Below are 140,396 nucleotides of genomic sequence, written 5' to 3'. Positions count from 1 at the left end.
TGATTCTTCTTAGAAAATATTAAAAGAGGTCAATTATATCATACATAAATAGATCATTTTATAATTAATAAACCAGTAAATAATATAAGACATTTTCAAACTTATTAGTAAAGATTATTTTATTTTTATTTATTTTTATAAAGCGGATAAATCACTTATGTTTAAGTGGTCGACGAGGGCGGAGAATTGAAAGTTTTTTAATCTTTTATTTAAATAGCAATAATATCTGGCAGAAATTACCAGATTATATGAGTTAATTATTAAAAAAACAATAATTTTCATACCATAAATAAAACACTTTTGTAAAATTTAATAATAAGAGTGCATCCAATGTGGGCCCACTCCAAGAAAGCCCAATACTAGTAGGCTAACATCGACGTTTTAAGGCCAATTTGGATCTACAACATCGCTTGAAAAATTGGTTCTCCGAAACGGTTCAAACCCCACGACATCGTGTTTCTCATCTTGCTCTTTGCCGAGCTTGGGATCCACCGCCAACGACGATCAGGTACTCCTCCTCCTCTCTCTCCCTCTGGATCTGGCCTCAATCTTGGTTCGAATAGATCTGGAACCCTACTTTCCAGATCTTCGATCCTCAATTTTTTTTTCCTTTTTGGTCTCATTAATGCGATTGCGATTGCGATTGCGATTCCTTTTTTGGTTTTTGGTCTTCTAGATCTTTGATTCATGGTTTTGTTCTGCATCTCTGTATTGGATTAGTGCTACCTGTAATTGCCTCGATTTATATGATTGATTTTACCAATCAACTAGAGTTCTTGTTAATTTTTATTTTTCAGAATGGGATTTGTACGTCACCTTTTGTCTGGATTAGTTCTGTGAGAAATTTCAGTAATTTTGTGTAGATCTTTCGTGCATTTCAAAGTTTGTGTTTTCCTATGCTGAATCGCTTGGTGGCAATAGAACTTTTTGTCTGTGAAAACATCTAATGCATACCCGGGAGAAACTAGATGTTTGATTGTTTTTCTTTTGAATTTGTACAGTTTGTGGATAAATCTATTCTGATGGCTAGTTTGAGGTGTAAAAAATTTATTTTCTTGATCTTTGTTTGTATAATTAAAGATATATATATATATATATATATATATATCAAGATCCCAGTAATGTTATATGAAATATTTATATTGAGAGGGAGTAATATAACTAAGTATGAGAAGGGTTAACTGGACATACTTACAGGCCCTTGCCAGGGTCTTGATCTTTGTTTTGTTTGTGTACATGGGAGAAACAATTGATATTGTATCTGCATTAGAGTAACCGTAGAGACACTTCTTATCCAAATTTTTGTTTCATAGATACGAATGTTAAGGATTTATTGTTCTACAATGAATTGATCCATTCAGTAGGTGTTTGTTCCTTTGATTTAGCCTGATCTTGTCACTTTGTTTATCCTGCTGCTTGAATCTCAAGAGAATATTTTGAAATTTCATAGCCTATTTGTATCCCTTTTACACTTCTAAAAGTATATTTTAGCTCCATTTACCTTGATTTCATTCGATTGGAAGAGAGACATGTGGATCTTCACTTGGTTGCTAGCTTCTTGCTCTTTTAATTTAGTTTTGATCATTTTGTGGATTTCTTGTTTACACATTTTATGCTGTTATTATTGATCATTTCATAGGCCCCTTAGCTTTTCACAAATTAGGTTATATGTTTTAAAAAAAAATTATGTTTTTAGAAAAATATTTGTATAAATTCTATTGTTTGGTCCTCGTGGATTTTTACTATTGCCTCTTTGGCTTTTTACAAATTAGTATATATGTTTTAAAAATAATTATATTTTTAGAAAAATATCTGTAAAAACCTGTTATTTGGTCCCCTTGACTTTTTACTTGTTTCATTATAACTTCAACTAAGAAGATTGGATATTGAAACTAATTTGGCCCTCCAGAAAAAAGTTTCTGGCCCCATGCTTGCTTGTGATCATCATTTGATATAGACATTTACTGGCATAATTTTAATATATGTTATCTTCTTTTTAAATATCAAATAGAGAATTATTTTTTCCTAAAAGAAAGGATATCACAGTTATAGTTGTTGCTGAATTTGTTTCCTATTGCTAACCATAAATGTTGGCTCACTTTTCATTTTCTTCCCTTTGTAAATGATTCTAGTGGGAATTATTTGGAACTATTTATGATACTAGCATTTAACAATGCATGTTAGCCAACTTGCAGTTGTCAGTGCGCCCCCCCTTCCCCCAAAACAAAAAGAAGTTGCACTGTATTCTATATCTTAATTATTCTTTTTGTGTACCCCATCTATTCTCTTTTGCCATCGATCTATTTGACGAAAGAAAAATAGCTGCCTATATTATAGGATTCCTTGCCAATAGCCAAAGTAATGAGAAAATGACTTGTCACTGTGAAGCTAAAGGGTATCATACGGTAACTTGGGGTTTACGACATAATGAAAAAGTGAAAGTGACTGAGATGCAAGGGGAGTCCTCACAGAACTTTCTAGATAATTCTCAGCTTAGAATTTGCTTTGAAGAAAATGTTCTTTTACATTCCACTGAATTGTTAGAGTTTGGTTTTAAATGATCTGATGATTTCTTCTCAATTTATAACTAATTGAAAACTGCGTAGACCAAGATTGTGTTTAACTCACCATTTAAGCCTGTCAGTTATAGATTATGTATCGGTGTTGCTGTAATTTAAAATCTTAAACGGTAGTCTAATTAGGAACCTGTAAATGCGTAGTTGTTGTTCTTGCATTGAATCTAATAGTTATAGCTTTCCTTGTACTAGATATAGTGGAACATATAGCCTATCTCATTTGGGAGGACTGGGAGAAGCTCAACTTCTCCATTGTTTATAATTTCATATTTGTAAGAAGTAATAAAATGGATAGGCTATTGGTACTGATCAAGATTGTAAGTTGTCTTCTTAACAGTATTTTGCTTCTTATGGTAGTTGTGCTTTGAGTTACACTCATGGTCGGTGTCAATCTAATTCTTTTTGAAGCTTCAAGGATTCACTATTGAACCATCATCTTATTCCCTTTTTATATATTCTATAGTGGAGTGGTTGCCAAAGATGATCCTGTATTATTTTCTTTATTTTTTTTTGGTATTGCCAATTATGATACCTGTTTATTGCTAGGATCAAGACTATTATCTATGTATTTTCCATTTTGGTGTTTTTGCACTTTATGATATTATTCAATTTCCTGTTATTAGTTAACTTCCTTATGTTATTTACTGTTTAAGCTAGTGTTTTTATAAAACTGTTATGGATTTGTCAAACTTCATATCATCTTCTATCCTTTATTTAAACTTCACATGATATACTGGTCTCCTATGTTCTGGTAGTGTGTACACTAACACTGCAATGCATTCATAATTCCAGTACGTTTGTACATGTTATATGGAAGATATCTAGCTGTGTCTATGTTTGTTTATCTTAAAGTTTCATATTTAGTCTTATGACATTCAGGGCATCTGTTGATTTTTCATGTTTTACGTTTCATGTTTCCTCTTTCTCTATGCTTATGCTTGTTCCGTTGTGTGCAGATGTTGATTCTGACATCCTTCTTATTCTCCTGTAAAAATCTACACATGATGTAAACTCTCAAACTGTGTTATGATGTCTTTGCATGGTCTCTTTCAGGTACCATTTCAAATTAAAACTTTTTGATTTGGAGCAATGCCTTCTCAGAAGATAGAGACTGGTCACCAAGATGTGGTTCATGATGTCTCCATGGATTACTATGGCAAGCGCATAGCTACAGCTTCTTCTGATACCACCATCCAGATCATCGGAGTGAGTGGATCCTCTCATCAGCACCTTGCCACCCTAAGTGGTCACCAGGGTCCTGTCTGGCAGGTTGCATGGGCTCACCCTAAGTTTGGATCTATGCTTGCATCGTGCAGCTATGATGGTCGTGTCATCATATGGAAAGAAGGGAACAAACCCGAGGAATGGTCTCAGGTTCATGTTTTCACTGATCACAAATCCTCTGTTAACTCCATTGCTTGGGCTCCACATGATTTGGGTCTCTGCTTGGCATGCGGCTCTTCGGATGGTAACATCTCAGTCTTCACTGCTCGGGCAGATGGAGGCTGGGACACTACAAGGATTGATCAAGCTCACCCTGTTGGTGTGACTTCTGTCTCCTGGGCCCCATCAATGGCACCTGGCGCTCTAGTTGGTTCAGGTCTTCTTGATCCTGTCCAGAAACTTGCCTCCGGTGGCTGTGATAACACGGTTAAAGTGTGGAAGCTTTACAATGGGAGCTGGAAGATGGACTGCTTTCCTGCCCTGCAGATGCATTCTGATTGGGTTAGAGATGTCGCTTGGGCTCCAAATCTTGGCCTACCGAAATCAACCATTGCCAGTGCTTCCCAGGATGGAACAGTGGTTATATGGACGGTTGCCAAGGAAGGAGATCAATGGGAAGGCAAAGTTCTTAATGATTTCAAGACCCCAGTTTGGCGAGCGTCGTGGTCATTGACCGGCAATATATTGGCTGTGGCTGATGGGAGCAACAATGTCACACTTTGGAAGGAAGCCGTAGACGGTGAGTGGCAGCAGGTTACAACCGTGCAACCATAAATAAGATTCATAGTTCTTCTAAAGACATCCTTGCTACATTCTAGAATTTCTTTTTTCCATAGCTTCTTTGAAGGAAATCCTTTTTTCTGGACATGAATGTTTTCAAAGTCATGAACTGGGGATATTTACTGTTCAATTTTCTTATATTTTGTACTAGATTGATTGATCTTATGGTTTTTTCTTATGAGTCTCATGTGTATGAATTAGACTTTGTTTTTGGAACGTTTGCTTGCCTACTAAATGTTCCCAGGTTTTTCTGATTAGATGAATATGTTCAGCTGGCACCTTTTGTGGTTAGCAGGACGTGTTCTGTTTATTGACAGTTACCTTTTGTCTCATATTGTGTACTACATGTGATCTAGGTCCCAAATTTTGACACCTCTGTTTATATATATATATATATATTTTAATAAATGTTCATTAAATTAAATTCAAAGCATGGTTGTTCCGATGAAATTCAAGAACATATTTGGAAATAAAGCATTTTGATATAAAGGTGTTTAGGCGTTGTAATTTTGTTTTGTATAATTTTCTTAGAGCAAGCTCTAGTCGCCTGAATTATATATATATATACATATATAATCAGATGTTATAAGGGTCTGTTTGTAAATACCGTATTTGTACTTTTGCAGAATTGCATGTATATATACACACACATCTGATTCAATAATTCAAAATCTTTTTTGAACCTAGTAATCTCCCTGGATTATAAGTGAGAAGAGTCGTTGTAACTCCCTTTTCCTCTATTTTTATTAATTTTGTTTAATATTCAACATACATATTATTAAATTTCGTGAATATCAACCAAGATTGTAGTTAATAATCTCACTCCAAAAACTGAAGTTAATCTTTCTTCAATTTAGTTAGTCCAAAACAGATCAAATTAATACTCAACCACAAGATATACTTGAAGTATTAAAAAGATGAATAAAATCCTCCTTTTAACTGGAAACTATCTGGTAATTTTTATTAAAATCAGTTTTCAAGTCTATTGATAAGTTTAAATACTTCAATAGATAACTATTCCATAACGGGTCGGACTCTTACTCCAAAGCAAGTCCGACCCGTTTAATTCCATAGACCACCACCACTATTTGTTTTAAGCTAGAAAAGGCGTTGTGTGGGTCCCACTCTCTCCCCACTCGAGAATATAATAATAAATATATATAAACAGCCCTTTTTTTTCTCCTTTCTTTTGCTCTGTTCTCTTTGCGCCTCTCTCTCTCTCTCTCTCTCGCTCGCTCTCTCTTTGGCTGAGTGCTCTGGCTTCCTTTCAATCCGCGTAATTCTGGTATTTTCTTCTTTTCTCGCGCTTGTTTTTATAATATGAAACTGTTGATTGCTGAAAGTTGAGACCTTTGTGTTGAATTTCGATTGAGTTTTTGGAATTTTCGGTTTTTTGTTTTTTCTCTTTTGTTCTTTTGGTTCTATGTGTTTATTTAACTTGTCAATAGTCCACGGTTTGTAGTTTTGATTTATATAATGGTGGAAAATTTGATAGACCGTTTAGATTGCATGGTTGTCTTGTGTTTCTTGATGGTGATGATCGTGACCTTGATGCCTTACTGATCACTTGTTGATGAACTTTGCGGAAAGGTTCTTCTTCTTCTTCTGCTTCTTTTTTTTTGGAAGTAATTTTAGTGTGGATACAAAGTTAGGTAGAGAGGTGGTAAGGGATGAGCTTGTGTCTTCGCCTCTTTTGGGAATTTTTATCTTTTGTGTCATCTACTTTTTTTAAGCCTTTTTTTGATCTGTTTGAGAGTTATAATTTACTATTCCACTCGGATGTTCAAACAGGGATACAAGTTTGAGGCTGTTTTTATGATTTGTTCAGTTTGATATTTGTGAAAAGCTTGATCTTTTTCATCTTGCTTTCAATATAATATTTCAGCTGTTTGTCTCCTGAAGTGAGATGAATGCCTTTTAGAATATCTTGTTAGACAATAATAATTTATTGGTGAAAATCATGAAGGATAAGTATTCAAATTTTCTTCTTACTTATTTTCAGGTCTTTCTGATCTTGGTTCGGTTTTCTTGTTCTGTTTGATTTAATTCTTCCTGGCGCTTATCTTTCTTAAAATTGTGGCAGTTATAGCATAATATCTCAATTTTTATGCAGTCCATTGTATAAAGGGTTGTCATTCCACTGATGGATGTGCTTACCTTTCTTCCTGTTCAATTCCCTTCTTAAAAATTTCTTTTCATTTGCAGTTTTATTGTCTTCTTTCATGCTCAATTTCCTTTCTTCTAAAATGTTTCTTAATTGATGTTTCATATTCGTATATTGTTTTCTCTGTTTGTCATAATCTTCCAATAAATGGATAATTGGAGACTCATCCACATGCTTTATATTTTAAGGTCTGAAAGGAAAATCTACAATACTCTTCCTAGAGTTGTGTCTTTGTTCAACATGGATTCTGCATTCACAGATTGGGCTGAAGGCATCTGTAATAAGCTTGAAAAACTTTGTGAAGAAAATGCCATTATTCAGGTATGCGGTTTTCCTTGGCTTCTCTCATAATATCATTGGCTTTTACGTTGAAATATAAGGCTTGGCATGATTTAAATATGACAATGTTAATTGTCTCTACTATTTCTTTTGACATGTAAGGCATGGTGCTTAACTTATTATACGTCATGCTAGTTGTGATGGTTTGCCATATGAAGACATTTGGCTTCAACTTATCTGTATGACAAATTAAATTCTTTTTGGGCAGAATTCGTCCAAATACGTTAATGCAGTTGGTGAACATATGCAAACAGTATTAGAAGAAATTGCGCGTGATTGGCTTGGCTCAAATGGTTCTCATATAGAACCTTTTTCTGAATTATCTCTGGAGCCAAACATTAGTTCTGAGGACTGTAAAAGTTCAACTTGTATGAAAATGGCTTCTGGAGTTTCTCCTGTTATAAATCCTGCCACAACAACCGAAATCTATGAGGATTCAACTAGCAGGCATGATAGTTCTTCTGTTGGAAATTCAAACTCCATTAAAATGGTTTCAGCTGTTTCTCCTATGGAAGCTACAAGTCCAGCCTGTTCACCTGAGGCCTGTGAAAATTTAAGGTGTTGGCTTGACAGTCCTGTCGAAAAGTCTGCTTGCATTAAAACAAGTTCAGCTGTTTTTCCTGCAAAAATTATTAGTCCTGCCACTTCAACTGAGCCCTGTGAGAACTCAACCAGCAGGCCAGACAGTTCTTCTGTTGAAAATTCAACTTGTATTAAAATGGGTTCAGATGTTTCTCCTACAGAAACAATAATTCCTGCCACTTCAACTGATGATTCTAAAAATTTGAGTCAGAAAGATGCATGTGATGAAGATCATGAAAAATTGATACATCATAAATTATTCAGCCAATGCAAAGCCTCTGAATTAAATCGTTCATTTGATGGAGAAGAAAACGCCAATGATGTTTTAGGTCCAGTTTTTTCTGCAAATGATCTTTCAGGTAGTAAAGATGATCAAAAGGAAAGGGTGTTGACGCACTCTGCACAGATTTCACCAACGAAAGCATATGGTACTCATTTTTCCTCTTGTTTCTGCCTAACTTCTTTCAATTTTTAACATGAATCACTTAAATTGTTCCCATGGCATATGCATCTGCATTTCAAGGGACAAATATTTTTATTGGTGATCACGATCAGCAAAATGAAATGAAAAACTTAGTTGCTTCTGTACAGCCTCCAGAATTCGGTATGTCTCTATGCCAATTTCTTTCTTCAATTAAATATCTTGCTTCCAGCCATGACTTTGTCACAAGTGTTTTTTCCCTAGTGATTAAACAATTAATTTTGTTCTCTCTCTTGCTTCCATAATTGAACCCTAATAATTAGCTTGCCATCTCTTATTAGCAGATAATCATGCTTTGCTTTTCCCCATAGAAAATTGTTTGCTTGTATATGGGCAATTGTTCATGATGATTAATAAAGTTTTACTATGCCTCGTCATTGGCAAAATTTTCTGCTTTTTGCGGGACCCAAAAAAAAAAAGAAAAAAAGAAACATGAACAAGAAAATAGTTACACTGTTATTCAATTTCCTGGACATTATGTCGTCTCATTCCTATGCTATTAGTTGGATCTTTTTACCAATGCATCGCTGTCATGTTTGTTCACAACTCCTTATTTTTATTGCACCCTTCCCCTAGGAAGCATATGATACAAAACTCTATGACCATATTGAACACTTCTATATTGGGATTATTTAAACAACTCTTCTGGTTTGTATCTTATGTCTAATAAGACGAAAATCATATATCATTCTAGAGCTTCTATCTAGGCACTGAAGAAACTAAAAACCATTTGAGGTTTGCACCATATATACTAGAATAATTTGATTGTGTCCATTGTTTCTTAAACCTCACATCCGCCTTGCATTGACTCTCTCTCTCTCGGAAGTTTGGTGAATTCTTTTGGAGGCTTGTAGTTCTTCAATTGGCTTTAATAAAAATTTTCTACCATTATGGGCTTATAATACCTATTACTGCAAAAACATGCAAATTCATTAAATTTTTTTTTATGACACATCTCCTTTCCATGCCTAAGGTATACATTTGGTCAGTATAGCAGAAAGTAGTGGCTACTTTTATAGGGAAGAAACACTTGGTCCAATTTTCACCTATTCAAGATCAACCCCAGAAATTGCAGGTGAATTTGAGGACGTGAATCTCAACGATTCAAGTGGTGATAATGAAGACTATGTACTTGACTTTATTTCCCATCTTGAATGCAAAGACATCTCATTTAAGGTAAAATTTCAGCTAGCCTTATGTTACTATTGACCATAAGCCTTTCCATACTCATGTTTGATTGTAATATTTAGTCCTAGTATTTGCATATTCAAGTTTGTTGAGATGCAAAGAAAGCTATGTATGTGTGTTCTGCTTGTGTATTACATGTATTTGTATATATAGATGTGGTTTTAGCAAAAACTCCATGACTTCTATGAATCTGTTAAATTCTTCACCATCTTCGTAAATGCCTCTTTCGGTTAAGAAGAAAGGGAGAGCTCAGAGTTGGAGAACTCTCCTAAAATATTTTCAGAAAACAGTTATAATTTCCCTCAGAACCATCTGTTATCATTTAGATAAAATAATTTCCCTTTTCTTGATTGTATATTAATGTTAAAACATAGAATTGTGGAACATGCATTTCTCAGAGCAAATTTAATTTTTTTTTAAATTGCGATTACAATTAGTTCTTTATAAACTACTCAGTGCAGAGCGTTTGCATGATTTTATCCAGACCCATTCTTAGAACACAACTAATTTAGTCAATGTAAAATCCCTCAAACCAACATTATGAAGGTATTTGTAACAATGATGAGTTTTATTGAACTTCTTGAAGAATTTAGTGGTGTACATGCATGCATTAAAGTGCAGTATTGATTTGAATTGGAAGAACTTAATAAATTTTAAAATGTCTTTTATCTACAGGATTAGTCTGTGCACTGCTTTCTTTCTGTGTGATGTTAATTAGCTTAGGAGTATGATGATTGAAATGATGTGCTGAACATCGATATGCCTTGTAACTAAAATGTTCTTGTTTAGGCTGCCATGTACTAAGTAACACTGTCAAAAGACTCAAAACTAATGAGCCGTTTACGATTTTGCTTCATATATATTAGCTCTTCTTTCTTTATTTTGTATTTTGTATTTTTTTATTTTAAAGCTTAGTATGCTTATTCTTTATATATTTCATGTCATTAATAGTTTCAGTTACAATCAAACCAGAATGAAGCAATGATATATAGCCTCTGGCATATAAATGTTACATTTTGTGAACCATATTGACTTGGGCCATTTTACTCTTTCGGCTACTTTCATGGTCTGGTGATCCTGAGTACCAAGTTTGCAATGCGTGATTCTGTAAATTCTGTTAATTTCTGAAGTTTTGAATCTCCGATCTTTACATTTAGTAATTCTAAATGACCTAGCCGGTCGCCATCTTTTGCATTTACACACTAGCATTTCATGGACTTCTGCCAAATTTCATTTGAACCTTGTTTATATGATTGATGACATTATGAGAATGTAGTTTCAACTTAAATCATCTTCCTTTTCAGAAAAAATTCAGGGACGCTATCATTTCGAAAATGGGACTGAGACGGAGGAGGGTTTACAATGAAGCAGACAGTTGTTTTATGACAACCGATGAGAAATTACAGAATGAACCACAGGCTGCTTCTATCGCAAGGGCGAACACAACAAAATCTACTCTTGATTTATCTGACTCCGACTGGGAACTACTGTAAATAAATATCCGAGATCGAAGCTGTATATTCTTCCTCATTGCCACCAAGACGAAAAAGCCAATGTGCTGCTTGAAGCTTATTGTCAATAACCAGGCCTAGGATTGAGATTCCTGCCTCAAAGAGCAAACTGAAAGTTTTGTTCCGGTGTAATTCGATTTTGTTTATTAGCAACTTCATTTCCAATAATATTAAGCAAACTTCACGCAATGAATACTTTGTTGAATTGCTTGCTGAATGCTGAATCATTCAATGTCTACTTGGTCCGTATAACAAGTACATATACAGTATCTCATTCCATGTATCAGGAACACCGGGCAGGCACCAATGGACGCAATCGGCGTAGATTTCCGGTTGAGATCTCTGCTCGAATGTCAAGAGCTTGCCTTGCCGCTCAGTGTAGACCGACGTATGCCCGTCTTTCCGGTACTCAGAAAGCTGGGTGATGTTCAGAAGGGTGACATTAACCTTCAGATCTTGCAAAGTATCTCTTACTGCATCCATGATCTGATGGCTTGAACCTATTCCCCAGTATGGTGCTTGGATTGGAGTAGCCTCATTGAAACAGTTACCATTACTTCCTGAATTCCATTCCCAACTCCTGCATGTGAGAAAAAAAGTAGTATTAATAATTAATTATATATATATATATACATATAAATATGAGAACATGGATGTTTTAGAGTTCTTGGTACCATATATGAGTGGGAGACAAGCTCATGAAGAAGGCCTTTTGGGTGAGAGGATTCATGGTTGAGTCTAACCATTTACCCAATGTTTGTAGTGCCAACCTGTATGCAGTTGTGACATTGTATTCTTTCATTTCAAGAGATCCAATCCTGAAAATAATTATCAAATAAATAAATAAATAAATAAATTAATTGTTTTGTTGAGAACATGAACGCTTAATTAATCTTAGTAGTCAGAGTCTATAGACATGGCAACATTTCAAACTAGTTTATAGAGACATAAACCTTTTGGAATAAATGAATTTGATAAACTTATAAATAGCATTACTCTTCCAGAGAAATTGAAAACAAACTTAATTAGAAAAATAAAAAAAAAATGAAAAAGCATCTTACGTGGCATTAATGAGAGGCTTGTTCATCCACCATACATAGCTCTCAAAGACAAGGACATCAACTCCCTCCCAATTCTTACTATGTTTAGAGATTGAGTCCAATTTAACTTGCCTCTTTTGCACATGATGCTTAGTGGCATGATCAGCATTTGATTCCACAAGAAAAGGAGCCCAATAGAATTCAATTGAAGCATTGTATTCCTACACCAACATGCTTAAAACTATTTTAATTAATTAATTAATTAACCAATCATCATAATGATCATCTTTTAATTAGATACCTCTGCCATGAAGATTCTTCTGGGAGGAATCTTGGTCATTGATTTCTTAGAATCAGGAATGGCAGATTCAACAAGACAAACCATAGATTCCCATTGTGTTCTCTGGAGAGAGTCCCCTATGAACATCAACCTCTTGTTCCTCAAACTCTCCAACAATTTCAAAGCATCAAACCTTCAAAATTTTTACACATACACCCCAAAAACAAACATTAAAAGATGAATACTATTAATTATATATATTCTAGATAAAATCTGAATTCAAGAATGAATAATAATGAACAAAGAGAGAACTGAACAAAAGAAATAAACCTTGGAAGTTGGCATGCATGGGGTTTCCACCTCCATTTTTGGTAGAGAGAATCAGGTCTTCCATTGCTAAGGCAAGTGACCTGTGTAGTAAGGTAAGGGCAACTCTCTTCAGTATACAAAGGCCTTGGATTAGATTCATCCAACACCCATGCACCCTCAAAGACATTGCATGATCCATTCCTCAATGCATCATGATATATATGTTCATCATCACCTCCATCATCATTCCTTATCTTAGTCTTGTGCATGGCAGTGAAGGAGAACACTCTCTGCAAGACATGTTTGCAACTTGTTTTCGAGCACGAGGATTCGATCTTTAACCGTGATGCTCCAAGGAGAAGAATGGCGGCTAAAGCGAGGGGGACGAGAGTTTGAAAACGGTGGTGGCCGGAGGCCGGGGAGGTTGTCATTTTGGTGTACAAGAACCTCTTAGAATATATTACTAAAACTTTTATTTATTGTATCAGTGTTCCCTGAATTTCTTTTTTCTTTTTTAGGTTGTATATAGCTCTCTGTGTGTGTCTAAAATCATAGATGGCTTGCATTTTAAGTGTTTGAAGAACACTCAATCAACCACCCATAGCTTGACTTTAGTTAGGAGATTGAAAGAGATGGAAGAATGCATGAGTTTATGCACATTGATACACCAACCAGGCTTATATTGGCCCCTAGAATTTCAATTGATTGAAATGGTTGATGTCTTCATTTTGACTCAAAAATGTAGTTGCAAATAGGTAAAAAGTCACCATCTAATTAGTCAAGGTTACATTTGACTTTTAACTTTGTTTATTAAACAACTGCCCAGTGACCATGTTCACATATAAAGGTCACCCTGTTTTACCACACTAATAGCATCTTCAACAAAGTAAAAGGGAGCCACTTTGCATGCATTAGATGAATTTGTTCACCGTGCAGAACAAATGGCATATTATGCATTAACACACATCCACTAAAGAATCAAAACAAACAAATTTATACAATTTATTGTTTAAACAAAATAAAAGGCGAAAGGGCCTTTCAGCAGGAGCTTGAAGACGACGAAGACAATGCTATACATATTGTTAATAAAACATCTCAAAATTATTTATAGATGGTTTCAGATTCAAGCGTGCGATAAAATAGTAAAGCATCATACTCAAATTTCAATTGAAACCTGGGCATTAAAGTACCAGACTTGACACTCCCTGTTAATTTTGCAAGTTTTGCTGTCAATGCATAATAGCTTGCTTTGATGAATCTTATGAGTTGTTCAGGTATATACACAAACCACAACTCATTATTCACCAAATAAATTATAACACTCAAATCTCAACAATTCATCACTAAATACAATCCTTTTCCTCCTTTTCTTTTAAAACTAAAGCCAGATCCACAACATGTTTCCATTCGAAATCACTGAAAGAATGTAGAACTGAAACCTATTACATTTACAATGGAAAGGATCATTAGAAATATAGATAATCCCACAAATTCTAGTCGCTCCAACATGACTTCAACTTTCAGTAACACTTTACAAAATATATACGAACAAACCTCAAAAAGATTAAAATCTTTACCAAAGATCACAGAGCACAAGATGTGAAATTCATCATCCAACCCAACTTAATACCCATAAAACATTTGGGTTTAAGCTTCTTCGTGAGTAGCACACACGATGCGGTTATGCAGATAAATGGTTCACACTGAGACAAGTAGCATGAGAACATAGTTATATACACAATGGAAAGAGATTTACCTTGATATTCATCACATAAATTACAATCGCAAGGCATTTCAGAAGGTTTTACCAGAAGCTTCTTCATGAGCCACAACCATGCAATTTACCAGATAAATGGTTTAATCCAAGATCAGTAGGAGGTTTACCCATGACAAGAATGAGGAACAAACCCTTCCCTAAAAAATCTATAAATCACAACTTACCATGTCTGAGTAGATGATACTCATGTAATAATGAAGCACCCAGGTCACTATTTACCTTTTTGATTTGCTTTCAAGTTGTAAACTTTCCCGGATGATTCTCAACATTGCCGGAGCACACGAACACAGACTGATTTCATGCGGAAAAGCTTAAGCTTCAATGGGATGGGAATTCTCTAGACAAGAGTAAAATCGTGGCAAAGAATTATCAGTGGTACAGATAAGATACATCTTGCAAATGCCCTGGTACAAAGAAAAAACATATCATCATTGTTGTCATCAGAATAATAGAAAGCCATTGAAAACAGTACAACAAAAGCCTGCAGGAATAAGACACAAGAATACTGCAGTAGTTTGTAAAGAAAAATTTGACAGGGAACAAGAACACACTGATTCTTAAAAAGCATTCATCCAATAACATATCTGGTGGCATATCAAGAATGAATCCCCCACCTTAGGCATTTCTTAAGTTTAACCGAAACACAATAATAATTTGTATTTCATAAAAAATAGCGTACTCCCAATTTGAGGTGGCAAGTTGGATCAGATAGTGGAACAATATTCTATCAAATAGTTAAGGTGATTAGTAAGACTATCATTACCATCTCTATAATTTCCAGATTCCCTACATTTCAGATACACTGGCATGGTCAACCATCTGATTTTAAATGAAATTGAAACTACATTTAAAGACCATACTCTTGCAATTCTGCATAGAAAGGCAATGGAAGGCAATTTTTTCTGCCATAGAGGTGAATGTTGAGCATATCAACAAAATGTCAGCAACTTGCATAAATTTTTACCTTGGTTTATTTTAAAAAAGAGTTCTTATTTCACTCATTTCTTTTCTATACCACTCTCCATCTTCATTTTTCTTAGTTTTCAATCCCAATGTTCAATTTTTTTAACCAGCTTATCTTTTTTCTCTTTCTTTTTAAACTGCATAAATTATTATATTCTGTATAAATTGTTTTTTGTCTTTCAATTTTTTTTAAGTGATTTTCATGATTTTAAACACTTCAGTTTAAATTTTAATACGATCTAAATCCCTTGTCCTAAATTTTATATCTCCAAAAAACAATTACAATCACAATTCACATTATTTATGTATCTATATACACAAGAAATAAGAGTAGTGTTATTCATCCCGAAATAGTGTCCCAAATGTAACTCCAGAGGTGGGGTTGCAAATCCCACCTCCGGGGTTATATTTTTTTTGCAACCCCACCAGGGTTGCATTCAAGACACTATTTCGGAATGAATAGCATTATTCCACCTAAAAACTTATTATACTAAAATTTTCTCCACCCACCTAAAAACAATGCAATTCACATGCCTATTTATATATATGCTATGTTCACAGGTTTCCATTAAATTCAAGTGCAAGGCACTACTTGGATACTCGTATCTATATCTTAGTAAAACTTTCTAGAAGAAAGCAATAACTTTATTTTTCTTTTTATAATGGTAGCTGACATTTAGAAGGCCTCCGTGTTTTCTTCCTTTCAAGAGGGAAACCCCAGAAAGATAATAAATAAATAAATAAATAAATTCAATTAATTAAAAAATCTGAACTTACTAAATATTAATTTTGATAGAGAGAAATACACAATATTTTATGAAATTACAAAATATTTCAATGATTTATAGATGCATATTAGTAGATTTTATCATCTTCTTAGTTTACAAGATTGGTATTTTAACTTTATAATCAGAAAGTGATTATATGCACATATAATAATTAACTCTTTCTCAAAACTAAAGAAGCAGGAGCTGCCAAACTGTCATAAAATTATCAAATAGATAAAACCGCAAATGTATAAATCCTTTTCTAACTGTTAGATTATCGCCATATATAACTTTATGATCTAAATATTTTGTCATCTAAAAATATGTTTTACATTTGTCTCAAAATGGATGTTCATGCTTAATTAAGAATTTTCAAATGGTTAATAAATATTGAAACAAATTTTAACAATCCAGATTCCCTCTTGAAAAAAAATTCTTAGATAGAGTTTGTCCCCTTAAAAAAAGAAATTGAAAATTAAAAAATTGTGTTTCAAATAGGGATCAATTTATCTGTCCCCCCAGTGAGCTACCAAAACTTGAAAGGCAGTGATTCCCAATCTAGTAAAAATGAAATCGGGCAGAAAAGTTGAAAAACTTGCTAGGATCCTCTTCCAGGTATTTTGTTTACACACATATACGTGTATTTATTTATAGTGTATAACTAAAATTATAATTATAATTATTAATAATATGTTTTATATTTCTTTTTAAAGTAATAGTGAAGAGGATCTTTGTCAGTTTTGGGATGGTCACAGACGGGATTGGGAATGCCCTGAACCTGGTCCTGTTGCTATTCCTAATTTCAAATATCCTGCTCCAGAAAAGTGAAACTAAAACTACATTTAGGGCCATTTGAATTGTGCTTCAATTATATTTTTTTAGTGCTTCTAATTAGTGTTTTGTTTAGTGTTTATATGAAAAAAACAATCATGCTTTTAGCTTATGGAAAAACACAACTTATTCTATAAAATAAGCACATATGGAAAATGTAATTCCATGAGTGTTTATTTTGCAAGTACATGTTTGCAGAGGAAAAAAAAATGAATCAAATGGGCAATTAGAAAGCTAGTCTTGGCACAAAATAACCAATGCTAGGCACTTTGTGGGCGCTAAAGATCATCCTAACAGCTAACTTGATTGAAGTCAAAACAAATTGTGCATCACAAGAACAAAATTCAGAGACCTCATGCCAGTCCTGTTAGCTTCAAGCACAATACCACATGTAAGCTTTCAAGATTATACAAACCAAATGATCCCTAGGAGTTGAGTATCATGAACCCTACTTGAGAAAATAGAAATCTTGAAGTTATAAACCAATACAAGCACAGGCAAGAATAAAGTTCCTCCATATGGTCCGTCAAAGGAGTTTCTGTTACAAGGGCATAAGTTATAATATCTTCTAATAATGATACTCTTTGAAGAAATGAAAGACTATCCATTTCCAACCCAAACAAAAAGTCCATGATCGCCATTTTGGAGATAGTTGATTTATACAAAAAACTTGAGACATTTAAATACAGCCATAATCTAAGTAAAGCTTGGACATCAAGTGAAGGAATCTGTGATTCAAAAATGCCTTTCCATTTGCATCGAAGGTGGAATATAAAACAGATACAGCAATATAAGCATTTATTTTACAGCTAGCTCCTGGATGCGTAACCTTTTGATAATCCAATAAAGTAAACGCCACTCACACAAGCTCCATAACATAGATTGATTCCCAATTTTAAGGCTTTTTCTTCTTTTTTGTGCAATATGTTGAACATTCAACTTGTTCAAACTTCAAGGCATGCTTTCTAGATTCCCAATTTTAAGGCTAGTTTTTTTTGCAACTTGTTGAACATTCAACACCTTGTTCAAACTTCAAGCCATGTTCTCTATCACTATAGAGAATTTGATTACTACCAATAATTAGAAATTGAATAAAACCAAAGCCATTCTATTTCAGACAAACACCTAGAACAATCAATCAAAAATATCTCTCAAAAAAATGTAAAAGTACCTATATTGTCAGTCTAAAAGTGATTGTCCCTTTGCATCTTATGTGTTAATGTAGGTTTCCAACTTAAAATTATGAGTAATAGTTTCATTTACAACACCTTAGTCATAAAAGAACAGCAATCTAGTGCAAAAGCTCAATTAAATGCATGTACCCAAACAAAATCAATGCATAAAAAGAGATTAGAAAACAATCCCATAATTTTCAACAAATTGATTCCAAGTGATTGAAACGGAACAAAGTGTTCTTTGAAAAGCCTGAAAAAATATATATTGATCTTTCTAGATAATGTATTCACACATAAATTTTTGAGTTAGGCACACATATAGGACGAAAGTCGAATTAGCATTCATAAGCTAACAAGCTAAACAAACCGGTGATTATAAAGAACAATAAACCACTACAGGTAACATATAAAAATAAACTTCTGCAGTAGACCATTTTATGAGCCAAGTATCCAAGTGCTACCTGCATTATATGAGCGTCATGTTTGTGGTGAATGTGCTGCATCAGAACCATATCCTGAGGAACTATCACTATCAGAATCTGCACAAAAGCAAATTGAGGAAAGGCTAGTGTTCAATCCACCATACCAAAAGTCAGGACAAATAGCTTAATGCTTTACAGAGACTCAAAGATTAGAATAATCTGTATTACCACTAGAGGAGGAACTTGAACCGCTGCTAGAGCTACTTGAACTGTTTGATTGACTTGCAACATTATCCTTCTTTTCCCTACCATTGGGTGATGATGAAGACACATCTTTTTCATCTACAACTGATTAAAGTTAAGAAGGTCAAATAAACGAAAGTAGCGAGTTCGTAACAAATGAAGAAACTAGAAAAATTACTTTCGGTATAATTACCTGTTTTATTTTCTTTTGGTGCTTCCACGGCAACAGGCTCTGCCAACTGCAATAGAATACACAAAGTGAATGGCTGTATGCTTCAATTAACAAAAGTTGAACTTTTCAGAAGAATAGAATGCGAAAAAGACTTCCAAATCTTACAGTTTCTGGTATCCTTTCCCTGCCAGCATGGCCTGCCTCGGCTCTAGCCAAACTAGCAAGCTCTGCCTTCCTCTTGTTCTTGCTCAGGCTCTTCTTATAATTAGTCACAAATCTATCAAGCTCCCAAAGAGTCTCCACATCTACGCTATCAATATCTACTTCAATCTCATCATCATGCTGGCTCATGGCTGAGTTTCTCTTCTTGATAATCTGCACAATGTTGTCTAGCTTTTCCGGAGGCAAATTCTGCAAATTATTGCTCAACCTCTGCTTCTCCTCAAATGTCATATCCCTCTTATGCAAATCCTTCGCCTTGGGCTTCTTCAAAGCTGGAGACCGCCCAAACTGAGGGGTATGATTCACAGGTTTCGTCTTTGATTCTGCCATAGGATGCACAGTGGAATCCGATCTCTCCAGAGTCCTCACATCAAGAGGAGGAGGTCGGGGCACTTTCTTGGCTGGCGGGGGATGCAGAAGATAGGAATACTCCGACTCAATGGCAAGCCATCGCTCCTCAAATAACTGTGAGAGCTGCTCTGCCATAATGTGAACATCCTGCCCCTTGGGATTGTAAGTCATGGCATTCTGGAACGTCAGCCTCACATCCTCCGCAAACTCCCGCGGTGTCTTGTACCAGTTCTTGGCGAGCCGGCTCTTAATAGTACCAAGATCCATTGGTTGTTTGATGATGGTGTGGTAATCATGAAGCCCAAGCCGTTTAACATCCACAGGGGTGTTAAAAACCCAGCCATGCTGGTGCTTCATCAGCTTGGACAGCAACGAACTGCAACTCTTGAACACCTGCGTAAAGACCTTTCTTGTCCACATTCGGGAGGCCATAATCCCCATCCCCCTTCCTGTTAGAATTAGCTTTGGCCTTCTTGTGGCTATGGGAATCAGGTAGCGGGATTTTCTCCTTGCCAAGGATGAAATCAGAGTTGCGGTAATACTGATTAGCCTTAGGAGTGCGCTTCTCCTTCTCAAAGGTATCGGTGGCACTGTTCTCCCCCGGTGGGACGGCCACGGAGAGATGGCGGCGGAGTGAGGCGGCCTCGGAGTTCGAAGAAGGCGGGGGACGTTTAGAAGGGGCAGGAGTGCAGGGTTCACTGGCAGAGAACTGCGAAAGTGTGTGCGTGGGGGCAGACACGGTGGCGAGACGGAGCTCGTGAGCCTCCACCTTCCGAGAGAGTGCGCGAACCTGCTCGAGCTCGGCACTGAGTCTTCGGCGAAGCTCGCGGACCTCATGGCGGGAGCCAGAGGCGACGCTAATGGTGACGGTGCGGGGGTGGAACCGGTGGTTACCATGGTTGAGGCTGGAGGCATCGTCGTCGGAAGGGGCAGACGAAGCGACCGGAAGGGGAGGAGGAATAGGTTGCTGGAGAGACGAGTTGAGGTCGTCAGCAGTGGCTAGGGTTTGCTGTGAGGAAATCGGGTTACTGCCATTGTTGGCGTTGCTGGTGTTGATAATCGTGGTCTTAGGGTTCTTGTTGTGAGTTTTACGGGTATAAACCTTGCTCTCCGACCACCGGTGCTTCTCTCGCGATCCATCACCACCACCACCGCCGCCACCAACTAGAGACCCAGAAGCCATACCTGTAAATCCAGAGTGAAATCCAGGAGGAGATCTCGATCTATGCTTCGATAAACGCAAGCTTGGACACGATTGGGGGAAGAGATTGAAGAATTAGGGTTTTGGAAATCCGAGAAACCCTAATTTGAGAAGAGAGAAAGAAGGGGAGAATCACAGCTGATGATGCCACGCAGTGATGGAATGGGTTATGACTTATGATCATTGAGTGGGTCTCAACACACCTGAGTCCATTTTGTTGAATCAATGAGTTCACTGTACTTTTATTATTTTTATATTATTAATTTGAATTGATTTATCAAATAAGGAGTTTTTGGTAAAAATAATAATAATAATAATAATAATAAATTTGATTGTATTTTTTTTTCAACAGAAATTTGATTATAATTATTTAAACTCTTATCCTCATTATTTTTTGTTGGCTTATGCTATTTTTCAAAATCTAAACTATTAAAATAGGCCTATAAATATTTTAAATTTATAAAATAAATGTTTTTAAGGTGAAAATAAATCAATGTAGATGGACATTTAAAATCAATTTAGTAAACTTATTTGATATAGATGACATTATATATATTAAAAAATATGGATAAATCCCATGTCACGCAAGGTGAGGGCACGTGAGGGGCGCTTGTCGTCTATTTGTCAAAAAAAAAATAGATAAATCACAGGGTAGAATTCAAATATTTGATTTTTGACTTTGGTGATGTTGAAAATACCAACTATCCTATTAGCATTTAAACAAACACATATAATAATAATAATAATAATAATAATAAAACAGCGTAAATTAGATTTTAATTAAATGATCCCACTTTTTATATAACATTATTACTCTACTTAGACTATTAAGACATTTTAATTAAGTAGATAAGTAAAGAGATCAATTAGGGTATTATAAAAAAAAAATCAATGTATTTTTAATATTTCATTAATTTATTTTTATGATATTAATATTTGTTAATATTTATGTCGCTCATTAAAGAATCTAATAAGCCCACTGTATTCAAGAAACAAGGCTCAAAACCAAGGGTATTTTAGTAAATCAGACGTGATCCGTTGGTTTTTGCTATTCTATATAACACGGTGTCTCCCAGCTCAGGCAAGCAAATCTCGTTCCATTGAAGCAGACGTTGAAGCTCTCCATTGCTCGATCAAGAGCGAGATCGAGAGAATGCGTCCCAAATTGGTGTTGTTCGGAGACTCCATCACGGAGGGGTCCTTCATGGAAGGCGGCTGGGGCGCCACCCTCGCTCACCACTTCTCCCGCACGGTGAGCTCGCTCATCACGCGTGTAGCATGCTCTTCTTCTTCCTCTTCCCTTCTCTTCTTAGTTTCTGATTGTAACCCTAGTGATTGATTCAGGCGGATGTGGTGCTGCGAGGGTATAGTGGGTACAACACACGATGGGCACGGCTGGTGGTGGAGAGGGCCATGGATGGAGTCGGCGTCGGAGATGCGTCACCCAAGGCCGTGACGGTGTTCTTTGGCGCCAACGACGCTTGCCTCCCGGACCGCGCTGGTGCCTCTCAGCACGTCCCCCTTCTTGAGTATCAAGACAATCTTCGATCCATTTGCTCCTTTTTCAAGGTACCAGCTATTTCCTGAAGATTTAATTTTAAGTCTCTTTTAACTTTTCGGAAAATTTAGGGCTTCAATAAAAAGAAATAGTTCATTTGGAGAAATCTCATCTGAAAAAGTATGATTGGAAATACTTACAATTACAAATTTTGATGTGCATATATGCATTCCAGATATTTTGTCCAGCGCTATTTATGCAAACAGTACTCAAGTAGGAAGTAATTTGCGCATGTGCACTTGTAAATATAGGAATTTTTTTGTATATCCTGTGAAAAATTGAAAAAGCTCATATATGAAATCTTGTATGTAGGTCTGCGGCAAAAGATTTTTTTTTTTTTAAAAGAAAAAATTAAGTTGGATTTTGATCATGATTCATGGATTATATGAGATTAAGTATTCTGGACAAATACATGCAATTTCTATTTTCACCCATATATATGTTAAATAACTTTCTATATTTTAAAAATGAAGGAGTAACTAGTAAAGTCTGGCGTGGATATGAATGGATTCTTTTGAAGCTTTCTGACACCCCACGTTAGCTCAACATTTTATATAGTTTTCTCACTTTTATGTGCATGCGGCTTACGTTTATCCACTTGGGATTTTTTAATTATCTCTTTGGCCTAGCTTTTTTTATTTTCACAGATGCAAGCACCTCATATGTTATTGTACCATTTGATAACGCTTCTTGTTGTTAATTGGCCGCTTTGAGGATTGGGATAGATGGATGTCTTTGTCCAATTTCTGATTGGGCTTGTTCTGTTTATCTCATTTGAGAATATGATATGATATTTGCTATTTTAAATTTGGAGACTGAAGGTGGAGTCTTCCATCTCATATCATGTTAGCCTATTGAGCATTAAGTGTGCGGATAAAATTGTATATTTATCCAATTAATCCAATTTCTATCCTGAGAATAGCTTAAAGTTGATGTTCAATAAAAAAATGCATACCAAAACAAAATATATTACATTAATTTGAGGCTTTTGAGCTATCAAGTGGACTACTTCCCCCACCACTTAAACTATTTCTTTACAAAAATGAACATGCTACCTAATATTAAATGGTGGATAAGACAAATTCATCATAAAAATATTGATGATTTTCATAGTTTATTATTTCTAGAAGTCTTTGACCCACTAATCTTTGACTCAAAAACTTTAGGTTCTCACGCACTCCAATATGTCCACTTGAGTTTGAGCACTTCGCACCACTCATACATCTTTGCTTGTGTCTTCTTCATCAGTTACTGATGTCTCTTGCCTATGTTTCAACTTGTGCTGTCACAGGCTCAATGGCCTACTACCATTATTGTACTCATAACACCACCTCCGATTGATGAAGATGGGCGCTTGAAGTAAGTCATTGTTCTTCAAACTTCATATAAGTTCGTGGAATAGTAGGAATCTCCGGCGTCTTTAGCAGAAAATACTGATTTTTACCAAGGAATTATTGGTTCTTTAATTCCACTAGTGAATTCTCCACAGTTTTATCTTTTTTTTGCTTTGCTTGACTTCAAAATTCCTTGTCTTTTCTACATATTGTTTGTGCCTTAACAAGTTCTATGCAAACATTTGGAAATATGCTGTGATCCACTTAGTGTGACTTGTTCTACCACCATCCTAACATTACTTAATTAGTTAATTTCAATTGTTTTATGAAATTTGTCTTCAATCAATGTCTTGATTTACCTGACTTTATATGCTGTATTTCATCTGACTGAGTTGTCACTTTGGTTCTTTGGTGGTATATTTTGCTCATTACCAGTTGTCACTAAAATTGAATTGTGTGCACTCTCGTTTCATTCTACTGAACATCTTATATTTTCTAAAGCTTGTTTTAGACATTTCCACAAATATATTTATATGGTTGTCAACCCTGGTCTGCATTATCCAAGGAAATTCACTGCTTGTTGGCTTATATGTAAACATATAACTCCATTTCGGGGAACATGTATGTTGATTGGTATTTCATTATGATTGTGTTTAAGTAGCTTCAAGAAAGATTATGGGGTAGACATGTAAAACTGAGAACCTGCCTTGTTTAAGGTTAATTTAATTTGCCAATGTAAGAATCATATCTTGGCCACCTCTTTTGGTTGAGAAACTATTTGCATGATTCAAAGTAAACTCTTGGCCTAGGCAATTGGACAAGGGAGTCAAGCCAGTCAAAAGAACTTAATTTTTGTGTTTTTGCATATTGTTGCATATTGTTTTGTCAATGGCTTATGTGTCCATTTTTCCTTGATTAGGTCCATATTTATTAAAAACTACAGTTTGTAAACTTTCAGGTTATGATATGATCTTCAGATTTCAAGTATGCATGAAATAGAGAATTAGCAGAAGCTTATACCCAGGGAAGCTTCTTTTTGTCATGCATCTGATCGTGACTATTGACTTGTAACTTCCATGCAGGAACCCATATGAAAATAACAGTTCAGGTCTGCCTGATAGGACTAATGAGTTTGCTGGTGCTTATGCAAAGGCTTGCGTTGCCATTGCAAAAGAATCTGACCTCCCAGTGATAGACATCTGGTCGAAAATGCAGTCATTTCCTGGTTGGGAGAAATCTTTTCTAAGGTAATAACAACATCTAACTTTTGATTATCGTCCTGTTGATTTGTTTGGGTTAGTCATTCATATTCTATACTCTTCACATATAGCTTGTGTCTCTCTTGGTTTACATGATGAAAGTAAAGGTTATTGGCGATGATTCAAGCATAATTAACAAACCAAGAGTCTATTGTTTCTAAGCCAGAATATACACATGAATTATTCTCTTTTAAACAACTCTTATAGTGGCGCAGTTGAGAAAGGTCTTTCAACAACCTGCTTATAATACAGCTGCTTTCTGAGTACAAAGTGAACTTTTACTAAAGAATAAACCACTTATAATCAACTATTTGATATTATATACAAGCTGCCAATGAAATAGAAGACACTACTCTTCAAACTCAAAGCGGATCATGGCAATGCTATTATTTATCGGCATTATTGCCCATGCCTTTGTACTTAATAAGATCTCTGGATTGGTATACCTAAAACACTTTTTTAGTGGTGAATTCAGCTGTTACACTTCCTATTGCTAGTTCTAATTCTCGCTTTGTTTGCTGCAGCATAGTATCATATATCTGGATTCACAATTCCATGATTCAAATATTGATATGCAATACTCCCATAGAATAAAAAGTTCAATGGATCTTTCTCTATGCCATATTGCAGTGATGGTTTGCACCTTACTGCTCTGGGGAACAGGATTGTCTTTGAGGAAGTGGTGTTGAAGCTAAAAGAGAAAGGCATTAGCCTTGAAGCCGTTCCTATCGATCTACCTCTCTTTACCGATATCGATACTGATAATCCTCACAAGTCTTTGTGCCAATGAGAGGACCTGACAGCATCTCACTTTGCATTCAATAGTCAATCTGAATTATGGACCATCCATAGCAATCTATCAATAAGTTTCAGTCTGAGCACAGCTATTGTTCTCCATTCTTGAAAATTCATTTCAAGTGGTTAGATTTGAGTTTATTTTGTTGGCTTGGACCTTAATTTCTTGTTATCTTCCAACCAATGAGAAACATGAAATTCTGTTGAAATCTGTGAAAGGTACATTGTGGATAATGGATGATTGTATTTTGTAAAATATAAATGATTGTATTCCTTAACATGTTAGAGTGATTGCTGCTGCAAAAAGGCCCATGTGATCTCAGTGTTTGTTTCCATTCTCATGATTTTTAAAATATTCAATTTAGTCATACATTGCTCATTTTCATTTTTATCCATGTGTTTTTCAATAAATTTAATATGGTTATCATCAAATAATTATTTTGTCAATATGGTACTTCAACCTTTTGTAACTTATGAAAATAAATAAAAATATAAAAAAATATCTTGAACATTTTAAAATTACATTGACAAAAATGCTTCTTTTTCCAAATGTTTTTTTTTTTTCCCAAGAATGCTAGTGGCCACTTTGTGAAAGAGCTTCTAAAGAAGAAACATTATAAGCACCAAATAAAGAAATAAAAGAACAAAAAAAAGAGCCTAAAAGCTCAGGACATGATGCATTTTATTGATAACAGTTTGTTTTATTGATAAAAGCATTTGTGCTCAAAATGTTTCCTAAAGCATAAATTAAGCACTCATTGTAAAAGCTTACCTACACCAGTTTTTAATTTTAAAACTAAAACAGCCTCCAAAACATAAACATATATATATATATATATATATAGATATCTTCCAGACTGGAAAGCAACAGCAACATAACCAGTGTATTGAAGTCCCAATCCCTCCAATTCCATTCTTCTTCTTCCATTCTCTTGATTCAAACATCAATACAGGTTCAAACAAATCATCAACATAACCAGTGCCACTCTCACCATTTTCATGCTACTACTACTGCTAGTATTAATTCTTTATGGTGTTATCTTATTATGCATGAGAGAAAGTATTGAAGTGCTTACAGCTTATATATGTATATATACTTGGAGGTGGAGATGAATTAAGTGGGCCATTTGTTAGGAAAGTGTCCACTCTACATGAAGGCAAATCCTACTCAGCAGTGGATGCTTTTATCTGCCATGCATTATCTCTTCAACATGCTTGACAAAAATTGCTTCTAAGAAAAAGGCTTTCCATTTCTTTGAGCTTTTCTTTAGACTTTGGCATTTTTCTTATTACCTTGTCCATCTAGTCACCATGATTTGTTTCTGAAATGAAAGAACAATACTGTTATAATATAAATACAATATATTATACAATATATGCACAATATTAGAATAATACTATTGACTCAGGATTTGACCTTTCGGTATGCTCATTTAACATCCTTATAATATTTCACTACACCAAATATTACAATAAATCAAATATATAATTGTTTCAGCTCAAAATAATATCATTTTATTGAATTTGTGCAAGAGCATTTTCATGTGGGTTATTTTATTCCAAAACGAGGAATGACCCGGAAGAAAAATATTAATATCCTTTTAGATCATTCATATCAATAATTATTTTATGGTGCCTGTTCTTTATGGAACCTAACTTAAGCACAATCACAATACAACTTTATCTTGGTTTTTATTTCTAAATACAACTAATTAATCAAATAGAACTTATATAAAATAAGATTATGAAAACGTATATGATGCATGATTTTCATGCTGTCCACTTTGAGAAAAACAATTAGAAACCAGCAAACACTCAAAGTAGTTTATCAGGTAAAACTGTTAACTATAAATAACATTAATATTTTCCAAAGAATACTATTACAAATTTAACACTCTACATATAACTTTGCTGAGGTCTTAACAATGAAAGCATGATCAGTATAAGCATTTCTTGCTCAGGTTAAACAATATACTGCCTTAATTGCAAACACTTTTTCTTCTCATTATTATTAATTATCGGCAAAGAAATCTGAAGAAGAATCATAGCTCTAAATCGAACAAGTCCCACTTGAAGGGCTCGGGAGCATGAATCGTGGATTCTGCTCGAGGAAAGAAGGTGGCCGCTGATAAACAACTGATGCGGCGCGAATCAAGATACTTGCAGTGAGACCCCATATAACAAATTTATTGTCCTTTGATTCATAGTCAAAGAAATGAATGAGATACTTGACTCCCAGCCATTCTCGTTCTTCCGACCTATGGTTCTCATCCTGTGCCCAATAGAGATGATTTTACAATTGTAAAATCAAGAAATGGAAAAAAAAACATTTTTACTGAAAATAAACATAGTCAGAAGTTCTATACCTTGAGGAACATCTCCAATGGGGCATCAAATATTACGTCTACCTCATCGGTATTTAGAACGGGTTTAAATGCTTGCTTGTCTGTAAGTATGCTAATCACAGGAGCTACTCTCAGAAGGTGCTGCAAAGTGGGATATGAATTATAACAACAATCTCAAAGCAAAAGAAAAGCATGGCTATGGCAAGGAAAGTTTCAAAGGAAAACAGGGATTTCTAGCATATCAACCAAGAAAATAAACACTCTCACAAAGAGTTGGTCAAAATTTGATGAACTAGGTGAAAGTACATATAAGCATATGACAATTATGCAGGGATTTTTCTGCTTATAAAGTAATGAAGCTATCCATGCTTAAGATGTTAGTGTTTAGGGATGTTTGATTTTCTTTCATAAAAACTATCATCAGGAGCCCACTCAGCTTTTCATGGTTTTGCAATTTAAACAGTTTGTTTCATGAGGAAAACCTTCATGGAATCAGCGCATACTAATATTGTCCGACAAAACCTTTTTATTTTATTAACAAGAGGTTGCCTTTTGAAAACATATCACATAAGTTCCACTATACCAATGTGGCCATACAGGTTTATCAATCAATTGGGAGAACCTTATAGAAAAATTTCAAATGAGCATCATAGACAGGTATTAAACTTGGCTAATGGAATGGTTCCCCTTTTTTCTTAAACCTAAATTAATATTCCATGCTTCCAATCTTGCAAAACTTTCCCAGGCAAGAAAGTTTAAAACTCTTATGTTAATAGGCTATACATTAATAAAATTTAGAAACTTGTTGAAACCTTTTGAAGAAGATATAAGGTATAGCTGGATCTATGGATTAAGGACAAGCTTAAAGTTGGAAGAACATGAACTACATGGGATGCTGCTGCTCCATATGGTAAGCCAGAACAAGTAGACAACAAATGAGACAGATGCTCAATATCATCAATGCAGGACTATTCTTTGCATATGTTGGGCATAAAAAAAAATCAGAAAGTTTAATTAAAAGAAATCTTCTCAACCTGATGAATAACATATAAGACAAACTTCCAACCTGTATAGAGATAGAGATCAATCAAATCAACTAGGGCAATTAGTGGCATTACTATTACAAGGTTGGCAATGACAAAACTAATAGCAAGGCGAACAAGATATAATAACTTCGCAAATATTAAAAAAAAAAAGACCCGGGAAGAAGGCTGGTCTTCAAAATTGATGCGAACAAAATCACCACACAAAGAAAAGTTCTAGTTAGATAATGTACAAGGGTGGCACATCACAATAAATTTCTCAAGGATTCAACAGTAAAGACAAATAAAGCTATTTCTTTAAGAAACCTCACCACCCATTCAGTCACCATTATAAGATCACTAACAAGTAAGTGGGTGCTGTGCACGACCCAAAGGCCAATCATGTGGTTTATAGTATAAGGACTTCTGGGTTTTGTAATTAAGGTCATGCCAAGACCCATAATTCAAGGTTAAAGAAGAGAGGCACCATGTTTCTCAAAATGGTAGACTCACAATCAAGGAAAATGTTAATGGAGAAAAATAAAAAAGGTCTAGGAATTCACTAGTTCAAGCCAGCATTAAACATCATGGAGATCTATTAACAATGCAAATGGCAACCAGTTAAAGGACAGATGTTTTTGTCCTCTTCTATCTAAAACATGATACAGCTCTGCCTAGGTGATTACGATACACATCTCTTTTTTCTGAGATATTTATTACACATATATGTAATTATATGATTTTGCCACACGAGAGACCCCAAACCCAGATAATATTGAGTGGGTTTTTACCCAACATAAAATTTCTTCATGTTCATGAATATGGATCTTAATGAGAAACAAGCAAGAGATTCCTAAGTACTCATGCACTAAATCAGACCCTAAACGTAATGAACAACAAATAGAGTTAATTAAAACTATTCCACAAGCAAGACACAACATCAAAATCTGGGCAGTGAAAATTATGCAAATGCAACAGATGTTAGATGGTTTCATGAAAGAATTAGTCCAAGACGACGTGATTCATATAAATAGTCATTTAAAAGTAGGTAAAATTTCTAAATACAACAGCTAGAAAAAAACAAGGGAACTGTGGTTTGAAAAAAAAAAATAACCAAAAACCACCTATATCAGACAGTTTTAAAAAAATAATAAAAAAAAAGAACTCTGGTACAAAAAGAAAGGACAAAAAAAGGAATAGATTTGTAGTTATTTAAGAATTTGTAGAGGTTTAAGACAAAAAATGGATAGAATTTACTTAACATTCATTAGAAGTGATCAATTCTACAACTGCAGTTGCATCACTCGAAGAACTAATGGATATATGGAGCTATAATTATGGGAGGAACTAGTTAAGTGTTGGAAAGGCTGCCAGATGGAGTAAATGATTACATTTCTCACGAAATTAATGGATAAGTAGGAAAAGGTTGCATTAGACTTGAGAGAGGGAATGGACAAAAGGACAAACTAATACATGAGAATTGAGTTAAAAACTTATTTAGGCAATAATAATACAATAATCACAACTATTAACTTTACAAGTGACTACAATTATTGTCAAAAAACTTTCTCCCAGATTCCCAATAAAGAAAAGATAAAAATCACAATGAAGATCGTGGATTAATACACCATTGAAGGTATATGGTAAAATTAAACAACAGGTGTATTATATAAGGAATAAAAATCATTGGACAAGTAGAACAAGGTTTAGATGGTTGGATATCAAACATAAAACAATTGAATTTATGCCAGCTAGAGAATACAAGGCAACCCAAAACTCAAGTTCTTTTTGCATTAGAATGATGGCCGAGGAATAAAAAGAACCGAAGGCTGTGCTTTACAACATTATAAAACATATTGATAGAATGATGAGTTCCAACTTATAGTCTGGACAAAGCAGGTGGGTTATACAAATATATCAAAACATGGAGATGAAACGTGGTAATATGAGAAGCACAAACTGACCCAATGAATACTACAATTGTTGTTAACATGAACTAAATTTTACATGGCAAAATACTAGAAGTAAAGGATGATAAGAAGTATATAACTCAAAAATCATCATATACAACTGGGGGAAATTTTCATAAGCATATATTAACATATAAGGAGATAATTTCAAAGAACTAATTTAATTTTATGCATGAAGATCTTTCATAGAAGTTATCTTTTACTAATGGAATTGATGCGCAAAAATATGTTATAAATGTAAATTGATTTAGAAAAAGTATAAACAAGATTCCTAGAGTCCCACAATGAGGCTTAGAAAAGCAAAAATCCCATAACAAGTATATTAGGATACTACACATATGCATAAAAGCAAAATTACTAGTCTAAAATTTTTTTGGAGACATGAACTAACCATGGAACCGCACTAAAGCAATTCCCATATTCTTATTGGTAATTGATGAGATTATTCCTCAAAGAATTTTTTTTTTTTCTGAAATAATATTATATTACTGATTAAACCAGAGCAAGAGCAACTGCTAAGCTGGACTTCTACATACATACTAAAAAAGCAAGACCTCAGGATAAGTAGAAGTAAAATCAGATAAACAAAATTCAAGTACCGTAAATGTAAAGAATGGAAAGAGACTGAAAAAGACAGATATCATAGAACTAAGATCACATATATGAAACAGAAAAGTACAACAATGTCGAATTTCATTATAAAGTTCCTTTCAAAATGTAAGGTAAATTTCACGATGAACTATAGATCCCTTTTAATCAGATGTGTGAAAATAAAAAGAGAGATTATTGGAAGTGAAGATATTTATGCTAAATTCGTAGTACCAGAGATTCAATTCAAGAGAAAGTGTAAGTGACCCATTAATATGGATTATACATAGATCACCATGTTGTTGACATGGTGTATAGATCCACTAAAGCACCAATTAGAGGGCTAAAGCAAGTCTTGATAATATAACCAAAATTCCAAAAGCGAAAATATACAATCAAAGTTGGCGGGTAAAACAAATTAAGTACAATAGAAGCATAATAATGATATACAAGAGAGATAGTATTGGATAGTGACAAGCTGAGCAGTTGATATAACAGCAATTGAGCCTAAAACATTTCGGAGATGAAATATTACGAGACCCTACAATCAATCAATAGCCACTAATGTATAAAACCATGGGTATATAATGCTCTTATCATTGAAAATCAAGCATCCAACAGTACATCACTAATAGATCACCAAAAAAGCTAGCTTTTCCATCAATTCACACAAAAACAAAAAGGGGATCATCATCAGATACCTTAGATAAATAGGGCTCAAGCACCGTGACAACAGTAATTAGAGAAGGATCCAAGCCAATCTCCTCCTTGGCCTCTCTTGTCGCCGTATCCGCATCATCAACATCCGCCTCCTCCGTTTTCCCCCCAGGCAACGACACCTCCCCTACACACACAAAACCCAATCAACATCCATTAATCCAAATCGCAACCAAATAAACACAGAAAGATAGCAAGAAGGAACCAACCCGAGTGACTGGAGAGATTGGAGGAGCGCTTGGTGAGGATGACACGGAGATCGCCAACGTCGCCCTCGAAGAGACAGATGAGAACTGCGGCGCTCCGAGGTGGGAGCTTCTCCGGGCGGCAAGGGGCACTGGATTCCGCCAATCCGAGCTGGGAGAAGATCTTGCCGCGCGCGTCCATCTCCTCTACGGCGTCCTCATCGTCGTTAGGGGGCGATGAGGGCTTGTAAAGCCGGAGCTGCTGGACGATGCTAGCAAGCCTAGGGCTCAAACCAATTGGATTGGGCGTTCCCGTCGCCATTGTTGACACCTTCCGGAGAGCTGCTCTCATGATCTCATCATCTCATGCTTTCTGGTTTTCTTCTCTCGGTCTCTCTCTCTCTCTCTCTCTCTCTCTTCATTTTATATATATATATATATATAATAAAACTTTTTCCCACCTAAAATAAAAATAAAAATAAAAATAAAAATAAAAATAAAAATGTACATTTTTAATAAATTATTTATTTAACATAAAGTATTTATTTACTGGAAACTAGAGGCATCAAGAGTTCAAGACAATATATAGTTCCATAAAAAAATCATCTTTTTTTTTTTTGGATTTTGTTTAATTTTTTATTATGGTATTTATAAACCAGAAATTTATTAGATTTTTTTTATTGATAAAAAGGATAAGTCATATTTGACAGTTAATACCTCAACATGGCATTATGAAAAATTATTATACTACAAATAGTTAGAATTGGAAATAAAATGTTTAATTTTAAAAAAATAATTTCTCTCACTTCCTTATTTTATATAAAAGATATTTGAGTATAATAATAGCTAAAATTAGAGAAAATAAAATTTTTATGGATTTTTTTTTTTCATTGTCATTTACACAGAAATTATGATTTTAATTCCACTTTTAAAAGGAATCCAGTGTATTTTCTATATTAAACATTTTTCTTTAAATAATACACAAAAAAATTATATATTTTCTTTTAAACATATAATATTTTTTTATGCAGATTATATGTTTGTTTTAAAAGAAATAAAGTATATATAAGATCAAAATTTCCATAAATAGCTGTCCCATGTTTTTAATTTACTTTTGAGAAATTATTAGTAGTTAAATGGTAGCCACCACAAATTGTGAGTGAAAAATCAAATTCTTACCCTATTAGTACTATACAACAATATTGGATCAATTACTATTTATTAATTTATTGGTCCAGGTGTGGATCTTATGTGGAAAGAAATAGTATTTTCTCTTCTTCAGAGTTGCATGATAAAAAAAAATTTATTTATATTATTAAGCCATTATAACTGGTGCATCTCTAATGTTGTTTATCTTTTTTTATAACATTTGTCGTCATTGTTTAAAAAAAAAAATTTAAACAAAAATCAATGTGTTACATCCAACCTAAACATAAATGGAGTTGATTATTTATTTTTCTAAAAAAATGAAAGTGACTCATTTGTTTTGGTTTTATTTTTGTTACATTTAAAATTTATATTAAATTAATTGAGAGGATAATGTCAATGTCAATGACAAGTTGATAAAATTACATTAATGTTTTACAATAAAATGCTCTTGATTCCTTTCTTATCTTGAAGAAAATGAGACCCATAAAAGGGCTCAACATGATTGATATGATTCTTAACAAGACCATGAAACATTAATGGGCATTCACTTTAGTAGGACAGAGAGAAACATAGGTCACACAAAAGGCACTTGACATTGGAGATGTCTATGTATATATATGTGTGTATATATACTTCTAGACAAAATAAACTTTTTTGCCATTCCTATGTTTGATTATGAGAACATGAAATTAAAATGGAAGGATGTGTATAGGAATCCTTTCTAGAATTGAAATATTTGGGATTTTTTATTTGTTTGGTGCTTTTTCCGGAATTGTTGTGAGCTTGAGATTCTTCACTTTGTATTTAAAACTGAGTTAATTTGTTCTATTGTATTTGTATACATAATTAAGCAATTTATAGTCATATTAATTTGATTGATTATTAAGTTTTGTAAAAACTTGATTAACCCAATAAACAAGGGAGTTTAAACAAAGGTTTTAATTAAGTGATATATGCACATAAAACTCAATGCGTATATGTTCTTGTAAATGGACAAAGACATACGTACATATGTGAATTGAAATTTTGGATGTATATATATATATATACATGCAAGTAAAAAACAAACTCTTTGGAATTAGTCATCCATGTGATCAGCATGCGCTTGTTAAAATCCCCACAAAGTTCAAAGATCAATGAGCTTCACAAGTTCAAGTTGGCGACAAGTTGCACAAGAAGCTATAGAAATTGATTGGAAGATATATAGAGAGAAAATTCAAGCTATACTTTTCCTGCAACATTTGTGGGTACTTGTCCAAAGAAAAGTTATCCATAGGACCATATAACCAAGAAAAATAGCAATTGTACATTATTAATCCTCTCCTCAAAGTCAAAGTGAAAATTTTAAAAAATAAAAAATAAAAAGAAAGAAAGAAAGAAAAGAGAAGTAGCTAGATATATATATGTTGAGTTTGAAGGAGAAGGAGGAGGAGGAGGAGGAGGAGGAGGAGGAATAACACAAGCACATGGAGATAAAAGGAGGGAGCAGGCCAATCCCTGTTAAACAGCTAGAAGACTTATCATTATCATGTTGTGTCAAGTGCATCGATGCATATATGGGCAGCAAACCACGTGGATGTGGGGTGCCACCTAATCACCTAATCACGTCCAATTAAGCTGATCAGACTTTTTCTCAAGCTATACATCACATGTAGCTGGATCTTGGCTTCTCCTGCAGCTTCTCACTGGCTTTTTCCTGCAACCATCTTCATTGCATTTCACTGCATTGCATTCCTTGTTGTTGTTATTTGTTACTGTTACAGTGATGCATGTAATATTTATACTTGCCATGCAGCTAGTGGTTTTTAATTACCATGCATCCATCTTCAATGTTTATGTTCTTACTGTCTCACTGATGATCAGCTGGTGACCTTTGGTTGGAAGTATACATATATATATATACAAAGAGTCATGAGTGCATGAGGATCCTGTGATACTAGGCTTCTGATGTTTGTCAGTAATTTATTTAACTTTCTTCTGGTAAAGAAACCAAACTGTAATCTTTGTCACACTAGCTGGCAGCCAAGGGTCATACAACCAAATAGAAATAAAAAAAAAAAAAAACAAAAAAAAAACAAAACAATTCTTTATTACAAGAAATAAAATTCTGATTTTGCTTGAGAGAATTAATGTAGATTACACGTGACGTCCTCATATATATATATATATATACATGTACACATGCACACTATGCAGCATGACTTTTGTTGAGCTTTGGTTGAATTAATACTACACACACACACACACACACACACATATATATATATATATTACTCTTACCATTATTTAATAATTAATACACAGTGAGAGAGAGAGAGAGAGGAATCTGAAATCTTTGGGTACTGCTCTTTCTCAGTGGTGTTTATTTTTCCTGCATGCATGTTCAATGTCTGAGTGAAAGCTGGTGGAATTTTGAATTAGTACCATGTAGCTCTAGCTCTAAGCATTATTATTGTTACTGCTAAGAGAGAGAGAGAGAGAGAGAGAAAAGAGATAAATATGGTGCTAGTGCTTCAGCTGCATGCATGCATGCATGCATGACCATAAAGATTAGTGCGGAAAAAAGAAGGATTGAAAGAGGACATTGGTGAGGACGGCGGAGGTGATGCATTGTGGATAGGGACTTCACCATGACCACTATTCTGATCCTCCCTTTGCTTCTTTTTAAGAATTACTGCACAAAATTAACAGTTACGTACTGCTTATCATTATATATATATATATATTTGTGAATATTTATCTAGTGGTAATTAAATGGTTGATTAATTAATTCGGTTTGTTTTGTTGACTCACTGTTACCCCGTACTAACCTTCCATTAACTTTACATGATGCAAAGATACTCACAGCGAAGCTTGAAAATGACTTGAGAGAGATAAAAAGGACTTCAGTTTGTGTTTGGATTGAGAGTGGGAATGGAGTGCAGATGGGTGAGAACTAATTGGTTAAGGATTTTGTTTTCTAGTGCTTGGTTTAATTGGCATGAGAAAATTCATAAATATATAACTTTCATTTATTTAATTATCTTGCAAGTAAAAACATTAATTAATTTTTAATAATGCATGTATATATATGTATGGAATGTTTGAGCCATATAAAGTTTAATTAGGAACTATCAAATCAGATGATGCTTTGAGATGACAAATGAAAAGTGGTTAATGCTGTAATATATACATAGACTAAAGATGTTTGTAGATTCTTGGGTGATTAGATAAGAAGATGGTGACTTATGAGAAGGTATTTAAGGAAAAGTGCTTCATTGTTGAAGTTGAGTCACCATCCTAAGCTTTAGCTTTAATAGTAAGTCATATTGCCTACAAAGTAAACCAAATGAAGGAAAATGATTAATTACTGCATGTCTTGGTTCAATGCTTGATGTTAGGTACAAGAAAAGAAGCAAGCCAGCAACTTTTATTATTAATTTCACACATGCATTTGAGTGTTTAGCCCTTAAAAAATTATGTATTTTTATGTTTCTCAATTTTAAATCAAAATTAAATTACTATTGTAATTTTGTAATTTGGTTATATTTCAACATGTAAACAAATTTAATTGTAAAATATTTTAATAATATACTTACAATAGTACTAGGAAAAAGTTTTACAATCTTTTCAACCAAATAATCTAACATAACACTATATGTTAATATTTGTTGGTGCTATCCAATAATTCATATTTTTCAAAGACAATAATTAAAATGGAATTTAAAATTTAGTTATTTTATTTATATATTTCTATAGGTTTAAAATCATAAATCCAAATATTGGTTTATGAATCAAGTATAAAACTATCCACTTTTTTTTTTTTAAAAAAAAAGTTATTATGAGACAAATTTTGAAATTCATGTGCCTCAAAATCCAAAAGACATGCATGACAACATCCTCTAACCAAAACATGCTTTTAAATAAATTTTAAATACAAGAAAAATAAATATTTATTAATTTTGTGTCCTTTTTATTTGCTTTTATTGATTTGGACCAAAGTCACCAAACCATACCTAATTCGACTAGAAACTAGCAACCGAGTCCACTTAGGACTTGCAATCCAAGTGACCCATCATAGTGGGTCAAATTGATTATAATTTAATATCAGTATTAGTTCCCTAATTATGACATGCTAATCATAATTAAGGAAAAAACATGAATGAGCTACACACTAGCAACACTCTTTCTATAACAATATGACTTTAAAATAGTGCCTTAATTCATATGTCGGCAAAAAGAAACAATCCACTTGCTTAATTCCATGATGTTGGGGGTAACCATATCCCAAGAAGATTTGGATGGTGAGGATTGTTCCATTTCCATGCCAAAGTTTCATATATATATATATATATATATATATATATATATTTCATGTATTTTATTGTCATGTTTATGAGAATAATGAATACCAAAACAGAGAAACTGATGAAAGGAGGCAAAGAAAAAGGCAAGGCATCAAGAGAAGACCATGATTGACCCACACTTTTATTTATTTTTATTCAGAATTGTCTAAAAACACACAAAAAGAATGAATTTAAAAATTATCATAAAATCACAGTATAAAAATGACTAATTCTTGTGTCACGTTAGTATTTCATATAAATATAATTATATAAATCATTATATATTACATATTGTATAATAGTTTTAAGAATTGTGAGTATTGTTTAAACTGAGTTGAGCAGAAATAGTGATAATATTTGCATGAATTACATTTATCATATAAAAACCTTTTCTTATCAAAATTTGAATTCTTATTTGAGTCTATATATATCCATGAGGCACAATTTTTTTAAAAAAAAATTTAAACTATTTTTAAAAATGTGAAGTAATATATACTGAGTAGTTTTTAATAATTTCAAAAAAAAATTCAAATTTTTATTTTAATATATATATATATATATATATATTATAAAGTTAATAATGTCTTTCATATTAAGAAATGTATGAATAATACTAATATAATACTAAAATTTAGTGAAGATAATCAGATAATTAAAATGTTTAGAAGTTAAGTAGATAACGAATATGTTCAAAAACATCATATAAAAAATATTTTTAAATAATTAAATATATAATAATATTACTAAAAGAGTTGTCATGGCAAAATTGAGTGATCGAAATAAAGTAATTTTGAGTTTAAATATTTAAATATAAAAAAATCTGTACTAAAAAAATAGTCTATTTTTTTATAAAACTTTCAGTACTTCCGCCTGCTACAACATTACTAAAAGATAAAAGAACAACATATATAGGTAATATGTTGTAGGGGTTGTATTATTTATGAGCAATATATTCTATAAAAATTTTATTCAATAAATCTTTGCAAATGAATGTCTTCCGTAGAATGTACCGCGGATAACAAACATTAAAGAAAATGGGGGTTAATGTATAATGTAAATAAATAAATAACTAAATAAAAAAATAAAAAAAAAAAAACAGAGTGAGAGATAATTCATAATTGGGAAAGGTGATGTTCCTTTTGGCAAAGGCAGTGTAGGAGCTGGCAATCCCAAAAGCTGTGCTTAAAAGTCACTATCCCTCTCCCCATCCTTGCCTTCTCCTTCTCCTCCTCCTCCTCCTCCTCTTTCTCTTCATACGCTGCTCTCAAAGCCAAACAAAGCTATCTTGCTTGCTTTCCTCTTCGTCTCTAAACCATCAAAATTCAATCTTTCTTTCTTTGGTTTCATGAAAAATTCATTCTTTTAGGTGGTGGTGGTGGTGGTGGTGTTTTCAGTGGTGATGGAAATCTGGGAGTTGGATGGGCAAGAGTTTTGGAAGAAGAGGATAAGCACAACCACTAGAAATACTACCATCTTTTTCAACTTCGAGTGAGCCTGGAGAACAAGGCCACGGCTTCGTCTTCGCGTCAGCAGCGCGCGCCGGCGCGGTACCGAGGCGCGGCGGCGCTGAGGGGCGCTGGCGAGATAGTCGAAGTCCAAGGCGGCCACATTGTGCGGGCTACTGGCCGCAAGGACCGTCACAGCAAGGTGTGCACCGCTAAAGGCCCGCGCGACCGCCGCGTGCGCCTCGCCGCCCACACTGCCATCCAGTTCTATGACGTCCAGGATCGACTTGGCTATGACCGCCCCAGCAAAGCTGTTGATTGGCTCATCAAGCACGCCAAGCCTGCCATTGATAAGCTTGCCGAGCTCCCGCCTTGGCGCCCCTCTGATTCCCCTATCCCTCCAGAAGAATCACCCAGGAAAGCTTCATCCCCTGCTGACGTCGATCACTCTTCTGGCTTTGCTTTCAGTGGCGCTAGCCCTAGCTTTAGCTTCCTCCCTCCCTCTCTAGATTCCGACGCCATTGCGGACACTATCAAGTCCTTCATCCCCATGGCTGCTGCTCCACCATCCACGCCTTTGCCTGCTTGTAATACTAGAGATCTTCGTCTTTCTCTTCACTCATTCCATGACCAAACATTCCAAGAATCCCATCAAGCTCACGCCTTTCCTATTGCCTTCGATGAGAGGATGGTTCCTTGGAGTTTGGCTGAGGGTGTTGGGAGTGGAGCTTATGTGTTCAATGCCGTGCCGTTGCACGGCCAGAGCCAACTTTTGGCACAGAGGGGACCCCTTCAGTCCAGTAATTCGCCGCTTCTCCGAGCTTGGATGGATCCGATTGATCACCAGCAAGCACCATTTGGCTTTGCTTCTACTGCTGGATTCTCAAGTTTTCGAGTCCCGGCGAGGATTCAAGGCGATGAGGAAGCAGATGGTATCTCCGGGAAGCTGCCGTCTGCTTCCTCTGCTTCTCATCATTGATGGAGAATGAGCTGACAAGCTGCAACCTTTTCATCATCAATCAGTTTCCTCTGGTAAATGGATTTACTCTCACAAACTCACCATTTTTTGCTGCTCAATTACTGGTTCTGACATTTGATTCCATGCCATTACTTCACAGGATTACTCATACTTTGTGGAAGAAGAAAAAGATGGAGATTTCTAGATGTTTCTTTCATTTCAATCCAGGTGTTTTATTCTGTTTCCTTTGCTTGATGTGTTGTTCTCTACCAGTCTTTTTATCTGTGCTGTTTTGTTGTTGTTGTTGTTGTTGTTGTCTTGTTGGTCTTGTTGGTGTTGTTGAAGAAACTGGTTTTGATTTGGGTGTGTGAGAATAAAAGGTATGGCCTTTCAATCAAAAGCAATGCACTTGAAGCCAGATAAAGAAGGGCCATCCTGCATTGTGAATGCTTGCTTGGTACTTGTCTCACTTGATTCACATGATGCTTGTGCTGTATGTAATTGAAGCAATAGCACAGCACTTGTATATGATTGCATCTCTCTACAACCTGTATGAAGATGCTGGTGATAAGTCTCTTTCTCTCAACAGTAGCAGCTTTCATTGCCTGCTCTGCCATCTCTATTTTTAATGCTCACAAACCACTTCCTGTTTTTCTAATTGAGCATCTTGATTGCTAAAAAAGAAATAAAAGTAAAAATAAATAAATAAATAATAACAATCAAGGCTTATGATAAGGACCCTTCAATTCTTGATCTTTAATTGGTTTGATACTGCAACAGTTATTCCAGGTGGTGGGTGTCTTGATGACATTTTTACTTTGATTGGTTTCTTTGTCTGTACTATGCCTTCCCTTTGGAATGCTGCTTTAGTTGGAGGGAACCTCAACATTTGAGTTTTCTGAAATTCTTTTAGGGAATCAAGCATCAAATCTTGGACTCTTTTTTTTTTTTTTTCCTTTCTCGCCTCCCTTTCTTCTTTTGTTTTATGATAGATTCCACAGACAAACTCAATCCAAGTGCATATATGTGTAAATTAAAAGTCTATGTTGGTTCCTTTTTCATTCAATAATAGAGTGGTTGTTTGACTGTCTGTGGAAGTGGGGAGAACAACATCCAACAAACAACAGTTTTGTTTAATTAAAGACTTCCTCTGCTGCTGATTCTACTCTGCTGTTCTCTCCTAGGATAGCAATAAAGCATTAAAACTTTTATATATATATATATATATATAAACAGGCTTAATCCTCACAACATTTATATTCAATTTGAAGGTTTGGTAGCTGTTTAGGATTACTGTCATTGATTGAGAAAGTGGATTTCATTTGCAGTTAATGAAATTGGCTCAGAAAACAAGGGTTGGAATATGGTTAGCGGTGTATGTATTTATTGATCACAGTGCTTCAGTGAAACTTCCCTTGTCTTCATGGCAGCAAATTCCAGAATGAGATGTCTCCAGCTTTGCTTTATGCTGCCATGCTTATAGATACAGTTCACAGTTAATATCAGCAAGGAAAGATTCCATTCTTCATGGGGTTGAGGGTGACACATGATGCTCTGAAATCTGATTTTCGGTTTATACTTATTATTATTTTAGTATTTTTACAATTTCTGAATGTGAAATTTCTGAATTTGGCTTTGTTTTGTTTTCATTTCAGAAAAAAACAAAAAGAAAAAAAAATCTGATGGGATTGATTGGTATATATAATGTGCATGTTTTCAAATAGATTGAATGGTACTGCACACCCTCTTCAATCATTGAAATTGGAGATAAAAAAAATAAAAGGATTCTATAATCAATTTAAGAGATTTCAATTCCAGTTTTGGCTTCTTTAGAGACAAGGAAACAGATAAAACATTGCTATACATTGAAAAAAGATCACACATTGATGGTGTTGTTGTTTCTTACACAGTAACACACAGATAATTCAGAAAAAAACTTACAGCAAGAATGAAACATAACAATCCATAAATATCACAAAATCATAGAGTGACATACCAAACAAAAGTGGTCTCTTCTTATTCTTCATTCAAGTGAAATAGAAAGAACTTGGTATACCACTTCACACCACCTACTGTAAGCAAAAACTTAAAACAATTTCATTGATGACAATTTAGCCAGCATTATCAGATGCCTGTGGTTGGAGCTGCTGATCCTGCATCATTGTTCCATTCTTAGCCTTTGGGCGCAGAATAACTGGCTTAGGATTTGGCTCTTGGTTAGCTGGTTTTTCATCTGATGATTCTGATATTTTCTTATTAGCAGCACCTTTTCCGTTAGAAGCTGAAGGTTTTACTGAATTTGATACTCGAGTTGCCGAATTCGTATTCTTCGCAACTTTGTTTCCTCCAGCTTTTTTTTGCGATTTATTGGGGCTGACAGATTGATAAGGGAGCCTGGACTCCCACGGCCGAGCAGCAATCCATCGTTCCATCCAGCTCCATCCCCAACTGCCTTTTCCGACTTCATAGACAAGAGGTCCCTGGCCTTGATTTGCTCTCCACTAGAAGCAGTAAAATCTTTGTATTTAATCTTGTGAAACTATAATGACTGCTTGATTGAATTACCGAAACTTTCGATTTCTTTATTTACTTACTTGATGAGAAAATGCATATGCCATTGCACGCTCTCGCTTGACTGCTGCCTCTTCTCGTTGTTGTATCCTGGCGAGAATTTCTTCCATTGTGTCAGACCCTCCACACCATTCTACCTGCATGCAATGAATATACACATACATACATATGTATATATATATATATGTATGTCATTGAAGATTCAAAATGGTAGTGATCCAACTTGTAGACTTGTAGTGATGGCCATAAATGTCAAGAAAAATTCATGCAAAAGAAAAACTCTCCTCTTATAGTTGTGTCTGAACGGTAGAGCTGTCTTTTGAAGTATTTCATTGATACTACTCAATTAGAACTCAATGAGAAGGCAATATAAATTAGATACAGGAGTAAGAAAGGTAAAATACCTGTAGGTCATGAAGTTTAGCTTCTAGTTTTAATTGATTGTCGAGTTTTTTCTGCTTGATGCGGCCTTCTGCTACCATACAAGCACGGCGAGCCCTGATCTCTGACTGGATTTTACTCCAAGATTGGATGTAATTCAAAGCGGTCGAACCCTGCTTTTTCACAGGATGGGTTTGGGAAAGAATTTGCAACCTTTTCGCACCTTTCAAACTCTGCAAAGTTTTCCTAGCCTGCCAATATGCATTGTAGAAATTCAGAGGTGGCCAAAAAAATTGGATAAGGAGATAGTAAAGAAATCAAATAGGTGGTGAACTACAGTAAGAGATGCTAATTTTCTAATAAAACAATACAAAAAAATTTGGCATTTAATTCTATTGATCTGAAAAATTTTGAAAATACATACTAATCAACCCTAAAAGCAGTAAGATATACAAATACTAGAAATTGTCAAAGGAAAAAACATTTGGTGCGGCTAACACCAAATCCACCTTAGGAACCATATATGAATCCGAGAGCGAAGGTGTTTGCAAATATACGGGGAAGTGAAAGCTGGGGAATTTCTATATGAAAAATCGCAGATCATGGTGAAAATCAAATACTCAACTAATAATGAACACAGAATATTGGAAAAGAAGGTATACAGAGAAATCATCATCAATAAACAAGACGAGGAGTTTAATAATATATAGCATATAAAAAGCAATTTAGAGTAGATAAAAATGTATGATACCTTGAAGCGTCGGAATGCATTTTGAATGCGAGTTGCAGCAATATCCTCTATTGTAATCCCATCTTCAGGGTTCACACTTGAAACAGCTCTATACAAGCTGTTGAACCCTTTATGTGAATGTTTCTTCAATTTTAATCCATTCGTCTTGTCACTAGCAGAACCCTGACAGGACGAAGTAAAAACATGTATGAACAAATCATCAACATAGCAGCTTAAGAGCTACAGTAATCAACAAGATGGCTTTCTTTTCAATCTTTTCAATCTTTTCAAGCGGCAATATTTCTTCTTCTTATATGCTCAAGTTTGATATTTTTACCTCCCGTACAAATCGAAGATTTACCAGTTTATTAAAGGAATAGAAGTAAGCAAACTTTAGAAGATGCAGATAAAGATGAATTGCCAGACTCACCTTGACTTGTTTTGGCTTGCCATGCTTGCTTCTCTTCCTGTTGATGATTGTTTTAAACCAATCTCCGGATCCCATTCTATTTAGCTGTATAATGATTAAATTTTTGGATTGATTAATGATTTATTCTTCTGTTCCTTTCCTCATAAAGAAATAGTTACATCGATCCAAAATCATAATATCTTTCTCTAATCAATACAGTTAATCGGATTTACATCTAGCTATAACTTGATTGAAGGGGGAAGTGTAAGCATATATTCTTCATAAATAAATAGAGAAGAAGACATGTATTCTTATACAAACACGAGCAGACCATCTGTGAGAAAACAAAGAGGAGGCAAGGGACCTTAAGGCAACTAAGAATAAAGAATTCATTTATTTATTTATTTTATCATGATACATACATCTGCATACAGAAAAATCAAAGTCCACTTTGGATTACTTGCCATTTGAGCAAATATCATTTAATATACAAATGCACACCTCTTGGGAACTAATTAATCAAAAGAAAAAACTAGGAGGAGCTATAATTGGATAAATTTAGATGAAAAGGTTCTGTCTGCAGAGGATTTTTACAACATGGGAGAAAAAAACCAAATGTTAGAGAAGATCGGAAAACAATTAAGAAGATAAAATATCTACTAGCAAAACTTTAGTACTTGTAAACAAAAATATCTTGGAATGTGGCTGATCAGATAGAACTAAATTGCAAAGTGGGCCTACTTCAGCTTCATTATTCCTGTCAAATCTGTTCCTCCCTATGATTTTTGATAGACAAATATATCAAAATCAAACACTCTACTTGAAGCCTTTTCTTGAAAACAAACACAAGCCCCTTATGAATGAAGAGAGGAACACCATCAACACTGCTTAAATTTCTTCTGAACCACAATGAATTTCCAATAAACAAAATGACCAAAATCATGCAATAAAACAGATTCAGATCCACCAAAAAAAATCAATAAAAAGACAGGCCAGCAAACCACACAAATCAAAATATGAACTTTCCATACAAAATCAAACCATAAAAAACTAGCAATCAAAATGCACTCCAAAACATAACACGCACATCCAAAACACTATCAAATGACAAAAAAATCTCCATTCACAGAACCAAAAAAAGGATTTTTAATGAGGCAATCCAGAAACCTTCACACATTCACAAATTCATTAGAAAACAGAATCAGATCAACAGGAGATTGCATCACACAACAATTCAGAAACAAGATAATTTCTTTTTGTTTTTTTAAAAGAAAAGAAAAGGAAAAAAAAAAAAAGAAAAAAAGAAAAAGAAGAAAGTTGATACCTTGTAAAGAAGAAGACAGGGTGTGTGCAATGCATACAAGGTGAGGGAAGAAGGATGATGATGATGATGGTGGTGTTTAGGGAAGGAGGGAGGTTGGTAGTGAGGTGGTTTTCATAAAAGGGAAGGTGAGAAGGTGGTATAGATAGAAGGCAACAAGAAGAAGCAATATAGATAGCAGTCTTCTTCAAAAGGCGAAGTTTTGGAAGAATATAGTGCACTGGCCCAGCATCATCAACCAATGCGCCCCCTTCCACCTCTCTCTCTCTCTTGGTGGAATCATGGGATTGCTTGAGAAGGTGATGTTAGTCTTTGTTGTAATATTACAGTATTATTAAATAAAATTATATTTTTATATTAAATTTATATATATTTATATATTTATATATTTATTTTTTGGTGCAAGGATTGATCATTTCTTCCGGATGTCGAAAATATTGACATTTATCAAAGTCACTTGGTTCAAGTGGTTAAAGACATTAATATGAGTCTATTGATGCAGAGTAATGAGGGTTTAAATTCTTATTAGAAAAATTACCTTACTGATGATGTTACATTCCTCCGGACACACGTTCATGAGGTGAAAACGCGTTCAAAACATTAACTCACGCGCAATAAAAACACTAATGGGTGTTTATCGTCTATGTAAACAAAAATATTCATATTATTAAGTATCTGTATATATTATTAAAAAAAAACTTTATTGTGTGCATAGTTTTTATAAAAAAGTTTAGGCTGAGTATTAAACTTTGTGTGTACACTGTATAGTGTTACCCTTTGTTTCAAAGGTCAACCAGAGTGAGCGAATAAATAAATAATAAATAAAGGCATTTTAGCCTCATTTTTCAGCTGATTTAGAAAGGAGGATAGTGACTGTAGTAATATTTACTAATAAAGGGATATTTTGACTTAAAGTATAGGCTTTATTAGGAGAATGTATATAAGTAAGAAAGGGTTTAATGTTGTATATAATTCTTATAAAGTTATAATTATATATATATATATATTCTAACACAACGTCAATATTTCTAATTTCTTAAAAATCTACCATTCTATTTCCTAAAAAATATTTTTTTTACATGCATAGTTCCACCTTGATCTAATTGACAAAATTTATCATAATTAAAATAGTTATACTAGTCTATAGTCTTTTGTACATTTGAGCATTTTTCAAGATCCATTTTTTTAGGATGAGCCTTTGTTTAGTGTTGTTGTGTGTGATAATCCCTTATTGTTCCACATTTAGTGAATCTTTATTTTATTCCTTCTTATTTTTCTTATGATCTCTTTTGATATATTCTCTTTCTGGTTTTTAATAAATATAATTTATCCATTTTGTAAATATATATAAATATATATAACCACATTAGAAAACATGAATTACCTGTAAACAAGAATTTTCTATTGCTAATTCTATAAGTATAGAGTTGTCTAGTGATATATACAAGTAAATCTTCATGATTTCTTTTTGAAGATATTTATAAAGATATTTATATCATAATATAGTTCATCTTATAAGAGTTTCTCATAATAGTTTTTTAATTTGGAGAATATATATATATATATATTTTTTGACAAAAGTCGACAAATCGACAAAAAGCAAAAGACAAACGATGACGAAGACGCACCTGCCACTGGGCATTGAATGACCTCCCCGAGAATAATCCCCCGCCCTACGCAACCCCTGGAGGAGAGCGAGGTAATCCCTCACGTAACTCCCGATGAAAAAAACAAACTCTCAAATAAATAAGTATCAATATATATTCGAGTAAAATCTCTTCTTTAAAAAAAAAAAGTGAATACTTCTTCATTTTCCCTTATTTTTTAGTAAAAAAAAACTTTTTTAAAATCAAAGAAAGTTGACAGCGAGAAGAATATCCAAAGTTTAAGTACCATTAAACTTTTAAATAAAAGTATATACATGTAAATAAATAAATAAATAATTAAAAAAAAAATGGAAAGAAAGGAGTAAAGAAGTGAGGCCAAGAAGGCAGGGCAGAGGCAATGATGAAGGTAGCAAATGAGTTGAAAGGCTCAACAAGATTAGAGTGACAACACAGCCCACCTTCTTTTCATTTATTAATTACTTGATAGAGACCATCCTCCTCATTTTTCCTTTGTTTCTTGTTTCTTGTTCATGCCGGAAACACAGATTTTATCATAGTATCCCCTTTTGCCTCACTACTACTTTTCTAGCAGTCAAAACTTGTCTGCGAAAAACTCAATTTTTTTTTTAAATTTTTTTTTAACTCAAAAAAAAAAAAATTATGGTAATTGTTTTTATTCAATATGTATAAATCAAAGTTAGTATATATATAATATTAAAAATATTTTCCTCATCTAAGAATGTACATGCAGTTGATTTTTCCCATCAAAGACAAAGAAATACAAAATTATCAAATACACTACAATAAATTTTAAAAGGTGATTTTTTTTTTTTAAATTCTTGATTAAGAATTTCAAATGATTAAGTATATTTATTATTTTAATACTAAAATTTATAATAACTTCATTATATTTATATTAGATCTACAAATCTGAGAGCGACAGATAAAAAGAAAAGAAAATTATTATATAAACGTTTATCATACCAAACATATACACACTGTCTTGAGGCGAGAGAAAATTAAATTTATTAGTAAAGAACACATTTTTTTGACAAAGAAGTGAGGAACATATCATGAACCTTTTTTTTTTTTTAGTATATTTTCCGGTGGATGAACCCTCATGATTAACGGGACCATTTATTATGAACATTAATAAATATATTAGTAATGCCTCACACGATAACCAAAATGGAAAGCAGTTTTAAATTTCAAGTTGATTGTTTTATTTTGCTGGTTGATGGTTCTAAGTTTTCATATTCTCAATTGATCCTTAAATTTTCAATTATTTTCCTTTTGTCCTTTGACATCCCTGATCATGATACAATAGTTAAATTAGAAATGAGAAATGCTACACATAAATAAAAAAATAAATAAAGATATTTAAGAATAGAAAAGAAAACCTAAAAGAATCACTAACCAGGGATTTTTAATTATTTTTCCCTTCAACTAAAAAGATAGAGAGACCCTTGGCATGTTTGCACATGAATTCACAACTTAATACTGCAAATTCAATTCTATAAACTGTAACGCCAAATCTTTAGAATGATGTCTGTGCAAAATTCAGAAATATCACAAGGTCATAAACATGAAAAAAGAATTGGCCAAATGCTTTAATTTGGCAGGGAAAAATTTTAACTCATGAGATGAAGATATCAATTTGATGTTCTCCAGACAAACCAGCTTGAACAACATCATACATGGTGAATTCCTAAACTAATGCCCTTAATCCCCGGAAAAAAGCATCTCCTTGCTGAAAAATAACACCGAAAGTAGAAAATTATATGCCAACCGAAAACCTTTTTGGCAGAAATGGTCCTCCCTCCAACTTAAACAACGACAGCGAAGGCTTTGCCAATTAAATCGCCATTTGTTCTTTGCTTAATAAGGGTGAGCTTAACATGAAACTAAAATATATATCTAGGGTGTCTTACAAATATATAAACATAATTGAAAGTTACCTCACAGCAGCATGGACCAGCAATAATAAAGACATCATGACTACCTCTTTCCATGATTTACAGAACAAGAGAGGAGTAGCGCTATTCAAATCAGCTCCATATGGACCCAGGCTGGTGTTTGTTGATCCAACAAAGTTGCCATTCCCAGCCAATGAGCTGCAAAAATGTCGCTCAACATAAGTTTGATGCTGAAATAAGTGAAATACAAATATGCTAATGTATTTTATGTTTTGTGAGTTATATATATATGACATTTCTATTTCTCCTTTTTGTAACACTAGCGAGGTTTCCCATCTTGAGAAATATATTGGTTGGCTATGACATTTATATCAAAGGGCATTGGTCAATGCACCATGGCATCCACTGCCCCATTGTACACATTTTCAATTCAGGAAATTGTGATTTTTTTTTTTTTTTTGGTGACAACTTGATATCTTGAAGATTCTACTCTGCAACAAAAGTCAAAACTGGTAACTGATGCCCAAATGACCCACAAAAACTTGTTAAATTCTTGAACTGTTGATACACATGAACAGTGCATCAAAATAATCAAGCTGCTTGCTAACAACTTTCTCAATTCAGTTTAAGCTCAATTTCACCTCAATCATTTAGCAAATATGCAACTTTAGGCTGCCTACCTGATTTCAGTATTACGTTTGATTGGAAATAATACATATCTTCAAAATTTTCATTACATTAAATTAAATAATAGTACATGTAGAAAATTAAGCCTACTAATTAAGCACAAGCTTAAGAGCATTGAAAACCTTACTACAGAATTGAGTTTGATAACATTGATTTAGGATAATTGCCAATCTGAAATTTCATACTCTGGGTACTTCTTAGCTATTGTACAATTATAATCTAACATGGATTACTTCTCCTTGTCTTGACCAATCAGAGTATCTCAATTTTTGCATGTGCAGTAAGTTGAACACTTAACTTACATGTTCTCAAGATTTTTCGTTCATAGTTTCTCAAATTTTTACATGAAACCACTGATAACATATAAAATTATAAAGAAGATATAAACCTGAACACCTGACAGAACTAAAATCCTGTAGAAAGTATCTACAAGTTAGGAGGAAATGGCAGGTTTTAATATTACCTGAAACATCTGGAATCACTACTAAATTAGCAAGGATGGCTGATCGACGATGGCTGATGAGATATATCAGGACACACATGCACTGGATAAAATCAACTATTCTACAATTCTTTCATTTACGCAATTAAATAAAAAAGTTTGGGCAAGCTAAAGGACTATAGCCCCATTTGTCTTCCTAACTGCTTGATAAAAATCTTCACTGGAGAGTTCACAACAATGTTGCAGACCTATAAATGAGTGATGCATAGTCAGATAAAACGTCAGAGGCAGATGAGCACCTGAGGTGGTTTTTATAGCTAATGAACAACGATCTGAATGGACAAATAGAAGAGGCAAGGAGTGCCACCTAAATTTGCTTTTGAGAAGTTACATGTCAACATTGATTGAGACTTTGTATTTGCGCTATTGGAAGATTAGCCACCTATCCCATATAAACACCAAGGAGATTTCCTGAAGTAAATCGACAAATTGTCCCAATCAAATCAACTATACTGGTGAATGATGATCCCATATAAACACATATGACCAATAAGATTACAACAGGGAAATTCTTTGAGGTCCCAATATTCAGTCTTGGTTGCAGACAAATTTCATCATAAGATGCTAAAGTACGTTCAATCAAGTAACTTCATTAATTGTCTGGAATATTCAGATATGGCTTGAAAAACCTCTGCTTGATTGCAAATAGTGTATTTTTCTGCAAGTTTAGCTTAAAACCAGTATCTCCCCTTGAGTTTTAATTTTCAGGCAATAAACACCTTGAATGGAACCCTTTAGTCAACTTCTTAGGTTGCTATCAAATGAGCAGTAGACATCATAGAATGACATATTGCCCATATTTTTGTTATGTCTGTTACGCTGTTATGAATATACCCTGTGCGCCATTAAGTATGTTTCAGGGATCTAACTACTGTTTTTACTACTTACATTTGCACAAATGTGAAAAAGTGGGATGATGGTAAATTTCAGGATCACTCAATCCAGGCATCACTATAAATGAGCACAGAGCATTAAACCCAAAAATACAAATATCAGATGGAATGGTTATCACCTCTTACTATGTAAGTTTAAATTTAAGTTAATTTTTGGTTCTAAAAACTTGCAAGAGGCTTACTTATGTGTAGGTGTATGTACATTCCCCAGGGATATGTACACTAAATCATTGATTTTTTGTTGGGGATATCCCAAATTGTATTCTAATATTTTCTCTTATCTATCTTGGACGACCTTATCTTCCTCTTGCTAATTGTTATTCCTCCGCTTAGTTTAGGATCCTAGACTAGTGTGATGTCGTGTTGCACTAAAGGTTTCTAAACAATGTATTCATTTGTTTAACTAATCAAATTTAAGTCCAGTTGTCAACTCATTTGTCAAAATAGACAATTAGCAGACCAACTCTCTTCTTTGCTTATGGATTTACTAAAATGAACTAGTTAGCAGGACAATCAAATGAACTAGTTATCACACTCCTTATCTCTTTCTCTCCAAGAAAGTGTCTCACCAACCAAATAAGAAAAACAAAGTTTCCAACTTGATTTAAATTGAAGGTAGAATACCCATGTTAATCCACTGTACTTATTTCATATTGCCCTTTTAGTCCTCCTACTTCAATTTAAACTCTTTCAATCTCTCTGCTCTTTGAATGAGTGCAACCAAGTCCCCTAAGACTGTTCTAATCATACAAATAATTAATATACTACACAATTCATCCATAATAATCATTATAATATACACAATTCAGGGAAATAATACAATTTTTTTATTTTATTATATGATTTATAAAATATATGAGCAATAAAAATTAGTAATTGGTATATTCAAAGTGTATATGGGGGACTTGATTGCACTCATTCAAAGAGAGAGGGATTAAAAAGACTTAAATTGAAATAGGAGAACTAAAAGAGCAAAATGAAAAGAGTATAGAGACTAATATGGGTACTCTACCTAAATTGAAAAATTGACACTTCATCCACTTCTCAGAAGTTAAACTCTTCTCATTCCACACTACAATCACCTACCTCTAAACAAACATCAAACATCAGTATTAAAATCAATAGTAAATGACCATCTCTTCTATATGTCTCAATCCAAAGAAATGGACCACTCTGTATCCAGATTAAACTCAAACAAAAAAGGTGGACCATTGCATCTAGATCCGCACTTCATCGTTTGCACCGACATTGAACAGATTGCACGCACATGGGGCACTTGAATCATGTTAGTGGGGTCCAACTTCACCGTGTTCCACATCTCAAGACACATTAAATCTCTAATTAAGTGGCATTAATCGGTAATAATCTTCATCACTGAGGTTCAATCCAAGCAAAAACGAAAACTAGAAAAACCAAGAAAATTGGAAGAGAAATTCGAAGACACTGACCTGGAGGGGAATCGACAGCTGCCACTGGCTGCAATTTCCAAAGAAAATAAAAACAAAAATGCATATAATTATACTTGAAATTCCAAATATGCCCTAAAACCAGCTGAAAATTTGGGAAAGATAGTGTGTGTGTGTGAGAGAGAGAGAGAGAGAGAGAGAGAGAGGTGGGAGAAGGGCGTACTGGGATCGAGGGAGGTGAGGGCGGCGGAGCCGGCGAAGTCGCAGTCGGATGGGGAGGAACCGCGGCGGAGGAAGTAGTCGTTGAAGGCGAAGGAAGCGAGGGATTGGACGTCCTTGGACTGGAAGCATGGCCCGCCCGGCTGGATCTGACTGCAATCAGCTCCGCCCTGACCGCAGGCCCAATCGAGCGCCGATTGCAGCGCGCTGTCCTCGGCGTTGTTCTTGGCGACGCACCAAAGCGGCATTCCGGAAGCTCCGGCGCTGGCATCGTCCTTTTCCTGGGGATGGGGATGGGCTCGGGCGCAGAGAGATGAGATGAAGAAGAGGAATAGGAGCGAAAGAGTTGGCATTGTGAGGAGATGGAAAGCGGAGGGTGAGAGTGAGAGCAGAGCTTCGAGGTGGCTGAAGAAGTTGGTGTGGGCTGGGCTTTAGACAATCGAATCGTGATGTAGGACCCGACTTGATCCTTTTGGGCTCGAGTTATTCGGACCAACTTATCTTTATGGTGTATACTAGATTCGGGAAAGAGTTGGGGCCCACCTAGTCCTAGTCAGCTCCACGCTGGCTTTATTTATTTATTTATTTAGGGTTTAGGATGGTATATATATAAAAAAGGCGGGATCATCTGTGCATGCGCGTAGTGGACTATTGAATAGAAATCCAACACTCATGATGATCTTTTGTTTTTTTTGTTATTATGGTTATGAACAATAACATCTGTATAGTATTTTAATCTAAATCAAATCTATACAGTATTATCAGTAATGACAACAAACAAAAACACCACACCCACCCATGCTTCAGTAGTACAAGGTATTTATTTCTGTTCATGCAATTGTTATACATCTATTTCTTCCTATCTGTCTCATCTGATTTCTCACACTTACTTTTTTTAAATACTAGGGAAGTTCTATGAACGTTGCCAGAATACATTTTCATCTACGAACATGAGTAGATTCTTTATACATAAATGTTCATATATCGCTGTCCAATTCAAATTTGTTTCATCTACGAACGTTAGTAGATTCTTTATCCACAAATATTCTTAGATCGCCGTCCAATTCAAATTTTGTATGTACTGTATCTTTGTTGTTCTTATAAATAGTTGTACAATAAAAATCTGAATCATTAGATTGTGATCATAACGGTAACTCAATTAATCATAAACACCCACCCATCATCCATTTTCGTCTCTATCTTTCTCTATCACTACCACGGCTCCCAACTACGAACGTTGACATATCCTATATATATACACACAAAGTGGACAAGAAACGTATACTTTTATCTTGAATGAGTTAAGGATCAAACTCACCTCTTCAGTGAGACCCATAGGTTATTAATATTATATGAAATTTTTATTATTGAAATAGTAACAAAAATGAACAAATGGAGGAAGACGTCGAGGAGGACTGGACCTTCCCGTTACTTGATGACGAGGAGGAAGATGACGTTGGTCATTCCTTGCCATTGAGGGAGAGGTTGGGCACTCGGCTGGTGTTCACCATCGAGGGAGAGGCTGTCTATTAACCGCTTTTGCTTCCTTCTCGCAGGGAGCTTTGGGGATGCAAAGCCGTTAGGTCGGCACGCACTGGTTGCGGGCCTGGGAGAAGATTTGTACATGAGATCCCCTCGGATGAGAAGGGGAAGCAACTGTGGCCAGAGCAGACAAGCGTGCAGGGCAAGAGGGTGGTTGAGCCTTGCTCTCGCCCCAATGACGGAAGTAGATGTGTTCCGCCGGTGGTGAAGAGTGTTGTCGGTGCCGAGGTAGAATGGCAACTCTCTTACCTTTGCAAGGAGAAGGTAGCATGCAGAGGAAGGGTTGGACCCGTAGTAGAGACTCTGACGGTAGTTGAGCATAGCTCCCACGCAGGCACCCAAGATGCATTCTCGGAGGTTATTCTGGCAATGGTTGAGCACAGCTCCCACAAAGGCGGTCAAGATGGTTTTTCGGAGGTATTTCCGGCAGTGGTGGAGCTTGGCTCCCATGCTGGTGGTGGGGTTGTGCGAGAGGGGATAGATGCGTTGACGACTGCATGTCCGTCCATGGTTGTTCAGAGGTTGAAGGTAACGCAGGGGGTGGTGAAGCCTTGCTCCAAACGGGTGGTCGAACCTCGCTTCCCAGCCCGTTCCGACGAGGCTCCCTCACCGTCTCGGTGCATATACGTTGGGCTCGATGGTCGATCCAACGATCCCTGAACGAGGGCCTTCGCTGTTGGCTCGGTCTCCCGAGCGTCGTTCGATCTTTGAAGCGGGGAGAGGGGTGCCGCAGGGTACGAAGGAGCATCATGTCGAAATCGGGCGGCTCGTACATGCGTGCATGGGCGAGCGGAGCGTGGAGAGGCACGTTAAGGAAGCTGCAGTTCGGTTTAAGGAAGGAGAGGAGCTGGTTAAGGCTCCCAATGTTTGTGAGGTGCTGCCGGTTCAAGATAGTAGGCCAGGTGTCTTGACCAATTGCTCTTTTAAATTGGTGCTGGGAAAGGATAAGGAAGTTAATTTTAGTGACAAGTCTTTGGATGCTCCATTGGACTGCTTTTGGTCGGGAGCCCACTGAGGATATGGACTGTGATCACGTGGACTCGAGTTCTTTTTGTGTGAGGTGGATCATCAAATGGACCGAGTCGTGAGAATTTAAGGAGTGGTGGGCGAGCCCGGGTTGTTGGGGCCTCGATGGGAGTAAGGAGAAAGCTATGGGGGCCTTTACAGAGGTAGCGGCCGCTAAGGTGGGGAGTGACATTTCACAGGGACAGCCGCTGTCAGGGGTTAATTTCAGAGATAAATTGTTTGTTCCTTTTGTGGCTCCATCGATGGGATTTGTGTGGATGGAACCCTGTGATGCCATCCGACGTTGTCTGGATTTTGCTGGCCCCTGTAGAGGGAGATTAGAGGGGTCTTTCCCTCTAACGAGTCAGGAGGAGCTGTTCCTTCTGAGGAGACACTGCTTCTGGCCACGGAGTAGTCTTTCTGAGTTTTCCAGGCGCCATGTGGCGGCCTGTTTTGTTGTTGTTTTATGTATGTCTGTTCCCCTATTGCTCTTCTATTGTTACCACATCTTGTGGTGTGTGTTGTAGTCCTAGGTCTGTTTGGGTGTGGTTTTTTGTGGGTGTTCATGTACGTTTCTCTTTTTAATTGAAGTGGTTTTATCCACCTTTTTAAAAGAACAAATTGGTATCATTAATGAAGATTCATAATTTTATATAATTGATTGGATAAAAACCAACCCAATCGTCCAAAATTGATATTTAGATACAGTTTGTTTTTTTATTTTTTTATTTCCTATTAATATACTATTAATATATCATTATAATATCCATATTTTACATTTATTTTAATAAATTATTGTTCATTGTATTTTAATAAAAATTTAACTGTTGTCTGTTGTCTGCTGTCCGGTTAATATGGTAATTCTTTTCTTTTTCAAACAAGCTTAGTTAAAACTGACTTCTTGTTGTTGTTATTAGTTATTACTACTCTCGTTATTTAGTAAATTATTATTATTTTATTTAAATACCCACCACAATTAAAATGCTAAAAATATTCATAAATCTATCTTAAAAAAATAATTAAAATAAATATGATATTCTATAAAAATTTTTAAATTTATCTAATATTTCATTTATATAGTGTTATACAAGTGATTTTCTCAGGTGTTTAAGTGTTGTTCTGGGTTTGTCAATAGAGTGAAGATGTTACCTAACAAGTTTTTTTCTATGGGAAAGGGTTTTTACAAATTTTTATTTAATGAAATGGAATGTTGGATTTAGGGTTTAATAGTTCTCAATTTACTTGATGCTAATTTAATCTAGAATTTGGCACGATCAACAAAATGAGTTATTGAAGCCCATACTACCTACATTGGTATGGATTTAGCCCATATTTATATCATTTGACTATGGGCTGGCCCAAATAAATATCAATAACACTGAACTTAAAGTTAAGGAGAAGATCTTATAAAAATAATACTTAATAATCAGCAATATTAACGTTCTATCATACCGAAACTGTTTTATTGATTGTAATTTATCATCGTAGATATCTAGTAAGCACTAACAATATTAATATGATCATTATTTATTATTTAGTGCAGATGAATGCATATATCATGTTAATATACCATAATTAATAATGCACTATGGGTAATAAATAAGTTACTTTAAGTATGCTTTAATTAATTATAATTTTAAATATCATCCATTATTAGAAGGTTAACTTCACCTAATTATTATTTTTAAAAAAATTTAACTTATAGCCTCATGTAGTTACTTAAATTTATATTCATGCAAATACAACACAAATAATTTGAGTTATGACAAGTAGATTACATATATCTTAAGATACACATGATTTTTATTTATGAAAAAATGAAATATTAAACTAAATATTTCATAATTATCAAAACTCTACAATCCAAAATAAGTAATAACTTTTAAACATGGAAGAAGTCTCATACAACTTATAAGAAGTTCTGATTCCCTTCACACATGATATAAGAAGCCTAAATTAATTACATCCACAACTTAAATAAGGTCATGAATTTAAGTTTTTCAAAGGCCATATTTGGAGTTGGTCCCCTCTCCACAACTTGGTGATAGGTCCTCAATTATAATGGCCCTTATTGTTTCGTGTGTGTATATATATTGACATTTAAGCATTCTTGACTAAAGAGGTTGTTCTCCATTTTAAGATTAATTATGTTTAGTTGTTACCAATTCACTCATATTTTTGGTCAATCACAGACTGTTCAACAAACTGGTCGAGTTGGTCCAAATAATACAGACTCAAGTTGTTTAAGTAAATAGCTTTGAGTTTAAATTTATGTGTACAAGAAAAGCATCTGCCTGAAGACATCTACTTCTTTATACAGTCCCAATACTTTTACCTTAGGAAACCGATAAAAAAAAAATTTAAAAATAAAAATAAAAATAAAAAGCTTCGTTATGGTTGAGAAAATGATCAGATCCATGCACATGAAGTGCATGTGAATGACCAAACCCTAACCCTAACCCTAATGAGTTGCACCTTCCTCACATGGCTCTTCCCTTATTCTGGTTCTGGCCAACCAGAGAAACCTTTTATCTTTGGAATTACTAGGAATACACATGAGCTTCCAAAGTTGGGAAGTGATGCCATGGGGACCATACACAACTTGGAAAGCTGGTGCTGGATTCAAGTGATTCCAAGCTTAATAATAAAGGTTTCTTTAGGCTTTCTATTCTTACAAAGTGTTTGTTTTGGGGAACACTCACTCATCCATTTCCACCAAATAACCATCTTTTTCCATGCTTTTCATGGCATGAGTTAATTTTTAAGTATTCAGGGACTTCATCAACTTAACCATTACTAGATATCTTAGCACATGATTTCATCTAAATTTAGTTTTCCCATTCAACTATTGTTTGTTTCTATTATAGAAATGAATCACAAACAAATATTAATTAATAGGGACTTTTATGTTTTTCATATTTTGTTTTTTCATATTAGAGATAATATATAGTCCTAACAGTTCCATAACAAAATATTTTTTTTTGAGATGATAACAAAGGAAAAAGAGAGGTAATCCATCGGACTAGATTTGGTAACATGATATTGAAAGGGAAAAAGGCCGGCATTTTTTTAATAGCTTGATGATGAATTAAATTAATTAACAAAGTTGATGTTTTCAAAGAGCATGAAATTAACAACAAACTGTGTTATGGACATGCAGAGATTAAGGTTCAAAGGTTGTCACTCTCTTGATTAAGACCAACAAAGATGCTCAAAGGCAGGCTATGGAATGTCCCCATATTAATATATTATCATGTGTGTGTTTGTACATATATAAATATATATATATATATATATATATTCACCAACTATATCATGCATGACCAAATCCTTCATGTCTTCTTTGCCTTTTGGCTCTTCACATGCAAATAGGCCCCTCCTTAGTTTCCCTTCCTTTAATTAGGCTCGGGCTTTTGAAATCGGGCTCGGACCCGATCGATTTGATATATTTTAAATATGACTATAATTTATGTATTTTGCCTTCTTTTTCTTTTTTTTTTAAGGCTTGTTTTATCTTGTTTTTGTTTTGTACTCATTTTCTTTGCGTCTTTTTTGCCATCCTTGTTCCCGTTTTCCAATATATTAGTGGTTTATTTATTTTTTTAAAAAAATAACAATAAATAAATTATATATTTCTTTCTCTTGTGTTAACTGTGAGACTATCGAGAAAATGAAATGATAATTTTAATAACATGCATGTTCTATATCAAATATTTTCTTGTTTTTCATCATGACAAAATAATTAATAATAATTAATTTATTTATATTAAAATCAAAATAATAAAAATTGAGGTCAAGCCCGGAGCCCATTAGAATTGAACCCATTTAATGGGGAGCAAAGTTGGGTTTGGTTTGTAAAGGGTGTATCTTGGGAGAACTTGTGAGTAAGATACGGTGACATCAAAATCTCTTATTTATTTTTATTGTATATGTTGTACATAATAATTGAAAGATAAGTTGAATGGTCACACATCCTTCATGTTCTCGTTCTCATGATTTCGACATCTTTCTTAACACCCATGCTTTTATTTTTCATCTTTCTATTTTTAAAACTCTACTTAAAATGCATTTCTATCTGCTCCCAATATTCAAAGCTCATTATATTTTTCATATAATGAATGTTTTGGTATTTACAGTATAAATTTTTTTTTATAACTAAATACCTTTTCATTAAAAAATGCTTTTCTTTTTCTATTCAATAGCGGTCATATGTTAACATAATACTACTCAATACTCAACGTGGACGCACAAAAATTTTTAAATAATTTTTTTTTCTTCCTAGTATTTGTTCTAAAGCAGATGATTCATCTCCGTCTTGGTAATTAGGTTTTATGTGTACCAGAATTTCTTATGTAGTTATTATCACTTTGTGATTAAAATCGATTTTACCTCGATAGATTAATAACATACTTCCACCTGATTAATTTACATTGACAATTTAATATTGAAATAACCCAAAGGTAGGATACGGAAGTCATCACTTGCGATGTGAATATTTGTTTTTCTCATAAAAAAACTCATTTATTCAAATTTTCTATAATACATATTTTTTTTTTAATTTATGTGAAACTATTGTTAGTAAGGGTTCATATTTTCAGTGTTCAGACACATAATTTGGACTGGCATAAAACAAAGTAAGCAAAGAAAGGTGGCAAGAAAACAAATGGCAAGCAACCTCATATATATATATATATATATATATATCCCATTAAACAAAATAATCTAAAAAATAAGCAAACTATACTTTAATGTGTCATTATGATTTGAGTCTTATAAGACTTTTATCACTTGGATTTTCTGAAAATCCAAATAACTAGTCTCCAAAGTCTGAGAATATAAATAAGCTGCTTCTCATCATCTTCCAAGGAAGAAGAAGAGAGCCAAGAAGCAATCTTTCTCTCTATATACTGCCACATGCTCTCCACCTTGGATCCTCATCATATATTCTATATATATATCTATATATTCTATATTGTATATATATATATATATATATATATAGAGGTTGAGACAAACCAATGGCAATGAGTCACTTTCCTTTGAATCTTGGTTTCTTCTCCATGGATGGTGGTGTGCTTTGTTGATGGTGTTTTTAGATGGCATTGTTGCATTTGAAGGGAAATCAAGCATGGTGTTGCAGGAGAGGGTGGTTTCCAAAGGGAAGAACAAGCCTAAAAGACCACCACAGCGTGGTCTTGGTGTTGCTCAGCTGGAGAAGCTCAGGCTCCAAGAACAGCAGAAAAATCTAAGCCTGACTTCCTCTGCTGTTTTGGATCCTAACCCCATGTTCAGGTCTTCTGTGAATCAGAATCAACCAAATTCATGGGAAAGATCATCTCTTTCTGTTTCTTCCCACAAGATACTGCAGCAGCAACAGCATGACTTGTCTAATGCTCTTCTGGTTTGCAAAAGAAAAAAAAATTTTTAAACTTTTTTTTTTTTTAATTGTTTGATTTGGATTAACTTGTTAGTTTGTGCAGGTGAGCAAGAGCTTGACACCATCCTCCTCATCTGGAGTTCATCTTCAGATGGAGCCCCCTTCAAACCAAAGCTATTGCAGCAACTACAGCACTGTAATTTCCTCTTGGCCAGAGGAAGACACAGTATGTACTTCTGAATCACTTCCTTGATTTTTGTTTTTCATTATTATTTTTTTTTTAAATTTTTGCTAACTGAGCACTTGGTTAGAATCTAGTTGAGATGGTTGGCATGAAGAGATCTTGTCCGTTTCAATTGGAGAACCTCCACTCTTCTTATCCTTGCAAAGTCCCTTCATTTCTCACTACTTTGAGGTACTTGTTATAAGTTTTAGCTTCCTTTTGTTATCATTGCATTAATTAAATGGATATTAATCAATGAATTTTGATGGTTTAGAAGAGAGGGAAGCAGCATTTCAATATGCAAGAAAGAGAATTCTGTTTCAGATGGAGGTTTCCTTTCCTTGGGTCCTTCTCTTGCACCATCTGTTCCAAAATCCAAGCAATTCATGGCCTTCTCAACAACCAAACATTCTCAAACTTCTGATCTGAATTTTCCACTTTATCATGTAAGATTCAATGTCAAAATGGCAATTTTCTTTTGATTCTGCACTCAGTTTTAATTTGAAAAAAAAAAAAAATTCTTTGTTGTCTTTGTTAGCAAAACAATAAACAATTGGTTGATTTAGATGGTCAAGAAAAACTTTAGAATTTCTGATTGATGGAATTACAAGTCTACTTAATCACAGTTTTATTAACTTCTGTTCTGCAGAAAAATGCTGCAGTTGCTGCTGCTGATGATGATAATGATACTTTCAAGTTGAGTTTCGGGAATTCGGGACAAGCACCGCCCTATTATGCATTCTTCCCTGTTAGAACAAACACTCAAGAAGCAATGCTGAATGAACAGAGAGGTGAAGTATTTGATGGTATTGATCTCAATCTGAAATTATAGACCTTATGGCAATGGAAAAAACTTCAATTAGAATAAGATCTTGTCTTACATTTTTATTTCAGAATTCTGTTGTTGTTTATCACTCTGTTGTTTGAATGTAAAAACTGGATGTCTTTCTTGTTGTTTAACTTGGTTTGTTGTTTCATGAACTGCAGTTTGAATTTGATATATTTCAGGTATGTTCTACATTGATTTAATGTCTGTATTTGAAGAAGTAATCTCACTATACATTCAAATCAGAAAATGAAGTTAATCTGAGCTATATGTGGTATTAAATGGAGGATTCCATGTAAAAGGCAATAGTGGACTCTATTTCTATCCTGAGATTAAAATAGAGGGAATACAAGGGGGAAAATGCAAAGTGATGGAAGGAAAGAAGAAATTTTTTATCAATATAATTTGTTGCATTTATTATCCATCTTATTTGTGTTTGTTTTTTTTTTTCATGTGTTCTTCTTTTATTTAATTTTCTTCTATTTTCTCCTCCAGAGACATACCATAACAGGATTTATGGAGCTCATTTTGAGTTAATTATATTTAGGTAAAAGAATCATGCATGTTTTGCAGTGGAAATATGAAATACAACCTCATGCCTGTTTTGATCATGCTAAAATGAAGAATTACAGAGACATCAGCACACAGTAATTGTATGCAAGATTAATTTAATTCACCTGTATTCTGATTTTTTTTATTTTGGTTAATGAATAACTAATTATACAATAAACTCCAGCTTGAAAAAACATACCATTTCTTTTGCACATTTAAATGTCATCACCTGAAGGACTTACCAGCCCAACACACATTGACTAATAACTTTTTCGTTAAAAATAGAAATTATATATTACTCGTTAAACAAAATGATACATTTTGTCAAAATCAATGTTTAACATATAAGTGAGAAAATCAAACACAGATAAACATCATTCATTCATCTCTTGTTATTCTTCAAGCCCTTGATGTTCTTCCAACTGTCATACATTTCACAAAATGGTTTCCCTGTTATGAGTCTTAGTATCGTCAAACATCCACGTCGCATCTCTGCTTAACATGATCTTCGATCTGTAGTCATTTTTCCCTGATGTAAATTACGGCTTGCTGAGAGGTAAATATGCAGTCCCCGTGTTCAGGTATGCATCTCAAAAAAATTCAACGATGAATTCATTTGCTCGCTTGGATGCATGTTGTGTTTTTAGAAAGGGGCAGAAAGATTCGGCCTTTTGTGTTGATAGAAATGTGGCGCAGCTTCGATAAGCCAGTCCGGATCAATGGCCATCACATTGCGCATATAATGCTTGTCAGTTGAGACAAGTGAGTGATAGATTACCCACTTTGGATTAACCCTGCCATTTGTTGATAGATAACATCAGTGCAAATCCAAAATTTACAATGTTACGCATGATAAAATCAGACATGAAGCAAGGCAAGGATAGTAAGGGAGTCTATTAAGGGGGAAAAAAACTAGGAATTTTACTGTCAAAGAATTGTTTGGGATTCTAAGATGAAAGTATAGATGATCACTGGTAAAATGCCATTTATGCTAAAACTTGACGGGCAAAAATTTACTTCAGAATCTATTAAGGAAGCTAAAAGGAGAGCATATCAAGGTGATACAAAAGAGTACCTTTTTTTACAAGCACAGTGGAATTCAAACATTAGTTTTCAAGTTAGACGAACTAATAATTAATAGAGTAGTTTGTTTGGAAATAAGCTACAGATGGCAGCAATAAAATTGAAATTAAATTAATGATAATGCAGCAACAATTTTATATCATATGGTGGCTGATATAAAAGTCGGCAAAATAATATAAGCATAGAGTATGGCCAAATGGCCAAGAAGAAAATAACTTGAAATTTGCCGAATTACAGAATAATATAATAAATGCATTATCAAAATCAATCATATAAATATGAAAAGACAGTTCAGAAAAGGATGCTTCAATGCAGGATGTGTATCTAATGTTAAAAAAACAACCTGAAGAGCACAGATGAAGGATGAATGAACACTTCCTGAGAATGTCTAATCGTCTTGTACATTCCATTTTGACTGTATGCCTTCAAACAAAATATGAAAATAAATAAGTATATATATATATATATATGTTTTCTAAGGAAAAAAGAGATTAAGACTTTCATCAAGATCAAAGTGAAACGGAAAAGTGACATGCAATATGAGCAATGCCAAACACGCTCAATGTCTGAAATATAACACAGTAACTAATCATGCCTAAGAAACTGAAAAAACAAATAAATTATAATAATAATGAGGTTGCTCAAATAACCTATTTAGCATTTTAGTGCCAATGGCGCCAGCACAATGAATACCAAAAATAATAAAAAAGAGGCAACTTTTCATTATAGAAGACAACAAATAAGCTTATCACATCATATTATTGTTATATACTTTTTCTCCGGATATGTGTCACATAAATGAAGACATCAAATAGATAGAACTTCAAATATAGATCAATAATTTAAACTAAGGTTCACCTCAAATAGCTGATTTGAATAAAACACCTAACATAAGCACAAATAGGCAGCAGTATATTATGTACTTTCACTAATTAAAGACTGCAGTAAGAACTATATGGCAGTGTGGCTCTAGCATTTGTATTTCTTTGTTACAATCAATTGCCGAATCAGCCTTTTTCTTCGATTTCCTTATATTATACAATGACAATCAAATCCGAGTGAAAAAAAAAACCCTTAAAAAATGACAGGGCTATTCACATGCATGAACTCACAAGTAATCATAATCTTGCCAAGAAAATGAGAAGGTGCCTACCTCCAAATGACAAGAATTGGCAAAGAAACCAGCAACAATAGCCTTTCTTAGCTTCTGTGCAATACATAAGAAATGAGAATCAGTCTCCGCAAACTCTCTCTATATATATATATGAAGGATTTTGAAAGAACACCAAAGTGCATAACTTGATGCTTTAAAAGAGAATCTACCAAAATAAAATGTTGTCTAAGTCTGAATCTTACTACACAGACAAAATGATCTGTTGCATACAAATGCATTCACATGGCAACCCTTAAGTGCAACAAAGGTACAACCAGCTTACTTGTGCCAAATCGGCACATAATGCACCAAGTCATCCAAGATGATCCAGAGCTTCAACACATATCCGTCCTACAAACAAACCACAATCTACTTATTGCAGATGTCACCTTACATCCATGGAACACATTTACCATTGCTTACTGATATAAAAGTTGAAGAACTAATGACATCTTGACCTCAGCAGTTTCCAGAATAAGTGATTTGAAGACAAGCTGCCTTAAATACATCTACGGAAAGATGAGTGTTTTGAATAAGAGGTAAGTTGGAGAACTGAGTGGTGGCAGAATATGCATATAACAAAGTTGAAAGAGACAGTACAAACTGAAGACTATAAATAGGGTTTGATTATCTTTTAAATATTGTAGAGAATATTTCAGATTTTGATAATATATTGCAGTCATTCATAGAGGTAATTGAAGAAAGACAACATAACAATAATCACTCACAAATCTGAGGTGCAAAAAATTGCCAAGACATTGTCAAATCTTTGTCCATAGAAAAATCTTATATTAAATAATTGTTAAAGACAAACAATTATTGAACTGCAAATTTCTGAAGTGATAGTAGTGCATTAAACTTGTTTGTCAAATCACCTTGCCACTCTCTTCTCTTTCAACAGCCAGTCCGCTGCTCTGCTCTGCTTCCAGCCCTGACTCTGTCTCTCTCTTAGTCGCTCCCCCTTGCCATGGCAAGCGGGGACCGACAATCGGTCCCTCCTCCTTCCCCGGCGCAACCCAAGTCTTGGGCTCAAGTCGCCTCTTCCCTTCAGTCAACCTTCAGACAATTCTCCCTTGCATAATCCCCATATTCTCTCCAAACTCAAAGAAAACACTTCAGCTTTCATCAAACTTGATGGTGATTCTTTGAGCAGACCTGTCTGAAGTTCCAGAGATGCTCTTTTATGGGAAGCTCTTGGCGAAGTCCCCCTTTCGCCGAAGTCAAAGCTGATCTTCTTGCTAAATGGAGTTCCTTCGGTGAAATTTCTATATCTGATCTTCCCAATGGCTTCCTTCTTATTCGTTGTTCTTCGCAGCAAGCAATGCAAAGCCTTCTTCTTGATGGACCTTGGTCGGTCAACGGAATTATCTTGCAACTCTCGCCGTGGAAGCTCGTTCTTCGAGCCCACATTTGCTAAGCTTTCCTCTGCAGCCTATTTGGATACAACTTCACAACCTTCCCTGTTGAGTTCGGGAAGGAGAGACCTTGGAAGCCATTGCTAATCGGGTTTGGGACCCTTCTTAAAGTTGATGAATTTACATCGCTCTTACCCGGTCCAAATTTGCTCGCGATCCGTGTTGATGTTGATCCGTCCAAACCTCTCGATAGAGGGTTTTTGGATAGGCGACGATCACCATGAGTCTTTGTCATCGCTTTTGTATGAGCGCTTACCTACACTTTTGCTATTCACGTAGTGCGATCGGTCATGGGACCAACTCTTGTAATTCTTCTGCGACTCCGGTCTTTGCTAGACCTAATCCGTCTCGCCCTGATGTGGCAGGGGTCGGAGCTGGATCTAGTTTGGTATCGAGTCGAGGATCAACAAATGGTCGACTCGACCCTCTCGGACGCCTCCCCGCTCGACTCTTCCGGGACGGCAAGAATTCTGATACTGATTATGGCCCTTGGCTCTTGGTTTCTCGCCGGCGTGGTAACACTTCATGGTCGTGGCGGTGGCGCTCGCTCCATTCGCACGACCAACGGTGTTGCAGCCGATCCGAGTCCCGAGATTGTCGTCCCCGAGGATCCGCTCCTCGCAGCCTACGTGGCGGTAGATCCTTCACTCATAGTGGGCGGCCCCCCACTACTCACATCAATCCTACAGTGGAGACAACTGTTTCCCCAGACCCTACACCCATTGATCCCTCGGTTCGAGAGCCCTGCTTTTCTCCCCCTGATTTTTCGCCTCCCACTCCCCTCTCCGAGTCCCAAGATGAGACCTTGCTTACTTCCAATGTCTCTCCGCCCAGCATGACCAAGTCCCAAGACGGGGCCTTACTTGCTTCCAAAGCCTCACCGCCCAGCTTGACCAATCAAATCACCTCCTTTCACCCTCCCCCAGAAAAAGCAGAGCGCTCCATTCCAAGGCGCCAAACCTCCCCACCTCCCACTCTTCGGTCCTCTCTCCAGCCCCCTTTCGCCTCCTCTTCCCATCCAAACCCTTGTTCTCATTCAGATCTAGTCGAGAAAATTTCCGCTGCTCTCGAGGTGGAGGGCATGGAAGAAGATGACTGTCAGGATGAGGATTTCTCTGATGAAGATGATGACGATGAGATGTCGGAGGAAGAGATCCTTCCCGATGAGTCCGGATGACTGATATGACTTTAGCTCGATACCAAAACCGAGGCCGACGTGATTCTCTTGTTCGGAAAGGGTCTAACATTCCCGGTTAGTCTCCCAGAAGGGAGAGTGGAACTCGGAGAAATCGAGCCACTTCTCCCTAGGGAGTCTTTCTCTTCCCTTCTTATTTATCTTGTTTCTCCATGAATACAACTAAAATCATTTCTGTCTGGAATTGCAGGGTATTTCACGCGTGATACCTCTACTCGTGTCTTCCGTCTTATGCGTTCTCACAAACCAACTGTTGTTTGTCTTGTTGAAACCAGAGCCAACACTGATCGTCTTTTTCGATTCTGCAGGAAACTTCCCAAAAACTGGGATTGGGCCGCCATTCTTTCCGATGGTTTCTCCGCGGCATTATTGTCCTTTGGCTTAAATCTTGGGGTTGTCACCCCTATCTCGTCGTCTAAGCGCTCTCCATCTCATTATTACTATTAACTCCTCCAAAACCTTTCTTATTTCGGCTATCTATAACTCTTTGCGTTTTCGTAAACAATGTTGTTTGTGGAGTGAGCTTTCGAAACTTTCCGCTTTACATATCCCTCGCTCGTCCCCGGGAGACTTTTAACACTATTCTCCACGAGTTCGAGCATAAAAGGTAGTACATTTGCTTACTATGATCGTAAAGCTAGATTTTTTAGAAATTTTATTGAGCTTAATAACCTGATTGACAGCAACTTCTCTGGTCCTCATTTTACTTGGTGTAACAATCAGATGGGTCTTGCTCGTCGTTGGGCCAGACTTGATAGATGTCTGTTTAACCTTGATTGGGCCAATTCCTTTGCTTCTAACTCTCTTACTCATCTTCCCGGTCTTTCTCGATCACTGCCTCTTTTCTCTCCTCTTCCCGTTCCCTACCCGTACTTCTAGAATTTTCGCTTTGATATTAATTGGTTGAATTTTTGTAGGTTGCCATGATCTTGCTTTGTGATGCTTGGGCCCATCGTCCCCATGGAATCCCTTACAAGCTTTCTCGCGATCTCCTCTCTCGCTCGCTATCAACTCTCCAAGCTGGCATAGATCGGGTGTCGATTGGCTGGAGACGGACCTTACGTCCGAGTGAAATCACCATTAGTAATCTTGAGACTTCGATTTCAATTCTATTTCCCAATCTCTTAATGCAAGAATATGCTAATTTCGCTTCTTTCAGAGTCAATGTAGTATTAAATGGGCTCAACGTGTCCCGCATGCTTTGGATCAAAGATGGCGACCCGGAACACCGCTTTTTCCATGCCTCTACTCGCATTCGCGCTCACACTAATTTCATTTCTCAGGTTATCGATGCTAATGGCTCCCGCTGTCAAAATCACTCTAGTATTGAAGGTGCTTTTTGGACTTCTACAAAAACCTTTTGAGTCGCCTCATCAGCGATAACGACATCTTAATCGATCTTCTTCCCGGTCGATTTCCCTCGACTCGATTCAATTGCTTTCGCTCTCTAGTCCCGGGAGGTTACCAAGGAGGAAGTATATCTCACTCTTCTTGATCTTTCCCAGGTAAGTCTCCACGGTCCCGATGGTTTCGTAGCGAGTTTTATACGTAGTTTTTGGCCCATTATCGGGGATCATTTTGTTCATGGTCGTCATTGTTTTTTGAAAGATCCATTCTCCCTCCGTCTTGGGGTAAAACTTTCATCACTCTCATTCCTAAAAAGATCGCCCCCTTTGTGTTTCTGATTTTAGACCCATATCTCTTTGCAATGTTAATTTCAAAATTATTTCCAAACTTTTAGCGAATCGAATGATGCTTGTTCTCCCTAGCTTAATCGGTCGAGAGCAGGCTGGCTTTGTTTCCAATCGTTGCTCTTTCGATAACATTATTCATTTGCATGAGAGATAGCCCATACTTTAGAATCGATATCAAAAACCCCCGAGGATGCTTATCAAACTTGACATGAGAAAGCCTACGATCACGTTAATTGGAATGCAATTCTTCTTGTTTTTGCCCGCATGAATTTTCCACGCACTCTGGATTTCTTGGATTTCGACTTGCCTTCACTCTTGCTCCTCCTCTCTTCTTATTAATGGCAATCCTTCCCCTGGTTCCCTCGTCCGGGGTGTCCGTCGAGGGGACCCTATTTCTTCTTACCTTTTTTATCACTGGTTTCCCGGATCCTTACCACCAATCTCGACCACGGTCTCACTTCGGCTTGATCCTGGTTTTTTTCCCGAATCATAATCATAATTTCAACCACCTTATGTTTGCTGATGATTTAATTCTTATAACCAATGCCTCTAGGAAAACTGCCAGGAATATCAACCAGTGTTTAGAGTTGTATAATCACATTTCCGGTCAACGTCCCAATCGCACCAAATCTCAAATTTTCTTTCCAACTTGGTGTAACAAACATGTTTCTTCCCGTATCTGCTCTATTCTCAATCTCACTCAAGCTTCCTTTCCTTTCAAATACCTTGGTATTTTAATTTCCCCCTAAAGCGTCTTCTTTGCTTCCTCCTTTAATCCCTTGGTTGATAAGATTAGATCGCCTTTGCTCTAGATGGAGCAACTACGACCCTCTCTCGGCAGCTAAAACCACTTTCGATTAATACTACTATTCTTTCTATCCCGTCTCATACCCTTTCGAGTATATCCCATTCCGACTTCATTTGTCTCCGAGATATCGAGTTGTGCGAAATTTTTTTTGGTGTAGAAGCAGCAATGGAAAGGGCATCCATAACTTGAATTGGAACACGATCAGCGATAGTAAAGGGTCGAGGGGGTATTGGTATTAGAAATCTTTCTCTTGCTAAATATTCTCGATGGCTAAACACTTTTTTTAATTTTTCTTAACAATGGTGATGCTATTTGGGTGGACATTTTGCGGTTTAAATATGGTGATTTTTAATTTTTGGAGAAAGCAATCCCCTTCCAAGTGCTCCTGGTTTTTCGCTACCTCACGAGGATTGCTACTCGAATTAAGCCCTAATTGTCGTATTAACTCCATTAATCCGGACGGAACATCTTTTTATGGGACCCTTGGTGCTTTGAGATCCCCATTGCCCTCAAGCCTACCTTTCTTAATGTTGATACCGATATTGATTCTATTGCTATTTCTGATTTCATCAGTGGTGATCGCTGGAATGAGCCTCTGTTATTTCATGTTTTTTGGCGAACTTTAATTTTTCATGATCTACTCCTCCAGTATTATTGATTCCAATTCACGTAATCATTGGGTTTGGAACCCTCCACTAAAACGACACAAGATTGCGCCCGTACTGTCTATAAGCATTTGAATCGTTCGATATTACATGCGAGATCTTGAGTGCGGTTGGCATGTCCTTTGGAAAGCTGATTTGTGCCCCTCGGACTAAACATTTCCTTTGGCTCTTATTTCATGGGCGCCTCTCTACTTCTAATTTCTTATTTCAATTGCGATTGGGCCCTGATAACCCTTGTATTTTGTGTGGCTTATTTCACGAAACAATCGAGCACCCTTTTTTTGTCAATGCGGTCTTACTAAGCAGGTTTGGAACTTCCTACGCTTGAAGCTTAATGCTAGTATTTATTTCCCCTAATGGGTTTGCTGAGGGCTCCTGGCTCACTAATGGGAATTTCTCTATGCATTGCATCTACTGTCATTACTTGTTGTTGCTTGGTTCATTTGGAAATCATCTGTGATGCCATATTTCGAGATACTCCTATTAACATTCATCATTGTCATCGTCGAGCTCTTTCCCATGTTGAGAATACACCACTTGTCACCGTGGTCTTACTTGGGACAAAATCTCATCCTGCACAACTTCACCATTGCTGACGAGCTGTTCTTGTTCTCTCATTCCATTCTCAATCCGGCTTCTTCGGTAAGTTCTGCAGGTTTTTTCCTTTCAAACTCTAATTATGTTGTGTCTCTTGCAGTTCTTTGCACTTTGGTTCGATCTAATCTTCTGCGTAGATGAGTTCTCTGCCCTTGCTGTTGCACTTCAGTCCGTCGTGGATAATTTCCTGAACATCAAGCACATCTTCATCAATTCGCATGAAGCTATCTCTATGCTCAGACATCCTGATCCTATCACCCAGTGGAGATTCAGTTCTCAGTTTACCCATATTCGATCTCTTCTCGCTGATTTAAATTTTCCTAAAGTTCATTGTATTCCCTCTACTTGGATGATTCCCGCAGTCACTCTTGCCGCCCATGGAGCTAACTCCTCTAACCTTAACTTGTTTCTTTTTGGTCGCGACCTCCCTTGTTGGGTTATGAAATCGTTCATCGATTCTGGTTTTATTTTTTAATGTTTGTCTTGTTTTTTTTCAGTTCTTCTCCTTGTATTTTTGTTTTCTTTACTTCTTTTCAATAAAACAGCCCCTGTGGTTCTTTTAAAAATCACCTTGCCACTCTAGCAAAAACCAGCATGCCCTATCAGTGGCACTCCCATTGCATGTGTGGTCAAAGGACAAGGCCCTGAAAGTCGGAGTTTCAATCATTTGGTGACCTAGATACAGGACAAAAGGAGACCACCTCCGATTATTCTTGTTCACTGCTTTAAACAATAAGGCAGCCTCTTTGTCAACTTCTAAATATACTAAAAACAAAGGTTGAACCACATTGAACCACAAAAATGTTTACGGTTAAGAATAGAAATCAGCCCCTTTTTTTTTCTAAACAATGTTTTCATATTATATTTCTCCTTTGGAAAGAACATTTTGCCAGACCACTTTCCAAAATCTACTTCTTTAACCCTTTTTCTCTCTCTAGCTTCTCTTTTTCTCATTATACAATCATTCTTTCTGAAATTTCTAAATTATTTACCTACTCTGCCAATCTAACTCTAATTTTACTCTTTGTCGACCCACTCTTTCTGAAATATCTACATATCTATCCACTTTTCTCTCGATTTCTCTCTAAATCCCCATACCCAGTTCTTTGGCTCTTCTTTCTCTCCTCATCACGTACCGCATTCTTAAATGATGGTGACATAGAGAGGGAAAGCAGGTAAGGCGCCATAGAAAGAAAGGGGAATAAGTTGTAGAGTGAGAAAGTCACAGCCTTGGTACAAATACACTTGACTGAGAATTGCTTTCCCAAAAGAAAACTTGGGAAATGGAATCCAAAAAAATTGTTTAACGAAACAAACACAACCCAGGTGCTGCACATGAGAGATTACAGCTCAGGAGTAGACAGAATAATTTGCGTGGATCCATTCCTATATTTATATATCACAAAGATTGAATCATGTTAGAAGAAGTTTCATGAAGGACTGATAAAAAAAAATTTTTTGCTCTATCAAGGATCAAAGTGCATTATATTCTATGTTTAATGAAATCATGATCCTCAAGGCTAAAGTCATCCAAGTAGTTCACTATCCAAAAATAAAAGTTTACGCTTGCCAGCAAAGGGTATTAACTATGTTAAATAAAATAAAAAAAAAATCAACTTGCAGTAATAGTAATCATATGCATAAATAATAAAACAAAATTAAAAAAGCATAAGAAAAGAGTACTTGTGTGTCTCTCTCACAAGACTTTAGACTCATGCCAAAGCGCTTCAATAGTTTGCTGAGTTGTTCCCTGATGTCAACAACTTTCTTCTGCAAATACATACCTAGATAGCTTTAATAACAAAGGAGAACCACCAGAAGAACAATAATATTGAAGATTAAGCATCATCAAAGTTCAAATAGAATGCCACAGCCATTGCCAATCCATGACCATCACCCACCATAGCATGATAATTTATGTAGTTCTTGTAGCACCATTGTGAAGATTTGCCAGATTGAATAAATCCTTTATATACATTCAGGTAAGTTACATGATCTCCCTGTAGTACACCAAATATATATTATTTTAATAAAAAATAAAGATAACATATCATAATAACGGAAGAAAATATATTGAAACCAGAGGTACAGCAAAGATGAAGTATTTATGTGGTATGACCTGAGACATTTCCTGAAAGCAACTCAAGAAAGCAAATTCAATATTAACTCCACGGTAAACAAGTCCAAGTCCTCAATGAGTTAACCTAATCAAGGATTACTTTCTTGAAGCAAGAGAATCACTTTCGAATTGGATACCATATCCTTTTTAGAATGTGTCAAGCAAGTAATCCTCGGACCAGGTTAAAAAAAGACTTTGCCTGAGAATATGTTCTCCCATGAATAAAGAGGGGCCATAAGACATAATTTATCCCTACAGGAAGCAGCAAGGATTCCATAGCCATAGCCTACCCAAACAAGGGCTACATGTTCTTTTATATGGATCAATTCAACCAAAAATGCAAAAGGAAAAACTATTATGTAGTATGGGAATGCTAAATTGCAGCCATATCAATACATATAATTTCAAAGTCTACTAAATAATATAAATCAGAATGTTAATAGTACCTCAGCTGCAGCAAAACGTAACTTTGCTTCATCAAATTCCTTCTGTACTCCCCTAGCGGACACCCAAATAGACTACGAAAAACACATCACATCAAAACCTGGTCCTAGTAAGATGGGACATAATTCCTATAAAAATTAAGGGCTATACAATAGTATCATAAGAATAAAAAGAATCACCTGCATTGACAACACTGCAGCTATAATAATTATCTCCTCAGTACACTCATATGTATTTGCCGATAAGATCATTTTGGAGATCATAGGGTCCTAAAGAGATAACCATGTTGACAATGTTATCAGTGAGAAAAAGAAAGGGCAAGATGATAAAAAAGAAGCCTCATATCTGACTTAAGGTCAGATGTATTGGGGTCATCAAAGTTCAATGAGTCAACATGATATGAGACCCTAACATGAAGTGCCAGAACAAGAGCCAAAAAAACAATATACTTGATTAACCTACTTGGCATGGCGCTTATGAAAAATCTACTTGAAAAGTGATGGAGTGATAAATAATTATTTAATACCTTTCAGCATGAAAATATATATATATATATATATATATATATATATATATATATCATTTATAACACTAACAAAAAAGTAAGAATCAGCAAAATAAATAAGAGATACATAAGCCAAAGAATCTAATTCCTACTTAACTAGTTTAGTAATTGGACAACAATTGAAAAACCACTAGATGAGAATAAATATAAAAAAACATAAGTCTCTAGTCTGATGACCAATATTTACTAAATATGAAGCTGCTTTACAGCTAAGCCTAGCCAGAGTATAAACTCAATTTAGCATTTAGAGACAGGAAACATATGAATTTATTATTCAGATTTCTCAAAAATAATAACAAAACTATAATCTTATTAAAAGTTTTATCAATTTGAGTTGGCAAATACACAAAAATCAGAATGAGTTTATATTGTGTACATTTCACTTATTCCCCAGTCCAATCTAATCCAAGATTCATTGGCCTTGAATATATAAAGCCCAAGCCTACAAATAGTAATTGTCCAATCTACAAGCCTAACCCAATTTTTTAGGGTACACCTATGAGCACACAATTGGCACGCATTAAATCGAGTTAACAACTTACATCATTTAAGATTCATGAGGGACCAACTACTACACAATATAGTTTTCTCATTGTCACAATAATGACCTCAAACTTCATTGTCTGACCACATAATAATGATTACATAAGTAGTGCAAAGAAAAAATTTGGGTCTCCGCAAATAACAATCTAATGGATCGAAAAAGTTGAAGCCAAAAAGGGTTGTGATACAATACAACCAAGAGAAAGAAAAATCATGCAGTTAGTCCACTCTAATGCTTGGATAAAAAGACTGCCCTTTGGGCAGAAAATCCTATCATAATATGCAAGCATATTTCTAAATATATGGCTGTATTCAAGTGCGTATGCATAAGAAATTTGTAGGAAGAAGTACCAATGGAATTTCAGCAACTTGAAAGCCAGTTGGTGATGTGAGTTTAGCATCTTCATCAAGAACTCCAAGAGAGTACAACACCTCAAGGGCTCTCACCATTGACTCTGGTGGAGGAGACGCTGGCCAGTCAAAGCCTAGAATGTTATCAATGCCTAAAGACTTTAACTGTGCATTCAATAATCTTACAATCAGTCATATGAAGCTGAATAAAATACAAAATCACAAAAGCTAATAAGGAAGTTCATCTATTCCAAATTCTTAAATAATTAAATAAAGCATAATCACTATCGAAAAAAAAAACACTACTAGGCAATAATGTGGAAATATGATTATTTACATGGGAAACTTTAGAATAAAAGGCTAGTATTAAAGTCTAAAATAAAAATCCGTACAGCATATAACGAATGCTTAGATCAAGAAAACCATCACCTAAAAGATGTGACAAAACTAGTAGACAGTTATATAGTATGGAAGGCCAAATTGTTGGGACGCAGTGGTTAACCTGGTCCATAGTCCCACATCGCCTGTGAGAGCCAATCTCCCTAGTCTTATATATCCTAAGCCAATCCTTCCCTCTAACTGCAGTTATGGAGAAGTTAGGGTGGTGGGTCCCTGTATTAACATGGTATTTGAGCTACTGTTCCGATCGGCCGTGACTAGGATCTTGGGTCCCACATCCGCTGTGGGCCCAGGGGGGGTGTTGGGACGCAGTGGTTAACCTGGTCCATAGTCCCACATCGCCTGTGAGAGCCAATCTCCCTAGCCTTATATATTCTAAGCCAATCCTTCCCTCTAACTGCAGTTATGGAGAAGTTAGGGTGGTGGGTCCCTGTATTAACACAAATAACCACAAGTCTTTATCCCTCAAAAATGCTTGTTCTCCAATTTTAAAGGCACTTTTACATAGAACCTTTGGGAGAAACATCAATAGTTTCATAAGATCAATTATCATGAGTTATCTTACTAGCCACCTTAAATAAAAAATAAGCATGTTTCAAGCAAGCTGTAAACAGATGGATGATTAAGTGCACAATTTCATATAATTATTGATTTCTTGTTCATAAAATCAACAATTCTGAACTTATGCAATGTGCCAACAATCACATGCACAATCTTACCAATGACACAAAATGATCTACTATGCATGAATGCTGCACAATGAATATTACATTTGAACTGTGCATTACATATATTTGTATAACACTATTCGGCATAGTTCTAAACCATAGAAAAAGCTTACATTTTGATAAGACATTGGATTACCAAGAAACATGATCTGAAGTCAAACTCAAGCTATTTGATTACCATGTCAAATCATTATAACTATTTTCACAGTTTTTATTAACTTCCATGTATTGTTCACCAAATTCACAAATTTATCCAACAATTATGTGCAAAAATTACTCAGTAGGCACCTAGGGACCTAGGAGGCACGAGCACCTGTTGGACATGGTAACTATCAATAAAGGAAGGTTTGCACCTGAAGATCTATCTAGCTACCAAGGGTAAGAATATATGAGTGATGTAATTATTATATATATGCTTGTAATTAAAATGTTTCATAAGAAGAATTAATAAAGAACATGAGGAAAAGAGAACTAATTAATCAAAGAACAAACACCACTGAATCATTTCCAATTACCAGAACATAAGGAAGAAAACTAATCAAAAACCAACCAAATATAATTAGTACAGAAATCAAGTGAACATACTTGGTATATCAGAAAAGTTAAATTAATATACTCCATGAATGAAACATCAATGAAGAGTAAAACTTGTAAAGGAATCAAAAACCAAATTAAAACTCGCCTGGATAACAGAACCAACAAGGTTTGATCTTTGCATCTCAGGAATAGCTTCTGCAGACATTTCCTTCATAAAATATTCTTCAGTATATAGCCTGGTAGAAATACAAGCCAGTAGATGAGAACAAGGAACAAGCAAATTGAAATATAAGTGAAAGAAAGTAGGAGAATAAAGACCCACTGATCATCGTTTAGATCCTTGGATATAAGTTTAAAGACTTGATATATGTGTGTGTATGTGTGTATGCGATAGATGTTAAAGGAAATATAATGTCCAATAAAGCCAATAAAGATACGAGGAGAATTTGGATTATTATTTATTAAACTCTAAATCAATCTACAACAAAATCAATATCCTGATTCAACATATGCTACGGTTAAGGTTTTTTTTTTTCTTCCTTTTTTAATTATAGATTTATACCATCATGTAAAATCAAAATTTTGCAATTCAAGAAACAACAATGAGGAGACAAAAATTTGTGATTTCCCAAATTCAAACTTCTTAATAAGGAAGAAAGACATTAGACATTCTATCTTTATAAGTTACCTTGCAATGTATATGGATGATGTGGAAATTTTAAAGAAGTTAGCCAGTAGAACAAGGGCTATATCTAGACATGTACCTAAAACATTTTCCTGGGCGTACTCTTCCAGCCCTCCCTGCTCTTTGTCTAGCAGAAGCTTTGGATATTGGTGCTACCACCAAGTTTTCAATATCTGTGATCTAAAAAATATACCAACAAAGCTTCAGGCATTGTGTCATACAGAAATGCAAGTAACTCAGGAAAAAGAAAGATGTGGGGATGTAGGCTACAAAATAGATTACGAGTAGCCACTACCCACACCCTTAATTAATAGCAAGCTTCTTATAGGGGCCATACGCACGGAATGAAAACAAATAGAGTTGCTACTCATATGGAAAGGGAAAATTTAAAATGTTGCAGGTAATGTTGGCAGGTTTAAAGAATAAACAGAATCATCTCGAACAAGGCAACACCCATGCTCAAGCTCAGCTCAGTTCCAAGCTAGAAAATTCAGCTCAGGTTCAACTTGTTTATTAAAAATTCAAATGAATTCAGACTTAAATCAAGCCAAAGTCAATCAGCTCCTGACTGGAGCTATCCTCCTCCCTACCAATCCATGCCAAGCTTTCTTAAGTTAACAGGTTTAAATGAACCACAAGTGTCAAATGAAAAAAGATACAGCTGCAGCATGCATAGAAAGGAATAGTGCTAAATTTTTTCAGTAATGATGTCTTGGGTTGAGGAATAAACAGAACGCCTATTAAAAAAAAGGGTGGCAAAAAGAAGAAGAAGAGAGAGAGAGAGTAGAGAAAAGGTATAGATTAAGAATGGAGGGCAAACCATCCTGTGCTGTGCTAGTGAACGATTTAATGTACAAGAACATAATGGAATTTACTACAGATAAGTTCAATATAAAGGGAAGTACCCAGGACCAAAAAAAAACATAGCACATATATGACTGCCAATGTGTATTGGAAAAGGACCAAGCTTCCAGGCGTTTGTGAAATTAGCGTCTTCAAAATCCAAACAGTCAAATCATTCTAGACAAATCAATTTTCAGCCAATGAATGATAGGGAGGGGGAGGAATCGACAGCTAATATGTGGCCATAGTAAAAGATGGTGGTTTTAAATAAGAATAGTAGACAAGCCACTCATCATGGACTAGAAAAACTATAAATTAAGGAACACAAGAAACAAGAGGACTGCAATTAGTTAAAATTTGATATAGTAAATTGCATCCCCTTCAAATTTAAGAAAACAAGCATATCAATAAGAATAAAAGGAACAAATAGCACGATAATTCCATTTTACACAGACAAGAAACCTAAAAGAAACATCATAAGATATGAAGGCTTTCAAACTTTTTGCTTAAATGATAAACAGTCATTCAGAATTGACAGCAAAGGTGTTTTAAAAAAATGAAAAATCACCCATAACGACATTTCATATGTTCATGAAGTTGGCAAATGCCATTGGCCATTGATATAAAAAACCTGCAGAAAGGAGGTTTCTTAACAAGTCTAGGCTTGATGACCTTGTTTTATTTAATCAAAACAACCTTTTCTTATTGCATGCTGATACTTTATACCGACTACAATTTGTATACATCAGCAAGCAACATAATTGATTTAGAAGTATTAAAAAAAAGGAGGAAATAGAAGTACCGGATTGTAGAATCGTTGTTTTGAGAAACCACTGTCCACAACATAGACCACACCCTGCATATGATTGCACAGTATTAGCTTTAACTAACAAGCCCTGCTTCAAAATAATACAGGTAAAGCATCAACATTACATCCAAAGTCAAAGATGTTTCAGCAATATTCGTTGATATCACAACTTTCCTCTTTCCTTTGGGAGTTGGAGCAAAAATGAGGTCCTGTAGAAAGAAAGCAATAAATAGAGATAATAAAAACATACATAACAGATCTGTCTTAGCTCTCCATAACTGTTAGGTATTACAAACCTGGTCTGAACGTGAGAGCCCAGAGTACAGTGGCAAGACTAGCAAACCTGCATATAAACCATTAGCGTGAAACCGATCAATATCAAACTCAAAGCGATCAAAAGATACATGTGGAGATACATTCACAAAGGTCAACATATACATATTCATGTGAAACTACCGCAGACATACAACCATTACCTTGAGACAAGTCCTAATGCAGATGCAAATTTACATACCTGAAGAGTGGCTCCTATGATCCTGAGCATTTTCATTTATTAACTGTACAGCAGCATCAATATCATCTTGACCAGTGAGAAAGACCAGAATATCACCTACTGGCTCCTGCACCACCATAAAAGTACTGCATTTTGTTAATTCTAACAGGCAACTTGATGCAAATGACATACAAGAAAAATTTGGAAGATATTACAAGAAAAGACATGATAAAATGAGTGATTACTAGTAATTTCAGGATCATTACTTGAAATTACTAAAAAATTATTTTGAATTCTATATTTAATTAAGTTTACCAATATGCTTTAGGAGGTTTGATAAGTTTTAGTTTAATTAAGACTTTTTTTGTCCTTGTTAGAAGTTGAACCTTTCTCCTATAGGAGCAAACTTACTTAAATAAGTTCTCAAATCTCCATAAAAAGAGAGATGAGTCTTCTTGGTAATTGTCAATGAATTATTCTCAGTTTTTTTAAGCTTAATCATTTATTTCAAGGTGTGATTGCCTAAGCATATCTGCGTCATAACAATCAGTGAATTACATGGTACATTCACTACCTAAGTACAAAAAACTGAATTACAAGGGCAATCTATGTGCTTATATAGTCCCTTAGTTGCCAAGTACACTATTGGAGGCATTTAGTCAATATAAATGGAAATAAAATAATTCTAAGGTTATATTTGTTTAAGGCAAGAAGTTATGCACCTTATCATGAATTGACAGTACAGTGTCAACAGCAGCTTGCAAATAACTAGAACAAGGCTCCTCAAGATAATAAATTTCCACAGTAAATCCTTTACCCTGAAGAAATCCAGAAGTCATTAACTCTCACTTTTACACCACTGGCAAAACAAATCTAGAATTTGACTCACTTCAACAGAAAGAATAGCAGGCACTGTATTAGGTGCACTATCATTAGCAGCATCCCCTTGATTCCTTTTCCTGATTGCAACAAAAACAGAAATAAATAAACCAATAGATTGAAAAAAATGTCTTTCTATGGGGATAGTGCTGCTTATCATGCAAATTTTCACTGCAGAAATAAGTTCCAAATTCAGGATATTATCAAGCAAACATAGCAACACAAGGAAAACATCCATCAATTGGCATTACAGGGACATTCATGGGACAGACATGTGATAGCAGTTCATGTAGGAAAATTCCTGAGATGCAAAAGAAAGACATGTACCACAGAAGTCATATTAGATCTCCTTCACAACACTTCTAGCCATATAAATTATAAGGATATCAAAAACAAGACTAAAAGGAAATAGTTAGCAATCATGCTAGACCCAGGATATATACACATGAAAGGCTAAGTGCACTACATGCAAGAGCAACTGAAGTATAAGAAAGAAATATCATTGAAATTGCATGCTCGTGATTGAGAAGCAAAGATACAAAACAATAAAAAGAATGAGAATATCAAGATGTTTCAGGTGGTACAGCCACCAAAGTTCCTAGCAAGCACTATTTTCTAGCATGACTTGTGGGAGTAAACCAGTCCACATATAAGGATATGTAAAATATTTAGAAATTCTATGAAATAGTAGAGACAATGTCTCAACTAGGAAATACAGATGTCAATCAACAACTCAAATCCAAGGGAAAATAAAAACCCTTTTTGGAAAACTAAGGATCATTAAAATACAAGCAAGGAAATCTATAATGAGATGAAGAGGATAAAAAAACCTGAAACATGCACGACAATGAAATAAACAGACTCCAAAATAACCACTGAGCAAAGTAGGAAAATTCTAGATGACCTAGGTAAGAAAACCAACTTATGAAGGAAGCAACAATTGTGAACCAACCTCATAAAGGAAGGTCTTAATAACAATGTTGTCTAAGTTGTATAATCTGGGACTGAAGATGCACAGATTCTCACAGGAGAAAAGGCTTTATGGATCACATATCAGGAATTCACCCAAAGCAACCATCAGTTCAACCACCAAATTGGCATCTATTGTTTACCCAAATGAGAGTTCATCAATCCTTTAGTGGTACTGATAGGTCTGGTCATCAAAGCTCATAAATTTATATGACAGTACAGTAGAAAGTCCAACGGTATTAATTAAACCATAACTGAATCCACTCTAATTGACTTCCTTTATATAGAAAATCTGCCCCAAAAATGGTCAGACTAGTTTCAATTGATGGACTGAAAAACATAAATTTATCTGATATTGCAAGAATATACTCAATTTGTTCAGAAGCAAAATATTTTCAATCATGGTCACATACAAAAATATGATAAATAAGCATTGATCAGGTTGTTTTCCTCAAACAAAACATAAACATAAAATAAAAATTGGTGATGAATAACGATATCATTCACAATAAAGATTGTCCAGGTAACCATACAAACAGGACCAAAAGGTAACAAGATTAGTAATAGTTTAGTCAATTTTTACTGAAAAAGGAGGAAATTATGATACACTGCAAGAAAACCTTGAATTCACATAAAAAAAACTTTAACCAAACTGATTCTCAGTCAGCAAATTGCATGTATGAAGGTAACAGAAGTGTACTTCATAATCTAGCTTTCCTCATGTTCTTTTAAATAATCTTGTTGATAATAATTCAAGATAAACAATCACAACAAAACTGTCAAATTCATGAAATTAAAAAATAAAAATAAAAAATAAAAATAAAAAGTCCAAGACCTATCATGAAAAAAATTTGACATAGATCTCGCCTCAATTGTTGCAGATGAAATGATCAGGCGCAGCTCTGGTCTACGACGTTGGATCTGGTAAAAATTCATCAGATAAAAATGCAGATGAATATAAGAAGCAAGAAGGTAGCACCGGTAATTACAGCTGAGCATTTAACCCATACCTTTTTCAAAAGACCTAACAAAATATCCGTTGAAATGGATCTTTCATGAGCCTCATCGACCATAATAACACTACCAGAAAGCAAACCAAAATTAGACAAGAAAATTTTATACTTTATGGTATCACCAAAACAAGAGACTAAACAAAAAATTGGAAACAGCATCATCCAATGGTGAATTATGAAAATTACCTATACTTTGTCAAGAGAGGGTCATCCATCATTTCTCTAAGCAACACCCCATCTGTCAGAAATTTGATCATAGTTACACCCTGAAATGAAACAGATGAATTCATGGAAAGACTATTTTAAGTGACAAACTGCCAGAGAATGTTTTTATAGTTTGCTGTTGCAACCACAAGTCACATATTTTCCAAATAAATGAACATAAGCAAAACAAATACAGAAGTTCCCACCGGGTTAGTAACATCTTCAAAACGAATTGTATAGCCAACTTCTTCGCCAAGTTTGACACCCATCTCTTCCGCCACCCTTGCAGAAACAGACTGTAGAAACAAAAAAACAGAATCTTCATAATGCATTATAATCGCATGAGGTAAGAAATGTGCTACAAGCTAAAGCCTCAGCACAAAAAAACAGGTCCTGAACATGGCATGGTGAAGAGAATCACCTGAACAGCTAGCCTCCTTGGTTGTGTGCATGCAATAATCCGACCACCCTCAGCCCAACCTGCCTCCTTAAGAAACTGAAAATATACGAGAACTTAAATACCAACACCATAATACCACATATTAACAACAAAGGGAAAAGGAAACTTAGCATTACATAAATCTTAAAGTCAGTCTTAAAAAGAGGGAAATTGGTTGCCACAGTGCAAATTTATATTTAACCAAAAAAAAAAAGACATAGCCATATGAAATTATGTACTAAAAGAACCATGAAATTAGAAACCTTTTTCAACTTAGATGACGGAGCGGATAGAAACAAGGAAAATCAATTCTTACAGTGACTAAACTTGAATTCAAATTTCGATTTCAACACTGATGTAGTGTAGAAATAAAGCAAAAAAAGAAAAACCTGGGGAATTTGGGTGGTTTTTCCACTGCCAGTCTCTCCAACAATGATAGTAGTGGCATGATTCTCTACAAGATAAAGAATGGCGGTGCGGTACTTGAACACGGGAAGCCTCTGGCGCTGCCTCTCCAAGGTCGAGTAGCCAAACCTATTGCATCCAAGAGCCAATGATGCTCAAAAGTCAAAAGCGAAGAAAAAAGGAAGAGTTTTGCAGAGAAAGAGGAGTACCCTGAAGAGGAGGCAGAAGCGGAGACGAAGAGGACACCACCCTCCTCGTCGTCGATGAGAGAGGATCGAGGGCGCTCGGTGCCCGGCTTCCAGAACTTGGACATGGCCTTCTCCGACGGGGCTGCCGCGCGGGATTGTTCCTCCTCGCTGAAGTGTTTCTCGTGCAAACGGGACACAAATTGAGTTTAATTTATTTATTTGTTTAGGTATTTTTATTTTTTTGTTTTAATGATGGCAATTAATGTTATAATTAATTTCTAATCATTTTTGTTTTCTCTAAACTAATGAAAAAAATATTATTTTTTATAATAATTTTAACATAATTTTTTTTTCATTATTAAGATGAATGAATCTATTTTTTTTGATAGGTTGAATGTTACATTGTTATCTATAGAGTTAATTATCTCTTGATCTCGGCTTATCAACGGGGCCTGGCACGGCTCAGCACGGTCTGGCATGATTTGGGTCATGCCCAATCCAAATATGGTGCTACAGTAGCGTGCTTCGAGCTTGGCACGGCTCAGAACCTCGGTCGTGCCAGGGCGGAATTCCGTGACCCGCAGGCTGTGCCGGCCCGCAACGCCCAAAACTCTATAATTCAAAATTTTTATTTTTATTCCTTTTATGGGGATTAAAAATTTAAAATTTTGATTTTTTTTTTTGCTTTGTCGGAAAGACACTTTTACCCATCCCAACAATTAACGCTAGTTTTATAAGTATTTTAGTCACTTTTGATATAAATGATATTTTTGCCCTTTACAATAATAAACTGCTAGTTTTTGAGGGCATTTTTAGAATTAAAAATATTTTACAAAAATTATAAATACCCCTAAATTCAAACTAAAATTTTCACACCAAACTCTATCATCCCTCAATCTAATTCTCTTTTGACTTTTTAGTTCCCTCAACATGATACATCTTCTATTAGTATGATGGAGAATGAGAAAATAAAATTATAAATTAGTTGATAAATTAATTGATAATTTGTTGAGAATGTACATTTATATTTTATCAATTTTTTTAACTTTTTTTTTCAATTTTTCTGAGTTTTTAAATTTTTATTTTTATTTTTAAAATTTTATATTAAAAATAATAAAATATTAATATGTGGGTCGGTACGGCATGAGCCCACCCAAAGTGGGCCGTGTCTCGTGCTGGGCCGACCATCCCATGTTGACAGGTTGTACTAACCTGGACACACACAGCGTCGTGCAGGCCCAATTGACACCACTGGACTTGATCTATTAGCATCAAATCCCTCACATAGGGTGTTTATGTATTGCAGAAAAAAATCGCTCATATAAGATCAGGATATAGATGTGTTGAGGGGTTAACTCCATGCACGTCTCTGACACATCGTTTATCTCATTTTATTAAAAATAAAATTATAAAAAAACTTTTTTTATACCTATGTAATTACCCAATTTAAAAGGATCGTCTCAATACTGATGACTCCGCTTATGAAAATAAATATTTAGTTTTTTAAAATATTTAAAATAAGTTATTTTAGAGAATATATATATATATATAATTCCATACCGATTGACTCTAATTCTAATAAAGCCGAGCAAAAATAAAATATTTCACAAATTGATTTTTAATTATTTTATGTTTTAAGTGATCGTAGATTGATGACTTAAAAGATTCTCATTTTAATTATCGTAGATTTGTGATGAATAAAATAATAATTTATGTATGAAAAAATCCGAAGGTGTAAATGGCCTATATGACAGATAACATGGGCCGCCCATTCATGGACCACTCCACAGACATTCTCAGTTGCTTCACCAGCGCCCCCAACACATTTAATAAGTTAAAATCTTTAAAATTGGCATTTTAATGCTACTGGTAAAAGTTAAAATGCTAAATAATCTCTAAATTTTGGCTCTTTGTTATACGTTATTTTCATCAGCTTTTCTTTTTTTTTAAAAAAAAAATAAAAAAAACCTTTTGCAACAAATGCTAAACATTTCTAGCTTTGCTTTAATAACAACCACAACAACAATAATAATAATAATTACTTTTTTTCTTTTTTGCAGTGATATGTTTTCATGGAAACCCATCTTTGCCAAATCCTCCTAAATCTAGTTTTGTTTTAATAAAATTTAAAACCGCTTTAAATTTTTAGTAAATAAAATTTAAATTTTAAAACTTTTAAAAATACTTTTTAGTGTTTAGCATGGCTTAAACATAAAAGTTCAGCTTTAAATTTAAATATATATATATATATCACATATTTCATATTTATTGTATTATATTACATTAAAATCAACTATTTCTATCCAAACTTCAACAAGTCGTTTAAGCATCAACTCCAAATATTTTGAGATACTAATACTAGCTCGCGAGTACAACTTATTTATTAACCACTCGAGTTCTATTATTTGAAAATTCTCACAAGTTTTTCTAAATAAAAAAAAAATCTCACAAGCAAAATAATGGTACAAATATATAACTATTTAAAAAAAAAAACCAAAACAAAACGTGATGGCATACTCTTTACAACGTGAATGATGAGTGGTTGAGTATATCTTCATTCCTTCAAAAGCATGCAACATGAAAGACAGCTCTGAACCCACCACACCAAGCAATCAAATATACATATAATATAATAACAAGAAATTTTTTTAAAAAAAGAAAAGAGAAATCAAAGAATGTTAGCGAATAATAATAATAAATAAATAAATAAAAGAAAAGAAAAGAAAAGCTAAAAAAGAAGAGAAGAAGAAGGAAACAGTAGTGATGCATATGCATGAGGGGGGGTGGGGTGTGCAATGTGCATGTGAGGGGGGGAGGCAATGGAGTTATGGGGACAGTCGGACAGACACAGCAATGGGATCCGTGCACATGGAAAACGCATCATTCATATCCAAAGTCCAAACATTTTTCTCATTCTCTCTCCATCCTATCTTTGATCTTTCTTTTGGTTTCCCACCACCCTCCATAAACTTAAATATTATTATTATTCTCATTAGAAATGCATATATATATATATATATATAATTTTAAGTTCTTTATTATATTTAGTTACAAAACACCGACATGACTTCAGTTTATGGAAACTGAATCTTTTATTTGTAAATAAAAATTAAATATTAACTCTTCTGAAAAAAAAAACAGGATAAAGATATATAATATAATTCATGTACAATTATCTATTTTATTAAAAGAATTATATATATAAATTATCATTACCACCATCGCAACGGGTGAACGATTAATGCATTTCTCAATGTCCCTCAACTACTCGCTAAATTTTATAAATGTGTGTATATATATATATACACACACACAAAAAATTTCTCAACGATGAACATTTGCACCAAACTCCATTAAAAATAAATAAATAAAATAAATAAATAAAAACAAGTGGTTCCCTTCACAAAGATTCTAAAGACAGTCACAGTGGCACATGCTTCCCCTTATGTCAACCAATCGTTTCATTCCCAACGTCCCTCCATTCCCATTCCCAGCTGTCGCTTGCTGTCTCTTGATCCACCTCCTTCTCAACATATGATCCATACATACACACTACTTACTAACTATGCCATCAAAACAACAACAACAACAGCAACAACAACAACAACAAGAGAAATTAGAAGATCTATAGCTAGTAGTAGTGTAGCACAGAGAAATTAAGAAGGAAACAAGAGACACTCACACTATATATATATATATATAGAGACAGTTAATTAGCACTTATGGAACAGTACTTATTACCACCCAAGATCCCATCCATGGCTACTACAAACTACTCTTTTGATGACTTCCTTGACTTCTCATCCGCCAAACGTTCCTCACACCGCCGTTCCTCCAGTGACTCCATCGCCTTCCTTGATCCTGATGATGACTTTGATGCTGACCAACTCTTGTCCTTGTTGGACAATGATGCTCCTCCACCTTCAGTTTCATCACCTTCTGATGATGAGAAACTACTTCTTCCTGCCATGGAGGACAGTAGTATTACTCTTGTTCCTGCAGGTTGCAAGGTTGAAGACAAAATATCTTCTCCTTTGGATCCAAAGAGAGTTAAAAGGTCAGACTTTTGCATATATATATATGAGTAATTACTTACTTACATAATTAATTAGTAATTTCTTTGTGATTTATTTACTTAAAAAAGAAAAATCTCTGTGTTCTTTTGAGTTTTACAGGATATTGGCAAACAGACAGTCTGCTCAGAGGTCTAGAGTCAGGAAGTTGCAGTATATCTCCGAGTTGGAACGGAGTGTCACAACGTTGCAGGTTTTTCATTTTTTTTTTTTTAATTTTAATTTTTGCATGCATGAAATCATAATATTATGGTATTTGATGGCTTTGTTATATATATATATATACATGGTGATGATGATGATGATGAAGACGGAGGTGTCGGCATTGTCTCCGCGGGTAGCGTTTCTCGACCACCAGCGCTCGGCGCTGACGGCCGGGAACAGCCATCTCAGGCAACGGATTGCTGCATTGACACAGGACAAGATCTTTAAAGATGGTAATTAATTAGAAGTATTTACTTTTTAATTAGTGTTATTAAATGGGTTGGTTTAATTTGATGTTTTCATTTGATTTGGGGAATGAATGGCATAATGTAGCTCACCAGGAGGCACTGAAGAAGGAACTTGAGAGACTAAGGAATATTTACAACCAGCAGAGTACGGAAAATATGGTTGAATAGGGAAGGAATTGCTTGTTTTCTTGAGTTAATTGTGTGTGAGATTTTATTAGAATTTATTTAATTTATCATTGTGATTTGATTACTCTTATGTTTTCTTAAGAATTGTAACATTAACATTTTTTTTTTATTTAATGGCTGCAAGAGCTGTTGTCTTGTTGATTAAAAAAGAAATTAGAGTAAATTTTGATATTGTTTTGTTTTACAGGTTTCCTTAATTGTAAGTATTTGTTCTTTCTATACGTCTCAAGTACAACATGAGAAGTGAATTCTAGTAAAAATTATTCCTAAATTTGCCAGAGCTTTGCAAAAGTAAAACAAGTAAATAATATGTAAAGAATTCCCAATGCGCACAAGAGAACGTTGAAAATTGCTTTTATATTAATACTAGTGAAATAATGAATCTAAAACACATATACTGTAAGTTTTAATGAACTCATCAGTTGGCCATGATCATATCATTCAACAGAAAAGAATGGCACCTGAAACTTCAGCAAAAAATCACCAGCAGGCTGCAAACTTTAAAATAACCCAAAAAGAAGACGACTTCGGGCCTTGAGACTTAACCATCTCCAGCATTTTTTCTTGTGACCTCAGTGCAATCAAAAGCAGAAATTATGCCACGACATCGCGGTGATTATAATTTTCATAGAGGAATAAGGTTAAAGACTTGTGATCAAGCTGAGATCAGGCCAACATATCCAGCATACATGGCCATGCTGCAGTATATAACATAAGCAATTGCAACAATCACTGGTTCTTTCAACCCACATAGTTCAAGGATACGGTGCATGGGTGCTATCCGACGAATGTATTTACTTGTTCCATGTATACATCTGGTTGCCCTTAGAGTAAGTACCTATCATACAAACAGGAAAGTCACAAGCAAAGTGAATCCTCAATACCAGATACAACAATAACAATATGTTGATCTTAAAAAATATAAGAAAAATATAATTAAGATCTTGAGTTGTCCTATAGTGTCTGCAATACTTGGAGGATGACAGATTTTGCAACCATCCCTGTCATAGCATTAAGAACTATTGTAATATCTGTCCAGAGTGTCCTCTACTGGACATCCTGCAAGTTAATAGCTGTTGCATACCATGGTCTGGGATGCATGAGTGAGCATAGTATATAGTTGTTCAATGGTGAAGTTAAGAAAATCAGAAGATATGAACAAGGGAATGAATAGTTTGAGGTGAATAGTTTAGCATAATCAAACTAAAATGGCAGGTTACAATACCTGTACTATGACCGACACGGCGTCCAAGATAAACACACCAGAAGATATGAACAAGGGAAGGAACATTCCTGTGCATGAAGCCATTGCAGCGAGAGCTCCACCTAGTGCCAGGGATCCAGTATCACCCATAAATATGGAAGCTCTGTAACGATTGTGAACAAGAAAGCCAACACATGCTCCAGCCATTGATGCTCCAAAAATAGACAGTTCTGCAAGAAAATTCAAAACAAGACATCATTAAACCATAAAATTAAATGGCACAACAAGAATTTCATGATGCTAGGCCAAAAAATTATTTTTCTCCACCAATGGCTTCCGACTTTTCAAACATACAAAGGGCTCAGCAAAACACACACACACAAAAAGGGTATAATAACTCTAGATACTGGTTCAAGTGACTGACAGCTATAATTGAACAAAACATCAACCACACGGACCAGGGCATATTGGAAGAATAGCAACGGCCATCCCTAAGAAAGCCAAAGCAGCAGTTCCGCCAGCCAAGCCATCAAGCTTGTCAGCGAGGTTAACTCCAGTCCCAATGGAAGCAAAACAGAACGTTGTCAAAGCCAGGTAGAATTTTCCAAAATATACCAGGCCGAGTGGTGCAGGGAAAGGAACCAAAAATTTCCTACAACATAAAAATATTAAATAGTAATTAGTAGAAGACAACAAGTAGGACAAATGAAAATTAATTTACATAGTAGGTTGTTGATTTGCATAGTTAAAGCTTTCTTTGGAAAACAATGTAAGCTACCGATTAAAGATCACTTCTCGGCAGATGAAAGGATTTTTTCTGACTAATGCATCACATAAATAAAATAGAATATCTCCTGGAAATATAAAAAGGGCATCACAAGAATTATGGTAGAGGCACATGCAACTCTCTGATATCTCTGGCAGAGGAGCAAGAACTCAAATGTGATCAAGAGTGTAAACAAGCAAGATGGCCAAACCCTAATAGAGGATTGGACCAACTCCAACCAAAAATGTCCACGTATTTATAAAACTAGTCTTCATTCTATAAACCCTCTAATATCTCTACAACCACTCATACAAAATGAGAACTATCAGATCATTAGATTTGATGCATTTGCACTACTAATTTGTCCGTTGCAATGTGGTCCTTTTCCATCTATTCACCACCAAATCTGGATCTTCACTCATGCTATGACCCTTTCTTTCCAGGACAGTTAGAAATATCCAAATTTAACAATTGATTTCATCTATAATACATACATCCAAATTCATCCAGCTCTTATCACCAACAAGAGAGTGGAAACACTGAGATATTGCAGTTTCATTTCCTACATTTCTCTTTCTACCCACTACCATCCATCCCACAGCTATCAAAGAGTATTGCATATTATAAAGACAAAATAAATGCAGGAAGATCGGCTTATTATAAATAATGAATTAGCAATCCAACAGAAAATGTTGTGCAGAAAAAACAACAGCAGTCTCTTTTTGGAATTCTGTAAGAGATCCTCCGACCAGTAAATTACAATGGACAAGCTCCAATCCAGATGAATATAAAAAATCCAGGAGCAATAGATTGCCAAATTCAAGAGGCACCAAAAAATATAGTTTGTCATGGGTAGAAATTATTTACTAAACTTCTAGAAAAAAAATTGCGACATGGATGAAAAAATATAGGGTAGATTACCTAATGGCCCCTGCACTTAAAGCTTAATCACCACAAGCCCCTAAATTTTAAAATTTGCCCAACTAAAACCTTGCACTTACTAATCTGTTGCAATGCATACCTTCCATCAGAATTACCACCAACCAGTTATATCTTGCTGCATTCATACTTCATATTGCATCATATGGCACCATGTAAGGACAAAATCATCATTATTTTTTTTCCTTGCCAACAAATCTTAACTTCTTTGCAGGATAATATGAAAATATAAATGATGCTTTTGTCCTTGCATGAGTATAATGTGGCTTCATAGGCCAACTCAGCAAGAAATGGCTAGCTGATGAAAATTCTGAAGCAATGCATCTATAGCAACTAATTAGAAAGTCCAGATTCAATCAGTAAAATTTAAATTTTAGTGATATGATTCACCACAATCATTGATCAGTTTATCCAAAAGGGTTGAACAAGGCCAAGCTGAGCTCTATGAGTTTATCCCAAATTAATGAATCCCTAATATTTTGGGCTTAATGGGGACTGTAATTCACTCTATTTCTCAAAGTTCAGGGACCAAATGACACACCTGACTAAAAAGAAATGAAGAAGAAATAATGTTATACATGTGATCCTTCTGCATCCCAATTCTGGCCTAAATTCCGCCGCAGGGAGTATAGACAACCACCAAATTCCATTGATATTTTAGCAAAAGGATGCAAAACCAACTTCAGTTCTCTGAGTATCTGTAGAAATGAAGATGCGGATAAGTTCTAGTACAATGCTTGTATGAAGATGCATGAAGGCATGCTATGATACTCCTTTTTTCCAAACTAAATTGAAATAGGTTTTAAGAATCAAAGCAATACTAGGGGAAACTTATCAGCATGACATTTATATGGTTCAGAAACTGTTCAACCTGCTTGACCACTGAAAGGCATGGAATTGTATATTTAAGGGGAAACAACATTATGGTGAAACCATAGCACCCACTTGCACTCTCCATAACAGTCGTCCTAAGACAGATGACAAGTAATTACCATATTTCTTTAAATATTAAATAATATGTCCACTTTCATGTCACTATCATTTTGTATCACCTTTGATCCATTTCCAATTATCTCTCCCAATCACATTGCTAGAGAAGTCGCATAATACAGAAAATGGGGAAAACTCACAACATTAAGAGGACTGCTATAGTTATAGTTAGATGACTGATTAAACTTACACACAGATGCAACTAGCGAAAAAATTGGTTGTCAGTCACATGGGAACCTTCTTTCTTTATTAAGTTTATCACCGGATATAAGTCCCATAATCAACAATTGAACTTGGGAGGGACTATTGGATAAGATCCAGCTACTTCAACTTCAAACAAGGTCAAACAAAGTAAAAAAAAAAGAGATGGTAAAGGAAAACAGCAACGACATGCTGATTCACATGTTCCTCATGCTTTTACGGACATAACTGCAACTATCAATCTAGGGGCAGCTAAACACAGTGCAACCTACAGAGGAATATATAAAAAAAAACTAGAAATTGGGAAGGAGGAGAATGTTAAGAGCAACTAATAGTCTCACACAAGTTAAGTGGGTAAATATGGACTGAACATACAAGCCTGAGTCTCATCCTATCAGCTTATGCTTTTGGGTTTAATCGTGCCCAAATAATAAGTGCTTGGTTGCATCTAATAGTGATCAAATTTTATTAGAAGCTAGTATATGTCTATAATGTAGCCTCATTCCATTATCTTAAAAAAAATAAAATAAAATAAAATAATAATAATAATAAAATTGACCACTCTACCATCAACTATTTGGTGGACTAAAAAATCCCCTAGCCTTGCTATCCATCTCTCCTTGCCTTCCATTTGTAAAATATCATTGAACATACACGGAAAACTTATTAATAACACAACAATAGAAGAATTTATCAATATATGTTACCATCATAACTGTTCATCATATTGGTTACAGGTAAGTATACATGTTGTAAGGTGTTGGTAAATTTGCAGAGTTCATCCAAACGGAAAATGATGCCCCCACAACTACCTGCTGACCATAAGTAAACAGTTAGTGATTTCAACATATTTAAGAAAACACAAATAATACAAGCAATAATAAATTGTAGGCATAAAGAATTGTCTTAGTTGCTTACCAGCAAAAAGAATTTTGTCCATCCTGATAATCCATAACTGCGGTTTTTAACCAAACTTAAACCATCATCAAGCAATCCAACTGCAGCACATGCTAGAGTTGCTAACACTGACCCATACACCGGGTAGGAATGGCTACCAGCTTTGCATCTTGCAACAATAACTCCAACAGGAATGAAAAATAATCCACCCATTGTTGGAATACCCCTTTTAGAGGAGGGTGCGCTAGGACCTCCTTTACTCTGAATTTGATGTAACTTCATGCTATCAACTAGAGGTATATAAATCCATCCAGCACAAGCTGATAAAGATGTTGATACCCAAAAAGGGTGTGTCAAGTAAAAAGATTCAAGTGGAATTCTAACAATTCTCCATGAACACCAGTCAACAAATAAGAGGAACAATATGACAAAAGCAATCAACCCCATATTATTCCAGACTCCTCTACGAATTCTGATAATAAAAACACAAATAGACTCAAGTTAGTTTATTTATTTCACCAGAAAGCACGAATTCATAAATGGGTGTAGTTAGCAAAAATGCAATATATGCAAAAGTCATTACCTATTAAAACATGCTCAGCATTTTCAAAAGATCATTTCTCTAAGTTGCCACTAAATTAAAGTAACTATTCTCATATTATTTCAAAGCAAGTTGGAAAATTTCAATGGTCACCATTACCAGCAACAATTATCACTACAAGTAGACCTTTAAATTAGTTATGTAAAAACCTGCAATTTTGCAATTACTAAAATAAGCACATGACATCACATACCATAGCCTAAAGTAGACCTAATTCACTGATACATAATAAAAAGGATCATGAGATGCAAAGGTTGCTAATATATAAGAACCTAAGTACAAATATGTCTTGATTTTCTACAAGAGCAACTACTCTCCTATAGAAATGCTAGTGACAGCCAACTTTTAAAACATTGTCACAACCGTTCAGTTTGTTTTAACCATGAAAAAGATATTCCGCCATGTGGCATCTCCAGATTGGTCAGTTTTAATTAAAGTTGATGTCCTGGAATCTTTCTCTGAAATTTCAAATAAAAATTAAATCCGGCGCCTCGAATTCTTCTCCGAGAATTCAAACTAGTGGGTCCCACTACTGAATTAAATAATATTTCTTGCCAGAGAAATAAATTAATTAATATATCTCGTCAGAGAAAGAAATTAAATAATATTTCTCGTAAGAGAAATGAATAATTGGCCGACAAGCTTTATTAAAATAATTATGGATCTACCAATTAGGTATATGACCTGGACTCTACATGTCGGCCGTTGTTCATATGATGACCTTTGTGATGTGTAGATAAGAAGAATGCAACCTAACCCAGTAATGCTAACCACTATATATATGACCAGAGACAGATGGCTTGTTATAGAAGATGAACAAAGAAGATATAATGTCAGTATATTTATTGTTTCTCCGCTACAGCCAGACAAAGATCATTAAATGCATCCATGGTATATGATAGCACAGGCAGTAAAAAAGAATCTCGAACTACTCCTGGTGTTCGTCAACGCATTGCACAAACACGAAGAAGCGGTGTACCGTATGTTACGCGTAGCCGCAAGTACAAATAAAGATGAGGAAAACCTGGCCGCAGCATATACTGTTATTGAACCCGGTGGGATTAAGAATAAAATGAAACTATAAGATCCCGGTGATGTGTGGACTTCGAAGATAGCGGTAGCGACTGAATGGTGAAGTTTGAAACTGTTGTAATCTATGTATATTTCCCGTATTCTATGATATATATGTAATTCCCGATATATTATATGATGTTCCTTTCAAGATAAATCTGCATTTAATATGTTAAAACATATTTAAATAAATCACATATAACAAACATGATTTGATTATATTAGTATAAATAAAACTGGACTTGGACCGAGTTATCTACAGAAAATATATGTTTCTCGAACCGGGCCACGAAATGTTTAACAGCTTTAATTACATAATTAATAGAAATAACTCCAAAACTATTAAGGAAATTTAAAACAATACATCTGAATACATGAAGAAAATTCCCTGTACGCGGACGTAGTGTAGTCCATCTACTGAAGAATAACCAACATTTATTGATACGTAGAGCTCTACGTAGATTACAGTTGAATCTTATCTCCATTGTTATCCGGTTCCAGTTGTTGTAGAACAGTCTGTCTATGTGCTCCTTCACCTGGAAGTTCAAAGGATTACGTAGTTCCCAGTAAAATACACACGTATTTGCCTGCTCTTCTGTGAGTATTTCTCTGGTTCTACTGTCCATTGTTAGGTAGATTAACCGGATGAAAGACTTGTGTTACTATCTTGAGCTTGGGCCGTATTGAACAGAGGCTCATAAAGGAACTCAAACTGGGCATTTTTCAAGGTCCAATTCCGCAGGCCCACATTTTCAGACTTGTCAAGGAATTCCTTGTAACTAGAATCACAGCCCGGGTTGCATAAAATAATAAACGATATTTGCAATTGGTTTGTCAATCTCTCTGTGCGTCGATGAGCTCCCTCCAGTGTTTTATACGTAGATAACTTGGTGCCACGTCATCAATAACATTGTATAAAACATCTTGGTGAAATGTTGTTGGATTGAAATCCAGATGGCCACAGATGTAATTATGTTTACCCAGAGAACGGACCCATGCAGTTTTACCAATACGACTTGGGCCTTCAATAATCAGACTAGTGGGCCGAATACACTCCTTTTTATGTATTATTATATTCCCATCTGGCCGCGTAGCGTCATTAACCAGGAAATTATGTTCAAGCCAATCATTCATAATCCTTGTAATCTTAAATGTAGAATAAGCCCAGAAAGACGTGTAAGGACCTAGAAGTTTGAAAAAAATTCTTTCATAATTAGGTCTTAGATTATGGTATTGTAATGTAAAATTCCTAGGATCATTCTTTCTGATAATCTTTAATGCCTCATCTGTTTAACCTGAATTTAGAGGATCATCATAAATATCAGCTAATGACTGTCTTCCATGTCTTGCTGACCTGGAGTCTCCTTGGAATATACCCCAATCCACGTAATCACCTTCCTTTTCTATATACGCTCTGACATCTTCACTGGACTTTGCTGACTGGATGATAAATAACAGAAGACTCTAGTAATTAAGTAGTACCCCACACAGGGGTAGAGTTGTCGAACCTTAGAGACTGGACTTCTAGTACTAGTTGATTTTCTAATGTCTAATCAAACTGAAAGGGTGATAAAGAAGTTAACTACTAAATAAAACTAAAGAATGAAGGGGATGCAAGAACCAAGTAGACTAGGGTTGAGTTTTGATAACAAGTTAGCAATGCCCCAGGATGATTCCCAAGTGCCTAAGATACTGACTTGAGTGTAATGCCTACTAAAGTACATTCTAAGATCCTTGTGGGTGCTCAAAAGATTTACTGCATCTATGGCTATCAACTATACCAAGTTATTCAAGTATAACTATAGGCTTCATACATACCAAAATTTGCAACTACAATAGGTGGTCACAACTACAGTATTCCACAAACGCCAAGTTTTACGCAAGCATCTAAGCAAATCAAGCACGTCATGTTACGCAGCACATGAATTGCACAAGAAAATAATAGAACTCCATAGCCATTAAAACTCAAGTAGTCAAAGTATGAGAGATAACATAGTTCACAATCTTGGAGCACCGTGGAACGGTTGTCCCCTCATGAATTCATACGAATGGAAGAAGAAGACTCCCGAACAAAAGATACTAAGAAGACCTAAATCTGAGGGTTAATAAGGAACTTTCAGGATCGACACAGTCTCAGCATGGTCGTGCTCAGACTGACGCTGCACGGCCATATGGGAATATAATAATACATAAGGAGGAGTGTATTCGACCCACTAGTCTGATTATTGAAGGCCCAAGTCGTATTGGTAAAACTGCATGGGCCCGTTCTCTGGGTAAACATAATTACATCTGTGGCCATCTGGATTTCAATCAAGCAACATTTCACCAAGATGTTTTATACAATGTTATTGATGACGTGGCACCAAGTTATCTACGTATAAAACACTGGAAGGAGCTCATCGGCGCACAGAGAGATTGACAAACCAATTGCAAATACGGGAAACCTGTTCGAATTAGAGGTGGGATACCGTTTATTATTTTATGCAACCCGGGCTGTGATTCTAGTTATAAGGAATTCCTTGACAAGTCTGAAAATGTGGGCCTGCGGGATTGGACCTTGAAAAATGCCCAGTTTGAGTTCCTTTATGAGCCTCTGTTCAATACGGCCCAAGCCCAAGATAGTAACACAAGTCCTTCATCCGGTTATTCTACCTAACAATGGATAGTAGAACCGGAGAAATACTCACAGAAGAGTAGGCAAATACATGTATTTTACTGGGAACTACGTAATCCTTTGTACTTCCAGGTGAAGGAGCACATAGGCAGACTGTTCTACAACAACTGGAACCGGATAACAATGGAGATAAAGATTCAACTGTAATCTACGTAGAGCTCTACGTATCAATAAATGTTGGTTATTCTTCCGTAGACGGACTACACTACGCCCACATACAAAAAATTTTCTTCATGTATTTAGATGTAATGTTTTAAATTTCCTTAATAGTTTTGGAGTTATTTCTATTAATTCTGTAATTAAAGCTGTTAAACATTTCGTGGCCCGGTTCGAGAAACATATATTTTCTGTAGATAACTCGGCCCAAGTCCAGTTTTATTTGTACAAATATAATCAAATCATGTTTGTTATATGTGATTTATTTAAATATGTTTTAACATATTAAATGCAGATTTATCTTGAAAGGAACAACATCATATAATATATCGGGAATTACATATATATCATAGAATACGGGAAATATACATAGATTACAACAGTTTCAAACTTCACCATCCGGTCGCTACCGCTTCCTTCGAAGTCCACACATCACCGGGATCTTCTAGTTTCATTTTTATTCTTAATCCCACCGGGTTCAATAACAGTATATGCTACGGCTAGGTCTTCTTCATCTTTATTTTCTTCTTAAAATAAGCACATGACATCACATACCATAGCCTAAAGTAGAGCTAATTCACTGATACATAATAAAAAGGATCATGCGATGCAAAGGTTGCTAATATATAAGAACCTAAGTACAAATATGTCTTGATTTTCTACAAGAGCAACTACTCTCCTATAGAAATGCTAGTGACAGCCAACTTTTAAAACATTGTCACAACCGTTTAATTTGTTTTAACCATGAAAAAGATAGGAAAATTTTGGATTATAAAGTTTCATAAAAAGGGCAGATGCACACTCTTTGAAAGGGAGTATACTTAATCTAAGATATGATACCATCATATTTAACACATATCTTAATCTCTCATTGAATGTTTCAAGATGAGTATATCATGATCCACCTTGTGTGTTAGAAAAAGAATTACGAACAAAACACTGATGATCACAGAGAAGGTATGGCCTGCTAAAGCGGGCTGTATAATCTAGACTCAATCATAAGAGTTATTTTTGTTATCACAACTGGATTTTCACAGTTTGATTCTCTAAAGTCTAACCCAAGGCATTACCAACTCAAAAATATGTTGCCAAATTGACGACACCTGTCCAGAAGGATCTGAAACTTAATCATGGTCAACCCATGCCTTTTGAATTAACCAACAAAGTTAATTTTGATCATAGCTAACCAAAATCAATTCAATGTTGTGGCCAATCAGGTTGAGTTCAGCTGAACTCAAATCAGATATAGTGGATTTGACTCAATTAGGGGCATCCTCAGCCTCAGTGCCCCCTGCCCAGAGAGGGGAATGTAGGGTGGTGCAGAAGGTAAAAGCTTAAAAACATCAGGGAAACTACATAGAAATTCTTTTGAGCATTCTTTTTAGGTAAAATTATTACTTTTAAATTTGAAATTACTTGAATCCAATACATTTGATTTAAAACCAAACTGAAACTGGAGTGCATAACAATAGTTCTAACCTTCAGCACTTCATAAACAATTCATTGCCGACAAAATGAAATTTTTTCAACATAAGTATGAGAGCCTCAGGTTCAAGTGCAGTATCATATTTATTTATTTGAAATTTTCTTGCGTTTGGCAAAAGAAAATTTATTAGATTGCAAATTTATAGCACAATTGCAACCACACTATATCAGTTGATCATGGAAACTAAACGAAGATCTCAACTAAAACTAAGCTAAGTGTCATCTTTCATGATATTCATTATCTTAAAAATAATCCAACAAAAATACCAAAATTCCAAACTCAAGAAATCCATTCACCTCCTTTTTCTGTGCCCTCTGTTGATCGAAGCAAATCTATGCGCAGCCATAGTTAATGCAGCATCTGGAATATCCTTTTGATCCTTCCTGGGCGGTAAGTCAACATCCCTGTTAGGATCCAGGAACGGATCGCTATCACTATCTTCGCCCTCACTAGAAGACATCATGTACGAAGAATTCATTCCAGAAACCACATCATTCTCATCGAAAATGGAATAAACATCCATCGGATCCTATCATTTTTTTAAAAAAATACACAAGAAAAATTAAAGACTTCACAAGATTATCAACAAAGGAACCTCATTTCATCATTAAAAAGACATACGTCGTCCATGGCGGAGACGCGGATGGGGAAACCGCTCGAAGTACATCCCCGCCGATCAATGCGCAATCCGGATGGCTAGAAACACCAAAAAGAAAAATCAATCAAGAGATCAAGCTGGAGAAAAACGCAACGGCTGTACCTTGGAGAACCAAGAGTATGCTGGCGCCCTAGTGTGATTTGGGATCGTGGATCTGATGATAGATTGACGGAGAGGAGCGAGCCGGAGAAAAAAAGGAAGAGAGGAAGACATGGAGAGAGGATTAGGAGAAGAAGGGACGGAGTTGGAGATCGAAGGTATGAAGGGATTCATGGCGTGCTTGTCCTCGAGCTTCGTGGTATCGCCTTGGTTTGCAAATTCGGCGGAGATCTTGAAGCGAAGGCGACTGTTTCCACTTTTGACGAATCGATGGGCGCATGCGTTTTGTAGTTTTGTTTCGATGTTTTCTCGAGAAGTACGAAAACTATAATTGCTCTTGTTTTTGTCCGAGAGTCCAAAATATTCTTTTTTTTTTTCTATTTCTTTTATTTATTTATTTATTTTGGGGTTTTTAATTGTCAGACCAAAATTTATGATTAGGAATTTTTTTAAAAAAATATTAAGTAGGAAAGAAAAAATTTTCTTTGATGTAACCATAGTTTAGCTTCATCAATATCGATCAAATTAAATGATTTAAAATTGAAACTTTATTTTTTTTTCAAAATAATAATTATTATTTATTAATATTAATAACAATCATAAAATTTTTGTGCATGTGACTGTCACACACTGCATTTAGCGAGGAAATAATTGTTCTCCCCCGGTAAAACAAGATGTAATTTGTATCATCTCAATTTTCAAAGATAACTACATCTATTTATCTTTAGTGTTTTTCTTTTTATTTTTTTTTTGGCCGTAACTATTTATCTCAAATTTATTTATGTCATATTAGCAGTCTAGTGTGAAAAGGCATTATTTTATTACACCGGTAACCAAGAATATGCCAAATTTATCAAAACATATATTTTTCTTTTAAAAAAAAGAGGAAAATTTATAGACAGGACAGAGGAATTTTACTATTAGAAAAAGTGCTAGTTTCATGATAACATGGTTGATGGATAAAACGGAGTAAAAAGTGTTATTTAATTGGTTAAGTATCACTAATGGCCACAAATATTTCGTAAGTATAACATTGTGGCCACATACGTTTTTTTTGTAACGATATGACCACTAAACTTGTCTCCGATCACACTCATGGCCACAATTTCATGTTTGGGGGTTATTTCCGGTGAAAGTGCTGAGGTGGTGTCCGACGTGTATTGTCTATTTTAAAAAAGATCTTAGGTGGCATTCCACCACACCACCCTTTCTCTGCCCGCTGCCACGTCAGCCAACCATGTCAGCTGAGAACCATCCCTACTGCTTCATTCATCAAATTAGAGCTAGGGCTAGGACAACGTTCCCTCCGGCCAGACGATCCACCTTGTTCTCGCCCAGTATGACGCACTCTTTTCTCTTGGTCAGACTAGGACATCGCTCCAGCAAGATTTGTGTGCTACTTTGGCTAGAATCAAGCATGACTCCGCCCAATGTCGAGCATTACTCGGCCCACACTAGGGCATCACTCATGGGTTTGATCTTGATTTGTTGTTTTAGAAGGCTTGTGAGATTGTTTGTAATGGAGTTTAGCACAGAGAGCTTGTAGGTTTAGAAGGCTTGTGAAATGATTGTGAGATTGAAATTTAACCTTATTTTGAATGAATACTTGTGAGATTGTCAGTTTACTTCATTTGTGTTATTGTGAGATTGTTTTGGATTATTATTTCACTCATGGATTTGATCTTGTTTTTTTTTGTCATTCTTCACATGAGAAATTTTTTACTATACCAATTTACTTCATAAGAATTTGCATAATGGATTGCAAAAAATACATGTTTGCACTGCCAATACCAATTTACAATTTTAAAAAAATTGCACAATATAAGTCTGCAGACTTGTATGTAAAAAAATTTGCATCATGGGTTGCTAAAATCTGCAAACAGATTTACTAAAATCTGGTAATAATTTGTTAATAATTTAGCATAGTACAAATATGCTTAGTTGATAAAATCTAGGAATACAAATATACTGAAACCTGGGAATACAAATATGTTGAGTTGCAGAAATCTGGTAATAATTTAGCATAATACAAATATGCTTAGTTGATAAAATCTGGGAATTCAAATATACTGAGTTGCAGAAATCTAGTAATAATTTAGCATAAATCAAATATGTTTAGTTGATAAAACCTAGGAATATAAATATACTGAAACCTGGGAATACAAATATACTAAGTTGCAGAAATCTCGTAATAATTTAGCATAATACAAATATGCTTTGTTGATAAAACCTGAAAATACAAATAACCTGGGAATACAAATATACTGAAACCTGGGAATAAATGAGCACAATATAAATCTGCTGACAACAAAGTTCATCATTAACTCAAAATCCAAAGGACATTGACTCAAAATCCAGTGCTTACAACAAAGTTCATCATAACAAATCCAACAAAATACATAACTGACAGTGCTTAAAAGAAACTTCATAACAAATCCAAAAGACATTGACTCAAAATAAAATGTTACTACTAGTTCACAAAGTTCATAATTTAAATATCAACAGAGTTTTCCATCATCAAAACATTCCATTTCCTTTCCACCATCCATGACTGAGGAAGAAGCCCTATCTCTTGTTGGAGATTGAGTTGGCATTGTGCAATTGATCACATTTCCCATGTTAGCCACACTAACATGGGAAGACATGCTTATGCTGACATTTAATACTGGCCCTTTGTTGGTAATTTGACTTGGTTGCCTTGTCTGAGACTGCTGGATGCCTAAGAGATCATAGGGCTGACTTGGTGAATTGGCAGCTGCATACTACCAACTGAGACATTTTCTAGATTGACTTCCTGATTGCTTCTTCTCTGTGAAGCAAACAAAGATGCAAATAAATTAATGCAACACAAACTAGCTTCCATTATTTAACAAGTTATATATGAGAAAATTACATGAGGTATTTTCTGTCTTTTTCGGCCAACGCTTGAAGGTGCAGGTTCAGGTGCATTATCAATCCCCTGACATTATAAAAAACATATTTAAAAAAAATTGATGATATTTAAAATCATTCAACTAATGCATTTGAACTCAGCTGAACTAAATAACAAAATACATACTTTCTCATGATGCCTTTTGTTATGGCCGATTGCATGGCATACACTACACCTACCTTTGCTTAACCCCTTCCTATTAATTTTTTGTTTGCCTAACCCAGAAGGTATGGAATTGAATTTTGATGCCTTGAAGGCATTTTCTATCTCTTCAGGTTCTTTTCTCCTTGATGTTGCTTTCCTTCCCCTTTTTCTTCTCATAATTGGCGGTGGGATCACTTGTGTGCCATCATTTACATTTGGCCACATCTCTTCAATATTGGTGGGGTTTATGTAGTGATCATAGACCCGCAGATATGTTGAAACTAAATAGGAATCATGCACATAATCTTCTGGTTGCTGATCATTTCCATAAATAGCACTGATTGCATGCGGGTAAGGCAAACCTGTCAAGTCCCATCTTCTGCACGTGCAAGTTCTGTCAATCATGTCTACAATAAAGGACCCTCCCACTAATATGATCTACACTTTGGGCCCACTAGAGAAGTCTGGGATGTAGCACTGCCCATCTTCCTTTATCTTGTCTAGCTTCTTTTGGATCTTTGGGCATATGCGTCCCTTGTACTTCAACATTTCTTCCTTTTTTTGTTTTCATTCTTCTCATCAGTTTCACCTTGATCATCTCAAGCATTGTGATGATTCCCTTATCCCTTGTATCAAGTATGTATGTGTTAAAGCATTCACAAATATTATTGAGTAGGATGTCACACTTTCTTGAGGTTGTGAACAACGCCCTAGTCCAACTTGCATGAGGTCTATCTTCATGATCAAACCATCTTCTTGCTTCTGAACTCACCTTCTCTATTTCTCCAAGCCAATAGTTAAACCTTTGAACATAAGTAGCCCTCGCAACATTCCATAAAAAATCTTTTAGTGCTTTCCCTTTGAATTTCTCCTTGAAATTAGTATACATGTGTCGAACACAATTTTTGTGTTCAGCATCTGGAAATATATCTTGATAGCCCTTTTTAAACCCTGTAATTATAATTCAAAAATTAAATGACAGTTACTATCAATAGAAAATGTTTAAACATACAGCTAACCTTTTGTCGGTCACTCATTATGGTGAGATATCTAATGTTCCAGATCTCCAAATCTTCCCTCAAAAGATCCATGAACCATGTCCAAGTATCTCCATTCTCAACCAACACTACTGCATAAGCAATGGGTAATATACAATCATTGGGGTCAATCCCTACTACCGACAACAACTGACCACCATAAAGAGATTTCAAAAAACATCCATCAAATCCTATAAATGGCCTACAACCTGACCAGAATGCATCCTTTAAGGGCTTCAGACAGACATAAAACCATTTGAAGACACCTTCATCCCTCCACAAAATTACTGTGCTACCTGGGTTGGTTTGCATGAGCTCAGCTGCATACCTGATGGATTGTCTTTGCTCATGTGAGCTGCATAAATCCTAAAAGAACATTGTTTGTTGTGGCATGCACAGATCACTCTCTTTCTATCATTTTGTGGGAACCATAGCTGAAATCTGTTCTTAATCCCCCAGTTTCTACAAGCCTTCTTTAGTTGATCAAAATCCCTAAATACCAACCCAACCCTTAACCTAGGGTTATACATCTCCTTCTCTTCATTAAACTCTACAAACCTAGTGTGACCATCATCATCTGTTTCTGGTTCTGTGAACAAGTCCTCAGAATTATCACTAGCAGACTCTCTTTCTTCTCCAACAAGTCCTTCTATTACTGTGCTATTTTGAGGGAAAGATGGGATATCTCTGCTGCCTTTATTTTCACTATTTCGTTCATACAAAACTTGCTGGAAGTTCTTATCACCAGAAGGGATATCATAGTCAGAATCAATGAAGTCATCCTCCTCAATTGGATGTTCATCTGGCACACCACTATTTAGCACCTCTTCCATACTATACCTGATGTATTTTAATACAATTTCAATTGCTAATAAAAACAACAAAATATTAATTTGGCATGTCGATCACAAGCAACAGGATCACAAGCAATAGTAAATGAAAACATTTAATTCTCTGTTATTAAAATTGTTTGGAAAATGCAGTACCAAAAAGAGATAACAATTTTTACAACAATAAGAAGAAGTTGCAAACCAAGAAAACAGAGAAAACCTTAATGACAAAGATATATAAATCATCAGTTTTGGGGAAATAAAGAGATTTAATATAGCATAACAGAACTCATGGGGGGAAAATCACTTTAGGGAAAATAAAGCTAATATAAGAGATAACAAAATAATTCTAAACCAACTCAGACTATGGTCTCCATGACTTCAAAGAAGCAAGAAATTAAGCCTGATAGGAAAAAAGCTAATACTTGTTTAGTGTAAGAACACGAACACAATTCCAACATGATCCATGAGAAACTCACAAACTTATGTTAGCTGAGAAAATTATGAAACATATAGTTCAAAGTTTGGATCCCTTGATGCAGATAAGATCAAAATGACAAGCCATGCTTGACAATTTGAATGTTTATATGTTTTCAATCATGAAGATGTTATACTTGGCAAACTAATATATGCCAACAAATTATGAAGAAATAACTTCTAGTAATGAAAAAATTTAAAGAGTTCATTATGGTTTCATTCACATCCTTAATTCATAAGCCATGGTTGGTGATTTAGCGAATTTGAATAAAAAACAAAACTAGGGGACATCAATCTAAAAACTAAATTAATGCTATAAAACATAAATTCCAGGCTTTAGTGAATCATGTCTATTGTCACTGAGATGTTTGTCACATTAGAAAGAGAAGCATCTTCCTTATGAGTACTATGACTAACAACGAAAACCTTGCCTTCCAAAATGTAAGTTCACCAACACAACCACAACATAACACATAAAACCCATGCCTTTTCAGATTAAAAAAATCACTTTAGGGAAAATAAATTAAACTCTCATCTCCATCTCCAAAACTACTAATTCATTTCTAGGAGTTCCAACCTTAAACTAATATAGAACAACAATCAAACTAAAAAAAAAAAATAAATAAAATGCAAAACCAATCAACCTAAAATCCCTAAATTATTACCTTCACCAATGCTTTTACTGGGATTCTGCCCGTGGTGATGCTAGATCTGTTCAGAAGTCTACGTCGAGGAGATCACCGGACGGGAAGGGCTGATGGCATGGAGAGGCAATCTCAGATTGGGAGGAGAAATGGGGGCGCTCGGACAAGGGTTTAGATTAGTGTGATCTTCGGGACATGAGAAGGGGCTGATGAACGAAATGGTAAAGTTCTCAGCTGACGTGGCAGTGGGCAGAGAAAGGGTGGTGAGGTGGAATGTTACCTAAGATCTTTTTTAAAATAGATAATGCACGTCGGACGCCACTTCAGCACTTTCGCCGGAAAAAGACCCCAAACATGAAATTGTGGCCATGAGTGTGACCGGAGACAAGTTTAGTGGCCATATCGTTACAAAAAATACGTATGTGACCACAACGTTATACTTACGAAACATTTGTGACCACCAGTCATACTTACTCTATTTAATTTGAAAACAAAACCAACATCGAAGTATTGAAGATAATAATAATAATAATAATAATAATAATAATAATAATAATAATAATAATAATAATAATATAATTTTAATAACGAAGATAATGTATACAACACATCAATTTAGAAATCCGAATTAGAGTAAAGTGACAAATCTATGAATGCTACTTGCAAGATTTATGCATATTAAGAAGCGATGCGGGAAACACAAGCAATAAAGAACAAATACATGAAATCATCAAACAGCTCCAAAAATAACACTGCATGACCTTATGAAAGAAGGCAAGAACTATCACAGAATGAATCAACTCCAAAAAGGTCAAATCTGATGTAGAGCTAGCTATTCCATGACTACAAGAATCAGAATACCAAAAATTGATTCCATAAAACATCAGTTTGCAGCTTTTAGCATAATCATGTAAAGTAGCCCCTCTCAGTATACAGTATACAGGTTATGAACACCAGAGCTGAGGACGCAAGAGTTTCCGGGCAATTAATGAAGACATTGTTCGAGTTCCCTTGAATCTCATGCTGGAATTTCCCGGACATTGCAGCCGACGGAAATGGAAAAATTGCTCAGAATATCAAACTAGCCTGTAGACTCAATAATCGGGAAAGGATGTGCTTCTGTATTGAACACATACTTATCCAGAGGAAGAACATTGGTGTCACCAAACAATAAATATAAATACTTGAGAGTCTCTCCAAGAAAAAAAGTTTCCATCTTATCTCTTTTTCGTGGGGGTAAAGTAGTGACATCATCCAGAGAAGTATATCCCCCAGAATCAATCTTTGTATGTTTTTCGAAGGCTTTGAAGATTTGCCAACCCCATTCGCGGTATCTGGTGAAGCATAGTTGAAGTTAGGAGAGGAATCATGCAGTCATGCTTATACAAGAGAATGCAATAAAGCCTTGGAACATATTGATAGAGAACTTACTTTATATCTTCTGTAATACGGTACAAGACAAACAAAGATTCTACAGTTTCAGGTCGCAAAAGGTTGTGGCGATCATTGGGCTTGATTATTATGTCATTTATATATTCTGAACTCTTATTACCACCATCATGACCTCCCTCATAAGCACCCTGAATTAAAATGAGCAGAGAAATTTAAATCATCTGCAGTGTAGAACAGACCAAGACATGTTGGGAAACAAGAACAATATGTGTTGATACCAAGGAAATAACTCACCTCAGTATGGAAATAAGCAATTTCAGGAGCAAGGCCAGTGGAAGTTACAGCATACATTTCAAAGCAAGTCTTAGCCAAATCTTCAGCAAGGTTTAAATTCTCCATATCTTCTGCATTTAACAAATTCTGTTCAATTGCTTTTTTCTTTGTTATACCTTTAGTTGCCCCAAGAGCAAGGGTTCCCGGGAGGAAGCACACCTGAAAAGACAGAAGACAAAATATCCACATCATTCTATAAAATATGCATTCTATTAGAGATCATGGTATATGGCCAATGCTAAGCACAGCGGATCAAATCATGACGTCCACATAAGACGATTCATTGCCACAGAAATAATACTCTCAAAATCTCCACAATTAAATAAGATGAAACATGCAATTGAGGGGGCTTCAAAGTTTTCATATTATCCAATTAGTCAATGAGACAAGACCAGAGACCTAACAGAAACCCACCAGGCCAGAGACCTCATTTGCTAGATCTGGTCACAAATAAGGGCATGGATAGTTCATCTAACTTCTGCGCATGCTGGCTAAATAAACGCAACAAAACAATCCTTGGCAGGCTGATTATTTAAAAGTAAAATCTGGGCAAGGAACTCAGGATGCCAATCAAGTTAAAGATCATCCAGGCACAATCAACTCATGTGAAGACAACCACACATAATTTATAAATCTCAAGGTCATTGCATTCAGAATATTGAATAAAGAGGATTACCTTTAAATTTGCTGAGACCTAGAGGATTATTTCTTTAACATCATGTTTTAAAATGACAATTCTAGGAACAGGTTTTATGAAGATGTACTGCTATTCTATTTGGAAATTGTAGAGTTGAAACTACTATGAATAGTTTAAAGTTTTATATCAGCACCCCATTCCAACAACAAAATTTCAAGCCATATTAATCTCACTGATAGGTTCAAGCAGAAGTAAATAAAATTGAAAAGCAAAGTAGGAACTAAAATTCAGTTTCACATCTTTAGAGACACCCTTTGTCAAGAAAAGGAAAATTTCACATCAGTTTTGTAAACTTGAATTGGCATTGAAGTAAAACATACCAGGTGGTCCATTTTGGGACTAAAGGAATCTTTAGTTCCAAATGGAAGCTCCCCAACAAAGATCAATCCCTTGGGTATAGATTTCTGAACAAGGAGATGTCTTACACCTTTCATTGCTTCCTCATACATCTCATGCAAGTACTTTAGCTGCCCATCACGACTAGCCTTTTGCTGAAGCCATACTTTAATTAAGTACTCATAATAACTGTCACCACGGGATCCCAGCCTAATATTCTCTCCACTGAATTGACCAGAATGAGGGCTGTGCCACAAATTATCACTCTCCATAAGTTGTGTTTAAAGAATGTGTAACGTCAAGAAGAAAGCACGAAAGCCAATGCACAATGTGATCAACAGTTATATGGCCTAGCATACACTTCTAGGTCAATTCTACAAACCAAAGTAAACCTAAATCATGCCTTATCCAATTTAATTTGCCATATATTCGAAGCATTGGCACACTTGATCAAAATAGTCAGTTCATTAACTACAAGTGTGCTGACAAGAAGCATGGAGCAGAACTGGAATGGCAAAATATCCAATTTGACACTCCATTATATTTGATATGCCAGGTCAACAAAAATATGGACAAAACAAACAGAGATATTCTGCATTAAATATCAAAAAGCCTTGAAAACTTTCTTGTTTTAGGTTCAAAAGGATAAAATTTCTAAATAAACTTGAGACTCAGAAGATGTCCAGAGAATGTATGATTGCCTCAAGTAAGAAAAAACAAATGTTTTTGAGCATCACAAATAGTTCAAAGGTCATCCTCATTGATTTTTGGAAAACATTATGAATAATAAAAAAAAAATTAACAGTCAACACTAAATCCAAGAGCAAAAGTATTCAGTCTAATAAGAATATATAATGCAGATAAAGATATAGGCAGATGTCTGATTTGTTGTTACCTGATATATATAGGGACCAAGCCTTCCACCTTGGGAAGTGTCCTCATATGTTCTAACACCTTAATTGCCTTGGCAGAATACTTTGGATCTCCTGTAATAGCACTAAGGTAGTTGAATTCAAGTTGCAACGTTGAAACTTCTGAAGTACTGCTCAAGCCATCAGGAGCTGGATGCGCTGATTGGTCTCGAAGAACTACATCACTGAAAGGAATGGCAGTTGGGCTTGCAGTAAAAGCTACAAGCAGCCGATCAGCCAAGCCCTTTGCAGTTTCAAGAAATACTTCACGTTTAGGCCCTTTAGAAGGTAGGGACTTCCCGCTATCACTCCCACTCAAATGATAAGCGCTAAGAAGGCCCCCTAAAACTCGTATGGTAGTTTCAAACAAATTAACCTGCCCTTTTTCTCTAATTCTTTGCATAAGATTTTTTTCTATCCATGTTCCAGCTTCTGCTGCAATCTCATTGATGCCCATTATCATGGCCGTATCCAGAGAATCAATAACAGTGGCACCTAATCCTCCCAAGCCATCAATACCCCTTTTAGTTAATGGCATAAGCTCATCTTTTCCCATTGCAAAGCTTTTGTAGCCTGACCAGGCATGGATGAACGCCTCTTTGACCTTTCCCTGCCGAGATATCCATTCAGATTCTGTGGATGGCTTGCCTATTTCAACATTAGAACTAATATTACGCACTTCATCAGGAGACAGCCGTGGAGGGAGCCTTGGAGGTTTTCTCAAAAAATTTCCAATTCTACCAATACCTACCCTACCATGGTCAGTTTTCTCAAAGGCAGGAGTATCCAGGTTGTAACTTCTGTGCACTAACATTAAGTATGTCAATCCACCAAACATCAATAATATCAGAAATTTACCAATACTACATCTTCCACAATCATGCCTGACATTACTAGAAACCAGTGCCTGTGTAATCACCTGCAACAGAGAAAACAGAAGGTCACAACAAAATATGAACAGCATACCAGCAGATTAACCAAGCCCTTAAGTACAGCCAGGAAGGAAATCGTCAGACAGAGAGAGAATATAAAATACCTTAGACAGCAGATGCAATAGAAAAGAAGAAAACACTATCTGAAGAAAATATAAGACTTATGCCAGCTCGCCTTATTGTAATAGTAAGAAAATGAAAGATAACATGAATAGGAAGCCCATATATCATATAATTACAAGTTAACATAACATCTTCAGGATATAAAGATTAATAATGCTCCCATTTCAAGAGAGCACTTTGCTCTTTCATTCAAGACAATGCATAATACAGGTAATTTTCTGTTCTGGTTGTCTATTTCCTGAAGGAAAACTGGAATAGTAAATATCCAACCCTTCATCATGATCATTGGAAAGTGAAAGACAAAAGCATGCTAAAAGCTAAAGCTGCCTTTTTTCCCACATGGCAAAATGCAAAATGGCAATTACAAGAGACATACTCCAGGAATCGTTTGCTACTTATATGTAGCCATATTCCAACCTGACGAATAAGCCCTATGATTATCTAATGATCCAAAAGTGCAAATTTTATCATCTTAACTTGCTAGTGGTAGGCTGATATTTTCTATCAATTTGGATTGAAGAAGCATAACAAACTGAGATGAAAATACCACAACTAATAGCTCCCCAAAATCCAAGTTTTACTCAAAAGAACAAGATCTCCCACTGCGCACTGCTTCTCACATCTATGCAACATACAAGAACAAAAACCTAAATCAATACACTACTGCATACCTAGTATCTGATCCATCCCTTAAAAAAACCTATACAAACCCCAAAATCAAAGGTTTCCCGCAAATTCAGATAACATGAAGAACAAAAACAATAACTTAGATCCAAGGAAGACGATTCAAAGACATAGGAGAGGGATTTAGATCTGGTGAGGCACCTTGAATGGGGATCTATGGCGGAATTTGGCATTGTCGTAGTGCAAATCCCTTGTCGAATAAGGCAAAGGCCGGGAAGCCATGCTCAGTCCCGAGGATTTGGATCCCCGGATTCCGCTCTTCGATCCTTCAAACCCTAGAAGTCGGGCATCGGAGAAATTGGAAGAGCTTCAACCCCGCCTTTGCTTTAGTTCTGGTTCTGGTTCTGGTTCTGGTTCTCAGCTTCAACTTGTTGGACCGTTTGAGTCTTTGAGAGAACGCCGTGTCACTCGGACCAATGAGAGTGAGACACGTACGCAGGTTCTTACAGTTGGGAAATTCTTCAATTTGATACCTTAATAAATCCCATTACGGAGGTACTATTTTGTATTGATAATATTTACTAGATGATACTTTGGGGCGTTTGGTTCTTTACTGCTTTTGGTTCGTAGAATGAATATATTATTATTCGAGATTACTACGATAATATCAAATTAAATCGTTATATAGCTTAAAAATATTACAAAGAATTTAATATAACCATGTCGATTACAACTCTTATTATCGGTATGAGCTTCATTACCGTATTTCTATTGCGCTAGAATTAATTTGTTAAAATATAAAAAAATTATAAAAATTACCATAGTAATCCAAAGATAGACACCAAATCGAGCAGAATAAGATAACCACTTTCTGATATATTTATGTTTCAGAATGCTGATATTATCATCCACATTACCACCTAGAAACTCAAGAACGCAGAACACGCAGAATCTTTTCTCCATTACCTCGAACCAAACGGGGTTTTTGGTTGAATTAAAATTTATTAATGGTAATATTGAAGGGTTTTCTTTGTGTTATTAATTTTTTTTTTTAGAATTTGTGAGAAGTGAATAAAATCAATATTGTTATGAGTATTGGATGGAAGGATTGATGTATATTTAGTTTCAGAACTCAGAGGTGGTGCAGTTTGTTTGGTGGGATGTGCTGTCTCTCCTACTGCCTACAACAAAACATCTAACACTAACAATAATTATATATATTTTTAAGAATTAATTATTAATAATGGGATATTGGGAAATATGTGCGAAATTTTCATTTAAAAGTAACACCTGAATATTTTCGATGAGTAAATTATTACAGGTTTGCCAAATAACTTTGTCTGAATGATATTGATGCGAAGTTCACATTGTATCAGCATGAGTAAATTTTTTGGAAGGTACCCAAACTTTGATTTTGTATTTTTTTGGTATCCCAACTTTGATTTAGATCAAAACGCAGTTACTCCAAATGTATGATTCTCTTTCATCGCAGGCCACTCCAAACAATTCCCGACCCATATGTACGATGTGGAGGCGGTTTTTGCACACTCAAACTTTTCAAATCCAAGTGTGTCTGCCAAGTCATTAAATTTTCATGTGAAAACATTATAATTCCACGTCAGCCATGGAGAAAGTCACGTGTCGAACAATGCTCGCCACGCTGCGCCAGAGCCCCTTTCGCCTTGAGAATGAAAGAAGGAAAATGTATGACCTTGAGAACGAAAGAAGGATACAATCCTCATTGTTTGGCTTTGAAAACGGGAAGAGTGATGAAGAAGAGGTGACGGTGTTGGTCTTGGTCATAAGCGAGGAAGAGAAGCTTGTGGTTGCCCGCAAGTGGTCGCCATTGAATCTAAGAAAGCTCACGGTGAAAATGGGTCATAATCGGAGGTACGGTCCGAGGAGAAGAAGCCCCACTACCGTAAGTGCTCTTCTTTGAAATCCAAGTCATTTTGGAACTATTTGGTCCGGTGAAGTTTGAAATTGAAGATGAATCGAAGGTAGGGTTTGGGGTGGTTTTTAGTCTTTACTCGCTCTATTGCATGGATGAGGTTGTAATTGTGGTAAATATTATAGTTTTAGTAATTAGTTATAACTTGTTTGGATGCAATTGTAGCAACTTTATTATGAGTATTGTTTGTAGGGCTTGTACTTTTGTTTCACATGAGTAGTGTTTGCCTGGGACCCATATGGATCCCCATTTAATTTTTAAGTTAATGTGTCTTTGAATTCTCTTATCATTCTTATTAAATTAGTAGATATTGCACTTGTTTAAATGAACTTGTATCTTTCTTAAAATATTTTGCTTCTATTTTTTTACTCATATGCAGTGTCCCCCATTTAATTTGGTCCCCCATTTAATTTGTGAGTTCACATGCAACTAATAGATCTTATCATTCTTATTAAATTAATAGATATTGCACTTGTTTGAATGCACTTGTATCTTTCTTAAAATATTTTGCTTCCTTTTTTTTACTCATGTGTAGTGTCTACCATTTAATTTGTGAGTTCACGTGCAATTGATAGCTCTTATCATTGTTATTAAATCAGTGGATGCTTAATTTGCAATGTTATCTGAGATAACTCAGTTAACTGGTAAACTTGTTTGATATGTAATTTTCTTGTGTACTCATTAACTGAACTGATTTGGGTGGGTTTATTTATTGTGTAATGTTTATATCATGCCATCAATGTTAACTAGATAACGAAAGTTCAGTAGCAACTTGTTTGTTTGGTTTGAATATTGGCTTGAACAAAAACCCTCGCTGGAGTATATATGTACCTTGCTTTGATATTTTGAACCAAGGTTTATGGTTCAAATAAGAGTCACCGTTTGACTTGCTATTGAGATAGAGGCCCCGGCCCTCGGTTCGACCACTTCTCTCCTTAGTGCAGAGAATCATTGCACTTGACTCGGAGAACACGCAACCAAAGTTCAGTTTGTAGTTGTATTAAAAATATGTGCAAGATAAGATTTTAATTATTGGTATGTGTTTTAATTATTGCTATATGTTTTTAATTGATTGAAGTAAATTGTGGTTGCAACTGATGATAGACTTTTAGACATATGTGTGGATGCAAACTCGAAGTTGTATTAAATAGCCTCTTGGTATGTGATCTCCTTTTAACTTTCACTACATTTGTTAATAGTGCCGATGCTCGAGCTATTCAAAGATAAGGTTGCATTACAAGTTGGATGAAATAGAGGGCATCGTTGGATACATAGACTATTGTTGTTCTGACAAAATTTCCAAACTAGAGCTAATAAGTATGGCCAAGGAATTTTGTTTAGATATTGAAGGGTCATCATTTTGGTGGTTAGATACAACAAGTGGTGAGAAAGGGTATAAGGAGATCAAAAACCGATTTAGATGCCCCTAACAATGTCAATGTCTCGTTGATTGTAGTAAAAAGGTGTATGTTTGCATTAATCTTCCCACGTGGTAGGCCATCGACCATGGTATTGGTGTTGATGTTTGCAATGATGAAGGTGTGGGATTAGGTGAAACTATTGGGCCCGCACTATTAAAATATGTACCCTGAGGGAAGAAGAGGAGGTCGAGATGATGCGACTTGGAGGAAAACCGTAGTCATGGGAACCTGATAGGGGGAAAAAGGTTGATGAGGATGATGATTTCCATGATTCGTACTATAGTTTTTGGTGAGGAATCAAGATGAAGTCAAAGGCAAAACCTGAGTAGATCTCACCGCAGATGGTGATTTAGATGGTAAAGCCACACATGATGGAGAGATGATGATGTTGCGTAATCCCGACTATGTTGGTTCGTGAGGAGTTACAACCTCGCTCTTCCACGCATGAAGAGGAACAGCTCCCACCCTAGACCTAGGTATTCTGAATTTAACGATGAAGTTGACATGAAGAATCTCCACACTTTAAAATTGGAATGAAATTCAGTAGATTTCAAACAATTTAAAGAGGTCAGAAAAACCTATGGGATTAAGAATAGGTATGTGATGAACTTTAGGCCTAACACCAAGAAGAAATGCAAGGCTTTTTGCAAGAAAGGGTGTCCTTTTACTTATGGGCATCACCAATGGTAGATGTACTCAAAGCACACAGGCAAATAAAGTCCGGAGTGCTAGAGCATGAATGCGCTTAGAGATCATAATAATGTACATGTTAGTGCAGAGTGGATAGGAAAGAATTACCTTGAACAATTTAGGGCGCACTCCCAGCTGGAGAGTTGCTCGGTATTGTGCAGGTCGTGAAAAACTAATCAAGAAGTAGACATCACTGATTGAAAAGCCTACAGGGCCAAGTGTATTGCTCAAAGGTGTGCTAAATCTTGAACATTGCAATTTTTTTTAATATTTCTCCATACAACTTGTGGGACCTAAATCTAAACTTCTACCATGTTTTCTAATATGATTTAAGGATCATAGATGGTGATGAGGAATCACAAATGGCCAGGTTGTATGACTACAAGTTGGAATTAGTGAGGACACACCCGAGCTCAACAATAATAATTAACTGTAATGAAGAGGTCTTCGAAAGTATGTATGTATGCCTAGCTCCATTGAGAGCAGGTTTCTTAGTAGGTTGCAGGAAATTGGTGTCATTAGATGGATGCTTCCTAAAAGGATTGTATGGAGGCCAGCTATTGTCTGCAATTGGGATAGATGCAATGATCGTGCATCTACCCCATTGCATGGGCTCGTTGTCGAGAAGGAGAACAAGGAAAACCGGACATGGTTTCTACAAAATACTTGCTCAAGACCTCATGATCAATGACAGCCACCAATGGGCATTCATGACTGATAGGCAGAAGGTAAACAAATCCATTCTACTCCAACTTCCAGATTTTAATACACTGTTTTTAATACATTCTATATATATAGATTTGGAAAATTGGATGCTTTGTCCTAGTTTTGGTTTTTTCCATATGTATGTGTTTTGGTTTTTTTCAATAAAAACTCTCAATCTTCTGAATTTGCAATTTTTATGGATGCTTTGTCTTATCTATATATGTGGTTGCAACTTCTGAATTTTAACTTGTTATATATATCTGCTTGCATCTTGTGATTTTTAATTTTTATTTAAATGTATCTAAAAAACTCTCAATCTTCTGAATTTGCAATTTTTATGTATGCTTTGTCTTATCTATATATGTGGTTGCAACTTCGATTTTTAACTTGTTCTCAGATATCTCGCTTGCATCTTGTGTTTTTAATTTTTTATTTAAATGTATCTAAAAACTCTCAATCTTCTCGATATGGATGCTTTTGTCTTATCTATATATGTGGTTGCAACTTCCCGATTTTTTTAACTTGTTCTCAGATGTGTCTTTGCATCTTGTGTTTTTTTAATTTTTTTATTTAAATGTATCTAAAAACTATCAATCTTCCGATATGGATGCTTTGTCTTATCTATATATGTGGTTGCAACTTCTGATTTTTTAACTTGTTCTATATGTGTCTTTGCATCTTGTGTTTTTTAATTTTTATTTAAATGTATCTAAAAAACTATCAATCTTCTGATTTTTTTTTTTATGGATGCTTTGTCTTATCTATATATGTGGTTGCAACTTCTGATTTTTAACTTGTTCTCAGATGTGTCTTTGGATCTCCCGATTTTTTTATTTTTTTATTTTTTTCCTTTCTCAAAAACTCTCCATCTTGTTGTTCTGCCTGTGGGTGGTTGAATGACCTTACATCACTTACCTTGGCCAAACAATAGGGGTCGATGCCCTCCCAATAGCTGAATTATTTCCTATGTGTGAGCACGCATATTGTGTTAGGCACATCCATACCAATTTCAAGAAGACATTTAGGGGCAAAAGCACTTAAGAACCGACTTTGGTCATGTAGCTAGGGCAACTTACACCTCTACATTTGACGAGAGCACTAGAGGGTCTAAAAAGGAATGAATTTGGGAGCATTTGAGTACATGGAAAAAAATTGAAGCAAAGATTGAGTAGATCACATTTCCAGAGTAGGTTCAAATGTGATATTCTGTTGAACAACTTGTGTGAAGTTTTTAATAGTTACATCTTAGAAGCTAGGACCAAGGGAATTATAACAATGAATGAGACAATAAGGACACAATTGATGAAGAAGATTCGTAAAATGAGAGATGCAATGCAAAAAGTGACAATCCCTACACCGCCCCTTAATTGTAAAGAAACTTGAGAAATCCAAAAGAATTAAGTCGGTTCTACAAAGACTACATGGTCGTGTGAGATAAATACCAAGTGGTAGGCCCAGATGGCCAATTTGTTGTGAGTAAGTCTGAATGCACATGCTCTTGCTTGAAATGGCAGCTTAGTGGTATCCCTTTGTAGCCATTCAGGTCACCATGTACTATAATAAGGAAAAGCCCGAAAATTACCTTCACTCATGTTATTTGGTAAGCACTTTCATGGAAACATATAGGCACATCCTGAGTCCCACCCATGATAGAGATTCATGGCCTAAGAGGGCCAAGGTCCAATCATCCCACCACGTGGTAAAAACAAGAGGAAGCGGCAGAAAACCATGATGAGGAGGAAAGAGTCAAGTGAAAATAGTGGGTTCAACAATGGAAAAGTAAGCAGGAGTGAAGATGAGATGTGGCATATGCAAAGGCATAGGGGCATAACAAAAAGATTCCATGGAGTGCGTAGGTATGCACATTTAGTTTTTTGGTGTTAGCTATATATGTTTGGGAATAGTTCATGGTGAATTTAATTTAATTATATGCTCATGCCTACTAGGGAAAACAAAGGAAGCCCAACACTCTACCCACTTGTTGAAGGGACTGCAGCAAACAAACAACCATCACACCATCAGGTGCCACAAGTATTTACTTCACACATTCTGATTTGTAGTTTAGGTTGTTCATGTCAATAACTTATGCTGACTTCTTCCCTACCAAAATATACGTACTCATTCCCCGAACAAAGTGAATCCTTTCCTAATAGTGATATGAATTTCTCTCACCAAAATGACTTAATAATGTCAACTCAAAGCAGTGAGGATTGATACTAATAAATTTTGGTGATTGTATCATTCCCTTTCCTTGAGGATGATGACTGGATCATTCCCTTTTGATTTGTAGTTTTTACCAATCCCGGTAACCATAACACATGTGACAACTTCAAAATTGGTGGGAACTCAAAGAGGGATTACAGCAAGTGATACACAAGTAAACCAGGTTCCTGCAACCCAGGTTAGTGCTTGAAGTTATTCGTATTATTGAATTCATCTCAGGAAATTAAAGGTCTTCAATTATGTTAGATAGGCAAAAACAAAATGACTGAATTTATTTGTATTTTTAGGCTTTCAAAGGTTATTAGAAATCCCTACGAAATCATCATCCATTGACTAGGGCAATGCCGAAAAAGCAAAAAGTTTGGGTGCCCCGTGAGTTGGAACTCCATGCTCGGTGCATCAGTTGTTTACAAAAAACCCCTTTAAGTAACACAGATGCTTGTGGCTCCTTTTATTTTTATTTTTTTTGTTTTGTTAAGTATAACTTCAAGTTGAAATTTTAGTGGCATCATTTTTTTGTAAAGCATTGTTATGCAATGCCTATGTCTATACAACACTGTCTTCCTGAATTGACTTGTAGAAAATTTTGTAAAGCACTAAACTCCAGTGCCTATTTTTGTACAGCATTGACCATCAATGTATTAACTTACAAAAATTCTAGTAAAGCAATGACTTGTACTACCAACTTTTACAAAGTTGTTTATACGCAGCAATACTTTCATCAACTATTTATATGTCAATTTATATGAAGCTGTTTATCTATAGTAATACACTCACTGCAGATTATATAAACTTCTTTTTTGCAATTTTTACACAGGTTTTGTGAAGCATTCTTTTTCACTAAGTTTGCAGTTTCACTAAGTCTCATTGCTTTTGCAGCATCCTTTCACTAAGTTATGTGAAACATCTTTTCACAAAATTGGACTCTTTCATTGTTTTTTACAGGCATCTTTTTACTAAGTTTGCAATTCAAGACAACATTCAATAGATTTATTGATTTAAATTCAATACTTTCAGTAAAGTCAGATGTAGCTTCCAAAATTTAAGTTTGCACATGTCCCACCTACAATTGCATTATTATTAGCATAGAAACTCCAATTTGAGTGTTTCAATTTAATCAAAGTAGAAGTGCAGATGTTTCACAAACTCTAACCATCAAGATATGTACGTATAGACAATATAGGCACAACCAGAGTTGCTAATACAACCGAAAAAGAAAAAAACTTATTGCAATCAATAGACAATATAGGCACACCTTCATCGAAAACAACAACCACATCTACAACATGAACAATTGAACACATAACCCTTGATGCACATCCCCGCAAACCCATCATCAAAATTACACAAAAAAAAATACAAAATAAAATCCCTCAAGGTACCAAAAAAATATAATGAAAAAATAACACGACCCACCAACTAATCCTTTGTCTCCCTTGCTAGCAATCCCTCGTCGGTGACTTTAAGGACAAATCCATCTTGTTGCGAACCACCTTGCTCGCCGTAGGAGAACGCAACCTTGCTCACCCTCCATGAAATGGACAATGCTAGCGCGCCGCTCTTTCCCTTGTCATGGTTGTGCACCATCTCCGGCTACTCTTCTCAACCAATCTCTGTGACAATGACGAAGAGGGAGAGGAATAGAGAAAAACATTTAGATGACTGAGTGTCGAATCGGCAAAGATTTTTGGGTGATGTGGTTCTATTGTTAATGTGGTAGATACACTTGCGCATACACTTGGATTTGAAAGGTCGAGGTAGCAAAAACCGCCTCCACATCAAAGACATATGGGCTCGAATTGTTTGGGTGGCTCACTTGCTATAAAGAGAATCATAGCCTGGGTAAACTGCTTTTGATCTAAATCAAAGTTGGGATACCGAAAAATACAAAGTCAAAGTTTGGGTACCTCCCCAAAAATTTACTCAGATCAAGATACACTCTGCTCTTTTTTAAAAAAATTAGTTTCTCTTTATCATTTAAACCTTAAATCTAAATCTTTAATTGTAAATCAAAAAACGGAAACGTATTTTTAAACCTAAAGAGGGTGTTTGGTATGTGGAAAAGTAATAACTTTACAAGGGAAACTAAAGTTGTGAAAGACTTTCACATGTTTGGTTTTAATTTGAGCAATGCAAAGTAACGGTCTTCATGTAATTACTTTCCCTTTGACTAGGGAAAATGATTCATAGGAGGGAGGGTGTGAAAAGGATTACACAATGGCTGTGAAATATTAAGCGAGTGAAATTTTGATACTACCCTTATTTAAATAATTTTTTTATCATTATTTTTTTTATTTTAAAAACCCTAGAGCAAAACTCCTTTCGTTTTTTTTTTTTTTCCAAAACTCTAGGGCAAGAGAGATCACTCATTAGATTTTTTTATATATTTTTTAATTTTTTATTTTTTTTTAAAAAAATTATATCTTTTTTAACTAGATTTTAGCTTTTTGTATGGTTTTAATGAATTCATTTTATGTTACAAGGGTTTGGTGATGGGATTTTAACTTTTTATATATATATTTTTTTTAAATTTTATTAACTAGAGTAATTAAGGGCAAAATGTATATAAAACTTTACATAAAAACCTATTCATACCAAACGAAGGAATTAACTTTATATGCATTTCAATTACATTTTTTATGATACGTACCAAAGATTATTTTGTTACTTTGCAGGGAAAGTAATTGTAGGTGAAAGACTTTACAGCGAAAGACTTTCACATGGAAAGTCTTTCATTGCAAAGCACCGAATCGAGCCCAAATTGTAATTATGGTTTACTGTTTAGGTTTAAGGATTAGGATTTAGTATTTGCAGTTTACAATTTAATATTTAGAATTTAGGTTTTTGAAAAATTTTTTTATAATATTTTATGATATTTGGGTTTAAAAATTTAAAGATTCTAGAAATCTAGATTGGGTTTTATAATGTTTTTGATGATTTTTAAAATCTAGGCATTTATATAGTTTGAATTTAAGTTGCCAACCATATCATTTTTTTGGTCAAACCTAGTATCTCAGTCATTTTCTATAGCTTGATTTTTTTAACTTATTTGGTAATATTTTTATTGAGATTTTTTAAATTATTTAATGTATATTTTATAAATTTAAACTACATTTAAAAAAAATAAATAAAAATTTGAATCTAAAGGCCCTTAAGTCCATGCCACCTTATTCTGTGGACAAGCGCAATTCATATGGGCTAAGGTCAACCAAGAACAGAGCCCTAAAGGTCTATACCAAAAAACTATAATTTTTTATAACATAACTAATGGCTACATCTCATGTGACAGACGTCACAGACCTTACAACATTAATTTCATTAAGTTGGAACAGATGGAAGCTATTAGGTGAACTACCTTGTACATCTTTATTTAATGGATTTCTTCGTTCATTATTCAATCATCAATGCTTTACATGGCTTGCTCTGGTTTATTTATTTATTTTTATCTTTTAATTACTTTTCTTTTGTTTCTATACATTTAGCTCCCCTTTCTTATTCACTTAATCACTTATGTAAACCAAATTTCTGGCTTACTCTGATTTGGCCTTTCTCTTATTAATTAAATTTATTTATTTATTTATATATTATAGTATTTAGTGTTTTTTATTATTAATTTTTTTTATAAAATCAATAAATGACAAAACAAAACAAAAAAATAAACAAATGATAAAACAAAGAATAAAATGAGTATAAAGATGCATAAAGTTACGGTAGATTGACTGATTTTTTAGAGATAAACTCCACTATATACTATATAATTCGGAAAGAGAGACGAAAGATAGTTATGCTTATCCACGGTTCTTAATTATTTGAATTATATAAACTAGATTTCCCTATTATGTTATACCTTTAAATAATATAAAAAATCTCTTTTGTTTATTTATTTTTCTTAATTAGTCGGCATATTTAATTGCTAGCATTTAATGCCTCCCTTGCCACCAACCTAATTCTCGAAGATTTGACCCCCGTGAGGGTATTTCAGTCATTTCACATCATCTCGACCTCTATAAAACCGCTTCGAATCTCAATCGCTTTTCACTACCCTCAAGAGAAACACGCAAAAATTTTCTAGGGTTTGCATACCATCAATGGCGACGCAGCTGATCGAGAGCAACCGCGATGGCGCCGAGGTCTACCACGGCGCGGATCTCTGCAAAAAGAAGTGCATCGAGGTCCTTGAAGAGATGCATCTCCCTCGGGGGCTGCTGCCTCTGAACAATCTCGAAGAGGTTGGGCGGAACAAGGCGACGGGGTTCGTTTGGCTCCGGCAACCCAAATCGGTGAAGCATGACTTCGATAAGATCGGCCGTCCGGTGTCGTACGCGACGGAGGTAACGGCGTTCCTGGAGGACAGGCGGATGAAGAGGGTTTCCGGCGTGAAGAGCAAGGAGATGCTGATCTGGGTCTCGCTCTGCGACATCTTCATCAACGACGCTGATGGAGATAAGATCACGTTCAAGACTCCCACGGGTTTGTCTCGATCCTTCCCCGTTTCCGCTTTCGAGTTGGAGGAGACGAAGAACTAGGAGTAGATCGGAGTGGCATTCTCGTTATTACTGATTTATATGTTTTCTTTTTATTATATTAATAATATTATTATTATTTCTATTATTGCTATTATTATTATTATTATTTATAAATTCTCTTCTTTCTTGGTGGTGAGAATGAACTTTATGGAGAAATGACAGCAACTATGAATCGATCAATATATTAAATTCTTTGAAAAAATTATGAAAAATAAAAAAAAAATCCATTTTGTCATTTTTATATTTTATAATGTGATTATGTCGATTGAATCATTTTCCAAAATTAATATATTATGAAATAAATTAAAATATTGTCTTAAAAGTAAAAACTGAGAGAGTGGTTTCAGTTCTCGCCAGATTGATTCGGCAGCAGTTCGTGAGGATAAAAGAACTAAATACGTAAAATTGGTCGGAGAAAAGACGTATTTGAAATATTAATTTTGAAGTTGATGAAACTTACATTTTGATGAGAAAGTTTGTGTGTGTGTGTGTGTGTGTGGGGATTTAAAAGGAATGACATGCACATGTGAATGTTTAGGAAAATGGCATCCAAATTTTAAACGTTCAACATTTTTCTTCATGGTTCACCATGGTCAAGGGTTATGCATGTAGTAGTTTACCAAATTAAGAACATTTATTGTTGATGTCAGGTAAGAAAGTTTAATAGGATTATATATTTACATACCATAGTTTTTTTTTTTTAATCCTTAAAGCATGTGCACGAGTTAGAATCATTCATTCTATGCGCCCTGATTTGGTGACACAGAGTTAAAAAGCTTATTTTATTTTACTCCAAAGAGTCTATATATATATATATATATATTATAATAAAACGCATCTAATTAATTAATATTTATAAAAAAACACATCTAATTAATTAATATTTTATTTACTTAAAAACATGGATTTTTTCTAGAATATAAACTAATTATCTTTTGAAAACATATTTTTTAAATTAATTGAATTAAATTACTTTATATTTATATTTATTCAAATAAATTTGACTCTAATTAGAAATATAATTTATAGTTTTAATCATTGTTTTTTTTATCAATAACGCATGGAAAAATATATGGAATTATTCACTCTTCCATATTTTCAATTATTTATTCAATAATACATTTTTTTAACACTCAATCTACATTTAAAATAATTAAATTCTAAAAAAATTCTAATTAAATTATTACAGAGTTATGTATGGCCTTAAAATAATAACTCTCAATTTCCACTGATACAAGTGCTATATATATATATATATATATAAATCAAAACATCACATGCAAATAAATAAATAAATAGAATAAAATGGAATAATCTCTGCACGTAGATCACTCCCTCCACATAAATTCTTATCTTTTCTTCCCCTTTCCGTCTAACTTTACCCCAATTCATGCAATCCACAATCTTAGGCCACGTGGAACTATATCCATCACCTAATCCCAAATTTATCGGATCCCATTATCGGATCTTGCAACCCAACTAAGATCCATAATCCGCCAAAGTTGCAGTAAAGCGATAAAATAGGTATAATTAGCAAATTAGCGGATCCGGATCTACAAAAGACCGACCCGTAATCTAAGATCCGATTATATTTTGAGGCCTTTAAACCCCGTCTTGTCTTGGGTTCACTGGATTTGCTTCTGGTCTTGTTGTAATATTGGGTTTCAGAATGCACGGCATGCGTTTGCTCACCGTCTTCGCCCTCTCGTCGCTGCTGGTTGCCGCCGTTGGGGTGGCCGGCGTGGGAATCTTCCCTCCGACTTGCGAGAGGATCGAGTGCGCGGAGTTTGATGTGATCGCTGAGGGCGACGGGTATGAGATTCGTCGGTATAATTCCGCAGTTTGGATGTCCACCTCCCTCATCGACGATATCTCTTTGGTGAACGCCACTCGGACTGGATTTCTTCAGTAAGACATTCGATTTCTTTTGCTTTTCATGCTTCGCATTTCGTCATGCATCTTGTGTGCGTTTCGTGTGGAGTGCTTGTTTAGGATGAGTTGGGGAAGTGTGGTGATAGTGAACTGGAGCTTCATTTCTCTGGAAATGGATGAAAGGGTTGCAATTATATATATATATATATATATATAGTGAAAGATTTGGATTGAAGTTTGCTAAAAATTTCTCTTTTACTGTTTTGAAAATGATTAGATGTGTGGTCAATTCCCGTTAAGTTTTCTTTTCAGCTATTCCTAAAGCACTACTAAGAAACCTTGACAAAAGGTTATATAATTAATTTAATTGCATCAATGAGATTTTTAAAGAAAAAAACTTTGCTTGTCTGTAAGTTGGCACTGAGAATGGATTGATATAGAAGAGAAATTTGGTTTATTCTTAATTGGTTTGACTCTTATTACAAGACTAATCTAAACTGATACAAATGACATAATAAATGATTTTCTTGCTATAAAAGCTGCTAGTATCTAAGTTCATTTGTATTTCAGCTTTTATATAAAATTCAACACTAGATAAGCCATGTTTGTGATGAATGTTGACCTTAATTTATTAATGAAATATAGCATATATCAATATGCAGTTATTTACAGGGAAGGCTCTGTAGAATTCAATCTTTAGTCACTACTGTAAAACACTCTGAAATAGTCTTCATTGCTTTGTATAATTATTTTTTTTCTGTACAAAGTGCAGGAAAAAATATTTACTATGCAGAATAAATTAAGAGCTTCAATTTGAGTGTCCTATAAAAGCCTTTGCATGTGCATATTCAAATTTGTTTCTGCAGAAAAGTTTCTGATAGTGTTATTTCCAAACACTGCTCCATATTTCTGGATGGACAGTATCTTATGTATCCCCATATTTCTGTTTTTCAGGTTATTTGATTACATCCAAGGGAAGAATAAATATGGGGAAACAATAGAAATGACAGGTCCAGTGATGAGCCAAATCTCACCCAGTGATGGACCTTTCTGTAAATCATCATTTGTTGTGAGTTTTTACGTTCCAAAGAAGAACCAGGCCAATCCTCCTCCTGCTGAAGGCCTTCATGTGCAGAAATGGCAGTCTAAATTTTTAGCTGTGCGACAATTTGGTGGCTTTGTGTCTGATGATACAATTGGACAGCAAGCAGATGCTCTGCTTTCCAGTCTCACAGGTTCCAACTGGGCTTCTGCTATTGATCCATCTGAAGCTTATGCAGTTGCACAGTATAATTCACCATTTGAGTTCTCTGGCAGAGTGAATGAGGTCTGGATAACACTTGATCTTCATGCTTCTGCAATGTAAGTGTTTGCCAGACTAGAGTGCTAAAAGTAGAGAAAAGAAGATCAAATAGTGCTTAAGATGTTCTCATTATATGTTTTATGATAAGCATTTGATTGAGCTGTGGAATGAGAACTGGAGTGATTGATGTTTATATTTGGGATCACAGTGGCTTTGATGGTTTGATGCATGCATCCGAACTTTATATGCTATTAAACTTGAAATGCAACATTTAAATGTGCTTTTAGTCTTTATCTTCTAATCTTGTTTATTTTAATTTTTTTGCTTTAAAAATGAATCACAGAAATGTTAATTGACCAGACAAAATGACACACCCAAGAACTGCAGGAGAGACAAAAAATGGTTGCTTCATTACTGCATGAGTCTCTTCAGTCCTCTCTTTCCTATTGATCCTAATGACATTAAGCATTTGCCTCATACCACTAAAAAAAAATGAGGCACTGCTGATATGTTTACCTGATAATCAACATTGTCTACAGCATAACTAAAGCTAAAAGAATCTACTGACTGCAAATTACAATACTTTCGAATTCAATGCTACAAGTTAGTCTTTCCGACTACTTTTGTATCTACCACCTGAAGATAGATTGACCGGCTCCAGATTCTGTCCCCTATGTACAAAATTCTTCGAAGAATCCACAACAAAGGCTTTGCTCTCTGAAACGAATCTCGTCTCCACTTTACATGGCGAGAACTTCGTACAGGATATGGTGCTGCTTATGGGATATTCCGGGCCATAGTATGGACTAAACAGTGATACAATGGGGTCGAGGCCTGCAGCATCCCCGTAATCAACAGTGCTGAATGAATTCCGGGTGCTCTCAGTAGTAAATGATGATTCATCGGAGCTTGTGAAGAGAGACCAATCACTTGAAGTAGCATCAGAAAAGTCCATGCTGAATGAGTCTGAAAATGTTTCCCCGACGCTCCCACGGTTTTCAGCTATAAAATCATTTGCCATAGCAACGCGGTTGCCCAAGGCTGACAACGTCTCTCTTTGTCCATCATTGAATTCAGAAGATTTATGTGCCTTTGCTGTGGTAGGCCTTGAAATAGCTTTAGCTTGTAATGATGGTTTTTCAGTGTAAACCCGGGGCGGTCGCGGGAAAGATCTGAAGGATGTTAAACAATCAAGACAAGAAAGATGAATGGCCAATGAAGACAATTAAGATATACCTGGCATAGAATAACATGTAAGCACCTTCAGACATTACCCGACTTGATGGCACTGCTTGCACCTGTTCGAAACAATAACCTGGTGTAAACAGACTAGTCCACTCGTAAACCGACAGTTATTTGATCAGTCTAATACTTTACATAAATCCAAAATGTACTTACAAGGCATAAATATTATGCCAGGATATTATCTAATAATATGGATAAATCTAGAATCAGCATTACTACATCAAATTAACTTTGTAAACAATGACAATGCAGGATCAAGTAATGATTTACCAAATATCATGGCATGCAGATCATTAGTTACAGTAACAAGACATTACCTCAGCATCGTCAACTCTGAACCATGCTCCTTGTAGATCCTTAACATAGGACACATAGTGCCCAGAAAATGACGCATTGAGGGTATCTAAATGTACAACAACTGCATAGAGCATGTAGAGTGGAGGAATGTCTGCAGTTCCAGTCACGAACGGTATCATGTCCAGCATATCCGGGAAGGTAACACATTTATTTATTTTTCCGTATTGCCCTGTCTGATTTGTCAACCCACTATCACAGCATGCACTTACTAATAAATGGAAAAAACAATGAGATACACTAAATTATAGTGAAAATGCAGCACGTGCTTTGTTCTTCATCAGCCAAAAGGATATGGAGATTAGCAAGCAAATAATACATATGGTATGATGACAGAATAGTTTAAAAACCCAAAACATGTTGCGATTACTCAATAAGGTACAAACAATTATTAACAGAAGTTCTAAGATGATAATATATATATCAAAATGTTCTGAACTTGAAACTTCGGGAAATTCTTTTGGTACTTTACTCAATGGCACATTACAAATATAAATTAGGATTAAGTATAAAATACCCCATGCAGTTTGCAACCGAAGCCTTTACCCTCAAATGTTTTAAAACCTAAATTTATCCCCTAATCTAGTTTATTGTGAATGGTGTTACAACAATTATGTAAAATGCCATATTTTTGCATAAAGAATTCCATATTGATCCATGTGAGTTAGTAAAGACATACTGCGGGAAATTTTTGTAACATTTAATTTTTTGATTCGCCGCTAGACAGAAAGACTTAAGTTGCTATCTCCTCACATAATCTAAAGAACTATATAATCTATATCGTAGGCCTTAAAACATAAAAAGGGCAAGCATGTCCGCTTAATTACTGGCAAACCCCAAAGGTGTTTAATAATTTATCTAATAAACTAATTTGTGCATGCTTATTTCCACATTCCGCTGCTTGGACATAACAGTCGGGTAGCAACCCTCGCCATGGGTTGTCCCATTGGTAAGATCTCAACACTCAAAATCTTTTTAAGGGAAAAGGGCAGCACAGCCACTGAGCAGAGGCTTGCTAGGCAAGCCTTTTCCTTGTTATGTTAAAAAAAAAAATGGTAGTTGACAGACTGTATGCTTCATGAAAATTTGTATGTAGATTTTACCTACTATTTCTTAATGTCAGCATTTCATCCTATGTAGGAAAACACAATGAGGCCCTTCTAAATTGATACTCAGCAATAAATAGTTACCTGAAATCTCTTCAGAACAACTGTCAAGATATTTGGCACTTCATGTATACTTAATTGCTTTCGGGCATTGACATATGTGGAACACCTGAAACATCATTTAATTGAACAAGATCAAGGCATACCATACTTTAGGATGCACGGACTTAAGAGAAGTTGACAAGGATAAAAACAAACCTTCCACATCTGTACATGTTCTCTCCATCTAAATCCTCGGCAGCAGTGAATTGGGTGAGTGCATCCTCCAAGGATTCAACCCAACCATGTATCTCCAAGGTGAGATCCATGATGTTTTCATATCTTTCTGACTCAAGATGGCATCTCATGCATTTGACCTGGTTTTATATAGGAAAATAGATCAATATCAGTCAGAAAATTAAACGGATTAAAACTTGAGAAAACAGATATAACAGTAAATAGGAAATTAGAAATATATGATCAGCGGACAAGAAGGAACCTGTACCTTTGATCTAAGGCGACCGCCAAAGATCTGTTGTATTAGGGTGGTCTCTTGCAACCTACAATCAACATTTTTCTCACCACCCAGGCCCTCGAGGCATATAGCTTGCATAGACATTAGTAAAAGCCTGAATGCAATTAGTATCAAGATTAATATTAGAGAACAAGTCAACAAAAAAAAAGGAACTATCAGTGTTGTGGTTATTCCATGAAAATGATTTTTGTAAGCAACAAAGAAAAAATAAATTGACAACAACCACCAAATGGAGGTAACTTATTAATCTTACACACCTTAAAAATTCATGAGCATCTTCTTGATTTCCACCACCCATTCTCCACCCAATATTTCTCATATTTGAGAGGATTCCATTTGGAGATAAAGGGCCACCACTTTCTCGCAACATGGACACATGTTGCTCAAGTTCACACATAAGGCACCAATCTTTAACACAACCTATAACAAATAAAATGATAAAGTAAATAATTTTGGACACTAGAAAATAGAGAATGGCGGTATGTTGTTTGCATAATGAGAAAAGGTATGAGAAGATACAGGTTCTTGAATGTAATCTCCGCAGCAAGTAGACCATGAGAGGCTTTGTGCATGTTAAGCATTGAAGCACAGCATTAGCATAGCAACTGCAAAAAAGAACATAAATAAATAAAGAAAACTCAATAGTCTGGAATGCATTTTTCCAAAACCCCAAATTTGACTGATATTAACTATGTAATATATATATATATATATATATATAGATATCCTTACCATGGACTTGCAAAGAACATTTTCATTTAATGCCTAGAAGAAAACTTTCGTTTCTCTAGAAAATTTAAAATGAATAGAAAGTACTATATTTTCAATTGTACATATACTTCACTTAACACCACCTTAGCCATATATTCCTATAAAATTTCAAAGTTCCAATTTAATTTTTACTTTAAATATTTAACTGTCAAGAAAACCAACTTGTCAAAATAAAGCTACAATGGAGAGGATCAAATCTAACACTAAAACCTTGCCAATAATAAATGGCTCATTTACAGAGAGAAAATAGGCATAGATTAAAAAAAAAATGTTCTTACAGGTTATGTATAGGCAATGGCTGTCTGAAACCCTTGATTAAAGTGATTTCAAACTTGCAGTTCACAATTTCATGAACACTGACAAGCATAGAGGAATTGATAAAAAAAAAAATTCAAATTTGACATTGAGAAATTTCAACTCAGTCAATGACCTTCACATGCAATTAAATGTCCCAGAAAAACTAAAACCTCCACAATGCAAAAAAGAAGTAAAGTTCTTCCATTACTGAACCTGTTGCCACAGTTAAGAAGCCCTCGAGGAGATACGTCCCAAACTTCACATTGAAAAAGCTTAACAAGATCTTCATAGGGAAACAGCACCTGTAAAATTATGGTAAAGCAAAAGGGTAAAGCAAAACAGTTTGTTTACAGCACATGGTTTAGATTATTAAGAGTCCACACAAAAAATAACTAGTTGAACTCATACCTTGTTTTTCTTACAGTAATTTAAAAGTCCAGCAATCTTTCCCTTGGGAATCTTAGATGACTTTCTTGAACCATCAGTCTTGGTGCTTCCCACAACTGAGAACCTATTGGAGCAATCTGAAGGGATGCTCTTGGAAATACTACTTTGTTGTATCCCTATAATAATACAAACATGAAATTAGTCAACAGAGTTAAGGAATGAGCAAGCATGGTTCTGCAAAAATGTGGCACATACTAGATTCATCATCCACGCATGTGTTCCTTGCAATCCCCACAAAGGTTTGACCTTTTGGTACTTCATCTGCCAGTTTTTGGGATAAGGAAGAAATGGTTCCCACTGTGTATGGAGGTTTTTTATACTTTAAGCTTCCCTTAGCTTTTTCACCTGCAGAAGTTAAATCTAATTCTTCACTAGCAGAATAAGCTTTACCATTATGAATGCTCACTTCCTCTGAACTGAACTCCATGTCAGTTTCATGTTCACTCATTGCATTTCTGTTCATAGACACTGAAGTCGACAAGATAGGTGAGCCTTTTGATTTTGAGACATTCATCATTTTGCCTGTTGACTTATGAGACTGATGCAGTATATTTCTTAGAACGTTTGGAGCATGGGAAAAGATTTGGCTGGTGGTGTCCTGACTTCTATGATTTCTACTGGCAGAAATATGATTCTCAGTTCCCAACTGTCAAACAAAGAGAAAAAAGCATAATGTTCAGAAATATACAGAACTGAATTTTCAACATAGTACATTGACTGATACGGAAGGCAATAAATTAGATTAATAACAACCTTGTGCCTGACTGAAACACCTTCTAAGGAAACTTCTGCTGACAAGGTGCTTGAACTTGTAGTTGGAGCCAAATCACAGTTAATAGTTTCATCTTTAGAACATGAAACATACCCATCATTTCTAAATTTCTCTCGCTTCAATTTTTTTGATGCACTTTTTTCTAGCAATTTTTTCCCTACTGCTGAATGCTGAGCTGAATCAAGTGCCACATCAGATAAGTTAGTAGCAAAGGTGACACAAGAATCATCTGATAGATTTGAAGAAGTATCATTATGCAGGAGTTCCTCCCTATCATCGTCAAGGAATTGAGGTCTTGAGTTCTCAAATATGGAATGCTCCAGCATAGCAGACTCTGAAACAGAGGCCAAACTCCCAGAGAGATTATTTAACCTACTGTCTTGCAACATCTGACATTCTTGTTTGTGCACCTGTCTCCAGTGTATTATTTGGCACTTACCTGAGCTGCAAATGCATAACAATTTCAACTTCAGAGGGGAAAAAAAAATCGGCAATGGGCATTCACCAAGTGAAATTAGAAAACAGCTTTAAAATAAATAAAATTAAAATTAAAAAAGAAAGAGAATATGGCAAAATAAAACCACTTAGGTTATCTTTATGATGACCATATTTAATTTCATATGGCTGAAAATATATGTGTTTTCATGTAAATTTCTTCTCAAATGTTAGTGTAGCTTCAAGAGAAACAGAAACAGCATTGATAGATTGGATTGAAGAATTTTAAACTGCATTAATTTTATAAGTATGCTATAAACCAATAGCCTGTTCAAATATCAGCAAAAATTTTCATTTCACACATGTATCTCAGGCCAAAATACAAGTAATATTGCTGTCAACCTAGAATTCAACTTTTTATTCCATCATCTCTTATTATTAAGATGGTCATGGTTGAAAATCTTAATTCAAGCAAACGATTGGACATCCAAACTTTTGCCAGAAAGCCAAAATAGTATAAAAGTAACAATGCAGTTCTAGAGTGTTATTCCATATCAATTTGTACTGCAATGTACCTTTTTGGCCTGTTGGGCAATATTATCATTATGCCACTGCTTAATTTTACATATTAGCTGGAATAAAAGATTTGTGAAGAAAGTTGGAAAGACAAGTCCATTTCCAAAGCTAAAACTAAGCTCTTCAGAAATAGGAAGTTGTTATTTTGTGAAAGTTAAACTAGAACAAAGTCAGGAAAACGACAAATCGGATATGCGATTTGAAAGTCAAACTTGCTCTTTCTTCTCTTAGATTTGACAACTAGCATATGAAGGCAAGTCAACTACACGTGACCCATACCCACACTTGCCAAACTAACTGTAACGGTGTGGTTTGGGATGCATGACATCACTTTACGGATGAAGAATGATGGATAGTTAAAAAAAGTTACTCCCTGACTTATCAATTGAAAAAAATTGTCCTCTGTTAATACCTTGATTGCATGCTCGATGCACATGCATTTAGAAAAAAGGTGGTACACTTAGGAATCAACTTCTACGGATATCATAACATGCTAAATTATAAAGGTCATAATATCTTCATCAGTCTTGATTGTAGACTTTGCTTCTTTCCATTTAAAAATTTTTGCAGATCTTTGGGCACAAAACCAAATTAAAGTTGATACTGAACTTCTCATGAACCAAGAGATGACACCATATTAGTAGATTAAAAATGCAACTATATACATCTCTCCAGTACAACAAAAACCCAGTCCATAGCACCTAGCATTATGCTGAAAAAAATTCCGTTCATTCATTAATTTCTTGAGAAAGAGCTACCTCCTGTGTATAGAGATCAGAGATCTTATTAGAGCAAACTTTGACGCAAGCATAGTAGGGAAAACAAAAAACAAAACAAAAAACAATTGCAGGAGTATCTACACCAACTTATCATCTAAAATTCTAGATCTATCGATGCAATGTGGTTTACCCACTTTTTTCAACAAACAAATAAAAAATAAAAATATAGATGTATCAGTCAACTCATAGTTAAGAAAAATTCAAAGAATAAATCCACCATATATGGGAAAGTCCTGAAATCCAAAAAAGAACTTCTTAAATACCCTAACATTAAACATCATGAAAGCACATAACATTAACTCTTAGATAACTCTAAGTCCAAACCATAAAGAACATTAGTATGTGCTGCAGGTTTTGAATTTCCCTCTCTTGTACATGTCCATAAATTGGTTGTCTAAACCAAAACACACTAAATACCCCAAATCTTAGGTTCAGAAAAACATTTTAGGTTTTAAAAACGAGACAAAGGAGATGAAGGAGAAGTTTTTAGCATTTTAAAACCAATGACAATGGGTAAATGAAAATCTCACATCTGATATTGAGTATCTGAATCTAACATATACAGCAGTTTTACCTTGCAATATATCTATAATTTATCAGCAGTCAGAACTCAGAAGGACAAGAAAGTAACTTGTTGTCTACCTCATACTTTGCATCATCAAGATTATATATGAAGTATCCATAAAAAGTTTCAGTAGTTTGTCAAGAGTTGCATGCAAGGCTTACAACATTTATGAAATCATACTCTTACCAGTATATAGCAAGAAGATGACATAATACAAAGGAAAATAAATCATACCAGTATCTAATTGACTTGCATTTAGAGCAGCGAGTAGTGGCAGGAGCGAAGCATCTGGCACACACATAAAAGCCCGTCTTTGAAGAGACCAAAGGTGGGATCACATCGGCAGAAGTCATTGCCTCTACTCTAAAGGCTTCTTCTGAAGCTAGTTGAGCAAGCAAACTTATCCTATTTTTCTTCTTTGCTGCTTCAGTCCATCTCCCGAGTAGAATGTAAGTGGCCACAGGAAGCACAATCAAGACCAGAAAGAGAACAGGCAGATCAGCTTCCCTTGGCTGGAGCATGTCCCCACCAATAAACTCATATCCAGTTTGCACCAGAGCTCAGAATGGCGGCACACCAATAAATGGCAGTAACCTCACCTTTACTTCACAACAAATACCAATACATATAACTTTCATTCTAAGTTTTGAGGCAAGAATATTATCAAGTTAATAAAATACATAGGTAAATAATAATAGATCATATTTGGGAAATATAAGGCATCAGTACCGAATGCATAAGGACGTTCTACCAGTTTAAGCGGATTTCCGAGAATGCTTGTACCAGCATTTTACTTCAAGATCGCATGGCAAAAGACCGAAATCTATCTTTCCTGCTCTGAAGCTTCAAACGCTTGCAAAGTTCTCTCTTTCACAGCTGGAGGAGATTAACAAACCAGAAGAAGAAGAAGAAGAACATGATTGAAATCTGCCCCAAGATTATCAAAGTACTAATTACACAAGATGACAGTACCACCTAGTTTTGGGAAAGTGTACAGCAGAATAAAAACATCGGCAATCACAATGTGCAGTCCCAAGGAAGAAAACACAATTATTTCAGAACCATAATAGTGTTTTTAAATCAACAGAATGGGTCGTTTGCCAATAAAAAGGGATTTGAGAGTCCAAACTACACGAAAGTGCTACTTTGCAGCACCAAAACCAGAATAATCAAGCCTCAAATCTAATTTTGGGACAAACCGAACAGGAAAAAACCAGTATTTCTGGATAATCAAACACAGAACCCACATCCCCAACCTCTTCCATTGCCAATCTCAAACCCGTGAAATCCACCGAATCCCTCAAAAACATCAGATCACCCAAGACCACAGCAAGGAAAACAAAAAACCAAAAACTCCCACAAAGTTCCCAACTTTCATCGAAATCAACACAAAACCAAGCATTTCCCAACAACCCAAGATTTCAGAGGCAAGAATGCAGATCCGAACAGACGAAAGGAACAAACTTTTTCACTTCCCTACCTCCTCCTCACCAGAAGTAACCAGCAGGACCCATCAACAAATTCACACCCAAGGATCAGCACACAAACAAGCAAACAAAAATCAAGCCACAAAAAAAAAAGCAAGAAAAATCACACCTTTCCTTTACCCTTTCAGTGGTGAGTAGTAAGAGCAGCAGTAGAAGCAGCCACAAGCTTTCCCTCTTCTTCTTCTTCCCTCTCTGCGCTGTTGCTGCTGCCCCTGCCCAGTAAAACAACACCACATGACAAAAGACACCAATTAACAATAGAGAAACTCCCAAACTTTTCCAGATATCCCACAATTAATAGATTTCCCTCTGTGTCCTCTGCATTACACTCATCAAATGAAAGGGGAAAGAAAAGCACACACAGTGAGAGAGAAGCACAGCAAGAGTTATTAAAGAGATCTGGGCACTGATGCCGCAGTACTATCCCTTCACCACAACATTAGCTTGGCCACTTTGGTTTCTTTTCTTCTCTTTCTCTCTCCATGCTCACCACCACAAGGCTGTTTTGCTGTACAAGAATCACTGCTTCTCTCTCTCTCTCTCTCTCTCTCTCTACAGAATCTTTGCATTAACTAGACAACAAAAAGATTTTTTTTTTAACATTCCTAAATTAGAGAGGTTAGTGTACATAACTATATAATATATTTTCCTAAATAATTAACTTATAATTGTGACTGATGAATTCTTTTCTATAGCCAATGGACTTTTGTTCTATGAGCACCAGACTTGAGTGGTCCATGCTTAGAATATTATGTTCTTGCCCAAAAAAAAAACATAGGTTTAAATCTTAATTTATATATGGTGAGAGCATAACTGGGTTGAGATATTAACTTTTTCACTCATATATATCCCTGATGTAATTTGTACACGTCAAAAATAGTAAAGCGAAAGTTACTGAGGAGTCCAGAGCAAAGATGGAGGAAACATACTTCAGCTATCAGGCATAGTCTGGAGTTTTTTGGTACTACGGTGGAGGAGCTCGGGAGGCGTGCCGACTCCGGATGTGGGACATGACCCGCACACTTGCTAGTTGGTAGTGTGTCAAGAGGGTGGTGGAGGTTGTCATTTTGCTTTGTTTTGTTTTACTTTGTGTTGCTCATTGTGTGATGTTCCACTTCTTATGATTCTTTGTAGTTCCCCCTTGTCTTTTCTCGTGGTAAAGACTTGGGGGTTTATTATACTTTTTGCTCTTAAAAAAATAGTTTATTCACATTTTTTAAAAAAAAATAAATAAAAATAGTAAAACATTTTTTTAGAGAAACTATAGATAAGTCATGAATAGGATTATTAACTTATTTTTTATTTTAGAGGTGATAACTAATCACTTCTTTTGAATTTATTTAAGAATTAACAATTTTATGTGAATAAAATATCTTAATTTTTACATTAAATTGTTTTAAAAAATTTAATTTTAAGAACCAAGGCATAGCCTAGTGGTTTTTTTATAAAAAAAAATTAATTTTCCTTAATTAACTAAATTTATAAGAAAGTATCAAACTAGCCTATTTAGTTCTCTTAACTAAAATTATACTTGTTTGAATTTATTTTAGAAATCAACACTGCCATATAAATATAATACTTTACATCATTATTTTATTATTAGTAATATATAACAAATTTAAATTTAATAAAGCATTCTTCCTTTCAAATGAGAGATTGAGGTTTTAAAATAATTTGTTTGTTTCTATAGTAGACAATACAAAAGAAGGCGTCTTTTATTCTTTTAAAAAGCTAATAAAAAATTTTAAAATTTGTATATCTTGTTATATAATATATGTATTTAAAACATTTAAGAGTTTGGAATAAATAAAACACTATAAAAAAATAATGAGGTTTGGATGATAGTAGAACATTAATAATAAAATATTATATTTTATTAAGTAAGTCCATAGGGTGTGATAATAACTAGTAAGATACTGTAAATTATTCATTTTTATCATAGACATACATCATAACATATGCACACCAAACAAAAAAAGGAATATATATATATATATATATAGCTCTATGGAAGAGTTTTCATTATCCTTTGGTTAACCTATTATTAAAAGTTTAAAACAACTCTTAATAAACAATGGTCTTTATAGTTAGTGTTAAATGTTTCAATTGAGAGATTAATTATACATAATAATTATATATTCACAAGAACATTTATGTAATTTAGATGTCTCAATCCACACTTTATCCGAACTTATATATTAATATATTCAATCGAGCTAAAACCATAACATCCAATAAATAAGTAATTAACAAACATCCTTCACTCAACTATGTTGAAGTTGGTAGATGTCACATGTCTCTAGCCATTGTTTACTTACATTCTCAAAGCTAATCCCTGACAAATGGCAGACAAACTAAGGTACATGAAAATGATAAATGACCAACAAACAACATTCATCTTAATTTAATCATATTAATTGAGAAACTAACAACATTCTCAAATGATATTAATGCCTTGTATAGTAAGCCCTATTCTTATTTATTTATTTATTTATTTATTTATTTTTTGTCTTATTTCTTGGTGTGTTCTGAGGTGTCAAGCACTACTTGGTTCTTCACTAACAACAAGATCTTGTATTGAATATTCATGAGCTACTAACCTACCATGCATTGGCAAAATGAGGAATGAGAATTGATCTTGTAGGTTGATGTGATCTCATTTTGGGAAGACAAGTCTATTTCTACCCTTTTTCATCTTTCTACTCTTATATGCCCTCTCTATCAACTTTTCTAATTTGTCACTTTTTATCTATTTGTTCTTCTCACCTTGTCCTGCCCAAACTAACAACCATTCTTTGTGTATATATATGTACTAAATATATATTAACTTTAGGTAGATTATGAATCAGAGTTTCATGGTTGGAGTTTAGTATCCAACACACATTCTATTTACGTCTTAATTATTTATTGAGAGAATCAAACCCTTAATCTCTCACATGAGAATCAAACACCTTACTGTTTAGTCATTATGATATAATTGTGGTATTTGTTATATTTTTCTATATGATATTGACTTTGTTTATATATCATTTGTGATAAATAATGAATTAAAAAAATTACAATGACAGGAAAAAAAGGACAAATAACAAACCATACTGCATACTTCATAAAATAACTTGAGTTATTCATGAACAACTTAAGTTAGTCAGTCTAAAGTCATTAAATTATGAATCATATAAACCAATGTTTATAAGTTTAGTCTTGACTTGTTTACTTTCATTATTGTTGAATCATTGGTCTTTTATATCTAATTTTTACTGTATCATATATAATATGATATTGATCTCCTATATAACAAATATTATATTTTCTCTTGTGCCAATAATAAACAAGAAGTATATATGATATATATCTTATTATAAAACATGATAAATTGGAGAAATTGAATTAATTTGTTTAAACTCATTAAATTATTCAACATAAACTAATGTTAATGAGTAGAGTTTAGTCTCTGCTTGTTTGCTTTATAATAACTAATCACTAGTTTTTCATCTTTTTGTTATCTTTCTGTCTAATTATTTCCATGTCCTATATTATATGGTATTGACCTTGTAACAAATATTCCATTTTCTCTTGTTATAATAACAAAAAAGAATATGTTTTATACCCTACTATAATCTATGATGAATTGGAAGTAACTAACTTGTTCAATGAGAGACAAATTAAAGCATTGACTCATTTGAGAATCAAGAGGAATTGATGATTGTAGCCAAAAGGTGGGCCTCTAATGCTTTGAAGCCAAACGTACAAGAGAATCATCCCAACTATGACTCTTTCAAAGGGATGGGGCTACATTGTTTTGGATTAATATGGTTACTTAGTTTGCAACAAAGGAACTAGGGCTCTCAAACTAGAGTTTGAAAATTAAATACAAAAACCAATATAATATAATGCTTTAAATTAATGGTATCTAAATTTTAATAAGTTTTTTTAGTGGGGAATACTGAGGTCTCTTAGTTGGCTTCATAAGCAAGGTTGTCAGACCCGGCCCGGGCAATGACCCGGCTCAGCCCAGGGGTCAGGGGTCAATGGGTTCGACCGGGTCGAACCGGGGTTGAACCGGGGTCAATAATTAAATATAAAAAATATTATAATAATTAATATTGAGCAAATATAATATTAAACCCATAATTATATTATAAAAACCTACTCAAATTTGATATTTAAATTGATAAATGACCTTATATACAGTAGAGTTTTCTAATTATGTCATTTATTTTTACATTTTTTTAAATATTTACAAATTTAATATATTAATATATAATTATCGAACTTCTTTCGTGTTATTTATTTATTTATTTGTTTATTTGGTTGATTTTTGTTAAAATAAATAAAAAAAATTAATTCACTAATTTCTTATATCTCAATTGAGTTTTTTTATTTTTATTTTAAATTTTTCTTATATTTTTTTATTTAATTAGAATCCTTTTGAATTTATATTTTTTTATAATAAAAATTACACCCATTTATTGTTTTATTTTTCTTAATAAATTAAATTTTTTTAGAAAAGTATTTACATAACACATTAATATATTTTTATTTTTTTAAATATTAATTTTTGTTGGTATGTTTATGATATATATATGTATATATATTGTAATTCTATTTATCGATTATAAATTATAAATTATAAATTAATATTAATAAATATACACGATTTTGTGGTTTCTAATGAGAAAATAATAATAAATTATTAAATATTAGTAAAAATTAAACATTGTGACTCGATTGACCCGTACGGGTCAACCGGTTCCCCGATTGGACCGTCCGGTCACCGGGTTAACACCGGGTTTTT

At 35.0% G+C, this 140,396-nt stretch overlaps 17 protein-coding genes across 33 annotated transcripts; 8 read left to right on the top strand and 9 right to left on the bottom strand.

Annotated features, from left to right (window-relative positions):
- Positions 1–406: 406 nt before the first annotated feature.
- Positions 407–4,837, top strand: LOC120262101 (protein transport protein SEC13 homolog B-like). Its single transcript, XM_039270157.1, has 2 exons — positions 407–508; positions 3,630–4,837. The coding sequence occupies exon 2, from the start codon at positions 3,666–3,668 to the stop codon at positions 4,572–4,574; it is 909 nt and encodes a 302-aa protein (XP_039126091.1). The 5' UTR covers positions 407–508; positions 3,630–3,665; the 3' UTR covers positions 4,575–4,837.
- Positions 4,838–5,783: 946 nt separating this feature from the next.
- LOC120261100 lies at positions 5,784–11,034 on the top strand. Of its 7 annotated transcripts, XM_039268791.1 has the most exons (7): positions 5,784–5,865; positions 6,933–7,065; positions 7,292–7,934; positions 8,025–8,093; positions 8,189–8,269; positions 9,120–9,322; positions 10,639–11,034. In XM_039268791.1, exons 2-7 carry the CDS (start codon positions 6,985–6,987, stop codon positions 10,825–10,827), a joined length of 1,266 nt encoding a protein of 421 aa, XP_039124725.1. In that variant the 5' UTR covers positions 5,784–5,865; positions 6,933–6,984; the 3' UTR covers positions 10,828–11,034. The 7 variants fall into 7 exon arrangements, with proteins under 7 accessions (XP_039124725.1, XP_039124728.1, XP_039124726.1 ...); XM_039268794.1 differs by lacking the exon at positions 8,189–8,269 and having other exon boundaries at positions 9,213–9,322; XM_039268792.1 differs by having other exon boundaries at positions 7,292–8,093; positions 9,213–9,322.
- On the bottom strand, positions 11,026–12,975 carry LOC120261102 (protein trichome birefringence-like 31). Its single transcript, XM_039268797.1, has 5 exons — positions 12,496–12,975; positions 12,187–12,358; positions 11,907–12,106; positions 11,520–11,663; positions 11,026–11,425 (listed from the first exon to the last, which is right to left on the bottom strand). The coding sequence occupies exons 1-5, from the start codon at positions 12,903–12,905 to the stop codon at positions 11,074–11,076; spliced, it is 1,278 nt and encodes a 425-aa protein (XP_039124731.1). The 5' UTR covers positions 12,906–12,975; the 3' UTR covers positions 11,026–11,073.
- A 1,233-nt stretch (positions 12,976–14,208) lies between these two features.
- On the bottom strand, positions 14,209–20,793 carry LOC120261011 (transcription factor GTE4-like). The gene is given in 6 exon segments (XM_039268664.1): positions 14,209–14,655; positions 18,449–18,526; positions 18,638–18,757; positions 18,846–18,891; positions 18,990–19,797; positions 19,799–20,793. Coding segments are annotated over 5 exon segments (1,818 nt in total). The 5' UTR covers positions 20,581–20,793; the 3' UTR covers positions 14,209–14,655; positions 18,449–18,464.
- Positions 20,794–21,685: 892 nt separating this feature from the next.
- On the top strand, positions 21,686–25,822 carry LOC120260462 (GDSL esterase/lipase At5g45920). 2 transcript variants are annotated; one of them, XM_039267942.1, is made up of 5 exons: positions 21,686–21,850; positions 21,943–22,167; positions 23,448–23,515; positions 24,573–24,737; positions 25,380–25,822. In XM_039267942.1, the coding sequence occupies exons 1-5, from the start codon at positions 21,752–21,754 to the stop codon at positions 25,537–25,539; spliced, it is 717 nt and encodes a 238-aa protein (XP_039123876.1). In that variant the 5' UTR covers positions 21,686–21,751; the 3' UTR covers positions 25,540–25,822. The 2 variants fall into 2 exon arrangements, with proteins under 2 accessions (XP_039123876.1, XP_039123877.1); XM_039267943.1 differs by having other exon boundaries at positions 25,274–25,408.
- Positions 25,823–27,368: 1,546 nt separating this feature from the next.
- On the bottom strand, positions 27,369–32,780 carry LOC120262320 (nudix hydrolase 15, mitochondrial). Its single transcript, XM_039270409.1, has 4 exons — positions 32,396–32,780; positions 32,171–32,313; positions 27,911–28,030; positions 27,369–27,816 (listed from the first exon to the last, which is right to left on the bottom strand). Exons 1-4 carry the CDS (start codon positions 32,721–32,723, stop codon positions 27,595–27,597), a joined length of 813 nt encoding a protein of 270 aa, XP_039126343.1. The 5' UTR covers positions 32,724–32,780; the 3' UTR covers positions 27,369–27,594.
- A 3,664-nt stretch (positions 32,781–36,444) lies between these two features.
- On the top strand, positions 36,445–40,648 carry LOC120260120 (transcription factor TCP4-like). The gene is made up of 4 exons (XM_039267559.1): positions 36,445–36,448; positions 39,212–39,258; positions 39,307–40,322; positions 40,409–40,648. The coding sequence occupies exons 1-3, from the start codon at positions 36,445–36,447 to the stop codon at positions 40,267–40,269; spliced, it is 1,014 nt and encodes a 337-aa protein (XP_039123493.1). The 3' UTR covers positions 40,270–40,322; positions 40,409–40,648.
- A 1,441-nt stretch (positions 40,649–42,089) lies between these two features.
- On the bottom strand, positions 42,090–45,937 carry LOC120262258 (protein IQ-DOMAIN 1-like). 2 transcript variants are annotated; one of them, XM_039270340.1, is made up of 6 exons: positions 45,664–45,937; positions 44,361–44,444; positions 43,952–44,113; positions 43,224–43,451; positions 42,843–42,956; positions 42,090–42,749 (listed from the first exon to the last, which is right to left on the bottom strand). In XM_039270340.1, exons 2-6 carry the CDS (start codon positions 44,433–44,435, stop codon positions 42,360–42,362), a joined length of 969 nt encoding a protein of 322 aa, XP_039126274.1. In that variant the 5' UTR covers positions 44,436–44,444; positions 45,664–45,937; the 3' UTR covers positions 42,090–42,359. The 2 variants fall into 2 exon arrangements, with proteins under 2 accessions (XP_039126274.1, XP_039126275.1); XM_039270341.1 differs by lacking the exon at positions 45,664–45,937 and adding an exon at positions 45,017–45,467.
- A 2,916-nt stretch (positions 45,938–48,853) lies between these two features.
- LOC120259842 (PLASMODESMATA CALLOSE-BINDING PROTEIN 5-like) lies at positions 48,854–53,515 on the bottom strand. The gene is made up of 4 exons (XM_039267289.1): positions 52,895–53,515; positions 52,714–52,741; positions 49,226–49,381; positions 48,854–49,017 (listed from the first exon to the last, which is right to left on the bottom strand). The coding sequence occupies exons 1-4, from the start codon at positions 53,241–53,243 to the stop codon at positions 48,990–48,992; spliced, it is 561 nt and encodes a 186-aa protein (XP_039123223.1). The 5' UTR covers positions 53,244–53,515; the 3' UTR covers positions 48,854–48,989.
- Positions 53,516–60,334: 6,819 nt separating this feature from the next.
- Positions 60,335–62,165, top strand: LOC120261979 (protein SPEAR4). 2 transcript variants are annotated; one of them, XM_039270006.1, is made up of 5 exons: positions 60,335–60,838; positions 60,918–61,040; positions 61,126–61,229; positions 61,315–61,483; positions 61,687–62,164. In XM_039270006.1, exons 1-5 carry the CDS (start codon positions 60,521–60,523, stop codon positions 61,867–61,869), a joined length of 897 nt encoding a protein of 298 aa, XP_039125940.1. In that variant the 5' UTR covers positions 60,335–60,520; the 3' UTR covers positions 61,870–62,164. The 2 variants fall into 2 exon arrangements, with proteins under 2 accessions (XP_039125940.1, XP_039125942.1); XM_039270008.1 differs by having other exon boundaries at positions 60,458–60,838; positions 61,312–61,483; positions 61,687–62,165.
- Positions 62,166–62,627: 462 nt separating this feature from the next.
- On the bottom strand, positions 62,628–83,817 carry LOC120261602 (probable pre-mRNA-splicing factor ATP-dependent RNA helicase DEAH9). Of its 2 annotated transcripts, none has more exons than XM_039269549.1 (23): positions 83,659–83,817; positions 83,434–83,578; positions 83,027–83,101; positions 82,812–82,901; positions 82,588–82,667; positions 82,399–82,468; positions 82,224–82,309; positions 80,430–80,499; positions 80,263–80,358; positions 79,562–79,667; positions 79,344–79,390; positions 79,173–79,256; positions 79,042–79,095; positions 77,476–77,576; positions 76,857–76,947; positions 75,048–75,212; positions 73,768–73,857; positions 73,591–73,662; positions 72,927–73,025; positions 72,709–72,795; positions 64,652–64,705; positions 63,842–63,921; positions 62,628–63,209 (listed from the first exon to the last, which is right to left on the bottom strand). In XM_039269549.1, the coding sequence occupies exons 1-23, from the start codon at positions 83,760–83,762 to the stop codon at positions 63,059–63,061; spliced, it is 2,097 nt and encodes a 698-aa protein (XP_039125483.1). In that variant the 5' UTR covers positions 83,763–83,817; the 3' UTR covers positions 62,628–63,058. The 2 variants fall into 2 exon arrangements, with proteins under 2 accessions (XP_039125483.1, XP_039125484.1); XM_039269550.1 differs by lacking the exon at positions 62,628–63,209 and adding an exon at positions 64,935–65,002 and having other exon boundaries at positions 63,878–63,921.
- A 3,241-nt stretch (positions 83,818–87,058) lies between these two features.
- On the top strand, positions 87,059–88,474 carry LOC120261963 (basic leucine zipper 19-like). The gene is made up of 4 exons (XM_039269988.1): positions 87,059–87,694; positions 87,813–87,903; positions 88,021–88,147; positions 88,248–88,474. The coding sequence occupies exons 1-4, from the start codon at positions 87,360–87,362 to the stop codon at positions 88,328–88,330; spliced, it is 636 nt and encodes a 211-aa protein (XP_039125922.1). The 5' UTR covers positions 87,059–87,359; the 3' UTR covers positions 88,331–88,474.
- A 211-nt stretch (positions 88,475–88,685) lies between these two features.
- LOC120262078 (phospho-N-acetylmuramoyl-pentapeptide-transferase homolog) lies at positions 88,686–100,387 on the bottom strand. The gene is made up of 8 exons (XM_039270133.1): positions 100,094–100,387; positions 99,955–100,029; positions 99,630–99,862; positions 93,367–93,817; positions 93,196–93,260; positions 90,011–90,204; positions 89,574–89,782; positions 88,686–89,186 (listed from the first exon to the last, which is right to left on the bottom strand). The coding sequence occupies exons 1-8, from the start codon at positions 100,262–100,264 to the stop codon at positions 89,004–89,006; spliced, it is 1,581 nt and encodes a 526-aa protein (XP_039126067.1). The 5' UTR covers positions 100,265–100,387; the 3' UTR covers positions 88,686–89,003.
- A 6,494-nt stretch (positions 100,388–106,881) lies between these two features.
- On the bottom strand, positions 106,882–111,910 carry LOC120261652 (mannosyl-oligosaccharide 1,2-alpha-mannosidase MNS3). Its single transcript, XM_039269626.1, has 6 exons — positions 111,704–111,910; positions 109,808–110,742; positions 108,897–109,158; positions 107,841–108,038; positions 107,586–107,734; positions 106,882–107,488 (listed from the first exon to the last, which is right to left on the bottom strand). The coding sequence occupies exons 1-6, from the start codon at positions 111,782–111,784 to the stop codon at positions 107,236–107,238; spliced, it is 1,878 nt and encodes a 625-aa protein (XP_039125560.1). The 5' UTR covers positions 111,785–111,910; the 3' UTR covers positions 106,882–107,235.
- A 10,625-nt stretch (positions 111,911–122,535) lies between these two features.
- On the top strand, positions 122,536–123,103 carry LOC120261922. Its single transcript, XM_039269944.1, has one exon. It carries the CDS (start codon positions 122,581–122,583, stop codon positions 123,016–123,018), a length of 438 nt encoding a protein of 145 aa, XP_039125878.1. The 5' UTR covers positions 122,536–122,580; the 3' UTR covers positions 123,019–123,103.
- Positions 123,104–124,644: 1,541 nt separating this feature from the next.
- LOC120260498 (heme-binding protein 2-like) lies at positions 124,645–126,486 on the top strand. The gene is made up of 2 exons (XM_039267984.1): positions 124,645–124,926; positions 125,845–126,486. Exons 1-2 carry the CDS (start codon positions 124,688–124,690, stop codon positions 126,254–126,256), a joined length of 651 nt encoding a protein of 216 aa, XP_039123918.1. The 5' UTR covers positions 124,645–124,687; the 3' UTR covers positions 126,257–126,486.
- Positions 126,487–126,584: 98 nt separating this feature from the next.
- LOC120260835 (ubiquitin carboxyl-terminal hydrolase 15-like) lies at positions 126,585–136,145 on the bottom strand. 7 transcript variants are annotated; one of them, XM_039268404.1, is made up of 16 exons: positions 135,894–136,145; positions 135,711–135,813; positions 134,866–134,990; positions 134,349–134,718; positions 131,741–132,203; positions 131,183–131,633; positions 130,949–131,103; positions 130,754–130,842; positions 129,992–130,077; positions 129,730–129,892; positions 129,443–129,566; positions 129,157–129,314; positions 128,983–129,067; positions 127,756–127,968; positions 127,430–127,491; positions 126,585–127,365 (listed from the first exon to the last, which is right to left on the bottom strand). In XM_039268404.1, the coding sequence occupies exons 4-16, from the start codon at positions 134,633–134,635 to the stop codon at positions 126,798–126,800; spliced, it is 2,904 nt and encodes a 967-aa protein (XP_039124338.1). In that variant the 5' UTR covers positions 134,636–134,718; positions 134,866–134,990; positions 135,711–135,813; positions 135,894–136,145; the 3' UTR covers positions 126,585–126,797. The 7 variants fall into 7 exon arrangements, with proteins under 7 accessions (XP_039124338.1, XP_039124340.1, XP_039124339.1 ...); XM_039268406.1 differs by having other exon boundaries at positions 135,722–135,813; XM_039268405.1 differs by having other exon boundaries at positions 135,964–136,145.
- Positions 136,146–140,396: the final 4,251 nt, after the last annotated feature.

Source organism: Dioscorea cayenensis, chromosome 5 (genome assembly GCF_009730915.1).
Source record: "Dioscorea cayenensis subsp. rotundata cultivar TDr96_F1 chromosome 5, TDr96_F1_v2_PseudoChromosome.rev07_lg8_w22 25.fasta, whole genome shotgun sequence".
Classification (NCBI taxonomy): Eukaryota; Viridiplantae; Streptophyta; class Magnoliopsida; order Dioscoreales; family Dioscoreaceae; genus Dioscorea; species Dioscorea cayenensis.
The sequence above is the reverse complement of the archived record's forward strand: the minus strand, read 5'-3'. Positions and strand labels throughout refer to the sequence as shown.

What these genes read in the sequence shown, in the direction of transcription:
- LOC120262101 (XM_039270157.1), top strand. Translation starts at nt 3,666, where the DNA reads ATGCCTTCTCAGAAGATAGAGACTGGTCACCAAGATGTGGTTCATGAT.
- LOC120261100 (XM_039268789.1), top strand. Translation starts at nt 6,985, where the DNA reads ATGGATTCTGCATTCACAGATTGGGCTGAAGGCATCTGTAATAAGCTT. An exon ending in TTCACCAACGAAAGCATATG is followed by an intron (nt 8,094 to 8,188) that starts GTACTCATTTTT and finishes CTGCATTTCAAG; the next exon opens with GGACAAATATTTTTATTGGT. An exon ending in GCAAAGACATCTCATTTAAG is followed by an intron (nt 9,323 to 10,638) that starts GTAAAATTTCAG and finishes CTTCCTTTTCAG; the next exon opens with AAAAAATTCAGGGACGCTAT.
- LOC120261102 (XM_039268797.1), bottom strand. Translation starts at nt 12,905, where the DNA reads ATGACAACCTCCCCGGCCTCCGGCCACCACCGTTTTCAAACTCTCGTC. An exon ending in GAAGAATCTTCATGGCAGAG is followed by an intron (nt 12,107 to 12,186) that starts GTATCTAATTAA and finishes ATGTTGGTGTAG; the next exon opens with GAATACAATGCTTCAATTGA. An exon ending in AAGCCTCTCATTAATGCCAC is followed by an intron (nt 11,664 to 11,906) that starts GTAAGATGCTTT and finishes AATTATTTTCAG; the next exon opens with GATTGGATCTCTTGAAATGA.
- LOC120260462 (XM_039267942.1), top strand. Translation starts at nt 21,752, where the DNA reads ATGCGTCCCAAATTGGTGTTGTTCGGAGACTCCATCACGGAGGGGTCC. An exon ending in GATGAAGATGGGCGCTTGAA is followed by an intron (nt 23,516 to 24,572) that starts GTAAGTCATTGT and finishes ACTTCCATGCAG; the next exon opens with GAACCCATATGAAAATAACA. An exon ending in TGGGAGAAATCTTTTCTAAG is followed by an intron (nt 24,738 to 25,379) that starts GTAATAACAACA and finishes GCCATATTGCAG; the next exon opens with TGATGGTTTGCACCTTACTG.
- LOC120262320 (XM_039270409.1), bottom strand. Translation starts at nt 32,723, where the DNA reads ATGAGAGCAGCTCTCCGGAAGGTGTCAACAATGGCGACGGGAACGCCC. An exon ending in TTGAGCCCTATTTATCTAAG is followed by an intron (nt 28,031 to 32,170) that starts GTATCTGATGAT and finishes CCCACTTTGCAG; the next exon opens with CACCTTCTGAGAGTAGCTCC. An exon ending in CATTGGAGATGTTCCTCAAG is followed by an intron (nt 27,817 to 27,910) that starts GTATAGAACTTC and finishes TATTGGGCACAG; the next exon opens with GATGAGAACCATAGGTCGGA.
- LOC120260120 (XM_039267559.1), top strand. An exon ending in GTGGTGATGGAAATCTGGGA is followed by an intron (nt 39,259 to 39,306) that starts GTTGGATGGGCA and finishes CACAACCACTAG; the next exon opens with AAATACTACCATCTTTTTCA.
- LOC120262258 (XM_039270340.1), bottom strand. Translation starts at nt 44,435, where the DNA reads ATGGGATCCGGAGATTGGTTTAAAACAATCATCAACAGGAAGAGAAGC. An exon ending in ATGCATTCCGACGCTTCAAG is followed by an intron (nt 43,452 to 43,951) that starts GTATCATACATT and finishes GCATATTGGCAG; the next exon opens with GCTAGGAAAACTTTGCAGAG. An exon ending in CATATGCATTTTCTCATCAA is followed by an intron (nt 42,750 to 42,842) that starts GTAAGTAAATAA and finishes TACTGCTTCTAG; the next exon opens with TGGAGAGCAAATCAAGGCCA.
- LOC120259842 (XM_039267289.1), bottom strand. Translation starts at nt 53,243, where the DNA reads ATGCCAACTCTTTCGCTCCTATTCCTCTTCTTCATCTCATCTCTCTGC. An exon ending in CCTCACCTCCCTCGATCCCA is followed by an intron (nt 52,742 to 52,894) that starts GTACGCCCTTCT and finishes TGGAAATTGCAG; the next exon opens with CCAGTGGCAGCTGTCGATTC. An exon ending in AGCTGTCGATTCCCCTCCAG is followed by an intron (nt 49,382 to 52,713) that starts GTCAGTGTCTTC and finishes ACATTTTTGCAG; the next exon opens with CTCATTGGCTGGGAATGGCA.
- LOC120261979 (XM_039270008.1), top strand. Translation starts at nt 60,521, where the DNA reads ATGGTGTTTTTAGATGGCATTGTTGCATTTGAAGGGAAATCAAGCATG. An exon ending in CTTGGCCAGAGGAAGACACA is followed by an intron (nt 61,041 to 61,125) that starts GTATGTACTTCT and finishes GCACTTGGTTAG; the next exon opens with AATCTAGTTGAGATGGTTGG. An exon ending in TCATTTCTCACTACTTTGAG is followed by an intron (nt 61,230 to 61,311) that starts GTACTTGTTATA and finishes TTGATGGTTTAG; the next exon opens with AAGAGAGGGAAGCAGCATTT.
- LOC120261602 (XM_039269549.1), bottom strand. Translation starts at nt 83,762, where the DNA reads ATGTCCAAGTTCTGGAAGCCGGGCACCGAGCGCCCTCGATCCTCTCTC. An exon ending in TACTGTCAATTCATGATAAG is followed by an intron (nt 79,668 to 80,262) that starts GTGCATAACTTC and finishes ATGGTGGTGCAG; the next exon opens with GAGCCAGTAGGTGATATTCT. An exon ending in AAACATCTTTGACTTTGGAT is followed by an intron (nt 79,096 to 79,172) that starts GTAATGTTGATG and finishes AATCATATGCAG; the next exon opens with GGTGTGGTCTATGTTGTGGA.
- LOC120261963 (XM_039269988.1), top strand. Translation starts at nt 87,360, where the DNA reads ATGGAACAGTACTTATTACCACCCAAGATCCCATCCATGGCTACTACA. An exon ending in GATCCAAAGAGAGTTAAAAG is followed by an intron (nt 87,695 to 87,812) that starts GTCAGACTTTTG and finishes TGAGTTTTACAG; the next exon opens with GATATTGGCAAACAGACAGT. An exon ending in GGAGTGTCACAACGTTGCAG is followed by an intron (nt 87,904 to 88,020) that starts GTTTTTCATTTT and finishes ATGATGATGAAG; the next exon opens with ACGGAGGTGTCGGCATTGTC.
- LOC120262078 (XM_039270133.1), bottom strand. Translation starts at nt 100,264, where the DNA reads ATGAATCCCTTCATACCTTCGATCTCCAACTCCGTCCCTTCTTCTCCT. An exon ending in GCGTCTCCGCCATGGACGAC is followed by an intron (nt 99,863 to 99,954) that starts GTATGTCTTTTT and finishes AAAAAATGATAG; the next exon opens with GATCCGATGGATGTTTATTC. An exon ending in CCGTGTCGGTCATAGTACAG is followed by an intron (nt 89,187 to 89,573) that starts GTATTGTAACCT and finishes TTTGTATGATAG; the next exon opens with GTACTTACTCTAAGGGCAAC.
- LOC120261652 (XM_039269626.1), bottom strand. Translation starts at nt 111,784, where the DNA reads ATGGCTTCCCGGCCTTTGCCTTATTCGACAAGGGATTTGCACTACGAC. An exon ending in GCCATAGATCCCCATTCAAG is followed by an intron (nt 110,743 to 111,703) that starts GTGCCTCACCAG and finishes TCTCTGTTGCAG; the next exon opens with GTGATTACACAGGCACTGGT. An exon ending in GTCCCAAAATGGACCACCTG is followed by an intron (nt 108,039 to 108,896) that starts GTATGTTTTACT and finishes CTGTCTTTTCAG; the next exon opens with GTGTGCTTCCTCCCGGGAAC.
- LOC120261922 (XM_039269944.1), top strand. Translation starts at nt 122,581, where the DNA reads ATGGCGACGCAGCTGATCGAGAGCAACCGCGATGGCGCCGAGGTCTAC.
- LOC120260498 (XM_039267984.1), top strand. Translation starts at nt 124,688, where the DNA reads ATGCACGGCATGCGTTTGCTCACCGTCTTCGCCCTCTCGTCGCTGCTG. An exon ending in ACTCGGACTGGATTTCTTCA is followed by an intron (nt 124,927 to 125,844) that starts GTAAGACATTCG and finishes TCTGTTTTTCAG; the next exon opens with GTTATTTGATTACATCCAAG.
- LOC120260835 (XM_039268403.1), bottom strand. Translation starts at nt 134,635, where the DNA reads ATGCTCCAGCCAAGGGAAGCTGATCTGCCTGTTCTCTTTCTGGTCTTG. An exon ending in ATGCGTGGATGATGAATCTA is followed by an intron (nt 131,104 to 131,182) that starts GTATGTGCCACA and finishes GTATTATTATAG; the next exon opens with GGATACAACAAAGTAGTATT. An exon ending in GATGCTCATGAATTTTTAAG is followed by an intron (nt 129,567 to 129,729) that starts GTGTGTAAGATT and finishes AATTGCATTCAG; the next exon opens with GCTTTTACTAATGTCTATGC.